Source organism: Coregonus lavaretus (assembly GCF_964263955.1).
Source record: "Coregonus lavaretus genome assembly, chromosome: 19".
In the NCBI taxonomy this organism is placed as follows: Eukaryota; Metazoa; Chordata; class Actinopteri; order Salmoniformes; family Salmonidae; genus Coregonus; species Coregonus lavaretus.
In genome coordinates, this window is record NC_140006.1 from 29,747,731 (window position 1) to 29,849,111 (window position 101,381).

A 101,381-nucleotide genomic window follows, 5' to 3' on the forward strand; every position below is an offset into this window, starting at 1 on the left:
CCTCCATCATTCTTAAATGGAAGAGGTTTGGAACCACCAAGACTCTTCCTAGAGCTGGCCGCCCGGCCAAACTGAGCAATCGGGGGAGAAGGGCCTTGGTCAGGGAGGTGACCAAGAACCCAATGCTCACTCTGACAGAGCTCTAGAGTTCCTCTGTGGAGATGGGAGAACCTTCCAGAAGGACAACCATCTCTGCAGCATGGAATGGAATGGGAGAAACTCCCCAAATACAAGCTTGTAGCGTCATACCCAAGAAGACTCGAGGCTGTAATCGCTGCCAAAGGTGCTTCAACAAAGTACTGAGTAAAGGGTCTGAATACTTATGTAAATGTTATATTTCCGTTTTGAATTTTTTATAAATTTGCAAAAATGTCTAAAAACCTGGTTTTACTGTTTCATTATGGGGTATTGTGTGCAGGTTGATAAGGGGAAAAAACGATTTAATCAATTTAAGAATAAGGCTGTAATGTAATAAAATGTGGAAAAAGTCAATGGATCTGAATAATTTCCAAAGAGGGCACGTGAAGAAAATCCCTATTGACAGCATTTGTTCCAGGAAATCCCTTTGAACATTAGATCTACCTTTCTAACATGAATCACTATCTCATTCCACCTCTCTCTCATTCCATCTCATCTCTCTCATACCCTAGGCCTAGGGTGTGACACCACATCCTCGTTCTGTGGCAGCCCATAGGTTCTCTCTCTATCATGCAATAACACAACATCACATCTGTTATTGGAGCATCCTGCTTTGGTATCCTCTTCAATCTGAGACCTTAATTCTGTAGAAGACCACCAAGGTAAAATTAGTTTTATATAGGATATTCAGGAGATATTCTGTTTTCTTTCGTCAATAGCTATTGAACCAAGCATGCCATGACTATGAAGATGAATATAATTTTACCTCAGTTAGAAGACCTACTGTAGATTTTGAAAAGAGAGCCGAGAACTGTGGGAATGGAGAACTGTAAGGTGGTTTGAGTTGACTGATACATCTATCTCCCTGAAATTAATAACCAGATAAATAAAAGTAAACCAAGGTAATACAAAGGCGTCAATGGTTGACTCATCCAATCAGAGAGTCAGTCATTGTGAGCACACCGACACACCATTTACAAATAACCATCCCTCAAATGTTTGCACATTACATATTTTTGTGACTCATGCCGCGTTCACATTATTTCGGAAACTTGGAAATATATGACTTGCTTACTCATTGTGGAAAGATCGCTACGTTTACACAGTCAGCCCAATTCTGCATTTTTTTTCCCCACTAATTGGTCTTTTGACCAATCACATCAGATCTTTTCAAATCAGCTCTTTTTCAGAGCTGATCTGATTGGTCAAAAGACCAGTTAGTGAAAAAATATCAGAATTGGGCTGCCTTTCTAACAGAGTTTTCCAATTGGGAAGTATCAGAATCAACTTATGTTCATTTTAACTAGGAGGTCCTGAGTTTCCGACGAGACATGAACACGGCATCGTTTGCAATGAGCAAGCTCATGTATTATTAAAAGGGCCCACAAGATCACGTCAATATACCTACATCGATTTGATGAAAATGAAATAAAAACAAGACGAATAGATATAAATGAATGAAAACAAGAAATATGAAAATAAATGAAAACAACAAGCATTAGTGCAAAATCAGATTAAGTTCTACCAATAAACGTTTGATAACAGTAGGACATTAGAATGAAGTCCATGGAGTCAAAGTAATATACAGCGTATTGCTGTGCATACAGCAATAGCTCTTTATTATTTAAAAGACATAAGGAGAAATTCTCAAACATGGAAACTATAAAAGCTTCTTTATACTTAAAAACATCTGAATATTTGTGGATTTAAGGCACAAGATAAATAAAGTACATGGAGAAGGCGAACCAGTTCAGGAGAGGATAGGAACTTGACTTCAGAGACCGTTTTCATTTGATGGCTTACACATACAACTAGTTAAAAAAAGGACAGAGGTGACAGAGGTTTGAGTACACAAATCATAACTAATACATTAGGTTACACGCCACTATGGCACAGTCTAAACGTGGTACAATCTAAAATGCTTTCCATTATGATGCATCATTAATGTGGTAACTAGATACAATACGGTCATACCCATAACGTAAACCAAAACAATTCCTTCATCCTTATCATGTGTTTTTTTGCAAGCGATTGCATTAAAGAGAAGCATTGAATAAGATATGCAAGCTGAAATGTGTTCGTAATACAAAAACATAATTAAGACTGGTATATTTATTGATAACAAACATGATACATATATTTCACCATCCATAATTGATCTGTCCTGATTTCAGAGTTGGAAAATCAATTATCATAAGCCACAATGATTTGAAGAAGGCTGGAATATTCCTGTGATGTTAACTAGAGCAAGTTCTGTTATTATTACTGTTCCTAAACACCATGCTGATGCTTAGAAAGACTTTCAAAATGCAGAAATGAATACTGTGCAAACATGCATACATATTTGGCTTAGTTAAAACCCCATATAGGCAATGAAATGAAACACTTGTGTCTTTGGTGGCCAAGTACTGTGCTAGGTGCACTATTTAACTTAGAGGAGAGACTGTCAACTTGTAGCATCATGCTCTGACATAGTTAATATTTTTAGACTGTAGAGTTTATATGTAGTTAGTTGAATTTAAAAAAATGAAATGGTAATTTTGACCAAGCGAAACCTCCCTCTACTAACACTATAATAACCTTCTCTTTAGTCTTCATTGTACATATTTACATATATGTTGTACATTCCCCACATAAAACAAGGCGGTTAAACTTGCTGTCAAAGCCGTAGCAAGAAAATCGATATTTTGTTACGGTCCTCAATCATTTCCTTTTAAATATGGAATAATTTTTTCATTCATTTTAACACCACATACTCCCTTTCTTACTATTGCACTGGATAGTTTCTAAGTGGGGAGCGCTAACAATGCAACTGATGTGTATAAATGAATATCAAAAGCTTTTTTACAATTGTCTTAAAAGCAACTGTATGGAAAAGCAGTTACGTTTGCTCAAGATCTGGGCTGTATGTATCATGTGTCTCAGAGTAGGAGTGCTGATCTATGATCATGTCCCCCCTGTCCATGTAATCTTATTGATTATGGATTCATGTCCATATTATCTTATCTATTGTGATCTAAAAGGCCAAACTGATCATAAATCAGCACTACTCTGAGATGCTTGACACATACGGGCTCTGGTGGCAATGATACATGGGTGAAGACTTGGTTAGGTCCTCCTCTACTTCTCATGGTGTAGTCTATAGCTGCTGAAGAGGTTTTTTCAGACCATCCTCACTCAACTCATACCTAGTGGCAAATACAGAGACGCATTGTTATAAAACAGGAATAACAAACATACATTTACATTGACTACGCTTCATTCTTTGTACCTCAAATGGTGTGATGAGAGCAAATAATGTCTCAATTTGTTTGAGAACAAGTAAACATGACGGTATTTTTTCAGTTATTTTCACTAACCATTGTGTCCATCCTTTTGCGATATCCTCGTAAGTCAGATCCACTAGAACCTGTCAGGATGACATGATATGAAGGACGTAGGGTGAGACTTGGACAGGTAAATAAGAAAGAGTGATTGCAACGTTTCCCTGTGAATCAGCAATAATGTATATTCACAGTTATGTCATCCAATAATGGACAAGGCATGCATGTATAAACATAGTGCTGTTGTAGCCCCATGTAGCTCAGTTGGTAGAGCATGGCGCTTGCAACGCCAGGGTTGTGGGTTCGATTCCCACGGGGGGCCAGTATGGGGAAAAAAAAAAAAATGTATGCACTCACTAACTGTAAGTCGCTCTGGATAAGAGCGTCTGCTAAATGACTAAAAATGTAAAATGTAAAAAGAGGACAGGTCCAGTCTCACCTTCCCAAGCAGCCCTTTGTGTTTGGAAAAAATATTTCCTCCGTTCTTTACTGCCACGTCCAGAGTCCGCCTGTGTAGCTCCACGATCGACACACTGAACTCAAATCTGACAACACGCAAACACAATTCAATTATACAATGATTACCAGTACACCACCAGTAGATCCACTGATGTCTGATGGTGAGACGAGTAAAGAGGAATGTTTAAACTTACATCTGGTCGAAGACAGGGTTCAGTGTCTTCTTGTGCGTGTGGGTTTTCCTCCTCCCAGACCTTCGCTTGTCAGGTAGAAGATAGAGCCGCACATACGGATCTGACAAGTGATCTGTGAACACAATCAGGTTTCTGTGGAGAGAGAGAGAGATATATAGAGAGAAAGAGACATGAAGACACAGAAATAGAGAGGGACAGAGAGAGAGAGACAGACAGATAACGTGGACTATCCAGAGATAGACTAGATCCATTCAAGGCGGCTACTGTAGCTCATCAGTCATCTCATTACATGTGCCCTCCTGGAGTCTGAAGTGTAAATCAATGTCCTATTGAGAACTGAGTAGTTTGACACAATTAAGTTAGCTGGATCACATCCTTTGAGTTAACAGAAAACAACTATCAAAACTAAAGCATTCATTGTGTGATCAAATAAAAAAGCTTGTACTGTACATTGAAAATAGAGTGGATACATCTGATACAACCGACACCTTGTCCAATACTTAGTGTATAGAATAACATGGGCATGCTACAGTTTTGGCTGCATCCCAAATGGCACCCTATTCCCTATACAGTGTAATAGGGTGCCATATGGGACACAGGCTAAATCTCCTGTCATGTCTCTTACCGGCAGGCGTGCACCACCACGATGAGCTTGTTCCTCTGAGAGCTGTGTCTGACAGTCAACTGTACCTCACCCAGGGGGAAATGACTGGCTGAGCCACTGTGGACAGAGACACACACATTAGTCTAATTGTTCTGATAACAAACAAGACTTCACATTAGGTCTGTAATATAATCTGCAAGTTAGTCAATATTTCTATATTTTATGCTTTGATTATGTCACAATGAGGTGTGTATGTGCGCATGCCTGCATGCGTGCATCAATGTGTTTTTGTGTGTGCTTGGTTTCATGCATGCTTACTTCTGCAGCTCTCTCAGCCTCTGCTGGAGCTCCTGTGTGGCGTAGGGGTTGGAGATGTCTGAGGCGATGCTGGGGGTTGACCCCCTGTGGGCCAGGTGTTTCTGAGAGCCAGAGATGGCCAGGTTGGAGGTGCTCCTGCCTGCGTCGGCCAGGCCGATGCCTACCGGGCCACCTGAGTAGGGCTCGCAATCCCCCCCTCTCCTGTGGAGCTCCTGGGTGGAGGCATCCACAGAGCTGGGGAGGTCTAAGACAGGGTTGGGGGGTTCGGAGACTGACGGTCTCTTCATGGGGATGGGGTTACTAGTGCTGGCCTTACGAACCTGCACCGAGGACGTTTGGTCAGATGCTATCAGCTTCTCCAGACACAGAACCTGCAGAAGTGGGACATTGAGGTTGGAGAGGCTTAAAAATAATCATATGAGACACATTGCTTGTCTTCATTGAATAATGTGTAGTACATACAGTACCAGTCAAAGGTTTGGACACACCTACTCATTCAAGGGTTTTTCTTTATTTTTACAATTGTAGAATAATAGTGAAGACATCAAAACTATAAAATAACACATATGGAATCATGTAGTAACCAAACAAGTGTTAAACAAATCAAAATATATTTTATATTTGAGATTCTTCAAATAGCCACCCGTTGCCTTGATGACAGTTTTGCACACTCTTGGCATTCTCTCAACCAGCTTCACCTGGAATGCTTTTCCAACAGTCTTGAAGGAGTTCCCACATATGCTGAGCACTTGTTGGCTGCTTTTCCTTCACCCTGCCGTACGACTCATCCCAAACCATCTCAATTGGGTTGAGGTCGGGGGATTGTGGAGGCCAGGTCATCTGATGCAGCACTCCATCACTCTCCTTCTTGGTAAAATAGCCCTTACACAGCCTGGAGGCGTGTTGGGTCATTGTCCTGTTGAAAAACAAATGATAGTCCCACTAAGCCCAAACCAGATGGGATGGCATATCGCTGCAGAATGCTGTGGTAGCCATGCTGGTTAATTCTAAATAAATCACAGACAGTGTCACCAGCAAAGCACCCCCACACCATAACACCTCCTCCTCCATGCTTTACGGTAGGAAAATCATCCATTCACCCACACCGCATCTCACAAAGACACGGCGGTTGGAACCAAAAATCTCCAATTTGGACTCCAGACCAAAGGACACATTTCCACCGGTCTAATGTCCATTGCTCGTGTTTCTTGGCACAAGCAAGTCTCTTCTTCTTATTGGTGTCCTTTAGTAGTGGTTTCTTTGCAGCAATTAGACCATGAAGGCCTGATTCACACAGTCCTCTCTGAACAGTTGATGTTGAGATGTGTCTGTTACTTGAACTCTGTGAAGCATTTATTTGGGCTGCAATTTCTGTGGCTGGTAACTAATTAACTTATCCTCTGCAGCAGAGGTAACTCTGGGTCTTCCATTCCTGTGGCGGTCCTCATGAGAGCCAGTTTCATCATAGCGCTTGATGGTTTTTGCAACTGCACTTGAAGAAACTTTCAAAGTTCTTGAAATGTTCCGTATTGACTGATCTTCATGTCTTAAAGTAATGATGGACTGTTGTTTCTCTTTGCTTATTTGAGCTGTTCTTGCTATATTATGGACTTGGTGTTTTACCAAATAGGGCTATCTTCTGTTTACCCCCCTACCTTGTCACAACACAACTGATTGGCTCAAACACATTTAGAAGGAAATACATTCCACAAATTAACTTTTAAGAAGGCAAACCTGTTAATTTAAATGCATTACAGGTGACTACCTCATGAAGCTGGTTGAGAGAATGCCAGTGCAAAGCTGTCATCAAGGCAAAGGGTGGCTATTTGAAGAATCTCAAATATAAAATATATTTTGATTTGTTTAACACTTGTTTGGTTACTACATGATTCCATATGTGTTATTTCATAGTTTTGATGTATTCACTATTATTCTACAATGTTAAAAATAAAGAAAACCCCTTGAATGAGTTGGTGTCCAAACTTTTGACTGGTAGTGTATATATCTTTTTAAAAGCAAAAATGCGAAATGATTGCAGTCAGGCTAAACATTGAACATTTAGCAGGGAGAGTAATAAGGTGAATATGACTCCGTCCCAAATGGCACCCTATTCCCTGCATGGGTCCTGGTCAAAAGAAGTGCACTATATAGGGAATAGGGTGCCAATTTGGGACACAGTCAACGTAAAAGAGTCCTATTCAGACCCTCATGGACCCTTACCCTCAGTGCAATCTTTATCTTGAGGGTGCAGCTGGGCCCAGAGTTCTTGAGCGGGAAGTGCTGGTTTAGTGTCATGTCCTCAGCCTCTAGGAGACGGACCAGGGGCAGGTTCAGAGTCCCCAGGGAACACTCATGTTTCTCATCCTTCACCTGAGGAGAGAAAAGGGGACACATCATCACACAGCCACAGCACAAATCAAACGCAACAACAAACTTTACAGCAAAACAATCAAATGAGGCAAGCTAGAGGCAAAGATGTCATAAAACAGTAAAATCGTTGATGAAAAGCCAAGCTAAACATGTGGGGTTTTAAGCGTGATTTAAAACAGCAGACAAAATCAACTCAATCCCACATCATAGCCACAGAGATCAAATCAGACACAAAAGCCAGACTAAATGGCTGACATTTTGAGGTCACTCAGGAGGGAAAGCATGCTTCTGTACCTCGACCTCCAGCTCTTGGCATTTGGGGTTGTGGATAAGGAAAGTAAACACCTCTTCCCAAACAGGCTCGTTGGTCTTATACCTTGTCTGGTTAGGGAAGGAGGATCATGTTAGAGACAGTATAACAACTAGAAATATTATATTCACGTTGCACTGGAAATACCTCTGTATTTTATGTGGTTAATGTAACCAGTTGTGGAAAAAGTACCCAATTGTCATACTTGAGAAAAAGTAAAGATACCTTAATAGAAAATGACTCAAGTAAAAGTGAAAGTCACCCAGTAAAATACTACTTGAGTAAAAGTCTAAAAGTATTTTGTTTTAAATATACTTAAGTATCAAAAGTAAATGTAATTGCAAAAATATACTTAAGTATCAAAAGTAAATCATTTTAAATTCCTTATATTAAGCAAACCAGAAGGCAGCATTTTGTTGTTTTTAAAATCTATGGATAGCCAGAGGCACACTCCAACACTGACATAATTTACAAACGAAGCATGTGTGTTTAGTGCATGAATTTGACAAGTTTCCTGTCAAAATGTAACGAGTACTTTTGGGTGTCAGGGAAAATGTATGGAGTAAAAAGTACATTATTTTCTTTAGGAATGTAGTAAAGTAAAAGTAAAAGTTGTCAAAAATATAAATAGTAAAGTACAGATGCCCCCCAAAAATACTTAAGTAGTGCTTTAAAGTATTTTTACTTAAGTACTTTACACCACTGAATGTAACATACAAATCTAGGGTCTAGAAAATGTGTTATTTTGGTCTTGAGCTTACCTTACTCTCATAGGTTTTGTGGCCGACTGTGAATTGTACAAAGGGACTCGGGACGCTGCTCACTTTCTTACCAGACTGTGAAACAACAAGAAAAGGTATAAAACACATAACCTCTAGCCCTGTGAGATGTTAACTTCATTAGGTACTACTGTATCACCCTAGCCTCATCAAGTTCAGTATTTAAATGTTTAAATATCTAATCACTTAAAAATAGTTTTTGTTTTGTTGATGAAATGCAGAAGAGGAGTGTCCGGCAGCATGGTAAAAAAAACTGCAGTACATATTCTGCTGGTCTATCACACGTGCAATGATGTCAGAGCGAAAAACAACAACAACAGTGTTCGTTGTTTGCAGTTCTTCTTTGTTGTTGTAATATCCCAAAACTGACGTGGCAGTTTCACCAATTAAGAATTGTAGCTAAAATAACTTATTTCATTATGTAGAATGGGTATATTCTCAACAATATAATTCAAATCATTTTTTTTACATCAGCAGATGCTCTATATTTCTGAAATATATTTGTGAAATAAAGATTCTGTTAAAAGTGATTTATGTAAAACTAATCATGTGGACTGATCCCTCATTGGCTAAATATGGCAGCATAAAGACTTGAGATCAGGAAGTAGGTATTGAAGTTACATAAATGTCTATAGAAGAACCCCATAACACCAGGAAATAGAGTTGAATTTGGAAGAGAGAGGAAATACTTATATAAAGATAGATTTTCTTGGTGCATTAATTATCTCATACAACACATTTGTTATGTACATCAGAATATGGTGCTTGGAATGCAGTTTTAGTCCACAAACACAATTAGTAGAGTTTGGGGTTTGTTAATAATTAATTACACAAAACAAGGAACCCAAATCAACTTGCAAGGCATTTTGAATGCTCCAGCAGCAGTCCTGTAGCAATACATGGGTGGGGAACAACTTGTAAGCAATATTACTCACTGGGATCTAATCAATCGATACAGTTGACGCTAGTCTAGTAAACTTAATTGCTTTCCACTTTCACAAATTGCCTACTACTCAACACATTTGTATTCAGGAAACGAGTACATGATAAACTGATCAATACTAAATCCACTTCCTAATAGAAAAAGCACGGTACTGTATGTGGTTCCCCTACTACAGTGTAACTCTGGCCAACTGCAGTGTGTATCTCTAGGCCCTGTTCAAATACCTTAAATGCATCCTTAATCACTGATCTATAAGTGAGTGCACAGATGAAAACATAGCTTCCACCCCATTGCTTTCACCAGTCTTACTGTATTACAGGAAGGGTGTTTTAAAAAAAGTATTTAACAGGGCCTTTAGTCTTCCTCAGTCTGTCTGTCTGTCTGTCTGTCTGTCTGGATGGCTCTGCATGCTCGGATGTTACATTACCTTGATGGCCTTACTGACTGAGGCCTTCTTCAAACCGTCATGGTTGAATTCTAAAGGATTGCGCTTTTTCCCCCAGGGCAGGAGAGAATGAACACACCAGGTTGGTTATTAGCACAGGGCATGCAAGGAGGAGGAGGAGCAGGAGGAAGAGGAGGAGGTTAAATCATGGATGGAGCGACGATGACGACCACACACCAGACGACCCCAAAACCAGGATGCCAGGTAGAGACAGACAGAGACAAAAACAACATGATGAGCACAAGGTTAATTAATGAAGGTTCCCCCAATGAATCATGAAGTGTATTGACAACGACATACCCAGGAAAAACACAATGGGAGATAAAGAGGCGCATTCATTATGGAGAAAACAGAAGAACCATTCCAACCCTGACAAGGCAGTCCAGTAACAGGAGTGAGATGGTGTTTGTGAATAGAAAGTAATAATTGGGGTAAGGTTCCAGTAACTTTCCCAAAATTCCTAGGTTTTCTAAAAATCCCAGTTGGAGGATTCCCAGAATCAGGACGGAATCTGTGAAACCTCCAACCAATAATGGGGATATTCATGTTGTAGTTGTTATGTACATCTATGACATTCCAGATACTTTATTATCTCTTTATAAGTAAATGGAGTAGAGTCATTATTTTAATGAGTACTTTCGTGAGTACTCATTATTTTAATGAGTACTTTCGTACAACACATACAACATCATTTCTAGCAACAAATACATCTACAGTTAAATGAATACAGTTCATCCACAGAGTGAAGCAGTTCGTTCAGGACGTAGTATATCCTTGCATTCTGTATCACATTAGCTATTCATTCGCTGTTGTTAAAAATGACATTTTTGTTGTCAGCTACACATCTTTGGAGAATTGTTAACATATCTTGACAGGTCATGTCACTGCCCCCTTCCCAAATGGCACCCTATTCCCTATATATAGAATAGGGTGCCATTTGGGACGCAGACCATGCCTTGCTAAGTCATGCCATTGCTTTTGGACTGAGTAGTGTGGGAGACATGTGTAACAGGATATTGGAGTTGGGAGATGCTCTGAGATGACTAGTTATGTCTGGAATTTGAGACAAGGCGAGGCAGGGTGAGTGTCCTTAGGACGCCCGTGTTACAGGTAAGAGAGCATTTGTTGCTGGGGCAACAACCCATTAACAGGCGGGTAATGGCTGGATAAGCGGGTTGGAGGGAAAGCAATCTACAGACAGGCCTCCTAACATGCCTCTGGCTCTTTTGCACCAATATCTTTCTCAAGACCTGGCCTCATAGTTATGACTGACAGCCTCACTGTTAAATCACTGTATGTTTTATGCAACATTTTAAGAACATACGTGCATAAGTCAATCATACGACAGTCAACATGCTTATTGGAGTTTCTTTCTCATTTCAATCGTCAAAATTGCAAACAAAAAAACTATAACTAGGATGCAAAATACCAGAGGACTCACAAATAAGGTCCTATAGAGAGAGGCCGTATTCTCACAAAAGACTAGGCCCGAAGCTCTCCGCTCTTTTAAGTGGCCAGAACCCAAGTTCCCCTCGAACACACTCTTCAGAGGAGGGAAATGGAGAGAAGAAAGCAAAGAAGAAGAAGAGGCTGAAAAGAGACATGTGAAGCAGGGTTTGCCTACGCTATGCATTTATGCAAATAGAGTCAAAACAGATGTTATTTCACAGGTGATATAGAACAGTATATCAACTTCAGCTACAATAATGTATCCCTTTGGCAGACTATTAGTGTGAGGGAATAAATATTAACATTATCACGAGGAGAGGAGAGGAGGGAGGAGAAGGGAAGGAGTTCAAGCAAGAGAACAATCAGAGGAAGAGGAGGAAGAGGAGGCAGGTGAGAGAAGCTGGGGTGAACTGGGAGGCTCATACTGTCTGATGACTAGTAGACTGGCACAATAATACCTTATGTTTTATGGCCTTTGAGGAAACTTGACATTACCATCTCCTAACTAACAAATGAAAGAAGTTGTGCTTAGTTAAGGCAATGTAGTGCGTTTCCCCATCCAAGTTATAGTTTAAATGGGGCCAATGATTGATGTTTAACCTCTGCTACACATTAGACCCTGCAGAACGGATTATCAACCTTAAGTATATAGTAGCTCTTGTGGTTCTTCCTATTCTTCCAGTGAGTTTACCACAGGTGGAGTGACTTACTGGGAGGTTCCTTGCTGAGTCCAGGTAGACCACCAGCAGTGCAGATGACAGGCCGTCGTTAGCCTGGCCTTTATCAGCCTTAATACTGGTCAGCACCTAGGAGAGACAGCGGAAGAGGACCAGACCATAATCAATAGTTACAGTTAGTTAATCAATTCAAACAACTTTATTTGTCCACTTAGTACAATGCTATTAGGGTTATAGCGGTGCTTCAAACAGGTACAGAGGCAGTAAATAGGCAAGACCATGAGAGACAATGAATTATGCACTTTAGCCAATACTGTAGGAGTTGCAATTTGTACTGTTGGTCAAACATTGAATGATGTGAGTTATCTATTATTGGCTTCAGTGCTGATATAATGGACTGCAGAAATGCAGTTTGTGTCCCAAATGACACCCTATTTCCCTATTTAGCGCATTACTTTTGACTAGAGCCCTATAGGCCCTGGTCAAAAGTAATGCGCTAAATAGGGAATAGGGTGTCATTTGGGACGTGTCCACAGCATTAGGTGTTACAGGGATCTATGAGTGTACTAATGGAACAAATGTTAAATAAGCACCACAGCACTAGTTCAAACAGGGTGAGCACTCCGTCTTGGATTATCCAAAATATCCCTTTAATCTGCATGTTTAATTTACTAATTAATATGTAGACTTATTAATGTTGAGTGTCTTAATGCTGAAGGACTGAAAAGTTAATTAACATACAGACTGATCTAAAGTAGCACTCAGAAAGACTAGGCTTGTGTCCTAATTGGCACCCTACTCTCTATATAGTGCACTACTTTTGACCTGATCAAAAGTATTGCACTACATCGGCAATAGGGTGCCATTTTGGATGCAGTGTAGAGAAAGGCGGTACCTGATCCAGCTTTTCAGGAGTGGGGAGCAGAGACAGCCACTCTAGTTTTAAATGCAGCTTTCCGGTGTTCACCTCCTCCATGACAAACCACTGGAATGGAACACAGTGTGCCGGATGATCACATATACTGTATTTACAATTGAGTGTTTTTATTTAGAAAAAAAAAACAAAAAAAAACACTTTACCTCATCAACTTTCTGTTCCTTCTGAAGTTCAGCCACATCTATCAGTAAACTGTAGGGAAATATACACATACTGTACTGTGAGTTAATTGGAGAGAGTGGCTAACACATGATAACTTTATGTGCTACAGCAGAGGTCATGCTTGATGTTCAAGTGATGTTGATGGCTGAGGAAGGACCCCAAAGGATTGGGATCTATCATTAACCTTCCTAGGAAATCATCCTGGTCTGTGTCCTCATCAAACAGCTCTATCTCCAGGTTCTGTGGTCCTGACTGCTCATACACCATAGCCTGAGGGTCACATTTACACATACAGTTTTACAGACCTTCTGCGTGGCATACAGGACAACATATTGGTAATGTACTGTAATAATGTATCTAATGTCAGAGAACCCACCAACTCCAACATTGTAAAATAGTCCCATTCAGTTTCTTCAATAAGACATTCCCTCTCATACTGTCAAAGATCTAATCATGATTTTTTCAGACAGAACAATCATCCTAAGAACACTTCTCGAACCTCCTTGTGGACACTTTAAAATGTTTTCTCTACCTCATAGACTTCGTTCCACTTGGGATGGATGTTCTCCTTGACCACCTTGCTCTGGAACAGCTGGTTGCCGATGTGAAGGACACCGTATGGGTCTGACTTGCCCTTGATCAGACCCCCCAGGAACTTATCCTTCCCTAACAGGTCCTGGGCCTCCAGGAAGTGAATCCTCAGGACACCCTAGAGGAGAGAGAGACAAAACACTAAGTTCATAATACTGTATATCATAGTGATTTAATGTATTACATTAACAACATTGGAATTCAATAATGCCATAAGGGATGGGTTGCATTTGAACATAACAAAACAACAGCAAAAAATGTTTTGATTCATTTAGTGGAATATGTGTCTTGCTTTCAGTGATTGGGAATCCTCCCTACCTTAGGTATTGGGAAGCGTAGCTGAGCCAGCTGAGCCTCTCCCACCAGAGGAATGGTGATGCGGTTGGGCAGGACCAGGTAGCTGTAGATGATGTCCTGGATCAGGTTATCACACAAGCCACTAACAGGGGACACAGACAGGGATACACGTTATAAGACACACAGTCCAGGGGACACACAGAGACACTGATAGAAAACGTACATCTTCCATTCAGGTTGCTGCTACCGCCATCCTGTTACAACCAACATTCTGCATTTGAAATGGCTCTCTATTCCCTACATGGGTCGTTCTACAGAAGTGGTGTAAATTGGGGGTTGGAAAGAAATTCCCATTTGTATCCCATTTCTCCCAAACTTTCAGCACACGTCTTCCAACATACACTATATATACAAAAGTATGTGGACACCCCTTCAAGTTAGTGGATTCTGCTATTTCAGCCACACCCGTTGCTGACAAGTGTATAAAATCAAGCACACAGCCATGCAATCTCCATAGACAAACATTGGCAGTAGAGTGGCCTTACTGAAGCGTTCATTGACTTTCAACGTGGCACCATCATAGGATGCCACCTTTCCAACAAGTCAGTTTGTCAAATTCCTGCCCTGCTAGAGCTGCTCTGGTCAACTGTAAGCGCTGTTATTGTGAAGTGTAAAACGTTTAGGAGCAACAACGGCTCAGCCGCGAAGTGGAAAGCCACACAAGCTCACAGAACGGGAGTGCTGAAGCGCGTACTACTGAGTTCCAAACTGCCTCTGGAAGCAACATCAGCACAAGAACGGTTCGTCAGGAGCTTCATGAAATGGGTTTCCATGGCTGAGCAGCCGCACACAAGCCTAAGATCACCATGCGCAATGCCAAGCGCCGGCTGGAGTGGTGTAAAGCTCACCGCCAATGGACACTGGAGAAGTGGAAACGCATTCTCTGGAGTGATGAATCACGCTTCACCATCTGGCAGTACGACAAACTAATTTGGGATTGGTGGATGCCAGGAGAACGTTACCTGCCCGAATGAATAGTGCCAACTGTAAAGATTGGTGGAGGAGGAATAGGGGTCTGGGGCTGTTTTTCATGGTTCAGGCTCCTTAGTTCCAGTGAAGGGAAATCTTAACGCTACAGCATACAATGACATTCTAGACGATTCTGTGCTTCCAACTTTGTGGCAAAAGTTTGGGGAAGGCCCTTTACTGTTTCAGCATGACAATGCCCCCGTGCACAAAGCGAGGTCCAGACAGAAATGGTTTGTCGAGATCGGTGTGGAAGAACTTGACTGGCCTGCACAGAGCTCTGAGCTCAACCCCATCAAACACCTTTGGGATGAATTGGAACGGCGACTGCGATCCAGGCCTAATCGCCCAACATCAGTGTCCGACTAATGCTCTTGTGGCTGAATGGAAGCAAGTCCCTGCAGCAATGTTCCAACATCTAGTGGAAAGCATTCCCAGAAGAGTGGAGACTATTATAGCAGCAAATGGGGGACCAACTCCATATGAATGCCCATGACTTTGGAATAAGATGTTCGATGAGCATGTGTCCTGTCCACACACTTTTGGTCATGTAGTGTCTGTCAGGTAGACATACAGTACATACTACTCACACACTTAAGTTTGTATTGCATATTTGATATATTTACCTGAATTCGTTACCACCCCACTAAATGTAACTATTTAAATGTTTTGAAAAAGTTGCAATAAAGGGAGAACAATGCATATTTTCATTAACCTTCTATTATAGTCCTTCAGTAGCCTTCAACTGCTCTTAAACACTAGTAAAACTAAATGCATGCTTTTCAATCGAACGCTGCTAGCACCCGCCCACCCGACTAGAATCACCACTCTCGACGGGTCTGACCTAGAGTATGTGGACAACTACAAATATCTAGGTGTCTGGTTAGACTGTAAACTCAACTTCCAGACTCACATAAAGAATCTCCAATCCAAAGTTAAATCTAGAATCGGCTTCCTATTTCGCAACAAAGCCTCCTTCACTCATGCTGCCAAACATGCCCTCGTAAAACTGACTATCCTACCGATCCTTGACTTCGGCGATGTCATTTACAAAATAGCCTCCAACACTCTACTCAGCAAATTGGATGTAGTCTATCACAGTGCCATCCGTTTTGTCTCCAAAGCCCCATACACTACCCACCACTGTGACCTGTACGCTCTTGTTGGCTGGTCCTCACTACATGTCCGTTGTCAAACCCACTGGCTCCAGGCCATCTATAAATCACTGCTAGGCAAATCCCCGCCTTATCTTAGCTCATTGGTCACCATAGCAGCACCCACCCCTAGTCTGCGCTCCAGCAGGTATATCTCACTGGTCATTCCCAAAGCCAACACCTCCTTTGGCCGCCATTCCTTCCAGTTCTCTGCTGCCAATGACTGGAACGAATTGCAAAAATCTCTGAAGCTGGAGACTCTTATCTCCCTCAATAACTTTACGCATCAGTTGTCAGAGCACCTTACCGATCACTGCACCTGTACACAGCCCATCTGAAATTAGCCCACCCAACTACCTCATCCCTATATTGTTATTTATTTTGCTCTTTTGCACCCCAGTATCTCTATTTGCACATAATCTCTTGCACATCTAGCATTCCAGTGTTAATACTATTGTAATTATTCTGCACTATAGCCTATTTATTGCCTTACCTCCATAACTTGCTACATTTGCACACACTGTATATATATTTTCTGTTGTATTTCTGACTTTATGTTTTTTTACCCCATATGTAACTCTGTGTTGTTTTTATTGCACTACTTTGCTTTATCTTGGCCAGGTCGCAGTTGTAAATGAGAACCTGTTCTCAACTGGCTTACCTGGTTAAATAAAGGTGAAATAAAAAATAAAAAATAGTCATTTTATGAATTTTATTTGCATACAAAATTAACAAAATAGTAAAAACAGGATTTTTTACCTGATTTTCAAAACCTTTACATTTCATTGAGAGAAATATAATATCTATTGCTTTCTGTAAAATGTTCAATGTTGATTGTATGAATCTGAAACTTGTTGATTGATTTAATTACCTATGCATCTCATTAATTATGTTGTTAGATTTTTTTATTATCACTTTACCCATCTTTATTTTGGTAAAATAACAAGCGTTTCAGATAAATAGAGGACTCTAGATGGAAATAATTCGTATAGACATTGCCATTGAGGTCTTCCACCATTTAAATGTAGCCAACTGGGTGGGGATTCCTATAGGTTGGGAGTGATCAGCCAATGATCGGAGAGCATTGTTTTCTTCAAATTGGGTTGCTTATGGTTTGTAAACCAAAGACTAAGGTAATATCCAGGAGCCAAGACCAAGATATATACCAGGACATTGGTCCCAAGATCCAGACCTAGACCCAGTGAGTTGAGACCATAACAAGTTAAAGCCCTAATTTATGTTATCTTGAGTGCTCTCAAGACCAAGACCACTAGATCAAAAGTCCCTAGGCCCTTTCTTCAATTGTAAGAAACTCAAGTAAACTAAACTCGAGTACAGTGGAAAATATTAGAGTAGGGTACAGTACAGTAGAGCACAGAACAGTAGCACCGTACAGTAGAGTATAGTACAATATAGTAAAGTACAGTACAGTTTAGCACATTATAGATGTCTATGTTTTGCCAAAGATATGGCCAAAAAATTGCAGGGTAGGAACTGGTAGGAACATCTCAATACTCTAAATTTTTCCTGAAGTGTGCACTTGTCTACTACCCACATAGTGGTCCTCCTTAGCTCAGTTGCATGGCGCATGCAACATAAAATTGGATATAGCCTCAATGGCACTGCACGTGCTGTCACTGAATCGTTAAAGGTACAGATACAAGGATGAGACCTCTATATACAGTATCTCTACGGGGTCAATTGTTTCGGTTGTGACCGTTTCAGTTTGGACAATTTTGATTTATTTTGGATTTTAAAGACTCCCCATAGCTAACATATGGCTGGCTATCTTTCATTTGGATAGATGTACATCCCAGCAAACATACACTACCAGTCACAAGTTTGGACACACCTACTCATTCAAGGGTTTTTCTTTATTTTTACATTGTAGAATAATAGCGAAGACATCAACACTATGACATAACACATATGGAATCATGCAGTAACCAAAAAAGTGTTAAACAAATCTAAATATATTTTATATTTGAGATTCTTCAAATAGCCACCCTTTGCCTTGATGACAGCTTTGCACAGTCTTGGCATTCTCTCAACCAGCTTCATGAGGTAGTCACCTGGAATGCATTTCAATTAACAGGTGTGCCTTCTTAAAAGATAACTTGTGGAATTTATTTCCTTCTTAATGCATTTGAGCCAATCAGTTGTGTTGTGACAAGGTAGGGGGTATACAGAAGATGGCCCTATTTGGTAAAAGTCCAAATTATGGCAAGAACAGCTCAAATAAGCAAAAAGAAACGACAGTCCATCATTACTTTAAGACAGGAAGGTCAGTCAATACGGAGCATTTCAAGAACTTTGAAAGTGCAGTCGCAAAAACCATCTAGCGCTATGATGAAACTGGCTCTCATGAGGACCGCCAAAGAAATGGAAGACCCAGAGTTACCTCTGCTGCAGAGGATACGTTCATTAGAGTTACCAGCCTCAGAAATTGCAGCCCAAATAAATGCTTCACAGAGTTCAAGTCACAGACACATCTCAACATCAACTGTTCAGAGGGGACTGCGTGAATCAGGCCTTCATGGTCTAATTGCTGCAAAGAAACCACTACTAAAGGACACCAATAAGATGAAGAGACCTGCTTGGGCCAAGAAACACGAGCAATGGACATTAGACCGGTGGAAATGTGTCCTTTGGTCTGGAGTCCAAATTGGAGATTTTTCTTTACAACCGCTGTGTCTTTGTGAGATGCGGTGTGGGTGAACGGATGATCTCCGCATGTGTAGTTCCCATCGTAAAGCATGGAGGAGGAGGTGTTATGGTGTGGGGGTGCTTTGCTGGTGACACTATCTGTGATTTATTTAGAATTCAAGGCACACTTAACCAGCGAGGCTACCACAGCATTCTGCAGCGATACGCCTTCCCATCTGGTTTGGGCTTAGTGGGACTATCATTTGTTTTTCAACAGGACAATGACCCAACACACCTCCAGGCTGTGTAAGGGCTATTTTGCCAAGAAGGAGAGTGATGTAGTGCTGCATCAGATGACCTGGCCCCCACAATCCCCCGACCTCAACCCAACTGAGATGGTTTGGGATGAGTTGGACCGCAGAGTGAAGGAAAAGCAGCCAAAAAGTGCTCAGCATATGTGGGAACTCCTTCAAGACTGTTGGAAAAGCATTCCAGGTGAAGCTGGTTGAGAGAATGCCAAGATTGTGCAAAGCTGTCATCAAGGCAAAGGGTGGCTATTAGAAGAATCTCAAATATAAAATATATTTAGATTTGTTTAACACTTTTTTGTTTACTACATGATTCCATATGTGTTATTTCATAGTTTGTATGTCTTCACTATTATTCTACAGTGTAGAAAATAGTAAAAATAAAGAAAAACCCTTGAATGAGTAGGTGTGTCCAAACGTTTGACTGTTACTGTATATTTTAGTCCCAAAACCATACTTTACATATTTCTTGATATATTAGATGTTCGGTAGTGACACTTCTTAAAAATACATTAATATTTACCAACTTGTTAACTCATTTTCTCCTAAATGTTTGCAGAAAGACTACTCACCATGTGGCCATAGTGGAGATGGGTGCAATCCCATCACCTGGTGATATTTGTAGGGTTGTAGCTTAAAGCACATTCATTCTACAGTCTTTTAAAGTTTGTATTTCGGTAGTGGGGACAGCGTTTTTCAGAAAGATATGTTTAAAAATAAATAAAACAAATAATTAGATCAGTATCATTCAATGTAATAATAGAACAACTCAAGATGTATTTTTTTTAATGAAGTTAAGGAATCAGGGTTTGGGACAGCCACTTCTCAATAGAAATAGGTGTATAAACAATGACATTGTACAATATTAATTTAACAATATATTTGATATTGCCTTGGATTGAATTAGAACACATCAAGTTGCAAATAAAGGTCCTAAGTTTGGAGACTTAACTGTTTAAAAAAAGGGTCTTCCCAGCAGCATACAGGCCATCACAGGGAAATACCCAGTCAGCAGATGGGTGCAATGTTCCATCAAATATTTCTCAGCACTGAGAGAATTTCAGGTCTGCTGAGCGCATACTTGAACATTGTGAAAATTCTGTGCAACTTCCGGCAGGCATTTACTGTGAACACTGAGGCTGTACCCACCTTAATTTACTGTTTTAACAGTGGCCAAGTAGGCTGCTGTGGCTACTTGATCATAATGTATGCCTACCAGAGTGGCCTACCATAAAATAACTATGGAGAAAATGCATCCCATAACATTTTAACATGGAAATAACGGTTCTATCATTCAGCCTACAGTAGCAGCCAATGTGTGGTGTTCAACGTAGGCCTACATTCCATGAGACTTTTATTTTATTTTTTTACATGCAGGGCTTGACATTAACCTGTTTATCCACTTGTTCTTCAGACAAAGAGGTGACTGAACATTTTGTTGTGTTGTTTGATGCAAGAAACCACTTTACAAAATAAAATGCATTATTATTCCCATACCATTATTACAGAGAATCAGACAAATTATGCTACCCTCTGCCTATTGGCTAATTAGCATATTCACGCCTGTCTCAAAATACAACACTGCCCCTTTAAGACATAAAAAAAGCTCTTAACCTGACTCGCTTTTCAAAGACGGCTAGAAATGTTCACATTTTGTGCACTTGTAGGAAGCAATCACTCCCACATTTCCGACTATAAATTATCTATAACTGGGCTAATAACTCACTAACTAGCAAAGGATATGAACAAATGTGCACACGTGGCTACATGCAGCTCTCGCTTTGAGCTCAAAACAAGCGCATAATAAATTGCGACCGCTCATGCTGTAAAACAATCCAGTTCAAAGTGAATGGCACAAATCCATATACGGCAATGGTTTATTTGCATATAGGCCTACTGCAGCTCTGATTGGTTATGGTGCACCGGTCTGTGTAGAGTACGGGCCTGAGTCAATGCAAAATAATCCTACTCCGATGCGCTCTGCCTACAACAAAATCTCTTGCATAGTTCGTTTTATTTTGGTATGTTGCATTGAAAGTGGCTAATATTGCGTTGATTCGATCACAATTCCCACAGTATAGGGAAACGTTGATAGTGCTAATGGGGAAAACTCTAGAAAATTGAGTGAAGTTCAATCTCGTGCTTCTCTGCGTGGGCTGATATTTCTTCTGCACGGCAGTCTCTGGGAGCTCCCAGGGCAGCTTAGAGGGAACATTGGATGGGTGGTGAGTGTTGGATGGGTTGGGGAGTTGGGGGGTGTAGCCCTATACAACTCTGACCTTCTATTGGCAGGTGTAGAGCAGGGGGGAGGGGTCACCGTCTATGCCCCAAATGGCACCCTATCCCCCATAGTGCACTACTTTTGACCAGAACCCAATGGGGCCTGGTCAAAAGTAGTGCACTATATTGGAAATAGGGTGCCATTTGAGATTAACCCTATGTGTCACTATGTGTGACAGCAGAAGTCAAGGGCACTGTCACAGTCTGAAGTCCAGAGGCCCAACCTCCCTCCCTGCCCCCACCCCCACCTCTGACTCATACTATAGACATGTGCCAAGAGACATTACACTACTAGACATGTGACAGCGGTGTGCACACACACAAACTTCTCAATTTCCTAATAGTCTATTTATGAGCTCAGTGTAGTATCCCACAAGTTAACCACGACTTCCAATGGCTCCACTACTAATCCTTACAGGAAATGGATATCCTGTATTTAAATTAATATAAGCCCTGTATGTATTTCAACTGGAGCCAAGACAAAGCTTATCGTAAAGGGGGAATCCAAACCACAGTCAATGTTATGTTTTTCTAATGACCACTAGATGGCAGCATTGTAGTGAATGGAGAACTCCCTAAGTGGGTGTGTTATTCCCTCAGAGCTGGGTTTAATGGTGCAGCCAGGCCTCCCCCATCCCGTCCTCAAGATTCCTCTGAGGTTACGACATATTCTATCATGTCTATAAAAGGAGGTTGTTTTTGGTGCTGGGAAAAAGTGTGGATGTGAAATATGTGGAGGCCAGCACGCCCATTTCTGGGTTTCTTGCAGAAGGAATGTATTAATTGCTTGTGTTCAACTGCAATTCACTCAAATTATAATTGATAACATATGTTAGTGACTTAGCATTTTATCCTATTTCCTTCCTTTTTGTCTGTTTGTAGGAAAAGATAAGCTACAATTCAACTTTTCAGACTTTATACTTTCTGAGCATGTCTGTGTGTTGGGGGAGGAGGAGTGACAACTTCCATTTCAAGAATGGTCCCAGACAGGGGCCAAACACACACACACTTAGGGGTAACCTAAGATGCCTGCTGTTTTGAGTGTGAGATGAAAATCATACCAGAGGAAATGTGAGCCTCATACACAGAACCCCATGTCTGTTCACACACACACACACTCATGGTAAGCAAAGCTACAATTAAACTTTTCAGACTCTTTAGACTTTCAGAGATTGTCTGTGTGTTGGGGGGAGCGGGGGGAGGCACAACTGTGTGTGTGTGTGAGAGAGAGTGTGAGTGTGTGTGTGTGTAAGGCAAGGCCAGTTTCAGGTTGTTTCCTGCAAACCCATAGAAAGAGGAAGGCTACATTTCACAGGAAGGAGTCTCATTCCAAAACCAGAACAAAGAACACACCAGGCACTATACCTATTTGTTTAGTTGTGGACCTTGATCAGGGCACTTCACTTACTAACTATCAAACCACTGCCATATAGGCCTAAACATACAGGTAACTGCCAAAATAAAGGAAACACCAACATAAAGTGTCTTAATAGGGTGTTAGGACACCACGAGCTGACAGAACAGCGTCAATTAACCTTGGCATAGATTCTACAAGTGTCTGGAACTCTACTGAAGGTATGCGACACCATTCTTCCACAAGAAATTCCATAATTTTGTGTTTTGTTGATGGTGGTGGAAAACGCTGTCTCAGGTGCCGCTCCAGAATCTCCCACCAGTGTTCAATTGGGTTGATCTGGTGACTGAGACACACACACACACACACCCTTTAAACACCCTTTGCTCCTTTGAGACCCCTCTTGCAAAGTCACTGAGATCTTGTCTTCTAGCCATGGTAGACAAAATAATAGGCAACTGGGCATTTTTATACATGACCCTAAGCATGATGGGATGTTAATTGCTTACTTAACTCAAGAACCACACCTGTGTGGAAGCACCTGCTTTCAATATACTTTGTATCCCTCATTTACTCAAGTGCTTCCTTTATTTTGGAAGTTATCTGTATCTCTGCATGGCTCTTCATATAATTAAGTATATTCAAAGGCCAAATATTCACTGTAGCATTTTAACACATATACCATCCAAGCTTCAAAACACACCCGTCTATTGAGTCACATGTCAACTTCTCTGACCACTCCATCATCAACTTCTATAAATATCAACACTTAGATAAAATAAACAAGTTACAATCCCCATTCTAATCTATTCATTTATTTAATCATTTCAATAGCAGCCCTAAGGGATTCCAGGGGCTTTTCAGGAGGAGGGCTAACTCGGTTTAGATGACTATTTATAGTTTAAAGCCGTCAGAAACAAAGGAAGCTGGAGGACCCATTTCATTACAATGGGGATCCTGTCTGCATGGTTAGGGAAAGGAAAGGTGATACCTAGTCAGTTGCACAACTGAATGCATTCAACTGAAATGTGTCTTCCGCATTTAACCCACCCTCTGAATCAGAGAGGTGCATGGGGCTGACTTAATCAACATCATAGGCACCCGGGGAGCAGTTGCTGTTGGGGGTTAACTGCCTTGTTCAAGGGCAGAACGACTGATTTTTACCTTGCCGGCTCTGGGATTCGATCCAGCAACCTTCCAGTGGCCCAACGCTCATACCCGCTAGGCTACCGGCCGCCCAGTTAGTTGCTCATTTTCTTCTCTCATGTGACTTTAACAGTATTTTCGATGGAGACCACCCTTGACAACACTATTTACACTGTATATACAATGGTCCATTTAGCTTTGTTTCATTTGATCCCACTTTTGGGATAAGTGAGTATATCACTTGCTGACAGTGACAGCATTTGACAGAACTTGAATGGTGAGACGTTGAAACAAGCCATGGGGTCCAGTAGTATATGAATGTGCTAGCTTCTTGTCCTCTAATTGCACGCCCTCCACCAAATGGCTGCTTTGCTTAGAGCTGTAAATGAATGACCTCATGGTGTTGTGACCTCACAGTGGTGTAGGACTACTTTTAACATGCAGCTACAGGGCCAGCATTCCAAATGGCACCCTATTCCCTATGGGCCCTGGTCAAAAGTAGTGCACTTTATAGGGAATAGGGTGTCATTTGGGACACAGCAGGGAGAGCTATGCTGACCATTCTCCCTCCACATCCCTCACAGACTGCAGCTCTGTCTGAGAGAGTGGACTGGCCTGTTAGTAATTTATACCTGCCATGGTGTCATTACCGACATACAGTAAAATGCTACTAACATGTACGCATACACGTGCCATACAAGCACGGGCGTGCGCATATACGCACACTCCCTCCCTCCCTCCCTCCAGCCCTGAAAGCGGCCACCTGGCTCTCTCTCGCCACAACAAATGAGGCCTTCATGTTAATGTTCCCTAGTGCCTGACTGTTTGTGCTGCCTGGTCTGCGTCCAAAATGGCATCCTATTCCCAGGGCCTGGTCAAAAGTAGTGCACTAGGGAATAGGGTGTCATTTGAGACGCATCCATGGTTGTCATCGCTGGAGGTACAGAGCTGTTTTCAAGCCTGACATAGGAGCCATCAACAGCCAAGTAAACCTTAGCCTTTAGGCTCTCACTGACACAATTAACTTCATGATATAGATACCTTTCCCCTCCTCCTCTACCTCCTCCCTTCATCCCTGGTAATTGGTGATCACATTAAAAAACTGTTGCCTCTAATCTATTAGCCTATTTGGACTGATAACAAGGTGTACGTCCCAAATGGCACCCTATTCCCTATATAGTGCACTACTTTTTACCAGGACTCATAGAGCTCTGGTCAAAAGTAGTGCACACTCTAGGGAATAGGGGTGCCATTTGGGACGCCAACACAAGAATACAATACAGATGCCCATTTACTGTTAATGTTTACTGTAACTGTAGACAACACCCTCTGAGTAAACCAATATCAGAGCTCATTTCCCTACCATACCTACAGTTGAAGTCGGAAGTTTACATACACTTAGGTTGGAGTCATTAAAACTCATTTTTCAACCACTCCACAAATGTCTTGTTAACAAACTATAGTTTTGGCAAGTTGGTTAGGACATCTACTTTGTGCATGACACAAGTAATTTTTCCAACAATTGTTTACAGACAGATCATTTAACTTATAATTCACTGTATCACAATTCCAGTGGGTCAGAAGTTGACATACACTAAGTTGACTGTGCCTTTAAACAGCTTGGAAAATTCCAGAAAATGATGTCATGGCTTTAGAAGCTTCTGATAGGCTAATTGACATCATTTGAGTCAATTGGAGGTGTACCTGTGGATGTATTTCAAGGCCTACCTTCAAACTCAGTGCCTCTTTGCTTGACATCATGGGAAAATCAAAAGAAATCAGCCAAGACCTCAGAAAAAAAATGGTAGACCTCCACAAGTCTGGTTCATCCTTGGGAGCAATTTCCAAACGCCTGAAGGTACCACGTTCATCTGTACAAACAATAGTACGCAAGTATAAACACCATGGGACCACGCAGCCGTCATACCGCTCATGAAGGAGCCGCGTTCTGTCTCCTAGAGATGAACGTACTTTGGTGCGAAAAGTGCAAATAAATCCCAGAACAACAGCAAAGGACCTTGTGAAGATGCTGGAGGAAACAGGTACAAAAGTATCTATATCCACAGTAAAACGAGTCCTATATCGACATAACCTGAAAGGCCGCTCAGCAAGGAAGAAGCCACTGCTCCAAAACCGCCATAAAAAAGCCAGACTACGATTTGCAACTGCACATGGGGACAAAGATCTTACTTTTTGGAGAAATGTCCTCTGGTCTGATGAAACAAAAATAGAACTGTTTGGCCATAATGACCATCATTATGTTTGGAGGAAAAAGGAGGTTGCTTGCAAGCCAAAGCACACCATCCCAACCGTGAAGCACGGGGGTGGCAGCATCATGCTGTGGGGGTGCTTTGCTGGAGGAGGGATTGGTGGACTTCACAAAATAGATGGCATCATGAGGAAGGAAAATTATGTGGATATATTGAAGCAACATCTCAAAACATCAGTCATGAAGTTAAAGCTTGGTCGCAAATGGGTCTTCCAAATGGACAATGACCCCAAGCATACTTCCAAAGTTGTGACAAAATGGCTTAAGGACAACAAAGTCAAGGTATTGGAGTGGCCATCACAAAGCCCTGACCTCAATCCTATAGAACATTTGTGGGCAGAACTGAAAAAGCGTGTGCGAGCAAGGAGGCCTACAAACCTGACTCAGTTACACCAGCTCTGTCAGGAGGAATGGGCCAAAATTCACCCAACCTATTGTGGGAAGCTTGTGGAAGGCTACCCGAAACGTTTGACCCAAGTTAAACAACATAAAGGCAATGCTGCCAAATACTAATTGAGTGTATGTAAACTTCTGACCCACTGGGAATGTAATGAAAGAAATAAAAGCTGAAATAAATCATTCTCTCTACTATTATTCTGACATTTCACATTCTTAAAATAAAGTGGTGATCCTAACTGACCTAAAACAGGGAATTTTTACTAGGATTAAATGTCAGGAATTGTGAAAAACTGAGTTTAAATGTATTTGGCTAAGGTGTATGTAAACTTCCGACTTCAACTGTATATTTAAACAATAAGGCATGTGGGGGTGTGGTATATGGCCAATATACCACTGCTAAGGGCTGTTCATAAGCACCACGCAACACGGAGTGTCTGGATCCAGCCCTTAGCCGTGGTATATTGGCCATATACCACAAACCCCTGAGGTGCCTTATTGCTATTATAAACTGATTACCAACGTAATTAGAGCAGTAAAAATAAATGTTTTGTCATACCCGTGGTATACGGTCTGATATACCACGGCTGTCAGCCAATCAGCATTCAGGGCTGGAACCACACAGTTTATAATGGGGGTTAGGCCAGTTCTAAACCACACCAGGATTGGGTGATATTTGGGGAGACCTCTTCTACGATATGTTACTCCAAATGTCGAGATATCCGATATAATCATTTAGCGCCGCTAATTATAAAATAATCCCAGACTGTGCAAATTGTGAAAAAATTAGGCTTAGTTCATTCATTTAGACTTCATTTTCAGCATATTAATACAGGCTAACTGATAAATCTGCACAGTTTTGATTTGTAAAGTTCAAATAGAGTATAGTCTTGCACATCACAATACATTGTCCTGCTCTTCACAATATATCGTCAATATCAAATATACCGATATTATAGAGAGAGAGAGAGAGAGAGAGAGAGAGATAGAGAGAGAGAGAGAGAGAGAAGGGTGTGGTAGTGGTGACAGAAGCTATGTAATCGAGACCCATTACAAGCAGGGTTTGCAATCATGCAGTTGTCACTTACTTCAAGCCTGGAATGTCCAGCATATTTGTGAGGCCTGTCCAGTTTATATCCAGCAACTGGAAGAAAAAAAGAAAACATGCCTTAAGTGACAGAGAAAAAACTACAACTTTGATAACCCCATACAAGGAGCACATGTTGTGGACCACAAACACAAGTCATTTTACAGTCATTTAATTTAGTAAGTGATTCCACAACTAGTTCCTGTCCTTGTACTCTGAACTTAGGGGGAGCATTCTCAATAGGAGGGCAGCAGCCTGCTCCATGGCCCTGCTAATCAATAAGACTGGCTATTTCAGTACACTAATGCAGAGAGGACATGTACAGTGAGGGAAAAAAGTATTTGATCTCCTGCTGATTTTGTACGTTTGCCCACTGACAAATACATGAATAGTCTGTAATTTTAATGGTAGGTTTATTTGAACAGTAAGAGACAGAATAACAACAAAAAAATCCAGAAAAATTGTTATATATTGATTTGCAATTTAATGAGGGAAATAAGTATTTGACCCCTCTGCAAAACATGACTTAGTACTTGGTGGCAAAACCCTTGTTGCCAATCACAGAGGTCAGACGTTTCTTGTAGTTGGCCACAAGGTTTGCACACATCTCAGGAGGGATTTTGTTCCACTCCTCTTTGCAGATCTTCTCCAAGTCATTAAGGTTTCGAGGCTGACGTTTGGCAACTCGAACCTTCAGCTCCCCACATATTTTCTATGGGATTAAGGTCTGGAGACTGGCTAGGCCACTCCAGGACCTTAATGTGCTTCTTCTTGAGCCACTCCTTTGTTGCCTTGGCCGTGAGTTTTGGGTCATTGTCATGCTGGAATACCCATCCATGACCCATTTTCAATGCTCTGGCTGAGGGAAAGATTTGACGGTACATGGCCCCGTCCATCGTCCTTTTGATGCGGTGAAGTTGTCCTGTCCCCTTAGCAGAAAAACACCCCCAAAGCATAATGTTTCCACCTCCATGTTTGATGGTGGGGATGGTGTTGTTGGGGTCATAGGCAGCATTCCTCCTCCTCCAAACACGGCGAGTTGAGTTGATGCCAAAGAGCTCGATTTTGGTCTCATCTGACCACAACACTTTCACTCAGTTCTCCTCTGAATCATTCAGATGTTCATTGGCAAACTTCAGACGGCCCTGTATATGTGCTTTCTTGAGCAGGGGGACCTTGCGGGCGCTGCAGGATTTCAGTCCTTCATGGCGTAGTGTGTTACCAATTGTTTTCTTGGTGACTATGGTCCCAGCTGCCTTGAGATCATTGACAAGATCCTCCCATGTAGTTCTGGGCTGATTCCTCACCATTCTCATGATCATTGCAACTCCACGAGGTGAGATCTTGCATGGAGCCCCAGGCCGAGGGAGATTGACAGTTCTTTTGTGTTTCTTCCATTTGCAAATAATCGCACCAACTGTTGTCACCTTCTCACCAAGCTGCTTGGCGATGGTCTTGTAGCCCATTCCAGCCTTGTGTAGGTCTACAATCTTGTCCCTGACATCCTTGGAGAGCTATTTGGTATTGGCCATGGTGGAGAGTTTGGAATCTTATTGATTGATTGCTTCTGTGGACAAGTATCTTTTATACAGGTAACAAACTGAGATTAGGAGCACTCCATTTAAGAGCGCGCTCCTAATCTCAGCTCGTTACCTGTATAAAAGACACCTGGGAGCCAGAAATCTTTCTGATTGATAGGGGGTCAAATACTTATTTCCCTCATTAAAATTCATATCAATTTATAACATTTTTGACATGTGTTTTTCTGGATGTCTTTGTTGTTATTCTGTCTCTCGCTGTTCAAATAAACCTACCATTAAAATTATAGATTGATAATTTCTTTGTCAGTGGGCAAACGTACAAAATCAGCAGGGGATCAAATACTTTTTTCCCTCACTGCCTTGGTCTGCATCACTGGTCTCCTAAGCACTGAATGATACAGCTACTGCAGCACATCTTTATGAGGTTTTAATCCAGCTACTGTTCTCATCTATCTAATCATTGTAATCAAATGTAATGAACTGATTAGAAATTAGGACAGAATAGCCAGACACAATAGGTGCAATAGCAATCGTTCAAATTGTTACATACAAGTTTAACAAAGCATAAACATTTGCAAAACTGAGAAAATAGAGACTAATCGACATTTGACATTGATGAGTTAGCTCCGTTTTAATAGGGGAAGCAATAGAGTAGACATATAGTAAATCAAAGTCAAAACAAAGGGAGTAATTTCAAAGCACTTTAAGATCGGTTCTCAGTGAATCATTATCAGGAGAAGAGGAATTTCCGATGGCTAAAATGCAGTAACTTGGAAGCAGCTCAACAACTAATGAAACCTCTCAGTCCATGATGAGTACAGTTTCCTAATAAAACAACAGTGCATTGATTCACAGCAGAAAAAAAAAAAACTCCCCAAAATACATTAATTTGAGTTGGTTCTAACTGACATTTCCAGAGCAAGGCAATGATTTATACTTTACTATAGAAGACATTATCTACTTTTATCATGTCATATCTTTGAAGACCGCTAAAAATGACTGCTCCAGTATTTGGTAAAACAGTTATTACTTTGACCTGAACAGTGAACACGGACATTAACTTTAAATGTGCTGTCTAGAGCAGAAATGAGCATTGTCAAACATAATGCAATACAGTACAGGCCCGGGAAACAGATATAAGGCTTCTAAGATTCTCACTACAAAAGGGCAAACTATACCGTATCAGTAACTGTTGACGTAATCAATACGTCATTTAGCAGACGCTCTTATCCAGGGAGGACTGTAGGCTGTACAGTATGTGGCAAGCATAGTCTGTATCCCAAATGGCACCCTTTTCCATATGTAGTCATTTGCACTACTGTTGACCAGGGCTTTTTACCAGGGAATAAAGTGCCCTTTGTGTGGATTGGATTACAAAACAAATATTGTAACGCCAACTAGAAGTTTTCAGGACAATGAGTCTGTGAGCAGCAACAGTGCACTGCAGCATCACAATACTACACAGATTGCAAAACCACTCCGCACAATGACAAACATTTAGTAGGCTCAGGAATGAGTGTAGGCTTGGACAGTGTTCCAGGGTCATAAACGAAGGAATCAAACTCTCTGAGAATGCTGTGTCGTGACAGTCTATGGGAACGTAGCCCCGTGACCTGGCTAGCTATGTCACTGGGTTAGTCTGGCTGGTATGGTGAAACACCATGGGTGCACCCCAAATGGCACCCTATTCCCTATATAGTGCATTACTTTTGCATCCATTTGGGATGCAGCCCATGTCTTTCTCTGTGCCAGTAACCAAGCCAGGAGTCCTGCCCACTGAATCATAGGGCACTGAATGTCTCCATCTAGGCTACACTCTCTTACTTTATGAGTCATAGTTGCAATCAAGAAAACTTTATGATAGTTAAGCAATCTATGCCCATTACCTGGCACATCAAATTAACTTGTTTTCAGACAACTTAGTGTTCACATGATCTAAAAACAAAACCATTGACAGACATAGTGTTTGAATAGGGAGTGTAGGCCTAAACCAATTCTAGATAAGAATCAAGGCATTGTCACGTTAACGTTACCTACCACATCATTTAGGATAGTCGAAACCTATTTACCATAAAAGGACTGTTATTAGTCAAATCAAATCACATTTTATTGGTCGCATCCACATATTTAGCAGATGTTATTGCAGGTGTAGTGAAATGCTTGTGTTCCTAGCTCCAACAGTCTACCAGTTGTCATGGTTACAAAATAAAGTAAACCAAACATGGGGTAATATGATGTCATGTCTCATGTGCCAGTGATCAGGGATATGCCTCTGAACTGTGGGATGTGTGTGTGTGTGTGTGTGTGTCAGGGGACACAGGGTGAGATTACGTTTCTAACTTTGTTCACGTTTAAGCTGCTCACTTAAGAATATCTGCAAAGCTGAGAAACAGGCCATTAAGCAGATCAGAATGTCAACATGTGGGTGATTTAAGATGAGGATTTGACTTGTAGCATACATAAGCACAGACGTGTTTAGTATGAAGAATAAAGCTGTTCAAGTACAGCTGAAAAATACCGTATAAATGTGTGTCTAAGGAACGAGAGAGCGTAATATAGCCTACGGCTAAATTCAGGCTTGTCAATCATTTATGTTTGTTCAATTGTCAACTGACATTTTCAAGAGACAAGAGGTGACATTCAAACATGTATTCTCCCACATCAAAACAAGTAGCTGCAGGCACAAGCTTTGACACGATTGTAGTCTGACTGCAACACAGCAACATTCTTTCCCATAAAGCTCTAATATAACCTAGCCCTAGCTTCACAAGCTGAACACGACACATTGTGCTGTAGTGTGATCATATTATTCAACTTTTAAAATCAATCCAGAGAACTCAGGCATCCTCAATTCTGGTAACATGAGCCCAAGCCAACCCAGTAATGTTTAAATGAGAAGCATGCCTACATACAACCAGGAAGAGTGAACTGAACCGACTTCACAGAGAACAAAGGCTGATTCACACCTACAGTGAGCTCCGAAAGTATTGGGACAGTGACTCATTTTTAGTTTTTCTTTGCCCTCCAGCAATTTGAAATTATACAATAACTATGAGGTTAAAGTGCAGACTGTCAGCTTTAATTTGAGGGTATTTCACCATTTAGAAATTACAGCACTTTTTGTACATACCCCTCCCATTTTAGGTGACCAAAAGTATTGGGACAAATTCACTTACATGTGTATTAAAGTAGTAAAAAGTTAAGTATTTGGTCCCATATTCATCGCACGCAATGACTACATCAACCTTGTGACTCTACACATTTGTTGGATAGAAATGAATGGTAAATAATGTATTGTGTCATTTTGGAGTCACTTTCTGTCACGTTCGTTGAAGGACGGGTCAGACCAAGGCGCAGCGTGAAATGCGTACATGTTTATTAAACTAAATAAACACACGACAAAACAATAAACCAACGACACGTGAAGTCCTAAGGTAACACACAACAAACCTTACACGGAACAAGATCCCACATCCCACTAGTGCCAATAGGCTGCCTAAGTATGGTCCCCAATCAGAGACAACGAGCGACAGCTGCCTCTGATTGGGAACCACACCGGCCAACATAGATCCACACATACTAGAATATACAACATAGAACATACACAACAAAGAATATACACACCCTGACTCAACATATAAGCATCCCCTGAGTCAGGGCGTGACAGTACCCCCCCAAAGGTGCGGACTCCGACCGCACAACATAAACATAACAGGGTAGGGGCCGGGTGGGCAATCCGCCTCGGAGGCGGATCCGGCTCGGGGCGTGACGACCTCTCACTCTCCGCCTCCCTGTTGCGCCCCTGGTCTGGTCTGGAGCCGCTGCTTCCCCTCTCCTTCCTCCCACCCTACGCCAGGCCCTGTCTGGACCCTGGTGTGGGAGACCCCGAACCTGGAGAGGGGCTGACGTCATGGTCTGGACTGGAGCAGCTGACCGGAGCTGGATCAGGCACCGGTGGAGCGGACTGCTCTGGCTCCGGAGTGGAACGGCTGACCGGAACTGGATCAGGCACCGGTGGAGCGGACTGCTCTGGCTCCGGAGTGGAGCAGCTGACCGGTGCGGATCAGGCACCGGTGGAACGGGCACGGGCCGTGCCGGACTGGACAAACGCACCACTGGTCTGGTGCGAGGGGCAGGAACGGGCCGGGCCGGACTGGCGACGCGCACCACTGGCTTGGTGCGAGGAGCAGGAACAGGCCGGGCCGGGCTGGCGACGCGCACCACTGGCTTGGTGCGAGGAGCAGGAACAGGCCGGGCCAGGCTGGCGACGCGCACCACTGGCTTGGTGCGAGGAGCAGGAACAGGACGGGCCGGGCTGGCTTGGTGCGAGGAGCAGGAACAGGCCGGGCCGGGCTGGCGACGCGCACCACTGGCTTGGTGCGAGGAGCAGGAACGGGCCGGGCCGGGCTGGTGACGCGCACCACAGGCTTGGTGCGGGGAGCAGGAACGGGTCGGGCCGTACTGGGAACACGCACCACTTGCTTGGTGCGAGGAGCAGGACTGGGTTCCTTTATTAACCCCCGCTCCTTCTGCTGCCTAACCAGCTCCTCTCACCGTGCCTCTACACTTTCCTTCTCCCTCTTAGCCTCCTGTAGCACCTCCCTCTGACCAAATAACTCCTGCTCCCTCTGAACCAATAGCCCCCGTAACATGGTGGCCTCCTCTCCTAACCTGCAGACCCGCCCTTTAACGGCCTCCTGCTGCCTCGTCGTCCACACCATGTGCCCCCGTCGTCGGCACTGTTGGCGCCGTTTCTCCTCTCTATACCGGGCCACCACTGTCTCCTACCAAGGACGGCGATCCATCCCAGCCTGAATCTCCTCCCAAGTCCAGGATCCCTTACCATCCAGGATCTCCTCCCAGGTCCAGGCTGTCTTCTCCTGAACACGCTGCTTGGTCCTCGTTTGGTGGGATCTTCTGTCACGTTCGTTGAAGGACGGGTCAGACCAAGGCGCAGCGTGAAATGCGTACATGTTTATTAAACTAAATAAACACACGACAAAACAATAAACCAACGACACGTGAAGTCCTAAGGTAACACACAACAAACCTTACACGGAACAAGATCCCACAACCCACTAGTGCCAATAGATCCCACAACCCACTAGTGCTAAGTATGGTCCCCAATCAGAGACAACGAACGACAGGTGCCTCTGATTGGGAACCACACCGGCCAACATAGAACCATACATACTAGATCGACAAACAAAGACCAAACATAACAAGGAATATACACACCCTGACTCAACATATAAGCGTCCCCTGAGTCAGGGCGTGACACTTTCATTGTAAATAAGAATAGAATATGTTTCTAAACACCTCTACATTAATGTGGATGCTACCATGATTACAGATAATCCTGAATGAATCTTGAATAATGATGAGTGAGAAAGTTAGACGCACAAATATCATACCCCCCCAAAAATGCTAACGTCTCCTGTTATTGTAATGGTGAGAGGTTAGCGTATGAATTTTGTTTGTGTGTAACTTTCTCAATCATCATTATTCACAAGCTTGATGTAGTCGTGGCATGCTATGAATATGGGACCAAATACATAACTTTTTACTACTTTAATAAACATAAATGAATTTTTAACAATACTTTTGGTCCCTTAAAATGGGGGGACTATGTACAAAAAGTTCTGTAATTTCTAAACGGTTCACCTGATATGTATGAAAATACCCTCAAATGAAAGCTAACCTCATAGCCATTGTATCATTTCAAATCCAAAATGCTACAGTAAAGAGCCAAAACAAAAAAAATGGTGTCACTGTCCCAAAACATTTGGAGCTCACTGTATATCTCCTTGTTGTCTTGTCATGCAATGAGTGGCACATGATGCCTTACCCAAAATTACACAACAAAAAAACAGGACACACGAAGGAACGTTAGATAGTGATGACGAGAAGGAACATCAGATTGTGAGCATCAGGTGACGATGCTCTCAGCATTTGTTGAAGACATGTGCAGGGCATTTATATGATTTTCCTGTCTCCTGATATTGACCCAAATGAGTTTTACTGCCTGTTTTACAGCCTGCTCCATTGTTCTGACTGACTGCAGTAGGGATATAAAAAGCAGTGGCTGGCTGACTGACACTTAGGCTGCACAGCAAAACAAAGCACTGCCGGCTTTTATCTGGTGAGGCAGGGCGGGGTGGTAGAGTGTGCGTGCACTTCCTGCGTTCACCACTTAGTCTTCAGAATAGACCACACCACCACACCGTGCCAGCGTTTACAGGAACAGACAAACATGAACAGGCAGGGGCTTCTGCACAGGCACTGTCACTAAGCCTTCTGTATAACACAGGAACATACTGTACCTGGCTATACTAACTAGGCTAAGTCATAACTCCTAACAACAACCACCTAGTACCAGTAAAAAACATTGATTATCCAAAGATAATTGTTTTAACAACAACAACATTCAGTGCTGTTTATAGATGAGAGCACATGATAGGTATCTCGCTCTAATTACATGGATTGAACAAATATCCTCCGTTAGCCAGTGGAAAGAAAAGGTGGTTTCCTATTTGGTTATGACCGCATGGCAAGAGAATGCTGCAGCATCAAACCGTCCTGGTGAGGCCTTTTAGCCTGGCTGCACTGCTCTACTTTACTTTCAAACACACAGCCGCTACGCTACGTAACCACAGCAACGCCGCTCATGTTTCCACCACACTCTTGGCACGCTCCTCCCTCGCCCCCAGCCAGTCCTAAAGGGTGTCAGATACCTCACTGATGGTAGCTTGGAGAACAAACATGTACACAACTCAGGGGACAGATAGACTGTCTGTCAGGGTAGAGGGGGAGTATGAAGGTATGGCGCTTTACAGGTAATAGCTTCTTCAAGGGGCGGTAAATTCAATACAAATTCGAGACAGGGTAGAGGGGTGGACCTTTCATTCATTCTTAAGAAAGTCTCCATGACTGGACTACAGGTCAGAGGCCATCGTGGAGAAGCACCATGGGCTCTATAGCAGTTTAGCCTGGTCCCAGATCTGTCAAGACAGCACAAACAGATCTTGGACCAGGTTAAAAACAGTCCAGCTGAGGAGAAGTAGCAGAGCTCCAGAGGCTAAAATAAGACTTAGACGTCTGCCACTCGAAAGGACTCTCATTACACCCCAGTCTTTATCCCAGGACTTCTAACCAGACCTCTGACTACATCAGGGGGAAATAACAGATAGTTACTGTGGATCTGCCTCAGCCTGGTCTGTGTTTATAGGGATGATGACAGTCTCTATCCCTGATGCAACATATCTATTCAAACGGTACTGTATTATACTATATACAGTGGGGAAAAAAAGTATTTAGTCAGCCACCAATTGTGCAAGTTCTCCCACTTAAAAAGATGAGAGAGGCCTGTAATTTTCATCATAGGTACACGTCAACTATGACAGACAAAATGAGGGAAAAAAATCCAGAAAATCACATTGTAGGATTTTTAATGAATTTATTTGCAAATTATGGTGGAAAATAAGTATTTGGTCAATAACAAAAGTTTCTCAATACTTTGTTATATACCCTTTGTTGGCAATGACACAGGTCAAACGTTTTCTGTAAGTCTTCACAAGGTTTTCACACACTGTTGCTGGTATTTTGGCCCATTCCTCCATGCAGATCTCCTCTAGAGCAGTGATGTTTTGGGGCTGTCGCTGGGCAACACAGACTTTCAACTCCCTCCAAAGATTTTCTATGGGGTTGAGATCAGGAGACTGGCTAGGCCACTCCAGGACCTTGAAATGCTTCTTACGAAGCCACTCCTTCATTGCCCGGGCGGTGTGTTTGGGATCATTGTCATGCTGAAAGACCCAGCCACGTTTCATCTTCAATGCCCTTGCTGATGGAAGGAGGTTTTCACTCAAAATCTCACGATACATGGCCCCATTCATTCGTTCCTTTACACGGATCAGTCGTCCTGGTCCCTTTGCAGAAAAACAGCCCAAAAGCATGATGTTTCCACCCCCATGCTTCACAGTAGGTATGGTGTTCTTTGGATGCAACTCAGCATTCTTTGTCCTCCAAACACGACGAGTTGAGTTTTTACCAAAAAGTTATATTTTGGTTTCATCTGACCATATGACATTCTCCCAATCCTCTTCTGGATCATCCAAATGCACTCTAGCAAACTTCAGACAGGCCTGGACATTTACTGGCTTAAGCAGGCGGACACGTCCTGCACTGCAGGATTTGAGTCCCTGGCGGCGTAGTGTGTTACTGATGGTAGGCTTTGTTACTTTGGTCCCAGCTCTCTGCAGGTCATTCACTAGGTCCCCCCGTGTGGTTCTGGGATTTTTGCTCACCGTTCTTGTGATCATTTTGACCCTACGGGGTGAGATCTTGCGTGGAGCCCCAGATCGAGGGAGATTATCAGTGGTCTTGTATGTCTTCCATTTCCTAATAATTGCTCCCACAGTTGATTTCTTCAAACCAAGCTGCTTACCTATTGCAGATTCAGTCTTCCCAGCCTGGTGCAGGTCTACAATTTTGTTTCTGGTGTCCTTTGTCAGCTCTTTGGTCTTGGCCATAGTGGAGTTTGGAGTGTGACTGTTTGAGGTTGTGGACAGGTGTCTTTTATACTGATAACAAGTTCAAACAGATGCCATTAATACAGGTAACGAGTGGAGGACAGAGGAGCCTCTTAAAGAAGAAGTTACAGGTCTGTGAGAGCCAGAAATCTTGCTTGTTTGTAGGTGACCAAATACTTATTTTCCACCATAATTTGCAAATAAATTCATAAAAAATCCTACAATGTGATTTTCTGGATTTTTTTTTCTCAATTTGTCTTTCATAGTTGACGTGTACCTATGATGAAAATTACAGGCCTCTCTCATCTTTTTAAGTGGGAGAACTTGCACAAATAGTGGCTGACTAAATACTTTTTTGCCCCACTGTAAGTGCATCACAGCTCTGATACTAACAGTGAATTGGATTATGTTTTACAATGCGCGTACAGTTATAGACTGGCTGGGAAAATACGGGATACTATTGTAGTCATCAAGACTAGCAGGACTGGACTGTAAGGGTTGAGTCTGTGTGAAGATTATCAAGCTTAACTAACTGGCAAGAAATAATTCATTGGACCAACACTAACTGACTCTAGTTCATTAAGGGGTTAAGATGTATTAGGCCAAGAGGGGAGAGTTATATAAGATGGTATAGACTGGATGTCCGGCTGATTTACCATAGACCTTTAATGAGTAATAATAAGGCAATGAGCATAGTTCCTCATGGAGGAAAATCTATATAAATCCTACCCAATGAGAAAGACGCAGCCTCGACTGCATAAGAGCACAGAGGAGACTTAAAATAAAGCCAATCTGCTCTCCCCACCCAGACACAGAGGCGATATGACCCAGACACAGAGGCGATACTTCCCAGACACAGAGCCTAGACGACCCATATCTTGAGAATAACAACACAGCAATGCTCTTTGAGACCCATAACTTCACATCACTAAAAATAAAACATCTATTGTCAAAAAGATAAATGACGAGTGACTACTGGACTGGTAATCAACACAGTACCTGAAACTATTATTACCTGTCTAGGAAACATATCCAAGCTAATGTACCACAGTTCATTATCTTTTCAGTTGTAATGAATCCAACAGGAAGCTACAGTGCCCCCTCCCTTGTCCTTTTACTGGAATGTATCATCCTCCTAAGGGACCCCATATCAAACCCTCAATCTATAACAGATGCTGACCCACAGGAAGACAGCAGTTAAAGAGCAGGGTGTGGACTAAGGCTGTGTCTCAAATGGCACACTATTCCCTATAAAGTGCACTACTTTTGTCCAGGGCCCATCAAAAGTAGTGCACTATATAGGGAATTGGTAGCCATTTGGGTTGCAGCCTAATTATAATTAGGCTTGGTGGGAATGGGCTTTCTGGAACAGGAGCTCAATACAAAGTCCTTCACATCCAGCTGTCTGCTGACCATTGCCTCCTCAGAGGTTCAAACCACTGCAGTAGTTCTAGAATATGTCAAAATGGCTGCCAATACTTACAGGCTTCTTCAGGAAGAAAACGGACAGGGCTCCGATCAATGGCATGTCTCCGAGCAGGGGCTCCATCACGACCCTCAAGACACCGTGAAGCTGCAGAAAACATGCCAATCAGTGACTTTTTGATTGCAGAGCATTGTAACATACAATTTAGAGGTATCTTTCTTATTACATAGGAAACAGTGGTACAATTCACTTTTGATTAATCTATTTCACAAATTACTGTCTTCTTGTTGTCTCAAGGAAAAGTCTGACCTGAGTTGTATTACTAAATGTTCCACTGCTTCCATTAGTATCCATCCTGACTGAAGTGACTCTTTACTCAGAAATGTAGAGACTGTCTAGAGCTCCAAATTTGGTTGCAAGCGCAAGCAATTAAACACAGAGTCATCCCTTAATCTTAAATGTAAAGTCCTCATATTTGGGGACCCTATTAGATTTTTTTATTCAATTCAGTCTGGTATGAGAACGGTAGTCCCTATCTGCAAAAGCAGGGTATCTGCGGAAAGCTGAGTATCTTGGCTGTTGATCGGTGACTTCAAATCTTTGGTGTGACTTACTACCATATATGGGCATACATTTATAAGGGCAGTCCGAGCCGATGACTTCATTTCAAGATGGCTGCTACCTACATTCCGGTTAGAGTTGTGAAGCATAAACAAAATAAACATGGAATACGTTGATACACACCAAAAGCCACGACTCCACAGATCATGAGGATATCTTATTTGTCTGCCTGTGACCTACCGTTATTGATCACCAGCCCCGAGAGTCAAAATGTTAATTTTACACAACGTTTTCACCAAACATCTTACAAGGTAAGCTTCGATGTGGTCTGTGTTTGAGCTATAGCTACATGGGGGGTATCAAATTAATCCTTATGTCGGTAGGAACAAATCTAGCCTATTGCCAATGTTATCTGATGATGTATGACTTAAAGGCAACATCGAATGTCCACCGAGTGACTATATCTTTGCGCATCAAAAATATAATGTTGCCTGCTTACGCGCTGTAGCCATCCATTACACAGGGGATTGGCTACTATGCCACCTTGACAGTCTTGTAGCCAATGAGATAAGCTTTCCAGTGATATGCAGTTGACCTGGGTGGGACAAAGCAAGGCTTAGAACCTTTTAACATCCAGTGTGCAAAAACAGTGCAATTACCACATTCAGACACTTTGGAGAGGTTGAAAGGACACTTGAATGTACCCTGGATACCCCATAACACCACCACAATGTTTGAGTGAGTATGTAATAGCACTGGAATTATCTAATTTATAGACATATGCCACCTTGGAGAAGTTTAGGGACACTTGGAAACGTCCCGTGACCACACCTGACACCACTTACTAAAACATCTGCCCATTTCTAGTTGTTAGGTCTATCAATCCCATTTTTTTTCTGAAATTGTTCACATGTTGTGGAAGCCATCTGATGTGTTTCCAGCTCTAGTCATCAATAATTTAGTTATAGCTTGTCAATGAAAGATAATCAAAAACGGTTATTTTGTGTGTGCTTGATCTTGTGTATTCTGAACTATGTGTGTAACTCCTATCTATCTTCTGATAATTTCCTTATAATCTCCCAGATGTCTTCTTTCCAAATATTCATGTCAGAATCATGTAATTACACATGAATAGCAGTTACTTTTGGGTATGTCTATTTAGGTGGAAATCTACATTTTGCCATTACATTTATTAAATTGCAATGGAAATATAGGACATTTTCGATAACCATACTCCTATGTAGTCTTATTCTCACGTTTACTCAAAACAGTAGCTTGATCAGAATCAAAACAAAACAAATGTGGCAATCCGCAATTTCGTATAAGGGCTTCATTCTGAACACAACTGGTTACAGTGAAAAGCCAGTCATCTTTTAGGAGCCAACAAAACCGCCTGAAATCTGGACTGATTCCAAAACAGCCTACTAGAATGGACACATAGACCACCTGAGACTGCAGTCTCAAATCTGGCCAATCAGAATGGGTTCGCAATGATTACTGTAGGCTACCCTGCATACAACTGTCTCTCTCTCTGATCTCTGAACAGCAAATATGCTGGTGGTTTGTAAGGGCAACCTCTTGCAATATTGTATAATCACCTTTCACACTTATTTATGAAGTGTCAACATATTATGTGAAGAAAGAAAAACCAGTAGTTTACATAATGCATAGCCAAATATGGAGGTGGCTAATGGTTAGTCTCATGCACCAGACAGATTTTCATCAAGCTTGGGAGGTCTGGTATATCAACTTAATAGTGGGAGAAAGTCACAACATTTCTGAATAGAAAGTAGTGTTTGGTATACAAAAAATGACTCTACCTGTATACTTTTTATACCAGCTCTGCAGTAGTATTTCTTGATGTCAACATCAATCTCTGTATTCCCAACAAAGCTGAAAAGATCAACAAAACCAATATGTCTTGATATACAATGATATAAAAAAATAACAAGTATCTCCAAATTGAACCACAGTGCATGTGACTATACCTAATCTCCAGGTCCATTATAATCTGTCGTTTGTCCACATTCTCAGTGTACACTTTGACCCCGTTCACCCTTAGTGGCTGTAGAGAGAGAAGGAGAGAAAGATGAAGGGAGAGAGGGAGAGAGAGGGGGGAGAGGATAGGATGACAAAGCAGGACCCACTGGTTGACAGGTGACTCTGCATGCTCAAACCCAAAGAGGAAAACTGCTTGTCCAACCATACTTCAAGCATGTGTTCCCTAAGTTCCCTTACAAGGTTAACAAGTTTGAAAACTTACATGCAGGAAAAATTGCTGGACATTGTTGATATGGCTAATGACTGTAAACACAACAATAAACACCTATGAACTATATTATACAGACTAAACACCTACAGTATATAACAAGATATAGAACACTTTCCACACTGCTTGACATACCATTGGGAACATAACTAACAGTAACATTGACCGCATAACTCATCACTGGAAACATACATGCATATCTAAATGCCTCAGTCTCACCTTGTCCCCCATGTCGATCTTGGTGAAGCAGAAGGAGCTGAGGTGAGCGTTAGCCCCCTTCACAGCCGGCTCAATGGTCTCTCTGAACAGCTTGTCAACAAACTGACAGATGTACGGCCACATCTGTTTCACTGTCTGGGGAGGGAGACAGAGAGGAAGACTCAGGGTTACACAGGTCATATTCTCAAAGCTCAATATCTGCCAGAGACACTACACAGGTAATGGCCCTGTTCTCTGTATGGTTTGATTTAATAAGACTAACTGTTGAATTAAAGATAAGAAATACTTTCTTAATCCCAGAGGGAAAATTCTTAGCATAATTTTGTCATAGATAACAGGTAGGAAATGCCCTCATAATTGCCTACCACACATACCATTACCTCAACTGACACATCTATTTGGTTTGGGTGTGGCCCTACTGTAGTTTATGGGCTCTACTTTAAGTACTGACGCATGAGCTCCTTACCACATAAGCCTACTACAAAAACAATAGCATCTATAACACTCCTGCAGAACAAATAGAGGTCATGAAAACAGACTTTTCTCGTTTTATTATCTAATGTGTCTTTAAAACATTGTGGACTAAATCCCTATAAGTCTGTTTTTTACAGTAGTAACTGTAAGAGTAATGGCTCCTCCCACTTCCTGGAGTTCGAAGGGTCCCCAGAGAGGCTGGTACTGGAGCTGGGTTAGCAGAGCTCCAGATAAGGGCCTATTTATAAGAGGCTGCTGCCCGCTCCCGCCCGCCTTCCTGCCTCCACACAGTAACAATTATCTAGAGCAGGGAAAGTTGGTATTAGACCGGGTTCAAATACTATTTGAAATCATTTCAAATACGTTATCTGTGCTTGACTGAGCTTGCCTGGCTTGATGGACCAATAGGATAGTCCCAAAACTGCAAAAACCATCTGGCACTCTAGGCAGTCTAGATCAAACGCTCAAAGTATTTGAACGATTTTCAACATATTTGAAAGATGGTCTTTGAACCCAGGTCTGGTTGGGGTACTGTAGGACACCGCACTGCAGTGAAGATGTTCAGTACCTTGTTGAGCCATTCCACTCTCTCCACATCTGGAAAATGAACCTGGAATGAAGAGAATAATGGCTCAGTTCATATTCGTTCAATATGTGGGCTGTATGAAGAGATGCTGTGGGGTAGATGAAAACAATGTCTCATTACTGGTTGGTCAACAGTGTTTGACATTGAAACAGACATTCAATAAAGACTATAGAAGCAATAGACAGTAACACAACTGACAGATTGACAGGATGAATCAAACCAAATGTGTCACATTCTTCGTAAACAGGTGTAGACTAACAGTGAAATGCTTACTTAAGGGCCCTTCCCAACAATGCAGAGATCTTTTTTTTTTTATAATAGCAAAATAATAACAGAAGGAATAAATAGTAACGATAACTTGGCTATATAAACGGGATACACCCGTACCTTGAGTTGTATGATGATTGTATACTACTAATACAGTCTGATTACACCTATATGAAACATAACATTTCACTTTTGTTTGGTTTGGTAGTAGTGTTTTATGGCGCTATCCAGGTCAAGGTCCAGCTGGAGTCATCTCCCTGAACAATTCCTGTAATCGTTCAAGGCAAACCAGGCACTGTTACAGTACACAAAACAGCCCAAACAATATGAGAGCCCTCTGACATCTGCAGTACTGTACACAGCCCAGACACAGCAGAGTAGATAGACACAACCAGAGTAGATAGACACAACCAGAGTAGATAGACACAACCAGAGTAGATAGACACAACCAGAGTAGATAGACACAACCAGAGTAGATAGACACAACCAGAGTAGATAGAAAACCCTTCCCACTTTTCTCCAAACAAAAACCTCAACATTAAATCTTCTTATTATAGCGCTTTGATATCTGTGCCTGTCTAGGAAAGACGAGGAAGGTGAAGATGAAAATTATGATGATGATGTGGATTTAAAGCAGCACATCTAAAGCTCAGAGAGGAGGAAAGGGCTGATTCTGAGCATTAATTCACAGACAAGGCTGAAGTAATTGGTGTCTCAGGCTGACAGCATGAGAACAGCACCAAGCCGCTCAGAGATTGCTGAGGCAGGGAGTCGACTGTGACAGATACGCAGTTGGATTTACATAACTACCAGACAGACAGAGCTTCTGCAGGCAGGCTTAGGCTGAGTCCCAAATGGTACACTATTCCCTATATATAGTGCACTACTTTTGTAGTAGTGCAATATATAGGGGATAGGGCGCCTTTGGGAATGCACAAACAGTCACGCCTCACACACACACTCGGCTGTTCAGAGAGCAACCCTGGGCTCATATTGAGGCAGAGCGAGTAATTCAATGTGCACTGGGCAGGGTCCTTATGATGTACTCGACACAGTCTACATCAGTTCATCGATGAAAGGAACCATATCATAGTAGTGGTGAAGTGTTACTTAAACTAGCATTGATGTGTATTGATGTGTATGTTTGGCTCATCTGTAAGAGTCTCAGCATGACTCCCTGTCCTGTCAAAATAAAGGCTAAAGCCCTAGTGTAGTCAAAAAATGAGATTTTCATGTGTTTTATATACACTGAGTATACAAAATATTAGGAAGACCTTCCGAATATTGAGTTGCACCCCCCTTTGCCCTTAGATCAGTCTGAGTTCGTCAGGGAATGGACTCAACAAGGTCTCGAAAGCATTCCACAAGGATGCTGGCCCAGGTTGACCCCAATGCTTCACACAGTTGTGCCAAGTTGTCCTTTGGGTGGTGGACCATTCTTGATGCACACGGGAAACTGTTGAGCGTGAAAAACCCAGCAGAATTACAGTTCTTAACACATTCAAACCAGTACGCCTGGCACCTACTAACATACTCCCTTCAAAGGCACTTAAATATTTTGTCTTTATTTAACCTGTCTCCTCCCGTTCATCTACACTAATTGAAGTGGATTTAACAAGTGACATCAATAAGGGATCATAGCTTTCACCTGGTCAGTCTATGTCAGGGTTCCACAACTGGATGCCCAAGGTGGTTTTATTTGGCCCCCCCAAAAAAAAAAAATTGTTGGTGTGGAATTTTCATTGTTGGACATAGCAAACACCAGGAAATCAGCGCCAAGTGATTTTAATTTAAGAAATCTGTTTCCAAGTATTCCCACGCATAATTGAGAGACACGTGATAGTATACAAATGTAAGCAAGGTTTGAAATTATTATGTTTTAGTGAAACATTATATCTGTTTGGGCTTCTTGCGGTCAATTTGCAGTCTACAAGTTATTTATAATTATGTTCCGGGCCCGCGACCATCCCCTCCAGAAAAGAAAATCTAGTTGATGATCCTTGGTCTATGTCATGGAAATAGTTCCTAATGTTTTGTACACTCAGTGTATATTTCCACACTACGAGGTTGGAATAATACTGTGAAAATAATGAGTGTAAGAGTTGTTTGAAAAGAGCGCCTGAAACTTCACCCTGTTTTGGTGGGATGGAGTTTTGGCCTGCCTGGTGACACCACCAGGCAGTAAATTAGTTAAGAAAGAGAGTACCAAACCACTCTGCCAATAACAGCTTGTTTTCTGTTTCCCCCTCCCCACTCAGACCACTACCAGACAGTCGTAGCAAAATTCTTGCTTGAGAAATTGCTCTCGCTAAGAAGCTATTTTCGTTTCTTTTTTGACTGTAAGATCATCTGTTTATAAAACACAATACCATTAACTCAAACCCAAATAGCCTGGCATAAGTCTGCATAATATTGTACAATCAGATTTCTTTGTTTTCCTTGACAACTCCGATGCTGTGACACAACCTTCAGTGGCACGTTGTCAGACCACTTTTCGCTCCTTTTTAGGGTCTGCAGACAAACAATAGAGGTTGCCTAGCAGCATATTCCAGCCTGCCTTGAGAGTGAGAGATCCCACACAGCACAGCTAGTGGAAAAGAAAAGCAGAGGTTCACAGTAATTCCTCACGGGAGGAAAGCCAGCAGCTCAGCTCTGAGTCATTGTCAAGCTATTTCCTGGTTTGACTGAACAGTCAGTCTGGTGGAATATGGTTTCCAACTAACAGACTCACAGTGCGTCAGCTTTAGTTCCCAGAACAACACACCACAGTCAACAACAGAGTAGCCTGAATAACAAAACGGTCATGGAGCTATGTCTTATCACTGTATGTAAAAATAAACTAATGCACAGGGCCTATCTCACATCTCAGCAGCCATGAAGTGGAGCAATGCGGTCATCCCTCTCCTTATGACAGCTCATGGGAGAATCAAGCAGGGATGTGTCCCAAATGGCACCCTATTCCCCATATAGTGCTTAGAGCCCTGGTTAAAAGAACTGCAATAAGGAATAGGGTGCCATTTGGGAAGTAGCCCTTCTGACAGCCCACGGGAGTCGTGCTGGACTGGTGGAATCACAATCCCACAGAACAGCTGTTTAGAAATCCAGACCATGGCAGCTGGCTAGGGGTAATCGGCTCCTTCACTCACACATTATGCAATACCATACTATCAGTGGACATGTACCACTACAGGAGTAATTTACAACATTAACCAACCTGTTTGACTAAATAGATGTTCTATGGGATTATACAAAAAACGTTCAACTATTCATTCTATGAAGGGGAGGGAAACAGTATAATAACAAAAAATGAAATTGTAATATACTGTATAGGGCTAGACACGAATATACACTAACTATCTTGCTCTTACCAGCTATTTACATTTTGTTGGGTAGGAGAGAATAGAACATGTGACTGGTGTTGCCCTCAGAATAGTGAATTTGTGACAGAGGTCAGTATTATTATAGCCTCGTACGAACCATCCTGATCTCGCAAGCTTAAGACGAGGCTAATATTATTACATCAGATTGCCATGGCTTCATCAAAATAAAAGGTCCTAGTGCCATGAAACTATCACACACTCATATCTTCTGTTCTGTTCTGTTACTAGGTCAAAGGTCAGTAGCAGTAACCGTGTCAGAGGCATTACAGATCATCAGATCAAAAGTGACAGCTCCAACTTCCAAGGGAGATTCTCATTTGTCCTCTCTCCTCTGTCCTCTCTCCTCCGTAACCCGGAAACCGATAAGTGGTTGAGGAGAGAGTCAATTCGTTAATAGGTGAACAAATTAAGCTGCTCCCCTCCTTCATTACCTAATTCAACAGAGGATGCACAAGAGTATCCTCGTGGCAGGTAGAGCGGAAGTGTTTTATAATCATCCACATCCCCTTTAAAATCAGCTGTTTTCTCAAAGGAGAAAAGCATGCATACATATAAAATGTCTTGCACAACGAGCTACAGTATATTTGTTTTGATCATTTTACACATTTATTTTGGGATTCCACCCCTGTAAACGTAATTTGCTTGATGACGAACAAGTGGAAAAGGAGAGTAATTTCATACAAGCGCATTTGTTTCCTCTCCTCGATTACCTTTGACCTTTTTCAAAAAGAGGCAAGGACAGGAAGGAGGAGTTAGCTAAACCAATTGAGAATCTCCCCAACTCAATCAGAAGGTGCACATTCAGCAATTTCTGTACCGTGGAAAATAGTCAGGCCAGTCAGATAGCAATATATCATTGGTGGACGGTCAATGGTGCAGGACAAGTCATACTATATCACAAGACAGTTGTTGCCACCTATATTTAGGCCCTTAGGGTGGTGTGGGGCGGGACCCATAATCACCACAGGAACAAGAGAGAGCCATTGTGGGGAGTATCAAATCACAAACAGACCGTCACAGGCCGTTGTGGCACATGATCTACAGCAGGGTTCTTCCGGTCCTGGAGGGCCGAAACACCTCTGTTTTTCATCCACTCCTTCTAATCAGGGGCTAATTCAGACCTGGGACACCAGGTGAGTGCAATTAACTACCAGGTAGAAATAAAAAACAGAAGTGTTTCGGCCCTCCAGGACCGGAATTGAAGAACCCTGATCTACAGTATGGCAATTCCATGGTAACAGAATTATGCCGAGATTCAGATTTTTCACTTTAAAATGTATACCAAACAAAAATCACTGATTTCAAAGTAAAACAAAACCATACAACTCTATGCACAAGGAGTCCTTTGAACAATTTCCACTAAAAGTTTTAGAAAAACTAATTTACAGGAAGAACTGTGCAGATACAAAATTTGGTAACAGAATAAAACCGAGGGAGATTTTACCATAATTCTATTACCAAACTTCGCATCCGTAAATGTTTTTTAAGCAGCGCATAGAGTTGTATGGTTTGTTAAACTTTGAAATCAATGGTTTTTGTTTGGCATACATTTTAAAGTGAAAAATCTGAGTCTCAGCGTAATTCCAATACCGTGGAATTGCCCAGTATGTACCATACCATGCCATCAGAGCAACTAGAGTAGAACTAGGTCATACACTACGTACAGTGCATTCAGAAAGTATTCAGACCCCTTTACTTTTTCCACATTTTGTTACAGCTTTATTCTAAAATGGATTAAATTATTTTTTCCCTCCTCATCAATCTACACACAATAACCCATAATGACAAAGCAAAAACAGGTTTTTAGCAATTTTACTCAGTACTTTGTTGAAGCACCTTTGGCAGCGATTACAGCCTTGAGTCTTCTTGGGTATGATGCTACAAGCTTGGCACACCTGTTTCTCCCATTCTTCTCGGCAGATCGTCTCAAGATCTGTCAGGTTGGATAGGGAGCGTCGCTCCAGAGATATTAGATCAGGTTCAAGTCCGGCCTCTGGCTGGCCCACTCAAGGACATTCAGAGACTTGTCCCGAAGCCACTCCTGCATTGTATTCGCTGTGTACTTAGGGTCGTTGTCCTGTTGGAAGGTGAACCTTCGCCCCAGTCTGAGGTCCTGAGCGCTCTGGAGCAGGTTTTCATCAAGGATCTCTGTACTTTGCTCCGTTCATCTTTCCCTCAGTCCTGATAAGTCTCCCAGTCCTTGCCACTGAAAAACATCTCCACAGCATGATGATACCACCACCATGCTTCACCGTAGGGATGGTGCCAGGTTTCCTCCAGACGTGACTCTTGGCATTCAGGCCAAAGAGTTCAATCTTGGTTTCATCAGACCAGAGAATCTTGTTTCTCATGGTCTGAGAGTCCTTTAGGTGCCTTTGGGCAAACTCCAAGCGGGCTGTCATGTGCCTTTTATTGAGGAGTGGCTTCCGTCTGGCCACTCTATCATAAAGACCTGATTGGTGGAGTGCTGCATAGATGGTTGTCCTTCTGGAAGGTTCTCCCATCTCCACAGAGGAACTCTGGAGCTCTGTCAGAGTGACCATCGGGTTCTTGGTCACCTCCCTGACCAAGGCCCTTCTCCCCCGATTGCTCAGTTTGGCCGGGCTGCCTGCTCTAGGAAGAGTCTCGGTGGTTCCAAACTTCTTCCATTTAAGAATGATGGAGGCCACTGTGTTCTTGGGAACCTTCAATTCTGCAGACATTTTTTGGTACCCTTCCCCAGATTATGTATGAAAAAATGAATGCACTCACTAACTGTAAGTCGCTCTGGAGCATCTGCTAAATGACTCAAATGTAAATGTAATCTGTGCCTCGACACAATCCCGTCTCGGAGCTCTACGGACAATTCCTTCGAACTCATGGCTTGGTTTTTGCTCTGACATGCACTGTCAACTGTGGGACCTTATTTAGACAGGTTTGTGCCTGTCACGATCGTTATAAACAGCGGACCAAGGCGCAGCGTGAAATGCGTACATCTTTTAATGCGTACTGTGCACAATACAACAAAAGTCCTAAGGTCATAAACACAAACCTACACGGAACAAGATCCCACAAATGACAAGTGCACAACAGGCTGCCTAAGTATGGTTCCCAATCAGAGACAACAAGACACAGCTGCCTCCGATTGGGAACCACCCCGGCCAACACAGAAATACACGATCTAGAAAAGAACACATAGAAAACAAAACATAGACACTACACATAGAAACTAACACCCTGGCTCAACATATAAGAGTCCCCAGAGCCAGGGCGTGACAGTACCCCCCCCAAAGGCGCGGACTGCGACCGCGCCAACTAAACCCAACAGGGGAGGGGCCGGGTGGGCATTCCGCCTCGGAGGCGGATCCGGCTCCGGGCGTGACCACCACCCTCTAACTAACCCCCCTTAGCGCCCCTGGTCTGGTCTGGCCCCGCTGGCTGGAGCTGGACTGGACATCGGTGGAGCGGATTGCTTAGGCTCCGGTGTGGAGCAGCTGACCGGTACCTGACCAGGCACCGGTGAAACAGGCACGGGCTGTGCCGGACTGACGATGCGCACCACAGGCTTGGTGCGGGGAGCAGGAATGGGCCGGACCGGGCTGACGACGCGCACCACTGGCTTGGTGCGGGGAGCAGGAACGGGCCGGACCGGGCTGACGACGCGCACCACTTTGTTGGTGCGGGGAGCAGGAACGGGCCGGACCGGGCTGACGACGCGCACCACTGGCTTGGTGCGGGGAGCAGGAACAGGCCGGACCGGGCTGACGACGCGCACCACTGGCTTGGTGCGGGGAGCAGGAACGGGCCGGACCGGGCTGACGACGCGCACCACTGGCTTGGTGCGGGGAGCAGGAACAGGCCGGACCGGGCTGGCTACGCGCACCACAGGCTTGGTGCGAGGGGCAGGAACAGGCCGGGCCGAGCAGGCGACGCGCACCACAGGCTTGGTGCGAGGGGCAGGAACAGGCCGGGCCGGGCTGGCGACGTGCACCACTGGCTTGGTGCGGGGAGCAGGAACAGGCCGGACCGGGCTGGCGACGCGCACCACAGGCTTGGTGCGAGGGGCAGGAACAGGCCGGGCCGGGCTGGGCTGGGCTGGCGACGCGCACCCCAGGCTTGGTTCGAGGGGCAGGAACAGGCCGGGCCGGGCTGGCGACGCGCACCCCAGGCTTGGTGCGAGGGGCAGGAACAGGCCGGGCCGGGCTGGCGACGCGCACCACAGGCTTGGTGCGAGGGGCAGGAACAGGCCGGGCCGGGCTGGCGACGCGCATCACAGGCTTGGTGCGAGGGACAGGAACAGGCCGGACCGTACTGGGAACACACACCACTGGCCTTGTGCGGGGATCAGGAACGGGCCGGACCGGACTGGTAACACACCCCAGTACCTCTCGCCGTGCCTCTACACTCTCCTTCCCTCTAATGACCAATGGCCCCCGTAACCTGGTGGCCTTCTCTCCTAGTCCACAATCTCGCCCTGTAGCTGCCTCCAGCAGCCCCGTCGTCCATGCCGTGTGTCCCCCCCATAAAATGTCTTGGGGTTGCCTCTCGCCTGTCCGACGACGGCCCGGTTGGCACCGCTTCTCCTCTCCTGCCTGGGTCTCCCCCTTCATCGCCCTCCGGTAACGGACGGCCTCCTCCTCCGTTATCCTCCCCCAACCGAGGAGGACATCTATCAACGTTACCTCCGGCGTTTGCTCCTGGAAACGCTGCTTGGTCCTGTTTTGGTTTGATCTTCTGTCTCGGTCGTCGTAAGCAACGGACCAAGGCGCAGCGTGAAATGCGTACATCTTTTAATGCGTACTTTGCACAATACAACAAAACGAAACGTGAAGTCCTCGGTCATAAACACAAACCTACACGGAACAAGATCCCACAAATGACAAATGCACAACAGGCTGCCTAAGTATGGTTCCCAATCAGAGACAACAAGACAGCTGCCTCCGATTGGGAACCACCCCGGCCAACACAGAAATACACGATCTAGAAAAGAACACATAGAAAACAAAACATAGACACTACACATAGAAACTAACACCCTGGCTCAACATATAAGAGTCCCCAGAGCCAGGGCGTGACAGTGCCTTTCCAAATTATGTCCAATCAATTGAACTTACCACAGGTGGACTCCAATCAAGTTATAGAAACATCTCAAGGATGATCAATGGAAACAGGATGCATCTGATCTCAATTTCGAGTCTCATAACAAAGGGTCTGAATACTTACGTAAATAAGGTATTACAGTTTTTTATTTTGTATACATTTTATATATATAAAAACCTGTTTTCACTTTGTTATTATGGGAAAAAAATGTATTTTATTCCATTTTAGAATAAGGCTGTAACGTAACAAAATTTTGAAAAAGTCAAGCGGTCTGAATACTTTCTGAATGCACTGTCCTGTATACAGACAACTCAGGAAAGGGATTTAGTCTTATGGTAGTAAATACACATGGTAGGCTAATCTAAAAAGGATCTAAATCACCTTGTAAAACTAACTTCACATAGGCCTAATTGTCACCCCTTTCACTTCAGTGACAACACAAGCTTTCATTTGTTTGCTTAAGTTACTGATTTGCCTGGCTGCTTAGAAGACACTGTGTGTGTGTGACACACCTCTGTTCTTGTTAAGTCACAAAGCACAGGGCCACAAGCTAACAATACAGCCTAGAAAGTACAACAACATGATAGGCCTATTGGATTGTTTGAAATGTGATACAAATATCTATCCATTATCAACTCAATATCAAGCCTATAAAGGCTTTGAGATGCTTCCGTCACAGCTCCTGGTTTACTGTGTGTTCTTTCCCTACATCTCCCATAAACTCGTCACAGTCACATTATTCAGTGAGTGAGCACTGTGATGACTGGACTGTCTTTTTCTCCAAAGTCACTGACAGTCTCATCACTCCCATGAGAGGAGACCGTGTGTGGAGGTGGTCTGGGTCATATGCAACAGCAGCACATTACTTCTGTTTGAACAAATGACTGCAGGTTTGAACGAGTCAAACAAGGCTTATTCTCTACTCCCTTTAGTCAGAGGCAGAACTCAACAGCACAAGGCTCTGCTCAACACTCATCGCTCCCTTGAGACTGTGTAGGAAGTCACAGTCATATAAAACAGCACAGGACCTGTATATTTGAAAGAATATAACAAGGCCTATTCTCCCTGTAGTCAGAGGCAGAGCACAAGGCTCTCTGTTCAACACACGTTTTCAATTTTCCACTGGACTGATGGGCCCACCCTTTGGCACATCAAGGAGAGAGGCCCCACCCATGGCCATGATGACACACCATTAGAGAGCATAACAGAACAAGAGAGAGAAATCTCTCTACTCCATATAGACCATTGGACTAGACCACTGTTTCCCAAACTCGGTCCTCAGGACCCCAAGTGGTGCATGTTTTGGTTTTTGCCCTAGCACTACACAGATGATTCAAATAATCAACTAATCATCAAGCTTTAATTATTTGAATGAGCTGTGTATTGCTAGGGCAAAAACCAAAACATGCACCACTTGGGGTCCCGAGGACCGAGTTTGGGAAACGCTGGACTAGACCTATATTTTGAAGGATGTATGTTGCTACATTTTCACTGTTTTTTTTCTTGTCTCTTGACAGTTTTACCTAATTTCGGCCCAGCAATCCTGTTGTAAAATAATTAAAGGCCCAGTCAACCAGGGACAGACAGGCCAGTCATGACCTGACTTATGCTGACCTGAGCTCTGCCCTCAGATTTCAATCGTCTGTCTTTCAAAAGGTCTCAAACTTTGAATGCTGTGTAAATCATCTTTGTTTAGTGAAGACAAAAAGCTAATTTGCCAATCTTAAAACTGCCAACTACTACCTGCATTGTTTTTGTGCATTATGTTCACAAAGGATAACATAATGTGATAACATAAAGATTCATAGTATATCATATAATAGCAATATTCTAATATGTTAAAATGATATTCAAATGTACTGTACATATATACACTACCGGTCAAAAGTTTTAGAACACCTACTCATTCAAGGGTTTTTCTATATTTTTACATTGTAGAATAATAGTGAAGATATCAAAACTATGAAATAACACATATGAAATCATGTAGTAACCAAAGAAGTGTTAAACAAATCAAAACATATACTTTATATTTGAGATTCTTCAAATAGCCACCCTTCGCTTTGATGACAGCTTTGCACACTCTTGGCATTCTCTCAACCAGCTTCATGAGGTTGTCACCTGGAATGCATTTCAGTTAACAGGTGTGCCTTCTTAAAAGTTAATTTGTGGAATTTATTCCCTCTTAATGTGTTTGAGCCAATCAGTTGTGTTGTGAGAGGGTAGGGGGTATACAGAAGATAACCCTATTTGGTAAAAGACCAAGTCCATATTATGGCAAGAACAGCTCAAATAAGCAAAGAGAAACAACAGTCCATCATTACTTCAAGACATGAAGGTCAGTCAATCCGGAAAATGTCAAGAACTTTGAAAGTTTCTTCAAGTGCAGTCGCAAAAACCATCAAGCGCTATGATGAAACTGGCTCTCATGAGGACCGCCACAGGAATGGAAGACCCAGAGTTACCTCTGCTGCAGAGGATACATTTATTAGAGTTACCAGCCTCAGAAATTGCAGCCCAAATAAATGCAAATCCAAATAAATGTCCTACCGTAAAGCATGGAGGAGGAGGTGTTATGGTGTGGGGGTGCTTTGCTGGTGACACTGTCTGTGATTTATTTAGAATTAACCAGCATGGCTACCACAGCATTCTGCAGCGATACGCCATCCCATCTGGTATGGCCTAGTGGGACTTTCATTTGTTTTTCAACAGGACAATGACCCAACACACCTCCAGGCTGTGTAAGGGCTATTTTACCAAGAAGGAGAGTGATGGAGAGCTGCATCAGATGACATGGCCGCCACAATCCCCAGACCTCAACCAAATTGAGATGGTTTGGGATGAGTCGGACTGCAGAGTGAAGGAAAAGCAGCCAACAAGTGCTCAGCATATGTGGGAACTCCTTCAAAACTGTTAGAAAAGCATTCCAGGTGAAGCTGGTGAGATAATGCCAAGAGTGTGCAAAGCTGTCATCAAGGCAAAGAGTGGCTATTTGAAGAATCTCAAATTGAAAATATATTTTAATTTGTTTAACACTTTTGGGGTTACTACATGATTCTATAGGTGTCATTTCATAGTTTTGATATATTCATTAGTATTCTACAATGTAGAAAATAGTAAAAATAAAGAAAAACCATTGAATGAGTAGTTGTTCTAAAACTTTTGACCTTAAATTGCTGTGTCATCTGCTTTACTCTACTGAACCCTCGCTTATGATGTAGGCTTATTGCTCAAAGGATTATGACATGACATAAAAAAGATAGTTCAGGAAATGCTGCATAGAAACATATAGAAAATACAGTTCTTGGCAAGTGTGCTTCTTTCTGTCAACTTGTTTTAACAAAACAGTGCACAAAACTACCACACTGCCTATCAAGCCTCATTCCAGGCATATTTGCTGAGACAGCTAGCTTGCCTGTGTCCCAAGTGGCACCCTATTCCCCTTGTAGTGCACAGGGCCTATAGGACTCTGGTTAAATGTAGTGCACTATGTAGAGAATAGGGTGCCATTTGAGACACAAGCCTAGTCGTCTAGAGGAGGGCATGGCTCACCATCACCAAGGCCTGCTGCATTTTTAGAATAAAGCTCCAACAATTGTATCGTGGATCACATCACAATCAATGCCACCACTCCTGAAAGACAGTGCTTGCTCCTTCCTACTGATTTTCTAAATGTCAGACTCGGGAGCAGGTTTCTGACATTAACCAAGACAAGTTGTGTTTGGAATTGATTGTGCTATATACTTAACCAAAGCTGCCTGTACTTGCCCTAACTTAGAGTGAAATGTCAAAACCTGTCAGATCTACAATAAGTACCTATTACAAGGCAAATAAATACCTGAATAAGAGACTTGCTTGGGCCAAGAAACACAAGCAATGGACATTAGACCGTGGAAATGTGTCCTTTGGTCTGGAGTCCAAATTGGAGATTTTTGGTTCCAACCGCCGTGTCTTTGTGAGACGCGGTGTGGGTGAACAGATGATCTCTGCATGTGTATTTCCTACTGTAAAGCATGGAGGAGGAGGTGTTATGGTACTTTGCTGGTGACACTGTCTGTGATTTATTTAGTATTCAAGGCACACTTAACCAGCATGGCTACCACAGCATTCTGCAGCAATACACCATCCCATCTGGTTTGGGCTTAGTGGGACTATCAGACCCTTTGTTTAGAAAACCCTAAATTAGTTCAGGAGTAAAATGTGCCTTAACAAATCACATAATAAGTTACATTGAATCACTATGTGAAATAATAGGGGTTGACAACATTTTTGAATGACTAACCCTTCCGCTGTCCCCCATACATAGAACATCTGTATGGTCCCTCAGTCAAGTATTGAATTTCAAGCACAGATTCAACTACAAAGACCAGGGTCTTTCGAAAGCCTCAAAAGAAGGGCAGTGATTGGTAGATGGGTAACAATAATACATCTGACATTGAATATCTCTTTAAGCATGGTCAAGTTAATTATTATACTTTGGATGATGTATTAAACCATCCAGACACATCAAAGATACAGTCCTTCTGAACTGTGCTGCAGGACCGGAATGAAACTGCTCAGTTATGTTTCCATGAGGCCATTGGTGATTTTAAAACAGCTAGAGTTCAATGGCTGTGATGGGAGAAAACTGAGGATGGATAAACAACATTGTAGTGACTCCACAATAATTACCTAAATGATAGAATATACAGAATAAAAATATTCGAAAACATTACTCTTGTATGCAATAAGGCACTAAAGTAATACTGCAACAACAACAAAAAACAGCAGAGGAATACACTTTTTGGCCTAAATGCAAAGCCTTATGTTTGGGCAAATCCAACACAACACATCACTGAGTAACTGCCTCCTTGTTTTCAAGCATGGTGGTGGCTGCATCATGGTATGGGTGTGCTTCACATCAGCAAATACTTTTCCAGGATAAAAATAAATGGGATGGAGCTAAGCACAGGCAAAATCCTAGAGGAAAACCTGCTTCAGTCTGCTTTACACCAGACTGGGAGAGGAATTCACCTTTCAGCAGGACAATAACCTACAACACAAGGACAAATCTACACTGAAGTTGCTTACCAAGAAGACAGTGAATGTTCCTCAATGGCCAAGTTACAGTTTTGACTTAAATCTGTTTGAAAATCCCCAACATCTTGACAGAGCATGAAGAATTTTGAGAGAAAAAAATATGGGCAAATATTGCACAATCCAGGTGTGCAAAGCTCTTATAGACAACCAAGAAGACTCACTGCTAATCGATGCCAAAGGTGTTTCTAACATGTATTGACACAGGGAGCTGAATACTTATGCAACAACTATATTTTAGTTATTCCATTTTTACTAATCTTAAAATTAAAATAAAAAATAATATCTTCCACTTTGACATTACAGAGTATTTTGCGTAAATTGTTGACAAAAAAATGACAATTAAATACATTTGAATCCCACTTTGTAACACTTTGGTCCGAATACTTTTGCGAGGCACTGTATATGTACATAGCTACCTCAATTACCTCGTACCCCTGCACATCGACTCGGTATTGGTACTCCCTGTATATATAGGGGAGTACCATTCATCTCTAACAACTAACCGGGAAAAAGGTGGGTAACTTTAAAATGTTTAACTCAATAAAACAAAACAATGTCATTCTTACCCATGGTGGCATCTCAGAGGTCGCCAAATTTAGTTTGACAGTTTTCTCTTCATGCTCCAAGAACGCCAGGGCACGGGTCAGTCTGTTGTTTTTATGCCCTTGATTTCTTCTCCACCAGAAAAAGATGGCAAGCCCTATTAGAACCCAACTGAAGCTGAACTCAAAATATCCCAACACATAAATGGGAAAAATAACAATGAAGGTCTTGGCAAATTTCATCCACATCTGAGTGGCGTCTGTGACGGAGGACTGTGGCTCATCTTCCAGATCCACCGGGGCGATTGGGGTCGTAGGGCTGACTGGAGGGCTCGGCGTTGTCGGTCCATTTTCCTTGGCTATTGTTGGTCCTGTGGAAGTTGTCTTTCCAGAATCCGCTCCTTGAGCTCCACTGCTTGTCGCCGCCGCTCTTCTCATTTCCACTCTACAAATAAGTTTCACAATAGAGAGAGCAGAATAAGCGACACAGACATAAAACACTTTACAGACACAATGTATATTCTACAATGTAACAACAACACGCTGACAAACATGTTACAATGTTTCCAGTGTCAAAATGTTGGCACCACAGCCGCTGGAACGATTATGATTGATTTAATCATAGTACAGTTACTTCAGAGGGAAGGGCTCAGCTGAGTTGGTCGACCTGTCAATCGGCTCGGTGGTTTATGAAGGAGTTTCCTAACAGCCGCTATTTCACCAAACTTGTGTTAACCCTTTTTATTAAATAACATAAATACTCTGCCTCACCCGTTTCCGTATTCGACATCCGTAATCCTTTGAATTCAGTGTACCAGTCCCGTACACTGCATGGGTTCCTTCGACTATTTTAGTTTCCAACGTAGCACAATAATCCCTTCACCACATCCTGCTTCAAAGTGCGTTTTGCTTCTACAACACTGTATAACCAGCCCCCTTCTCATTTTTCTAACAGGAAATTGTCATTGTCAAGATAGGTCAAACACAGGGAGGGATTTTTTGAAAAGGAGATTTCCAAGCGCCATCTCGTGGATACTTGTCTCGTGCACACTCTTATAGCGCAATTACTTATTATTCTGAACCATACAGAATAGTCTAATAATCTATTTTCCCACATCAAACATTTGGGGTTGCTATAAAAGTATGGTAGTACAACTAGTAGAGAGTGTGGGATGCAGCAGTGGCTTTTTACTGTGTACTGTACCTGTCATCTATGATGGAGAAATCACACCGTCCACGAAACATAATGTACTAAGGTATTTTGTCCACTAGATGCCAATAGAGATTTGATACTGTACTGTAGCCTACCTATAGCCTATAACTAAGCACTATTGAATGTGCCAATTACCAGTAGGTAAGTTGGATGGTTAACAGTAGTTGAAACAGATGATTCATTACCAAGGTATAATCATACTGAAAGGATTAGAATGATATATTCCAATGATATAGGCTACAATATAGCGACCCTGTGATAGTATCACTGTCTATGCAGTATTACAACAGTCCATTGCCTATGCCCTATAGGATATTTTGAATGGGCTATCAGTTCTGAGAGGGCTCTATTACAAAGAGTTGACAGGACACCAGTCCCTGAATGGTAGAGTATGACAGAAAGCTGATGGGCTACGAATGTTGAAATGACAAAGTATACATCTCCAGCTACATTAGCCGTACAGGGAAGCTGATAGAGTATAGGTCTAGACCTCCTGAATAGAGCCCTCTAGTCAAGGTGACCATGCATCATATGACTGATGCAGTGGGGTAAATACAACCACCATTGAAACAAACTATCCTGTGGCATCCCTGTAGCCCTATTGACATTCACATCATCTGATACCATCTGATACTCTGATGCAGGGGCGGTGTGTTCAATAGGGCGATATGGGCGACGCACTGCCAAACGGGAAAAGGAAGGGATTTTTTTTCTAATCAATTATATCACGGCAACAGTAGTTATCAGTGTTGTAATCTAGACGTCTGATCTGCCACAGTGCCACTAAATGTCCAATCAGGCTAAAGTCGTGCTTCAAATGGCCCCCCCCCCTTTTGGGGCGATTTCAGTCAGGTTGAAAATCGCCCAGAAGTCTGTCATAGACTCCCATGTAAAATCTATTTTTTTCAAATATCAGAGCTTTCAATACAATCTCTATGGGTTTCTGAGGGCTTGCACTTACGCGCTTTCGTCATACGTAACATAACCATGAACGTAACTAAGAAAAGAGCGGGTAGCAGCGTCAATCAATTCACTACTACTATCAAAATGGCTAGGCTTCAGTGCAACTCGATTGTGTCTTTGAAAGAAGTTCCTTTTTGTCGGCGAACAAATGAAGATAAATTGGCAACGAAACAATTAGGACCTCCCAGACCAAATTTAATAATTCAACAGGTTTCTACTAAAGGGGGGAAGTCCTACACCCGAGGATTTTCCAAAAATTGGTACGAACGAAAAACCTGGCTAGCAGGCTGCGATGTAGCTAATGCAGTCTTCTGCTACCCCCTGCTTACTCTTTCACCCTGAAGGCGGCACGGCAGACAGCACCGCTTGGACAGCGACTGGTGTGTAACGGACATGCACCATCTTTCAGGAAAGATTAAGAAACATGAGCTGTCAAAGACCCACATGGATAGCTGTTTGAGATTGTCTGCTTTGGGGAGAGTGAACATTCCCACTCAACTGGATGAGGGATACAGGCTAGCTGTCCGCCGCCACAACGATGAGGTTAGTGTTGATAATCACAAGTTTACTGGAGAACTGAAACTGACAAGGCTGACAAGATAGGACCCTTTTGTCCATTGTTATTGGATAGGAACAGAACTTATAACCAGCTCCTGACCTAAATAGATCTTAGCACAACATTTTACTCAACATATCATATTCCATATTCACTATAACAAATATATTTACTACGACATTAGCAAGAACCGCCACATCCTCAGCCGGCTAATCCAGTGTGTGAAGTTTTGCGGAGTGTTTGAGTTAGCTTTGCGAGGCAAAGATGAAACTGAGGGCTCCACCAACCCTGGTAAGCCAACACTTTTGAGATCAGTCAATAAATGCTTCTGGTATTGACTTATATGCTGCCGCTGTCTTCATGTTGTTGCTGGACATATCTTTTTTAAAATGTGTGTAGGTCACCTAAATCATCAGAAAAATTGCCCCCCCTGAGAATTTTTTCAGGAGCCGCCACTGCTCTGATGCATGAACATATGTATTCAACAGAAGGGCATGATGCATGAACCATACAAATATCATGAAATAATTGAAATTCTATGGCATGAACAGTTCTATTCAAGAAATGCCTGGAATGGATTTAACTCATTGCAGTTGCAGGTGCATTGCTCTATCTCTCATATGTAGACTTTGAAGTGAATGTACAAGCTCTTTCTCCATCCATCCTCGAGCAAGGTACACTCTTAGAAAAAAGGGTTCCAAAAGGGTTCTTCGGCTGTCCCCATAGGATAACCCTTTTTTGTTCTAGATAGCACCTTTTTTTCTAAGAGTGTACACGTTGGATGAAACATTAACAAGTTCGCTCAGTTAGGAGTCAGTCTCCTAAAGAACATTGAAAACAATATTGTAATGAATTATGCAACCCATGAGGGTAGCAGCGGAGCACAGCATAAGAGTAGAGGAATGAGATTCCATCTGCCTGCCTGTAGGCCTACATTTATTAGGGGTTCTTTTATGGAATTATAGAATCTCTATGGTTTCTTTCATCCATTGAGGGTTTCCTGGTAAAACGCTTCATCCTTTTCAGAAGAAAATTTACTATGTGCATCACTGATCTCTCTGAGCAGTTCAAGGGCCCTGTGACTGATTGAATTGGAGTTCATTTTATTGTAGCTGGAGGGGTTGTCTAGTAGTGTGTGTGTGTGTCCATGCGGGGGGGGGGGGGGGGGGGGGGGGGCAACTTCAGTTTGGCACAATTTAATGGGGATTGTTGCCATAAATGGAATAGTAAATTAGCATTTAGGCGGCAGAGTGTGTGTGTATGTGGTATGTGTGTTACTAGATTGCCTGTGGGATGAAGGACCCATTCATTATAAAAGAAAATAACAATGTGATTCAATGAAATTATCAAGGCTCAGGATAAGACCCAGATGCAGACAGTTCGAAATAGCAAAACGTTTATTTACAAAACAGGGGGCAGGCAAACGACAGGTCAAGGGCTGGCAGAGGTCAGTAATCCAGAGCAGAGTCCGAAAGGTACAGAAACGGCAGGCAGGCTCAGGCTCGGGGCAGGCAGAGGTCGGTAATCCAGAACAGTGTCACAAGGTACAGAACGGCAGGCAGGAAACAGGAGACAAAGGGCTGTGAGACATAGGTTCAATCCTAGACACATGAAAAGTGGGATGTATACGGGGCAACAGAAGACCAACAGCAGAGGGGCTAAGGATCTTGGAGATGGGGAAAGGGCTGATAAAACGGGGGGAAAGTTTGCGGGACTCCACCCTGAGGGGCAGCCATACCCTCTGCCCGAGACGATACGGGGGAGCCGGGGTCCGGTGGCGGTCCGCCTTTTGTGAATACAAACGTCCCCGGGGTGGTGTGGTGCCCGGGAAAAGGTTAATCCCGCAGTCATACGGTTGGTGCGGAGGAAGCAAAGTGGCCCGGGCCTTACTAAAAACCTCCCAGAGGTCCTTGTACTCTGTGAGAATGGCAGAGAGGTCCGGGGCAACTTCCGAGCCCACAAGAAGACGTCCCGGGGCAGGCTGCGCCGACTTCAGGCAATGGGCATGGCAGAACGGGCTCCAGCCTATGATGGCACCAGCAATCCAGTTGATGAGGGGATTGTGTCGCTGAAGCCAATACAATCCCAATACCACGGGAACCTGAGGGGACTTAATAAGCAGGAACTGGATAGCCTCGCTGTGGTTCCCTGACACTCATAGGTTGATGGGAGTGGTATTGTGGGTGACCCTGCCTGTAGAGCGCCCATCCAGCGTTCTAACGTCCATGGGAATGGAGAGGGGCTGAGTGGGGATGTCCAGCTCGGACGCCAGGGTAGCGTCCTTAAAACTCTCATCGGCCCCTGAGTCGATGAGTACCCGGAGAGATTTCGACTGGTTCCCCCACAGCAGGGTGGCATGGAGAGGGGTGCGAGTAAGGGGAGAGGGAAAGATCTCCGTATGACCCACCAGAGTACTCGCCCCTACGGGTGAGCCTGGTCTTTTAGTGGACAGGAGGACACGAAATTACCAGTAGTCCTGCAATACAGACAACTATTATTGTTAAGCCTGCGTAAACGTTCGGCTGGAGACAACCTAGCTCTGCCTAGTTGCATCGGCTCGGGAAGAGGCGAATCGGCAGACTTCGGAAACTCTCGGGGAAACTTGGGTAGCCTCGGATTCTATCGGAGACGGCGACGTCAGGGACTTCCAGGATGCCTCGGAGGCGAGGTGGAATCCTTGGGCGGGCGAGTGGAATCGGACCTCCTCTCCTTCCTACATTCCCGCAGCCGCCCATTGATCCGGATACTTCCCACACTGCCGTAGCCCAGGCGAGAGCCCTCCTGGACATCAGCATGATGAGGTATGCTATCTTCGAGCGGTCCGAGGGGAAGGAGGAGGGCTCAAAGATGAGGGAACACTGAGCGAGAAACGCCCGACAGGTTCCCAACTCTCCAGCGAAGCGTTCCGGTGGAGGTAAGCGGGGTTCTCGGGAAGCCGGGGTGGCCGGGAGAGACACGCTGTTGACAGCCGGGTTACTGAGGGGCTGGGAGGTTACTGTCGTGGTAGGCTGCCTAACAGACAACCTGTGGAATTGCTCCAGCAATGTATTCAACGCACTGTTATGGCGTTCAGCCTAGGTCTGGAAACCCTCCATAAGACCACGCAGCAACTCCTCGTGCCTCCCAATGGTGGCTCCTTGGGAGGAGACGGCATTGCGGAGCTGGTCCGAGTCTGCTGGGTCCGTCATAGCCAGTTCGTACTATCAAGGCCCAGGATAAGACCCACATGCAGACAGTTTGGAAATAGCAAAAGGTTTATTTATAAAACAGGGGTTAGGCAAACGACAGGTCAAGGGCAGGCAGAGGTCAGTAATCCAGAGCAGAGTCTGAAAGGTACAGAAACGGTAGGGTCAGGGTCGGGGCAGGCAGAGGTCGGTAATCCAGAACAGTGTCACAAGGTACAGAACGACAGGCAGGCTCAGGGTCAGGGTCAGGGCAGGCAGAATGGTCAAAACCGGGAAAAACTGGAAAACAGGGACTGGAGCAAAACAGGAGTAAGGGAAAAATGCGGGTAAGCTTGACAAGACAAAACGAACTGGCAACAGACAAACAGAAAACACTGGTATAAATACACAAGGGATATGGGGACAAATGGGAGACACCTGCTGGGGGGTGGAGACAAGCACAAGACATATGAAACCGATCAGGGTGTGACAGAAATAGGACACTATTAGATCATTCACTTCTGTTTATTAAACTGTCGATGACGAGTAAACAATTACACAAGTAGACAACTCTGTTTCTCACATTGCAATTTATGAATGTGTTCTGTGCTTATTCATAGCACAATGCTCATGAGAACATGATGCTGTGGGAACCATCCTGAGCAGAACACGCAAAGAATTTGCCAGTTCAATAAAAAGTAAGCTTCTAATGTAAGTAAAAGTGTTGGTACTGGAACAATGAGAGTCACATAGTGATACTGTATGTATCTACATAGAGTTCTATGGAGACTCACCACGTGACAGTGAAAGACATGCTAGGCATTCCCATTCAAATCCCATTTTAGAAGGTACATCACTTTTCTGACAGCATGAGAGAGATTATCAAGCTGAATAATGAATAGAGAAGTTTTCTAAAGGACAGGCTCTGCACATGGACCAACTCGTAAATTGCATTTAACCGTCATAAGTCCTGTACAAAAAACATGAATGCATTACTCTTTGACGCTTTATATTTGCATTTTCGGTGACAAAATTGACTATAGCCTACATTGATCACTGACAGTATTACTTTACTAAATGTATATGTATAACATAAAATGAGGAACATCAGAGTATAAAGTACATAGTCCCGAATAGGGTTGCAAAATTGGTTTTACAGAAGTCCTGGTTGGAGGACTTCCTGCTTATTCCCTTCCTGACTACAGGATACCTCCAACCAGGATTTCAGGAAAACCAGGGAATTTATTGAAAGTTGCAAGAATTTTGCAACCCTATTCCTTATCATTGGTTATTCTACACAGAAACATGACTAAAACCAGCTCATCTCTCTTCTATTTGTATTTATCAGTATTGCCACCCCCATTGTGTATTCATCTTTATACCAAAGCACAATGCCAATGTAAAAGTCAACATTGGAGATCCAGTCTTGCAAACTGCATGTATGATAATGGTGAGTGGGAAGCTTTTCAGTAATCCAGAGTAGCATGATGAGCATTCAGACCTCATGGGGACAGTAATGGACAGTATGAGTTTTAAAAGTGCAATCTGTGATCTGGGAATCTGTCCAATGCTCATTTAAATTATTGTTATACCCATTGATTATTGAAGAATATAACTTCAAATGCCCCATGATTACACGATCATAACACCAAAATATAAGGTTGTTTTCCTTCATTGTTTGTAAACAATGTATTTAAAACCAATGTAGAGTATAGCTTCGAAATATGAAACTATGAAACTATAATGTTGATGTATTGGGCTATCAATCCTTGAATCCATAACTCCTTCGGTTTCCATAGCAACTGCCCCGTTTTGGGCTCCCTGCTCATGAGATTCGTTAGCTACTTTTTCGCTGCCTGCCCAGCTGATAAAGGCCTATTATACGTTTTTAAATAGTGATTGAAGACTGAAGAACGCGTGTTACTGTTGCGAGAAGGAGGAGAAGGGGGGAAAAAACATTCAAAAATATATGTCCTCCTAAAACTGCTTTTAACAAAAATAACTCATATTAAAATAGTTATTTTACTGCCCTTTCCTGTGGACTGTTGATCGTGTCCGGTCCTGTTTCGGCAGGAATCCCATAGGACCACCAAGACCCATGGGAGTCCTGTTCCCGTGTTAACCTTTAGTGGTTACCTTTCTCCAGCCTCAACCCTCAGCTTCATACAGTAGAAAACAAAGTTGTGGGGCTGCAGTTTGGCTGAAAAACAAATTGCTGATTGTGTATTTAAAGCTGGTTTCCATCCTGCTATCATCAGTGCTTCCCCCCTGCAGATCGCTGCCTGGAAAGGCTCAGCTCACTACGGCACTCTGGGAGATGATTGAGAGGAGGAGTGCACTCTACGCTCTTTACCTGATTTGAAATTCAGTATGGCCCTATGGGCCCTGATCAAAAGTAATGGTCTATATAGGGAATAGGGTGTCATTTAGGACCCATAACAGAGTTATCTATCACAGAAACCAGGAGTCTCTATGACTGTTGAAGAGTCTGAGAAGGAAACGTCTAAAGAGTCTCTCAGAGTTCTCTTCCCATGTGGAATCTAACAAAGTGTTGGATCTCATGTTCCTCTTTGTCAGTCCAAATTGTGTCAGACAGTGTTCCTCTTCGTCAGTCCAAATTGTCCAAATTGTTTTGGCAAACAGTTTTTGGCACTTGTGAAATTCTGTAATATGGCCATAGCCTAGCCAACAATAGTGGCAAGTGCATACTACAACATGTTTCTAACATCATCAAAGCCATAATGGGTTGCACCAGTAAAATAGTTGGTCTTAAATGTTTTGCATAGATTCTAGAATTTACACTTCCATGAAATTGGCAGCACTGTTTGTGTGCAGCAAACTGTGTAGACACAAAGGAACACATTCTCATTAGTTCATAACATATTTTCACAACAAAGAATGGCCTAGTTAGGAAACACACTCCATTTATTCATTATGACATGATAGAACAACATGTAAACAGTCACAGTGTCCAAAAGTAATTTCCCCCCAATATTTCAGTGATTCAATGTACACAACCAGGTAGTTTTCAGCTGCCATCTGAAAAGGAAAGGAAAGTAAAAGTGTAGATAACCATAGGTAATTGAAAGTCCATTATCCAGAATTGTTGTTATGTGTGCTGTGACTGTGACCCATGTGCATGACCAAAATGACCTATTTTTTTATCACTATTATACCCCTTAGGTTAATGGAACTTGCTTTTGTTCCGGAACTTGCTTTTGAAAAGCATGTTTCTGACAAGGGGGCAATAGTGTGCATGCTTTTGTTTTGTAGTTTAGTCTTTAGTTGCTGTTTGTGAAACACATCACAATTTCATTGAAGTCCAATTTCACACATTTTCCGGTTGAATGGAAAATATCTTGTTATTTTATTACCAAAACATTACATTTTGGGAAACAAAAGATCCTCCAACAAAGCATGACATGGGCTTTCAATAGATCCTTTTTTAGGTCATCATGTCCAACGCAGAACCATTTTATTACATTTTATGTTAAATTAATTTCCTGTTTGAACCACTTACCATTTCAAGCTTACACGGAGGACATGGTGATTATTTTAACTAACCCAGAGTGAATTTGGTTGTGGGTGGGGGGGGGGGGGGGGGGGGGTGAGTGTGTGAGTGTGTGAGCGTGTGTGTGTGGGTGTGTGTGTGTGTGAGTTTGTGGGGGGGGGGGTTGGATCGCAGTGGTTGTTTGCTGAAGTGGTTGTTGCTTGTTAAAAATGTAATGTAATACAATGGCAATTCGGGTTATAGGTTAAAATCCTACGCATGAATGCCAACATTATTACGCACATTAATTGATAATGATGGAAAATAAGATATGCAAGATATTTGAATAGATATTTTTTAAATAGCTATATAAATATATTGAGGTGAGAGCATTGGAAATGCTTTTGGCGGTTGACCTATTTCTGTTTTGTGGGTGGCACTATGTGATGTTTTCAATGGATGGGTCCTGGCCCCTCGGGGTCATAGGGATCCGGGGGGACAGGGGTGGTATGCTGATCACAGGGATGATGGCCCAACTTGGGATGGGGAGAACAATTGGAGGGATATTTAGTAACATTGCAAATATCATGGTATAGCTACTGTATATGGACACTCAATCACTATGGTATTTTCTATTGGTAAATTTACAAACATATAGATTTGACAAATAGATTTGAAACTTGTATCTCATTATGGTATCTGGTGAAATAAGTATAGCCAGTTATAATTGTAATGGCTTAGCAGATAATAACAAAAGAATAACAATATTTACATGGCTCAATAGAAGGATATAACATCTGTTGTTTACAGGAAACTCATTCAACAATTCTAGATGAAGTTGCGTGGAAAAAGGAATGGGGGGGCGAGATATACTTCTCCCATGGGCTAAGAAACTCAAAATGGGTGATGATATTAATTAACAGTAATTTCAATCCGAATGTGCAAATTGTCCAAACAGATATGCAAGGTAGATGGATTATTTTAAATATGTTATTGGACCATAAACAAATATGTCTCATTAACCTTTACGGACCAAATAATGATGATCCACACTTCTTTAAAAATATATAAAAATAAATTATCGACCCTGCAAGCAATTCAAGACTCAATTATTATGGTGGGAGATTATAATACCGCTTTAAATAGCTCAATGGACCGTAAAGGAAATCACACTACAAACAATCACCCTCATGCTCTTAAGGAATTCGTGAATGTCATGGATACATTAGAACTAGTAGATATATGAAGGCTTAAATATCCTGATCTAGTGAGATGTACATGGCGGAGACTCAATCAAGCTAGTCGTCTTGACTACTTTCTTATGTCATTCTTGTTGGCACCAAAAGTTTAAAAAGTGTTGATAGGGGACAGAATGCGGTCGGACCATCATATAATTGGCATATACATGGACATTTAATCAAAGCCTATTAGATGATAACTTGTTTTTAACTAGGACAGAGGAATTTATAACGGATTTTTTCCGACATAACATAGGTACAGACAATCCCCTTATTGTATGGGACACCTTTAAATGTGCCTTTAGAGGCCATGCAATTCAGTACTCATCTCGAAAACAAAAGCAATTTAGGTCAAAAGAGTCCACACTAACAAAGGAAATAGAAGGTCTAACAGAACAGATAGATAGCAATAAAAACTGTAACATAGAGGCTCAGAATAAATTAGAGGAAAAACAAAAAGAAATGGAGAAACTTATTCAAGAAAGATCAAGTGTAATATATTATAAAAATAAAGCGAACTGGATGGAATATGGGGAAAAATGCACCAAAATCTTTTTTAATCTTCAACATAGGAATGCTACCAAAAATAATGTATTGAAACTGGTTACAAATGACGGAGTCACCCATGATTCACCAAATGATATTTTGAAGGAGGAAACAAAGTATTTTAAGCATATGTTTTCGTTTCAGTCGCCTCCATCTCCTCTAACTGAAGCAAATTGTAGAGATTTTTTTTCTATTGATAATGTAAAATTAACAGCCATACAGAAAGACTCATGTGAAGGTGAAATTACAGAGGAGGAACTTCTGGATGCAATTAAAGACTTTATGTCCAGGAAAACCCCAGGGTTGGATGGCATACCAGTCGAGGTATACCAAACCTTTTTTGATATACTCAGAGGACCGTTATTAGCATGTTTTAACCACTCCTATGTAAGTGGTAGATTATCAGACACTCAAGAAGAAGGCCTGATTTCATTATTACTGAAACAGGATAGAAGTGGAAAATATAAAGATCCAGTACATTTAAAAAATTGGCGGCCCCTTACACTTCAGTGTTGTGATGCAAAAATTCTAGCAAAATGTATAGCGCATAGAATTAAAAAGGTATTGTCGGACATTATTCATTCTAATCAAACAGGTTTTTTACATGGGCGATACGTTGGAGATAATATAAGGCAAGTACTGGAAACAATAGAACACTATGAAAAATCTGGGAAACCAGGCCTACTATTCATAGCAGACTTCGAAAAGGCATTTGATAAAGTATGACTGGGGTTTATATATAAATGCCTGGAGCATTTCAATTTTGGACAATCTCTTATGAATTGGGTTAAAATCATGTATAGTAACCCTAGGTGTAAAATAGTAAATAATGGCTATTTCTCAGAAAGTTTTAAACTGTCAAGAGGAGTGAAACAAGGTTGTCCACTATCGGCATATCTATTTATTATTGCCATCGAGATGTTAGCTATTAAAATCAGATCCAACAATATCAAGGGATTAGAAATCCAGGGCTTAAAAACAAAGGTGTCATTGTACGCTGATGATTCATGTTTTCTTTTAAATCCACAACTTGAATCCCTCCACAGCCTCATAGAGGAACTATATACATTTTCTAACGTCTCTGGATTACAACCAAATGATGATAAATGTACTATATTATGTATTGGATCACTAAAAAATACATTTTTTACATTACCATGTAGTTTACCAATAAAATGGTCTGATGGTGATGTGGATATACTCGGAATACATATCCCAAATGAAATAAATGATCTCACTCCAAAAACATTTAATAGAAAGTTAGCAAAAATAGATAAGATCTTGCTACCATGGAAAGGTAAATACCTGTCAATTTGTGGAAAAATCACCCTGATTAACTCTTTAGTATTATCCCAGTTTACCTATTTGCTTATGGTCTTGCCTACGCCTAGCGAACAGTTTTTTAAATTATATGAGAAAAAAATATTCCATTTTATTTGTAACGGCAAGCCAGACAAAATTAAACAGGCCTATTTATATAATGAATATGAATTCGGAGGACAGAAATTATTAAATATTAAAGCATTAGACCTATCACTAAAAGCTTCAGTCAAACAAAAATTATACTTAAATCCGAACTGGTTCTCTAGCAAACTAGTAAGATTGTCTCACCCAATGTTCAAGAAGGGACTTTTTCTCTTCATTCAAATCACAACCCCTCACTTTCAGGTATTTGAAAAGAAAATCATCTCCCAAATATCACTATTTCTAAAACAAGCCATAGAAAGTTGGTTGCAATTTCAATTTAATCCTCCAGAAATGACAGAACAAATATTGCAACAAATATTGTGGTTAAATTCAAATATACTAATTGATAAAAAAAAAACGTTATTTTTTGAGAAAGTGTTTAAGAAAGGTATAATCTTCGTAAATTATATTATCGGTAGGAATGGTGGAGTTATGTCGCACATGCAGCTAACAAAAACATATGGAAATGTCTGCTCTACCCAAAATTACAACCAAATAATTGCAGCATTACCGCAAAAATGGAAGAGGAAAGTGGAAGGAGGAAAATGTAAGGAATTTGTCTGTCGGCCTTGCATTAAAGAATATAATTGGTTTAAAAAAAATCTGATAAATAAAAAAGTTTACCAGTTTCATTTAAGGACCAAAAGATTGACAGCCGTCCCATATAGATTGCAAAATAGTTGGGAAGACATTTTTGACGTACCGATTCCATGGCATAGTGTTTATGAACTGATACGCAAAACGTAGCCGGATTCAAAACAATTTAAATTATTGCTTCCAATAGAATGTTATTTGTGTGGGGGATACAATCTTCCCAGCTCTGCAGATTTGGCTGTGAAGAGACAGAATCAATAGATCATTTGTTTTGGTACTGTCCATTTGTAGCTTGTTTCTGGACACAGGTCCAGAAATGGCTGAAGGATTGCAATATTTGCATGGAGCTGACCCTGCAGATAGCACTACTGGGTGATCTGAAAAGTCATGGTCAATCGATCAATAATATAATAATACTTTTAGAAAATATGTTTATTTTCAATTCACAAACTGTAGAAACAATGAGAATAGAAACGTTCAGAACTTTTGTAAAACATCACTGTCAGCGTCTGGGTGAAGTGGAGAAACGGAATCAGGCGCAGGACACAGAACTGAGAAATGAATGGCTTTACTAGACTCAAAGTAAACCATAGCAAACCCTCCACGCAGGGAAGAGCAAAACAACAGCTCAACAGACGACGTAACAAAGAACAGAAGGCGAGAGCCAAATCGGCATATTCTGAGGGAATGTGCATTGGGGAGACATGGTTTGGACTCTCCACCGTGGTTGCCCCTACGGAAACACCTACACACCTTCCCGAGCACTGAGGTGACCATCCCTTAAGAGCCCTCTGTTGCCACGAAATACTGGGGTCATGGGTGGTTAGCCAGGGAAGGCCCAGCACCACGGGAAACGCAGGAGAATCAATAAGGAAGAGACTAATTCTCTCCTCATGACCCCCCTGTGTCTCCATCCGGAGTGGAACTGTGACCTCCCTAACCATACCTGACCCTAATGGGCGACTATCTAGGGCACGTATGGGGAAGGGCATATCTAAAGGCAATATAGGAATCCCTAATCTATGCGCAACCAGCCTATCCATGAAATTCCCAGCTGCGCCGGCATCTACGAGCGCCCTATGCTGGGAATGTGGGGAAAACTCAGGGAAAATAACATTTACCATCATGTGAGCAACAGGGAGCTCTGGGTGAGTTGGGTGCCTACTCACCTGGGATGGTCCACCAGAACCCTGCCTGCTGCCTCGATTCCATGAGGGTCCTCTCCTGCACCGGCCCGCAGTGTGTCCTCTGCGGCCACAGTTGGTGCAGGAGACCACCCCCTTGCTCGTTCTCTCCACATCAGCACCTCCAAGCTCCATAGGTGTGGAGTCGGAAGTGCTGGGGGATGGACTGGACGGACCCTGATCTGGATGTCCGCGGGTAACCAATAGGTTATCCAGCCGGATCGATAAATCTACCAGCTGGTCCAGGTTAAGATTAGTGTCCCTGCAGGCCAGCTCCCTACGAACGTCCTCCCGTAGACTGAATCAGTAGTGGTCAATCAGGGCCCTCTCGTTCCATCCCGTGCTGGCTGCCAGTGTCCTGAAATCCAGGGCGAAGTCCTGTGCGCTCCTCCTTCTCTGGCTGAGGTGAAACAGACGCTCCCCCGCTGCTCTCCCCTCTGGCGGATGATCGAATACTGCCCGGAAACGGCGGGTAAAATCCTCATAACGAACGGACTCAGCGTCTATTCCACCGTTGGCCCATTCCAGGGCTCTGCCCGACAGACAGGAGATGAGGGCGGACACGCTCTCGTATCCCGAGGGAGCCGGGTGGATGGTGGCCAGGTAAAGCTCCACCTGGAGCAGGAAACCCTTACACCCGGCAGCTGTACCATCATATTCCCTCGGGAGCGAGAGCCGAATACCACTGGACCCAGGGTTTGAGGGTCTTGATGGAGGAGAAATCGGAGGAGGTGTAGAAAACCCAACTCTTTCCCATCGATCCATGGTGTTGATCACTTGATCCATAGCCAAATCTAGTCTCTGCAGCATGGTCGCGTGCTGTTGGATGCGTTCCTCCACCGAAGCGCTGGGATCGGACGTGCCTGCTGACTCCATAAAGGGTGCGTGATTCTGTCAGCGTCTGGGTGAAGTGGAGAAACGGAATCAAGCGCAGGACACAGAACTGAGAAATGAATGGCTTTACTAGACTCAAAGTAAACCATAGCAAACCCTCCACGCAGGGAAGAGCAAAACAACAGCTCAACAGACGACGTAACAAAGAACAATCACGCACACACCCAGGAGGGAAAACAGAGGTAATATAGGGAAACTAATAAGCCTAATGACTAACAGGTGTGAATAATAAAGACAGGACTATACTCCTGAGTGGCGCAGTGGTCTAAGGCACTGCATCGCAGTGCTAACTGTGCCACTAGAGATCCTGGTTCGAATCCAGGCTCTGTCGCAGCCGGCCGCGACCGGGAGACTCATGGGGCGGTGCACAATTGGCCCAGGGTAGGGGAGGGAATGGCCGGCAGGGATGTAGCTCAGTTGATAGAGCATAGCGTTTGCAATGCCAGGGTTGTTGGTTCGATTCCCACGGGGGGCCAGTATAAAAAAAAATATATAAAAAAAATATGTATTCACTAACTGTAAGTCGCTCTGGATAAGAGCGTCTGCTAAATGACTAAAATGTAATGTAAATGACTAGTGTGACACAGAAACATTGATCGGTGGAAGCTAGTACTCCGGTGACGACGAACGCCGAAGCCTGCCTGAGCGAGGAGGAGGGGCAGCCTCGGCTGTATCCGTGACAATCACAGTACAGCTGAAAAATATATGGCAAATAGAAATCCAATATGGATGGTGTTAAGAGATAGATGGGAGGTGTTGAATGGAGCTGAAGGATGGGACTAATAACAACAAGATAACTAGTGTAAGACATGCTGTGTCCATAATAAGTATATAGGTTATATATTGTGATCTTTTGTGAAAGAGCACAGTTATAAAGATATGGCATATAGAAGCATACCAGATGGACATCATGTAAATGATCGGAGGAAGTTCAGGAGTAAAAACAAACAAAATATAATTAGTGCCCATAAAATTTATATAGTATGTATAAGCATGAAGTAGAGGCCTAAGCATTGTTGTTCACTAGTTTACTCCAATTAGGGAGGGGATGGTGGGGTTGGAAAATAATAAAGGGAAATATATATATTTTTAAAGGATATGTATGTATATATGTATGTATGTGTATATATATATGTGTATGTATGTGTATATATATATATATATATATATATATATATATATATATATATATATATATATATGTACAGTGGGGAGAACAAGTATTTGATACACTGCCGATTTTGCAGGTTTTCGTACTTACAAAGCATGTAGAGGTCTGTAATTTTTATCATAGGTACACTTCAACTGTGAGAGACGGAATCTAAAACTAAAATCCAGAAAATCACATTGTATGATTTTTAAGTAATTAATTTGCATTTTATTGCATGACATAAGTATTTGATCACCTAGCAATCAGTAAGAATTCCGGCTCTCACAGACCTGTTAGTTTTTCTTTAAGAAGCCCTCCTGTTCTCCACTCATTACCTGTATTAACTGCACCTGTTTGAACTCGTTACCTGTATAAAAGACACCTGTCCACACACTCAATCAAACAGACTCTAACCTCTCCACAATGGCCAAGACTAGAGAGCTGTGTAAGGACAGGGATAAAATTGTAGACCTGCACAAGGCTGGGATGGGCTACAGGACAATAGGCAAGCAGCTTGGTGGAAGGCAACAACTGTTGGCGCAATTATTAGAAAATGGAAGAAGTTCAAGATGACGGTCAATCACCCTCGGTCTGGAGCTCCATGCAAGATCTCACCTCGTGGGGCATCAATGATCATGAGGAAGGTGAGGGATCAGCCCAGAACTACATGGCAGGACCTGGTCAATGACCTAAAGAGAGCTGGGACCACAGTCGCAAAGAAAACCATTAGTAACACACTACGCCGTCATGGATTAAAATCCTGCAGCGCACGCAGGGTCCCCCTGCTCAAGCCAGCGCATGTCCAGGCCCGTTTGAAGTTTGCCAATGACCATCTGGATGATCCAGAGGAGGAATGGGAGAAGGTCGTGTGGTCTGATGAGACAAAAATAGAGCTTTTTGGTCAAAACTCCACTCGCCGTGTTTGGAGGAAGAAGAAGGATGAGTACAACCCCAAGAACACCATCCCAACCGTGAAGCATGGAGGTGGAAACATCATTCTTTGGGGATGCTTTTCTGCAAAGGGGACAGGACGACTGCACCGTAATGAGGGGAGGATGGATGGGACCATGTATCGCGAGATCTTGGCCAACAACCTCCTTCCCTCAGTAAGAGCATTAAAGATGGGTCGTGGCTGGGTCTTCCAGCATGACAACGATCCGAAACACACAGCCAGGGCAACTAAGGAGTGACTCCGTAAGAAGCATCTCAAGGTCCTGGAGTGGCCTAGCCAGTCTCCAGACCTGAACCCAATAGAAAATCTTTGGAGGGAGCTGAAGTCTGTATTGCCCAGCGACAGCCCCGAAACCTGAAGGATCTGGAGAAGGTCTGTATGGAGGAGTGGGCCAAAATCCCTGCTGCAGTGTGTGCAAACCTGGTCAAGACCTACAGGAAACGTAGGATCTCTGTAATTGCAAACAAAGGTTTCTGTGCCAAATATTAAGTTCTGCTTTTCTGATGTATCAAATACTTATGTCATGCAATAAAATGCAAATTAATTACTTAAAAATCATACAATGTGATTTTCTGGATTTTAGTTTTAGATTCCGTCTCTCACAGTTGAAGTGTACCTATGATAAAAATTACAGACCTCTACACGCTTTGTAAGTAGGAAAACCTGCAAAATCGGCAGTGTATCAAATACTTGTTCTCCCCACTGTATGTATATATGCGAGAAAAAAAAAAGAAAAAAAACATATGGGGGATTGGAAGTGATGCAGACAATTACATTGATGGAAGTTACAATCTATCTGCAATATTAAAGCTGATCTACCCCCTAAAAAAAAAAAAATTGTTTTAAAACATCAGAGTGAATACATTATTTGTGTTAAGTCTTTAGAGTAAAGCACTCAATATAAAGTAGGGCCTTAGGGTTACCATCAGGGTACTACTTACAGCCTCAGCCTCATGCTGAGCATCGATTTCTAGTGAAGTGTGCCGACCATGTGAACATGACTTACATTTTTAAAATCTTTGATGATACAGTATATAATGTGTACTGCTCAGCATGACTGAAGAAAAGTCGATGTGAGTGACATGCAAGATGAAAGATAGTTTTCTCAATTTCAGTTTCTCAATATCTGCAGGAGTTTTCTCAATGCCAACTGAGCTACCCACAACACACAACAATACCTGAGGGAAGGACATCTGTTACACATTAATCTCGGGCTCGGCACCCAGAACCAAATCGACTAGTTACAAAGGAAAATAAAGTTATTCTAGTCTATAAAGAACAACGATTTCTTAACCTTGTACGATATACTGATTCTATTTCATAAAGTTCCCTTCAAGAAAATTATGTTATTCTATTCTCTACAGAATAAGGAGTTGATCAACATGCACAGTATATAATATTTTTGTTTTTAGCAGATGTTCTTATCCAGAGAGACTTACAGTAGTGAGTGCATACATTTTCATATTCTCTTTCATACTGGTCCCCTATGGGAAGCGAATCCACAACCCTGGCATTGCAAGCACCATGCTCTAACATCTGCCATGCTCTACCAACTGAGCTACACTGGACTATTTAAGATTTTTGCACTTGTCTTTACTTACTAGCACTGACTTTGCTGATACTGTAGCTGCTTTATTGAGGAAAGTTTTACTGTGACTGTGATGTGTGGTTGTCGTACCTAGCTACCTTAAAATGAATGCACTAACTAACTGTAAGTCGCTCTGGATACGAGCGTCTACTAAATGACTGAAATGTAAATGTATACTGTTCCTTTAGGAGAAAATACAGTTATTCTATTATATACAGAATAAAGAGTTGTTCACCATATATGATATACCATTGGCGGTTGGTGCCGTTTAAAATGAGGGTACACATTATCTATTATCTATTACAGCATATTGGATGACTGTCATTTATATCCCATTCACCCAGTTCAATGTAACAGTGATAGGTTTAGGCTACTACATGATACTCAAATTTTCCCTATACCCATCATGAGGTTTCTACAACCTAGCATATGAATGAACGTTTACAATGTTGGTGCACACAGGTCGAGAGACAATTTTGAGTTGACAGACAGTGACACATGGACAGACAGTGATACATTCAATACCGCCTTGAACACTCTTGCCTGCATCTAACTGATCTAGGGTGTAATCATTAGTCCAACAGTTGCAAACAAGAATTTCTATTGGACAAATTCAGATATGTTTATCCCCATTTTGTTCCGTTTGCTTCCGTTTAGAAACGTTTTTCAACAGAATCAGCGGAAGGAATACACCCCTGATCATGCTTGTTTACTTTCATAGCAGCCACTTAGTATTCCTTCTCGCATCTATGCGCTCTCCTCCTCTCACCTTTTCCCATCGTTTGTGGACTTCAATGCACAACACATCAGCTGTATGTGACCAGGCGAAAAAACCTTTCCAAGCCAAACCATATAATAACTGCCAAACCATATCATAACCGCTACAGACAGCCAGTGGTATAAAGTACTTAAGTAGAAATACTTTAAAGTATTACTTACATAGTTTTTTGGGGTATCTGTACTTTACTTTACTATTTATAGTTTGCCAACTTTTACTTTTACTTCATTACATTCCTAAAGAAAATAATGTACTTTTTACTCCATACATTTTCCCTGACACCCAAAAGTACTCATTACATTTCGACAGAAAAATGGTCCAATTCACACATTTATCTAGAGAATATCCCTAGTCATCCCTACTACCTCTAATCTGGCAGACTCACTAAACACAAATGCTTAGTTTGTAAATTATGTCTGAGTGTTGGAGTGTGCCCCTGGCTATCTGTCAATTTAAAAAAGTGGTCAATTAAAATAAACAAAATAATTGTGCCGTCTGGTTTGCTTAATATAAGGAATTTGAAATGGTTTATACTTTTACTTTTGAGACTTAAGTACATTTTAGCAATTCCATTTACTTTTGATACTTAAGTATATTTAAAACCAAATATTTGTAGACTTTTACTGGGGCGGCAGGTAGCTTAGTGGGTAAGAGCGTTGTGCCAGTAACCGAAAGGTCGCTGGTTCTAATCCCCGAGCCGACTAGGTGAAAAATCTGTCGATGTGTCCTTAAGCAAGGCACTTAACCCTAATTGCTCCTGTAAGTCGCTCTGGATAAGAGCGTCTGCTAAATGACAAAAATGTAAAATGTAAGTAGTATTTTACTGGGTGACTTTCACTTTTACTTGAGTCATTCTCTATTAAGGTATCTTTACTTTTACTCAAGTATGACAATTTAGTATTTTCTTCACCATATTAGCTAAAGTAAAGTCAGTCAACATAGCTAATAGAACTAACGAGTTAGTAAACCCGCTACAATCATGCAGTACCATTACAGTGTACAGTCAGTAAGCAGTTTAGCACTTACTCCGGCGGGCCCCGGTGGCAATAAATTAGTAAAACCAAAAGCTTACCTTGACTTGGAAGAGTTCCAGTGTTGTGTTGGATTGTCATAGCCAGCTAGCTAACATAGTATCCCTCTGTTTGAGCAGGGTGTTTGAGTAGGCTAAACTAGCTAACTGCATTTGCTAGCTAAGTAAGTGAAACTGAAAGTGAAAAAGAAAATGAAGAAATCTGTCTCTCTCTCTCTCTATCTGTCTCTTGCTTCTTACTTTTGGAAGAAATTAATTTGTTAAAAACTGTTTAACTATTGTCTTTCTCTCTATTTGAGTCAACTACTCACCACATTTTATGCAGTGCAGTGCTTCCAGTACTAGATTAATTATCTGATCTTTTGATTGGGTGGACAACATGTCAGTTCATGCTGCAAGAGCTCTGATAGGTTGGAAGACGTCCTCCGGAAGTTGTGATAATTCATGTGTACGTCTATGGAATGGGTTGAGAACCATGAGCCTCCTAGGTTTTGTATTGAAGTCAATGTACCCAGAGGAGGAATGAAGCTAGCTGTCCTCCGGCTACACCATTGTGCTACCCCACAGAGTGCTTTTGAGGCTACTGTAGACCTTCATTGCAAAACAGTGTGTTTAATCAATTATTTGATGACATATGAATATATTTAGTACAGTTTTATCTAAAAAGGATAACGTTTTTAATGTTTTACTATTTTTATTTTTATGAAATTCACTGAGGAGGATGGTCCTCCCCTTCCTCCTCTGATGAGCCTCCACTGTGATATAATGATACTATTCCATAGGTCAACCAGGGGTGAAGGTGCTTACAATATAAGCCATGGTCTATGCAATCTTACACATTAAATGATGATACGTTTAGTTGATTGGCATGACTGATTGCTATTCTACAGATATGGGAAAACATACTATAGACTATAACAAGATTTCCTAGAGGAAATTGAGCAACTGAACTACCCACAACCCACAACAATGCTTGAGGGAAGGGCATTAGTTACACAAAAATAATAGACTTGTTCACCATGTCACTCAGTTCCATTCCATAGGTCATCGTGGGATGAAGCAGCAGTGATCTGTCCCTCCCTGTGTTCAGCTACTGTATGTGTGCTTCCCAAATGACACTCTATTCCCTATGGCCACTGGTCAAAAGTAGTGCACTATATCTGGAAAATAATGCCATTTGGGACGTACCCTATGTAGGTGATAGGGTTGGGTTAGTGTAGCTGCAGGGGCAGTACAATGGGGGAATCAATGGCCATGGGCTGGTCACATAGACACATAGAGAGTAATTGTACATTAGCCCTCATATGGAAGTCTTATCCTGCTACAGTATATTTTTCCATATTTCTGGTTGATGTATGATTATCTGGTAAATCTGTAATTCACACCAAGTTCATGTGACTCAAAATCAGTAGAACTGTGGATTTATTTAGTGTAACAATGGGGTGAGGGGACACGTCCACACCACTCTACCCCCTATTTGATGAAATTGTCAGTTGTCCCAACTTTTATTTATAGCAAGCACAAATAAGTCAATGAATTCCTGTGGAAAATTCGATAGGCGTCCTCCCAGCCACTGAAGCCTCTCATGCAAGGTGACCTGTGCATCAAATGGCATATAATCTAAATCAAAATCTGGCACTTAACCGACAGCAGTTAGACAAGATTTAACCTCTGTTACTGTTAAATCGCACTGAGAGATGTACACCAATGTTTTCATGTTGTTTATTTTACACATACTGTTTAGACTTCATTACAGTTAAAATGCTATTTTTAAAACCCCACCAAAAGAATCAGTCAGTTAACTTTCATCAATGCATGTTTCTTGAAGACGACTTCATTTTAGACCAAAAATAGAAGCTCACTAAATGCCCTAGATTTTATTTAAGGTACCCATTGACCTCTGACTATGTTTGCGAAGGGAGGGTATATTACTGGTAACTTTCAAATGTTAACAGTAAACTACCAGATTTTTGGTAACTTTCAAGTTTAGGGGGGGAATTTATCGCAAGACAACTAGTGGCCTTTTTGGGTACTTCAGATATCTGGCCCTCTGTGTGGCCAAATAATCAAATAAGTTGATTTAAAAAAATTTAAAAATTGAATGTAAAAGCTGTAAAACATTATCCTAAATATAAACCATCAACTTAGTGAATACTATTGGAGTTTAATATAAGAGTTTCAGCATGCAATATCCTTTTATTTATTTTACTACGTCAATATGTCTTTGTTGTTAATGTTTTGGCGCCAAACTGATGGCAGTTCCAAAAAAAAAAAAGTAAATCATTGGAAGAGTTGCAGAGTTAATTGAAAATAATGTCATCGTTGGTTAGATGCTTTTTTTTTATTAGGTTATTTTCTCTTAAACCATATTGTCTATCATCACTAGAAACTCATGAACAATATGGACACAGATATAAAAACATAATACTATATTTGAATGCATTTAAAAAAGTTATTCAAGTATAAATGACCAAAGTTACAATACATTGCCATAGATTACATGTTAATTACCAAAATTACTGAATGTTCCGGTAACTTCGGTTAATTACCAGTAGCTTTTGTAACCCTACATCTGACCACTAATTTATTTATCAGCACTCTGTGGCTGTGTCACAAACGGCACCCTATTCCCCCCATAGGGCTCTGGTCAGAAGTAGTGCACTATATAGGGAATAGGGAGCTATTTGGGACACAATCTATCTGAACACTGCACCAGGTCCCCCTATTCATTAGAACATATTCATCACAAGAAGCAAACCTCATGGGACACATCCTTTCTCTGGCTCAGCCACAGGGATAAATTACTCAATAGAAATTAAAAAGAAAGGACACTCAAAATACACTGGTTGAGCATTCACTCATCTGGAACCACTCTGGAGGCTGCTTAGAGAGCATCCAGCTCAATTCAAGTCTAGGGCTTTCATTCTGACAACAAGGGGACACAGAAATGATTTTAGATAATGGAAGAAAACAGAGTCTACTTCCTTATGGTTAATGTAATTGAACACAGCATTACGTAAGAAGTTTCCTAGTAGGAAATTGATGTGTTCCAAATGGCACCCTATTTCCTACATAGTGCACTACTTTTGACCAGAGCCCTGTGGGGTAGTGCACTAAAAGTAGTGCACTATATAGGAGATAAGGTGCCATTTGGGATGCATCATTACCTCATAGCATACATTACTGGGGCTTGTTAGAGTCTACACTGTATAGTCATGTGTGCATGTTAAAGTGTTGTGGACGAGACTGATATAGGAGGATGTGTATACATAAAATAGGTTTATTTCTTCACAATTTCCATTACACAAATACAGTCGTGGTCAAAAGTTTTGAGAATGACACAAATACTAATTTTCACAAAGTCTGCTGCCTCAGTTTTGATGATGGCAATTTGCATATATTCCAGAATGTCATGAAGAGTGATCAGATGAATTGCAATTAATTGCAAAGTCCCTCTTTGCCATGAAAATGAACGTAATCCCCAAAAAACATTTCCACTGCATTTCAGCCCTGCCACAGAAGGACCAGCTGCCATCATGTCAGTGATTCTCTCGTTAACACAGGTGAGAGTGTTGACGAGGACAAGGCTGGAGATCACTCTGTCATGCTGATTGAGTTAGAATAACAGACTGGAAGCTTTAAAAGGAGGGTGGTGCTTGAAATCATTGTTCTTCCTCTGTTAACCATGGTTACCTGCAAGGAAACACGTGCCGTCATCATTGCTTTGCACAAAAAGGGCTTCACAGGCAAGGATATTGCTGCTAGTAAGATTGCACCTAAATCAACCATTTATCGGATCATCAAGAACTTCAAGGAGAGAGGTTCAATTGTTGTGAAGAAGGCGTCAGGGAGCCCAAGAAAGTCCAGCAAGCGCCAGGACCGTCTCCTAAAGTTGATTCAGCTGCGGGATCGGGGCACCACCAGTGCAGAGCTTGCTCAGGAATGGCAGCAGGCAGGTGTGAGTGCATCTGCACACACAGTGAGGCGAAGACTTTTGGAGGATGGCCTGGTGTCAAGAAGGCAGCAAAGAAGCCACTTCTCTCCAGGAAAAACATCAGGGACAGACTGATATTCTGCAAAAGGTACAGGGATTGGACTGCTGAGGACTGGGGTAAAGTCATTTTCTCTGATGAATCCCCTTTCCGATTGTTTGGGGCATCCGGAAAACACCTTGTCCAGCGAAGACAAGGTGAGCGCTACCATCAGTCCTGTGTCATGCCAACAGTAAAGCATCCTGAGACCATTCATGTGTGGGGTTGCTTCTCAGCCAAGGGAGTGGGCTCACTCACAATTTTGCCTAAGAACACAACCATGAATAAAGAATGGTACCAACACATCCTCTGAGAGCAACTTCTCCTAACCATTCAAGAACAGTTTGGTGACGACCAATGCCTTTTCCAGCATGATGGAGCACCTTGCCATAAGGCAAAAATCATAACTAAGTGGCTCTGGGAACAAAACATCGAAATTTTGGGTCCATGGCCAGGAAACTTCCCAGACCTTAATCCCATTAAGAACTTGTGGTCAATCCTCAAGAGGTGGGTGGACAAACAAAACCCCACAAATTCCAAGCATTGATTATGTAAGAATGGGGTGCCATCAGTCAGGATGTGGCCCAGAAGTTAATTGACAGCATGCCAGGGCGGATTGCAGAGGTCTTGAAAAAGAAGGGTCAACACTGCAAATATTGACTCTTTGCATAAACTTTATGTAATTGTCAATAAAATCCTTTGACACTTATGGAATGCTTGTAATTATACTTCAGTATACCATAGTAACATCTGACAAAAATGTCTCATAACACTGAAGCAGCGAAGACCAAAACTTTTGACCACAACTGTACACTAGAGCAGTTCATGAAATGTTAAACTATGAATATGAACTGTGTTTCTGTCTCTTTGTCTTGTATGAATTGTATACTGTACACGTTAGAGGCAGAGTCGGTTAGTACGTGGTTCTCCTCGCCCACGCTGTATCTAATAATTTCATCCTCTGCTGTATAGCTTAGCATTATTTCTCTGATTATAAATACAAGCCCTCGTGTTCTTTTGCCCTGGTGGGAAGGCATACTGATCCAGCTGAAGAACACATGTGAAACAATTCCGAAAGGAGATTAATAATATTGTTTGGAGATTTGTATGCTTCCATCCTTAGAGGCTCATGTGGTATCTCAACAGAATGGAACTGCTCGTTTGCCAATCATTACATATGTCTTTTAGAGTTTGACATGTTATGTGCTTTATATTCTTATGTCCTCCAAACATTTGTGAATGATCGCAATAAAATCAAAGATACTGTACGTTACAGCATTTCAATTACATATTAATAAGAATTTTCAGCTTTAGCAACAAATGATCACTAATATCTTTGTCGATTGGTGTCTGAATTTTGTTGCCACAGTCCTTGGTGATTGAACTTGGCTCAAACATACATTTCCTAACCCAATAACTTAATAATAATAAGCCATTTAGCAGACGCTTTTATCCAAAGCGACTTACAGTCATGCGTGCATACATTATTTTTATTTTTTTGTGTATGGGTGGTCCCGGGGATCGAACCCACTACCTTGGCGTTACAAGTGCCGTGCTCTACCAGCTGAGCTACAGAGAACTTCTGGTCTAAACAAACAATTGTTAGGCTACCACTGCAAGAAAATAGCAGTTTCTGGGAATTTACAAACCTGAGCACATCCGTGCAATTTGGCGTGCACGGGGCATGAGGGGGAACTTCACTACCTCTAGGGGGAAATTTAAAAGATGTTAGTTTTGTGATAATCAGACTGTGTCTGAATCAGGGTCAAAACACACAAAGGGTGTAATGTTTTTATTCTTCATGCTTTTCGCAGGTGTCCTGTATAACGTTAGAGATGATAATTACATTGCGAAGAACGCAGCATCAGGCTGATTGAAAGGAAAAGGGAGTGTTGGTGGTGTTTTATTGTAGCCTTGGTACCAGTCTCTTTAGCTAATCCACTCCCTGTATTCCATGTCATGTGCCAAAGAGACTGGCCTTTCTGCCATCTTCAAATATGAACATTCTATCACTACATTTACATTTAACATTTTAGTCATTTAGCAGAAACTCTTATCCAGAGCGACTTACAGTTAGTGAGTGCATACATTATTTTTTTATTTTTCATACTGGCCCACCGTGGGAATTAATGAGCTCAAGGAGAACAGAGTACTTGATTCTGAGATCACCCTCACAACTATCCTCCAATCACAACAATTATGCAAATATTGGAACTTTTCTCCACAGAAGACGTTGGTATCTGGTTGCTAAGCAACCGTTTTTTGTTTGTCCAGAGGAAAGTTTTCCACGGTTGTCACTAGTTACCACAGCCACAAAGTCATAAACCCTACCTATTTCTGAAATGTATCTTCTTAAAATGTGATTTTAAACCTAACACTAACCTTAACTCTAACCTTAACCACACTACTAACCCAATGTCTAATCCTACCCCTAACCTTAAATTATGACGAAAAAGCAATTTTTTGTTTTTAGGAATTTGTACAATATAGCCACAAAGTCAGAAGGCCCGCCTACTCGACCAATCAGATGAGGGAGTGTGATGATGTGTATGCCGGCTCAGAAGGCCCGCCTACCCGAATAATCAGATGAGGGAGTGGGATGACGCGTTTCCAGTTCACGGGAAACGCCTCATTTTCAAAATGGCATATCTCGAGTTCAAGTTTAAGGGGCAAATAACGAAATACATTTGGGAACAAGAATTGGCAACATCACAAAAATTCATAACATTGAGAAAGGACAAAAGTTTTGGGCAAAATGGTAAATTGTCTTTTCTTTTTTAGATAACATCTGCTAATCTCATCTAAAATGAGCTAGCTAGCTAGCATAAGGGATTCCATTACAAGCACAGAGGAGTTATTCTATTTCACAGTGCAACGTTGTTAGTTTCCCTACGAGCCTTTTATTCTAACAGTAAAATATCATATTCTTGACATTCAAAAGATGCACAGCCTTGGGCAGGAAAACAAACTCAGTTGGGAGAGTAAAAGTCTCACATTCAATGGTGTTCCATTTCAAGATGTGGACACAAAGACGTATGAATGCCACCAGGGGCAAGAAAGACAGACAAAAGCCAAAGAAAAATATGCTGCTGAAATGAACAAGAAGGCAGGAAGTTCAAATACAGATCACTGTAATTTATGCCATACACTTTTACAACATATTTAATTTTAATAATGTTGAAGAATTCACTAACAATGGAATGTTCTTCAATAAAATGGAAAAATATGGGACTTTTAACAGATGTCACAACTCTGTGGTCACCAATGATCCCACGGTGGGGGGGTATATGTGTACTGTATATCAAACTGTATTCCTGTGTAATAAATACTGTGTATAAAAATACAATGTTTGTAAAGTCTATGAATAATGTATATGTAACAAAATATCTGTAAAAAGCACAAATGTAAAACAAAATTACTTTTTTTGGGGGGGGGGGGGGCAATAAAATAAATACAAATAAAGAGTACGTAAGTGAGGTTAGGGTGGTGAGTTTTCACTTGCACTGTAAAGAACTTTGGGTGTCTAGAAAAGTGCCATGTACAGTGCATTCGGAAAGTATTCAGACCCCTTGACTTTTTCCAAATTTTGCTATGTTACAGCCTTATTCTAAAATTGATTAAATCGTTATTCTACTCATCAATCTACACACAATACCCCATAATGATGAAGCAAAAACAGGTTTTTAGAATTTTTTTCTCCCATTCTTCTCTGCAGATCCTCTCAAGCTCTGTCAGGTTGGATGGGGAGAGTCACCGCACAGCTATTTTCAGGTCTCTCCAGAGATGTTTGATCGGGTTCAAGTCCGGACTCTGGCTGGGCCACTCAAGGACATTCAGAGACCTGTCCCGAAGCCACTCCTGCGTTGTCTTGGCTGTGTGCTTAGGGTCGTTGTCCTGTTGGATGGTGAACCTTCGCCCCAGTCTGAGGTCCTGAGCGCTCTGGAGCAGGATTTCATCAAGGATCTCTTTATACTTTGCTCTGTTAATTTTTGCCTCGATCCTGACTAGTCTCCCAGTCCCTGCCACTGAAAACAATCCCCACAGCATGATGCTGCCACCACTATGCTTCACCGTAGGGATGGTGCCAGGTTTCCTCCAGACGTGATGCTTGGCATTCAGGCCAAAGAGTTCAACCTTGATTTCATCAGACCAGAGAATCTTGTTTCTCATGGTCTGAGAGTCTTTAGGTGCCTTTTGGCAAACTCCAAGTGGGCTGTCATGTGCCTTTTTATTGAATATTGGCTTCCGTCTGGTCACTCTACCATAAAGGCCTGATTGGTGGAGTGCTGCAGAGATGGTTGTCCTTCTGGAAGGTTCTCCCATCTCCACAGAGGAACTCTGGAGCTCTGTCAGAGCGACCATCAAGTTCATGGTCACCTCCCTGACCAAGACCCTGCTCAGTTTGGCCAGGCGGCCAGCTCTAGGAAGAGTCTTGGTGGCTCCAAACTTCTTCCATTTAAGAATGATGGAGGCCACAGTGTTCTTGGGGACCTTCAATGCTGCAGAATTTTTTTGGTACCCTTCCCCAGATCTGTGCCTCGACACAGCTGTGCCTGTCTCGGAGCTCTACGGACAATTCCTTCGACCTCATGGCTTGGTTTTTGCTCTGACATGCACTGTCAACTGTGGGACCTTTTATAGGTGTGTGCTTTCCAAATCAGGTCCAAATCAGGTGACCTAAAAAATTGAGCTCCGGTGCAATTGAATTTACCACAGGTGGGCTCCAATCAAGTTGTAGAAGCATCTCAAGGATGATCAATGGAAACAGGATGCACCGGAGCTCAATTTCGAGTCTCATAGCAAAGGGTCTGAATAATTATGTAAATAAATACTTTTTAATACTTTTGCAAACATTTCTAAAAACCTGTTTTCGCTTTGTCATTATGAGGTATTGTGTGTAGATTGCTGAGGATTTGTTTTCATTTAATCAATTTTAGAAAAAGGCTGTAACGTAACAAAATGTGGAAAAAGTCAAGGGGTCTGAATACTTTCTGAAGGCACTGTGTCAAGGGCTGATGTGGATGTGGTGTTGGAGTCAGGCGCAGGACACAGAAGCTTAGTCCAACAGACTTTACTTGTAAGAACACGACAATACAAAATAACGGGCCTCAACACAACGGAGGCGAGCGATTACGCATACTGTGCGTATAAACACAAAATACAAGAGATTACGCATACAGTGCGTCAATACTCTAAATATACGAGAGCAAATGCACATCACCAACGGACAGGCGGACAACAACACACAACTACAAACAAAACCAAAGGAAACTAATTGGTGACATAATTAATACGTGATATAGAACAGGTGCACTAATCAGACAAAACCAAACAAACATAGATAACATCAAACGGTAGCAGCTAGTACTCCGGGGACAACGAACGCCGAAGCCTGCCCGAACAAGGAGGAGGAGCAGCCTCAGCGTAATCCGTGACAGTACCCCCCCCTTGACGCACGGCTCCAGCCGTGCGCCGACCCCAGCCTCGGGGACGGCCAGGAGGACGTGGAGCAGGGCGCGTAGGATGACTACGATGGAACTCAGTCAGGAGGGATGGATCTAGAATGTCCCTCCTAGGCACCCAGCACCGTTCCTCCGGACCGTACCCCTCCCACTCCACGAGATATTGTAGACCCCCCATCCGACGTCTCGAATCCACGATGGACCGGACTGAGTACGCCGGAGCCCCCTCGATGTCCAGTGGGGGCGGAGGGGTCTCTCTTATCTCATTCTCCTGGAGTGGACCAGCTACCACCGGCCTGAGGAGAGACACATGGAATGAGGGGTTAATGTGGGGTTAATAGGCAGTTGCAACCTGTAACACACCTCATTCAATCTCCTCAGGACTTTAAATGGCCCCACAAACCGCCGGCCAAGCTTCCGGCAGGGCAGGTGAAGGGGCAGGTTTCGAGTCGAGAGCCAGACTCGATCTCCAGGGGCGTAGACTGGACCCTCACTGCGGTGGTGGTCGGCGCTCGCCTTCTGCCTGCGGATGGCCCGCTGCAGATGTACGTGGGCAGCGTTCCACGTCTCCTCCGAGCGCCAAAACCACTCATCCACCGCCGGAGCCTCGATCTGGCTCTGATGCCATGGTGCCAGAACCGGCTGATAACCTAACACACACTGAAAGGGGTCAGGTTAGTAGAGGAGTGGCGGAGAGAGTTCTGAGCCATCTCTGCCCAGGGGATATAACCCGACCACTCCTCCGGCCGGCCCTGGCAATAGGATCTCAGAAACCTACCCAAATCCTGGTTCACTCTCTCCACCTGCCCATTACTCTCCGGGTGGTAACCCGAGGTAAGGCTAACCGAGACCCCCAAGTGTTCCATGAACGCCCTCCAGACTCTAGAGGTGAATTGGGGACCCCGATCAGACACTATATCCTCGGGAACCCCGTAGTGCCGGAAGACGTGGGTGAACAAGGCCTCAGCGGTCTGTAGGGCAGTAGGGAGACCCGGCATTGGAATGAGACGACAGGCCTTAGAGAACCGATCCACAACGACCAGAATAGTGGTATTCCCCTGAGAGGGGGGAAGGTCTGTGACAAAGTCCACCGAGAGGTGAGACCACGGCCGTTGTGGAACGGGCAGGGGTTGTAACTTCCCCCTGGGCAGGTGTCTAGGCGCCTTACACTGCTCGCACACCGAGCAGGAGGAGACATAAACCCTCACGTCCCTAGCCAATGTTGGCCACCAGTACTTAACACTAAGGCAGTGCACTGTCCGGCCAATACCTGGATGTCCAGAGGAGGGTGACGTATGAGCCCAATAGATGAGATGATCACGGACCTCGAGCGGCACGTACGTCCGACCCACTGGACACTCTGGGGGAGTAGGGTCGGTGCGTAACGCCCGCTCAATTTCCGCATCGACCTCCCATACCACCGGTGCCACCAGACAAGACTCTGGCAGTATGGACCTCTCCTCTGTGTCATACCGCCGGGACAGGGCATCTTCCTTACCGTTCTGGGACCCTGGGATGTAAGTGATCTTAAAAACGAACCGGGTCAGGAACATGTTCCACCTAGCCTGACGAGGGTTCAATCTCCTCGCTGCCCGGATGTACTCCAGGTTACGATGGTCAGTCAGAATGAGAAAAGGGTGTTGAGCCCCCTCAAGCCAATGCCTCCACACCTTTAGAGCTTGAACCACGGCTAACAGCTCCCTGTCCCCTACGTCATAATTACGCTCCGCCGGGCTGAGCTTTTTAGAATAAAAAGCGCAGGGACGGAGCTTAGGAGGCGTGCCGGAGCGTTGCGACAGTACTGCCCCAATACCGGCCTCTGACGCGTCCACCTCTACCTGGAACGCTAAAGTGGGGTCCGGGTGTGCCAGCACCGGAGCCGAAGTGAACAGGTCCTTAAGTTTACGAAACGCCCTGTCCGCTTCAGCCGACCACTGCAAACGCACCGGGCCCCCCTTCAGCAGGGACGTAATGGGAGCTGCCACCTGTCCAAAACCCCGGATAAACCTCCGGTAGTAATTGGCAAAACCCAAAAACTGCTGCACCTCTTTAACAGTGGTTGGGGTTTGCCAGTTACGCACGGCTGACACCCGGTCAATCTCCATTTTCACCCCTGACGCGGACAACCGATGACCCAAGAAGGAGATGGACTCCTGGAAAAACAGACATTTCTCTGCCTTGACATACAAGTCATGCTCCAACAGCCTACCCAACACTCGGCGCACCAGGGCTACATGCTCGGTTCGTGTAGCAGAGTACACTAGGATGTCGTCAATGTACACTACCACTCCCTGCCCATGCAGGTCCCGGAAGATCTTGTCTACAAATGATTGGAAGACTGAAGGAGCATTTATTAACCCGTATGGCATGACAAGATACTCATAATGACCTGAGGTGGTACTAAATGCCGTCTTCCATTCATCTCCCCCCTAATGCGCACCAAGTTATAAGCGCTCCTGAGATCCAGTTTTGTGAAGAAACGCGCTCCGCGTAATGATTCAGTCATACTCGCAATCAGAGGTAGAGGGTAACTGTATTTCACAGTGATCTGATTGAGACTACGATAATCAATACACGGGCGCAAACCTCCATCCTTCTTCTTCACAAAAAAGAAACTCGAGGACGCAGGGGAAGTGGAGGGCCGTATGTATCCTTGTCTCAGGGACTCAGCTATGTAGGTTTCCATAGCCGCCGTCTCCTCTTGAGACAGAGGATACACATGGCTCCGCGGAAGTGCCGCACCTGTCTGGAGGTTTATCGCACAATCTCCCTGTCTATGAGGTGGCAATCGCGTCGCCCTCGTCTTGCTGAACACGAGTGCCAAATCCTCATACTCAGGGGGAATGTGCATTGCGGGCACTTGGTTCAGACTCTCCACCGTGGTCGCCCCAACGGAAACACCTAAACATCGCCCAACACACTGGCCAGACCATTCTTTGAGAGCCCTCTGTTGCCACGAAATGGTGGGGTCATGGGTGATTAACCAAGGAAGCCCCAGCACCACGGGATAGGCAGGAGAGTCAATGAGGTACAACTGAATAATCTCCTCATGACCCCCCTGCGTCTTCATCTTTAGTGGCGCTGTGACCTCCCTAATCAACCCAGATCCCAACGGGCGGCTATCTAGGGCATGGACAGGAAAGGGTGCATCAACGGGCAGGAGGAGAATCCCTAACTTAGAGCAAAATTTCCGATCAATAAAATTCCCAGCTGCGCCTGAATCGACTAGCGCCTTATGCTGGGAATGAGATGCAACCTGAGGAAATACCACAGGTATACACAAGTGAACAACAGAGAGCTCTGGGTGAGTGGGGCGCCTACTCACCTGAAATGACTCCCCAGTGCGCGACCTGTTGCCTCGATTCCTTGGAGACCCTCCCCAGCACCTAGCCGCAGTGTGTCCTCCACGGCCACAGCTGGTGCAGGGGACGGCCCCCCTCGGGTTCTCTCTCCTTCTTTCTCTAGCGCCAGCACCCCCGAGCTCCATTGGGCTCGGCTCGGAGGTGCTGGGGGATGCAATGGACGGCCCCATCTCGGGACGTCCGCGGGTGGCCAGCAGGGTATCCAGTCGGATGGACATGTCCACTAGCTGGTCGAAGGACAGATTGGTGTCCCTGCAGGCCAGCTCTCGACGAACATCCTCACGCAGGCTACACTGATAGTGATCGATGAGGGCCCTCTCATTCCACCCCGCATCCGCCGCTAGAGTTCGGAAATCCAGGGCGAACTCCTGTGCGCTCCTCTTCCCCTGTCGGAGGTGGAACAGACGCTCCCCCGCCGCTTTACCCTCAGGAGGGTGATCGAAAACTGCCCTGAAGCGGCGGGAGAACTCCGCGTAGCTGGTGGTGGCGGCGTCTATTCCCCTCCATTCGGCGTTGGCCCACTCCAACGCCTTGCCGGAGAGACAGGAGATGAGGGCGGAAACGCTCTCCTTTCCCGAGGGCCCCGGGTGTATGGTGGCCAGGTAGAGTTCCACCTGAAGGAGGAACCCCTGACACCCGGCTGCGGTGCCATCATACGCCCTCGGGAGCGAGAGCCGAATCCCACTGGATTCCGGAGCTGGTCTGGTGGGGCTGGCCGATGGTGGTGGTAATGTAGGAGGAGGTGTGGGCACGCCTCCCCTTTCCCATCGGCGCAGGGTGTTCATAGCCTCCTGCATGGCGGAGCCGAGTTGCTGGATCATGGCCTCCTGGCAGCTGACCCGATCCTCCAGCGACTCGGTCGCCGCCGCTGCTCCTGCTGACTCCATTGAATGGTGTGTTGTTCTGTCAAGGGCTGATGTGGATGTGGTGTTGGAGTCAGGCGCAGGACACAGAAGCTTAGTCCAACAGACTTTACTTGTAAGAACACGACAATACAAAATAACGGGCCTCAACACAACGGAGGCGAGCGATTACGCATACTGTGCGTATAAACACAAAATACAAGAGATTACGCATACAGTGCGTCAATACTCTAAATATACGAGAGCAAATGCACATCACCAACGGACAGGCGGACAACAACACACAACTACAAACAAAACCAAAGGAAACTTATAGGTGACATAATCAATACGTGATATAGAACAGGTGCACTAATCAGACAAAACCAAACAAACATAGATAACATCAAACGGTAGCAGCTAGTACTCCGGGGACGACGAACGCCGAAGCCTGCCCGAACAAGGAGGAGGAGCAGCCTCGGCGTAATCCGTGACACACTGTGTATATATATACTCCGGACTTCAACATTGCTCATCCTAATATTTATATATTTCTTAATTCCATTATTTTACTTTTTAGGTTTGCGTGTATTGTTGTGTATTGTTAGATAGTAATGCACTGTTGGCTAGGAACACAAGCATTTCGCTACACCCGCAATAACATCAGCTAAATATGTGTATGCAACCAATAAAAGTTTATTTGATAACATTAACTAGACATTGGTCACATGGTGTTAGGCATACATCTCCATTCAGAGAGGTGAGGAGAGGGGTCTCTTAAAACGTCCATACGTACCGTCCTGAAAAGGATTGGCCATAAGGCAGTTTTGGCAAATGCCAGATGGCTTGGTCCATCTTTAGCCCATTGGGCCTGTCCTTTGTAGGTCAGTTGGTAGAGCATGGCGCGTGTAACTCCAGGGTAGTGGATTTGATTCCCGCAACCACCCATATGTAAAAAATATATATATATATACATGCATGACTGTAAGTCGATTTGGATAACAGTGTCTGCTAAATGGCATATAAAATAAATTGAGGGTTTTGTGCTGAATCTATGGCTAATAATAGGGGTCATCGGCCCAATTTATGGTCCCAGTCTGTCCTTGCTACCCACCCATACAGTACCGCCCCACAAAGACAAATGGATTTCAGAGCAATGTCAGAATGTCCCAGGTAGGTAACCACATACTTGCATAAGTAGTGTGTGATTGCATGGTTGCTATTGTGTATCTTCCTTTACAATTACCCAGTTTTAGGGCTTTGAAAAAGGTACAAATGTGAACCCCTATATGTTCTACAGCATGTGCCTGGCGAGACAAATGTTCAGACCAATTCTGTTCAGTGAAAAACTATTTTCCCTGGAGATACCAAACATGAAATGTCCGCATGAAAACCACTGAACTGTTCACTCCCCGAAGAGTACACACTGTGCAGAATTATCAAAAGCAAGCAAGGTATAAAATATTTTCTATGTTGAATTATAACCAGGGACAGAAATAATTTTGAGCACTGAGATGCAGTGCCTTAGAACATTGCGCCACTCCGGAGCCCAATGTTAATGTTTGGATGGGGTACAAAATAAAGAGATTTCTGATTGAAATGTTGATAATAAATGTGCAGGTAAAATTGTCTGTGTAGGATTTTTTAAAATATATATATATATATATATATATATATATATATATACAGTGGGGAAAAAAAGTATTTAGTCAGCCAACAATTGTGCAAGTTCTCCCACTTAAAAAGATGAGAGAGGCCTGTAATTTTCATCATAGGTACACGTCAACTATGACAGACAAATTGAGAAAAAAGAATCCAGAAAATCACATTGTAGGATTTTTTATGAATTAATTTGCAAATTATGGTGGAAAATAAGTATTTGGTCAATAACAAAAGTTTCTCAATACTTTGTTATATACCCCTTGTTGGCAATGACACAGGTCAAACGTTTTCTGTAAGTCTTCACAAGGTTTTCACACACTGTTGCTGGTATTTTGGCCCATTCCTCCATGCAGATCTCCTCTAGAGCAGTGATGTTTTGGGGCTGTCGCTGGGCAACACGGACTTTCAACTCCCTCCAAAGATTTTCTATGGGGTTGAGATCTGGAGACTGGCTAGGCCACTCCAGGACCTTGAAATGCTTCTTACGAAGCCACTCCTTCGTTGCCCGGGAGGTGTGTTTGGGATCATTGTCATGCTAAAAGACCCAGCCACGTTTCATCTTCAAAGCCCTTGCTGATGGAAGGAGGTTTTCACTCAAAATCTCACGATACATGGCCCCATTCATTCTTTCCTTTACACGGATCAGTCGTCCTGGTCCCTTTGCAGAAAAACAGCCCCAAAGTATAAAAAGTTATATTTTGGTTTCATCTGACCATATGACATTCTCCCAATCCTCTTCTGGATCATCCAAATGCACTCTAGCAAACTTCAGACGGGCCTGGACATGTACTGGCTTAAGCAGGGGGACACGTCTGGCAATGCAGGATTTGAGTCCCTGGCGGAGTAGTGTGTTACTGATGGTAGGCTTTGTTACTTTGGTCCCAGCTCTCTGCAGGTCATTCACTAGGTCCCCCCGTGTGGTTCTGGGATTTTTGCTCACCGTTCTTGTGATCATTTTGACCCCACGGGGTGAGATCTTGCGTGGAGCCCCAGATCGAGGGAGATTATCAGTGGTCTTGTATGTCTTCCATTTCCTAATAATTGCTCCCACAGTTGATTTCTTCAAAACAAGCTGCTTCCCTATTGCAGATTCAGTCTTCCCAGCCTGGTGCAGGTCTACAATTTTGTTTCTGGTGTCCTTTGACAGCTCTTTGGTCTTGACCATAGTGGAATTTGGAGTGTGACTGTTTGAGGTTGTGGACAGGTGTCTTTTATACTGATAACAAGTTCAAACAGGTGCCATTAATACAGGTAACGAGTGGAGGACAGAGGAGCCTCTTAAAGAAGAAGTTACAGGTCTGTGAGAGCCAGAAATCTTGCTTGTTTGTAGGTGACCAAATACTTATTTTCCACCATAATTTGCAAATAAATTCATTAAAAATCCTACAATGTGATTTTCTGGATTTTTTTTTCTCAATTTGTCTGTCATAGTTGACGTGTACCTATGATGAAAATGACAGGCCTCTCTCATCTTTTTAAGTGGGAGAACTTGCACAATTGGTGGCTGACTAAATACTTTTTTCCCCACTGTATATATATATATATATATATATATATAATGTCGATATTGGGGCTGTAAACTCCCTGCACCAGAAGTGAGAAAAGCATGCTAGTGTGTTTGTTAACCCTTCATTTCTAATAACTAACCTTTCTCTCAATATCTTATGTGGGGGTAAAGTTCCAATGAAGAGGAGTAAGAGGAAGGAGAGGAGAGTCTACCCCCTCCACCTCAACCCTTCCATCCCTCGGCCTCATTGGATTATGTGGATTAGAAGAACATAGATGTCGATCAGAAATCAATGCGGTGTAGAGCGTTGTAGAGCTAAATCCATCCTTGTGGAGGCAGATGGTCTGGCATCGACACTGCCATCTGGGAGCTGCATGCGCAGCTGAAGTCACAACACACAGACAGACAGCAGTGGCCAAAAATAAAAGGTAAAACCTTGAATATAAAGTCACAATGACATAACGAGCATCAGTCAAAATGCCGGGAATGTCCACATGTATGTCAGCTCATGGACGATACAGTAAAGTATAGCTTGTACACTGCCCGAACAATACCAACATTTTGTCAAATTTGGGCTCAACTTTTGGGCTAAGGGACGGGAACACTGCTTTACTCTCCAACCAAGGTGCAAGGATTGAGGAGAAAACTGAATTGAAGCGGAAATTCAGCTACTGTTGGAGTACTGTGGAAGTTCATAAAATAGCTTATTTATCATCCATGGCACCACTGGGCTCCCCTCGGCTTAACCAACAACACAATGATTGACAATAAATAATAATAATTTGGTGGTGCTTATTTGTCCTATTTCATTGGAAATTGAAAATGTGTTTTTTGCATATCCCAACTCCCACTGAGACACCCTCGGAGAGTATGATTGACAATGTAACCTCTTAGGGTGCTTGGACACTGTGAGCCCAAAATATGTGCCCAAAAGTTGAGTGGAAGTTAATTAAAGATATCATAGTAAAGGCTGGAATGAAATGAATGGAACCGTATCAAATACATTGTTTAATACCGTTCCATTCCATTCCAGCCATTAATCTGAGCCCATCCTCTGATGTAGCCCTTTCCTGCTGTCAAATTACCTAGTGGCCTCATGGGTGGAATGTTATTCATATTTTTCATAATTTCAAAATGAATACATTTTTTATATTTTTTATGGCAAAAATCCAGTGTTTCTATGTCAAATGGTTATCTTATATTTCTGTCTTCTGTGATGTGTATATAAGTGTAATATTGGGATGCAAACTCCAAATGTAATACATTTCAACTCTATATCTGACATGGTACAGGTGTCACGTGTACCATGTGTGTGAGGTGTATACTTTTGTTTCAAAGTAGATTTGTTTAAGACTACCAAGAAACACTGTGTGACCCTGATTTAGGTTTAAAGTAACTGTCCAGTGTTTCCAGATTCCTCTGAAATATGACCTGTAATTAATTACAATATGAATGAAATAGTTTTTCTTCCAAAAAAATTGTAATTAATTATGTTGAAAAGCAGATTTTCTGTGTTGGAATGGTGTGGGAGTAACCCAACATCAGAATGGTGTGGGCGTATACCAGTCATTACAAATATTAATACGAGTAGACTGCTGATTGGCCAACTCAGCCAATGTTTGGGTAAGAGTTAACACAATATGAACTTTTAATTAAAAGTGATATTTTCACTGGAAAGTTACTTTAATGTGCTAACAGCCACCACTACGGGGAACATTGTATGCATGGTAACTGAGGGTTCAGGGCAGATTAGACATAGTTACAAACAGACATTGATCTATCATGCTGAAACGTAGCAGATACATGGTGTTCTATCTAGGCATTATCCCATAAACTAAAGAAGAGCTCCAACTAAATATAACAATTAGCATTTTTATATTTTAGTCAGTTAAAGCAGATGCTCTTATATTAAGCAATTAGCTACATGTACACTCAATGCATTCAATGTTGATATTTTCAACACACAAAATGTAGAATAGTTTAGTTTTACCATAATGGTATCTATCAAATAAATAGGAATACATCCTGATACATCCTGTACCTCTGATGTCTGTGTGTGAGGGAGGAAAAAGTAAACTCCTTATGCTGGTTGCATCCCAAATGGCACCCTAGTCCCTATATAGTGCACTACTTTTGACCAGGGCCCATGCTTTGGTCAAAAGTAGCCCACAATATAGGGAATAGCGTGCCATTTGAAACACATCCACTGTATATGATTAATCAGAGAGCATCTATGATCAGAGTACAGGGTGTTATATACACTAAGTATACAAAACATTATGAACGCCTACTTTTTCCATGACATAGACTGACCAGGTGAATCCAGGTGAACGATATGATTCCTTATTGATGTCACCTGTTAAATCCACTTCAATCAGTGTAGATGAAGGGGAGGAGACAAGTTAAAAATGACTTTTAAGCCATGAGACAATTGAGACATAGATTGTGTATGTGTGCTATACAGAGGGTGAATGGGCAAGACAAAAAATTGAAGTATCTTTGAACGGGGAATGGTAGTAGGTGCAACTCAATATTAGGAAGGTGTTCCTAATGTTTGGTATACTCAGTGTATACATGCCCAGGAAAACGTGATTTTCCTGTGTTTTATATATATATTTCCACACTATGAGGTTGGAATAATACTGTGAAATTGTGAAAATTATGATAATGCCTTTTTAGTGTAAGAGCTGTTTGAAAAGACCACCTGAAAGAAAGAGTTCCAAACCTCTCTGCCAATAACAGCTAGTTTTCAGTTTTCCCCTCCCCACAGACAACTCCCAGACAGTCCTAGCAAAATTATTTCTTGAGAAATTGCTCTTTGCTAAGAAGCATTTTTTATTTATTTATTGTTTCTTTTGTATTACAAAATGGAAGTTGAAAACAACTGGTTCAATTGTCCAATACTCAATCTTCCCTATAATGTTGGATGTTCTCTGGAATTTGAACGATAACAACATAATCAATATGTCGTTCTCTCTCATTCCCAGAGGCCATCCATCCAAAACCATCTATCCAAAATAATCGAAAAGACCCAATATTTATATACAGTGAGGGAAAAAAGTATTTGATCCCCTGCTGATTTTGTACATTTGCCCACTGACAAAGAAATGATCAGTCTATAATTTTAATGGTAGGTTTATTTGAACAGTGAGAGACAGAATAACAACAAAAAAATCCAGAAAAACGCATGTAAAAATGTTATAAATTGATTTGCATTTTTAATGAGGGAAATAAATATTCCCAGGGTAGGGGAGGGAATGGCCGGCAGGGATGTAGCTCAGTTGGTAGAGCATGGCATTTGCAACGCCAGGGTTGTGGGTTCGATTCCCACGGGGGGCCAGTATGAAAAATGTAAAAAAATAATGTATGCACTCACTAACTGTAAGTCGCTCTGGATAAGAGCGTCTGCTAAATGACGTAAATGTAAATTTTTGTACAGGTTAAATGTTACAAAATATGCTGATGAGGTAGAGTTGAAATTCATTGAAGCAGACAAGAGGACCGTGATGAACAAGAGGAGTTCGGACTGAAGATTGATGCTGGCTAGAGAGCTGTGGCCATTACATTTTACATTTTAGTCATTTAGCAGACGCTCTTATCCAGAGCGACTTACAGTTAGTGAATGCATACATTTTCATACTACCAACTGTGGCATGACTAGTGGTGGCTATTCAGCAGCCTGATGGTCTGGGGGTAGAAGCTATTGGCAAGTTAGTAGTTAAATCATATACTGTATACGACTCATTTCTACAATCATCCAATACTACATTCAGAAGTAAAACACGTCTTATCATTCCTAGCTAGTTTACCCAAATCTAACCAATGTGGTCAGTTAAGCTAACGTTAGATAACCCTAACCCTAGCTAGCTAACTTAGCTCTAATTATGCTAATACTGGAGTGATAGCTGGAAATACAGCAATTCCTTTGCAGAATTGGCTTTATGAATTTCAAAAAATCTAAAATACCAATGAGAAATTGTACAGGGTGGCTTACTACAGTGAGGGAAAAAAATATTTGATCCCCTGCTGATTTTGTACGTTTGCCCACTGACAAAGAAATGATCAGTCTATAATTTTAATGGTAGGTTTATTTGAACAGTGAGAGACAGAATAACAACAAAAAAATCCAGAAAAACGCATGTCAAAAATGTTATAAATTGATTTGCATTTTAATGAGGGAAATAAGAATTTGACCCCCTCTCAATCAGAAAGATTTCTGGCTCACAGGTGTCTTTTGTATAGGTAACGAGCTGAGATTAGGAGCACACACTTAAAGGGAGTGCTACTAATCTCAGCTTGTTACCTGTATAAAAGACACCTGTCCACAGAAGTAATCAATCAATCAGATTCCAAACTCTCCACCATGGCCAAGACCAAAGAGCTCTCCAAGGATGTCAGGGACAAGATTGTAGACCTACACAAGGCTGGAATGGGCTACAAGACCATCGCCAAGCAGCTTGGTGAGAAGGTGACAACAGTTGGTGCGATTATTCGCAAATGGAAGAAACACAAAATAACTGTCAATCTCCCTCGGCCTGGGGCTCCATGCAAGATCTCACCTCGTGGAGTTGCAATGATCATGAGAACAGTGAGGAATCATCCCAGAACTACACGGGAGGATCTTGTCAATGATCTCAAGGCAGCTGGGACCATAGTCACCAAGAAAACAATTGGTAACACACTACTCCGTGAAGGACTGAAATCCTGCAGCGCCCGCAAGGTCCCCCTGCTCAAGAAAGCACATATACTGGGCCATCTGAAGTTTGCCAATGAACATCTGAATGATTCAGAGGAGAACTGGGTGAAAGTGTTGTGGTCAGATGAGACCAAAATCCAGCTCTTTGGCATCAACTCAACTCGCCGTGTTTGGAGGAGGAGGAATGCTGCCTATGACCCCAAGAACACCATCCCCACCGTCAAACATAGAGGTGGAAACATTATGCTTTGGGGGTGTTTTTCTGCTAAGGGGACAGGACAACTTCACTGCATCAAAGGGACGATGGACAGGGCCATGTACCGTCAAATCTTGGGTGAGAACCTCCTTCCCTCAGCCAGGGCATTGAAAATGGGTCGTGGATGGGTATTCCAGCATGACAATGACCCAAAACACACGGCCAAGGCAACAAAGGAGTGGCTCAAGAAGAAGCACATTAAGGTCCTGGAGTGGCCTAGCCAGTCTCCAGACCTTAATCCCATAGAAAATATGTGGAGGGAGCTGAAGATTCGAGTTGCCAAACGTCAGGCTCGAATGGGACAAAATCCCTCCTGAGATGTGTGCACACCTGGTGGCCAACTACAAGAAACGTCTGACCTCTGTGATTGTCAACAAGGGTTTTGCCACCTAGTACTAAGTCATGTTTTGCAGAGGGGTCAAATACTTATTTCCCTCATTAAAATGCAAATCAATTTATAACATTTTTGACATGCGTTCTTCTGGATTTTTTTGTTGTTATTCTGTCTCTCACTGCTCAAATAAACCTACCATTAAAATTATAGACTGATCATGTCTTTGTCAGTGGGCAAACGTACAAAATCAGCAGGGGATCAAATACTTTTTTCCCTCACTGTAACTGCCTACCTAACATAGCTAACTAACTATCTTGACAATAGGAAGTTTTGCTCCTTATGTTACCTTGCAAGACTGGATTCGTTGGAGAAGAGACTGAATGACTTGGCCAAAAGGCTGGCACCAGCAGACAGGAGACCGAAGGGCGCCATGTCTGGTTGAATGAACTAGACGGTCAGAATATAGTTATGACAGAGACAACAACGTTACTGTCCTGGCTGACTGGCTCACTAGCTACTCGTTGTTTAATAGCTATCTAATTCAGTAATGTCCTTCTGACCCTGCCATGCACGGATAATGCGCTTTCACCATCCAGCTGCATTGGCCATGGATGGAGACAGTCATCTCTGCTCTCTGTCTGATAAATAAGAGTGACAGACGGCTCAGGGGGCGAACGGCAGCGACCCCTTGTCCGTACGTCCATCCTCTGACTGGTACACTGGCTACGTCCCAAATGGCACCCTATTCCATATCTTGTTTCTTATTATAGTGAATATGGTGTAATTTGGGACACAGAAAGTGTCCT

At 42.8% G+C, this 101,381-nt stretch overlaps 1 protein-coding gene across 2 annotated transcripts; it reads right to left on the minus strand.

Moving 5' to 3' along the window:
- Positions 1-1,716: 1,716 nt before the first annotated feature.
- Positions 1,717-58,530, minus strand: LOC311146188 (extended synaptotagmin-2-B-like). Of its 2 annotated transcripts, XM_084182684.1 has the most exons (24): positions 58,388-58,530; positions 57,641-58,061; positions 43,252-43,293; positions 42,210-42,344; positions 41,710-41,786; positions 41,542-41,614; positions 39,218-39,307; positions 27,664-27,719; positions 14,018-14,138; positions 13,641-13,817; positions 13,293-13,378; positions 13,090-13,138; positions 12,905-12,994; positions 12,043-12,138; positions 9,866-9,928; positions 8,478-8,552; positions 7,701-7,787; positions 7,257-7,406; positions 5,037-5,407; positions 4,740-4,835; positions 4,115-4,246; positions 3,901-4,006; positions 3,498-3,547; positions 1,717-3,326 (listed from the first exon to the last, which is right to left on the minus strand). In XM_084182684.1, exons 2-24 carry the CDS (start codon positions 58,052-58,054, stop codon positions 3,278-3,280), a joined length of 2,685 nt encoding a protein of 894 aa, XP_084038810.1. In that variant the 5' UTR covers positions 58,055-58,061; positions 58,388-58,530; the 3' UTR covers positions 1,717-3,277. The 2 variants fall into 2 exon arrangements, with proteins under 2 accessions (XP_084038810.1, XP_084038811.1); XM_084182685.1 differs by lacking the exon at positions 9,866-9,928.
- Between the last annotated feature and the right edge of the window lie 42,851 nt (positions 58,531-101,381).

What these genes read in the sequence shown, in the direction of transcription:
- LOC311146188 (XM_084182684.1), bottom strand. Translation starts at nt 58,054, where the DNA reads ATGAGAAGAGCGGCGGCGACAAGCAGTGGAGCTCAAGGAGCGGATTCT. An exon ending in TTTTCTTCCTGAAGAAGCCT is followed by an intron (nt 27,720 to 39,217) that starts GTAAGTATTGGC and finishes TTTTTCTTCCAG; the next exon opens with TTGCTGGATATAAACTGGAC. An exon ending in CAGGATGATTTCCTAGGAAG is followed by an intron (nt 13,139 to 13,292) that starts GTTAATGATAGA and finishes ATTTCCCTACAG; the next exon opens with TTTACTGATAGATGTGGCTG.